The sequence below is a fragment of the Rhinoraja longicauda genome, chromosome 9 (genome assembly GCF_053455715.1).
Source record: "Rhinoraja longicauda isolate Sanriku21f chromosome 9, sRhiLon1.1, whole genome shotgun sequence".
In the NCBI taxonomy this organism is placed as follows: Eukaryota; Metazoa; Chordata; class Chondrichthyes; order Rajiformes; family Arhynchobatidae; genus Rhinoraja; species Rhinoraja longicauda.
Genome location: NC_135961.1, coordinates 42,638,098 through 42,759,993, shown reverse-complemented (window position 1 = coordinate 42,759,993; position 121,896 = coordinate 42,638,098). Strand labels below are relative to the sequence as shown.

Below are 121,896 nucleotides of genomic sequence, written 5' to 3'. Positions count from 1 at the left end.
GTTGGTGCTCCGGGCAGTGGAGGGCGAGTCATCCCGTCCCCTATCACTCACCTGTTCCGTCCCCTATCACTGACCTGTCCCGTCCCCTATCACTCACCTGTCTCACCTGTCCCACCCCCGCCACCAGCTCCATTTCCCTGTGGCCCGATGCCAGGGAGTGGCTGCAAGACGCTTCCAACACTCACCTTGCCCTCGTCCTCTTTGGACATTTTAAAGCGTTGGAATGAATCTGAGGACCATCATCACAGTGGAACCCGTGATGTTTCTGTACATGATGTCGACCTTTCTCGTTGGATTCGCTTTGCAGCAGTTAGTGTTGGTTAAGGTGAGTCAGGAGATGCCGCTCTTTTGGTCCGTGTGCTGGAGTTGGGTCAGTCCTATCCTTTGTTGGAAATATTTGCCAGTTCAACTAACACATTATTCCTCCAGTGACAACCATCTGCAAATTGGGAACCACAACAACCACCAATTTCCCCATGTCCCCCAGGTTATTAGGTGGTTAGGCGTCGCTGCAAACAATTTAGGCTTAAATATTCTTCCCAAAGTACTCTCCTGGCACTTAGGTACTTTAAAAAAAAAAGTGGAATCACATTTGCAAAATAGGAACGAGTTTGCGTGCAACAACAGTTCCGCAAATAGCAGTTTTAACCAGCAAGATCTGTTCTATTGCCTGAATATTTCTGAGGAATAAGCACTGAGCAAAAATCAGACTGCGAGAGGAACTCAGCGGGTCAGGCAGCATCTGCGGAGGCAGAAGGATGGTCGACGTTTCCAATCGAGATCCTGCATCAAGAATAACCATGGCAGGACTCTGGCAATAACTACACACAAGGAACTGCAGATGCTGGAATCTTGAGCAAAACACAAAGTACTGGAGTAACTCAGCAGGACAGGCAGCATCTGTGGAGGGAATGGACAGGGAACAGCTTTTCAGAATCAGTCTGAAGAAAAGTCACCAACTGGAAAGGTTGCCAGTCCATTTATCTCCACAGATGCTGACTGACCCGCTGAGTTACTCCAGCGATTTCTGTTTTGTTCTGGGAATAACTATCTGTTGTATTCTCATTTTTAGAAACTATATGGTTGTGATATTCAAATAAGTATATAATGTAATGTCATCATGAAATCAAGAGCGGGAGCGGAACAGATGCCTTTAGAAGCCATTTTTAGTTGGAAATTATTAAATGAGAACTACCACATAAAATGCTGGTGTACACTGGTGTAAAATGGTGTACACTGGCCCCATCCCCGAACTGTACCTCCGCTACATCGACGACTGCATTGGTGCTACATCAATCCCGACTATGGGTACTGTCTGTACGGGGTCTGTACGGGGTTTGTACGTTCTCCCCATGACCTGCAAAGGTTTTCTCCGAGATCTTTGGTTCCTTTCCACACTCCAAAGACGTAAAGGTTTGTAGGTTAATTGGCTTGGTATAAATGTAAATTGTCCCTAGTGTGTGTAGGATAGTTAATGGTTTGGTATAAATGTAAATGTAAATTGTTCCTCGTGTGTATAGGATGGTGTTGAGGAGCGGGGATCGCTGGTTGGTGTGGATGGTGGGCCGAAGATCCTGTTTCCACACTGTATCTCTAAACTAAACTAAACTAAAGCAAGCAACTCCCCTCCTAATTCCCCAAAACCTGTCCCCCATCGACAAAGCTCAAGTCAGGAGCTTGATGGAATACTCTCCATTTGACCAGATGAGCACATCTTCAACAAAACGCAAGAGCCTTGATACCAAACAGGACACAGTGGTCTCTTAATTGACACCCATTCACATTCATCCACTCACCCCCACCCCTGACACAGAGTGGCAGCAGTTTGCACCATCTACAGGATGCTCTGGAGCAAGTCATTGAAACTCTTGTGAAGGCACCTTCCAAATCCATAAGAAGGACTAGGGCAGTCAAAGCATGGGGACACCACCACCTGGAAGTTGCCCTGCTAGCCAGACACCATCCCCACTTGAAACGTGTCGCTGTTCCTTCACTGTTGATGGGTCAAAGTCCTGGAACTCACTCACTCACGAACAACACAAGGATCGCAGCGATTCAAGAAGGCAGCTCACCTGCACCTTCTCAAGAGCATCTAGAGATGAGTAATTCAATGCTGGCACAGCCTGTGATGCTCACATCCCTTGAATGAATGTTTTAAATAAAGAGTGCATTCACCGATACCAATTTAAGAATGCAAATTCACAGATTAAGAAGTTCTCTGTCCAATTTAGTTTTCATATCAACACAAACAGAATATCCCTGCAGTAAATCCTGGCAAAACCCTGCAGTGCGTGTTCAGAATTCTCTCTCTGAGCTCCCGGAAAGCGGTGGAGAAGCCGGGACCGGAGCTGGCCAGAGCGGGGTCTGGCGGATCGACAGAGCCCGCGGCTGACTTTTTCCAATTAGCTTAGTTAATTAGTGTGCAACTGTTTGCACTGACGAGTTATGAATTCCTTCTCAATGATTTTCTATCTAAATCTGTGCCGAATTTCAAGTAGATACCAGAGATGGGTCACCAAAGTCAAAATCTAGGCACATTTTCGATGTTCGGCCCGCAGTCTAAAACTTGAAGAACGTTGCATAGAAATGTAATTTCAGAGATGCGCAAGAGATGAATGACAGGGGTGCTGGACCAATTCATATGGGGCACAATCCACAAAGACGTCTAGAAGTCTCTCATCGGAAGAGATGAGCAATTGACCCTCCAGCTACCATTGACATATGGCACGAAGGCATGAAGCTACAAATAGGCAAAAATGTCTCTAAAGACTCTTACAGGCAGGAAAGTAGATGCAGTGAAGGCCTATGCACAGCATGGAGCAAAATATTCAAGATCTGAGAAGATGTCTTAAACACCAACCAAAACTAAATAGCAAATGTGCAGGAATTGTGGCAGATCACATGGGTTCAGTGATAAAACCAACTGCCCAGCCTCTGGAATCCTTTGTAGGAAGAGTGGAAAGCAGAACCACGGGCAGTCAGTCTGCAGAGTGGACACTACCCACAGCAAACCAAAAGAAAAGGAATAAAATGTGCACTCACAAGAACAACATAACGAACAGTTCCTCGAGCTCAATGTAGGGGTCATTCAAATTCATTACTTGGATAAGTATCATCATGAAGCGATCTTCACAAATGTCTGCATTCAGAAGAACAACACAAGGATTCAAACATCAAGTAATCCTTGCTTTCCCTCTCTCTCCATCCCTCCCCCTTCCCAGTTATCTGACCAGTCTGACTATCCCCCGATTACATTGTATCTCTGTTTGCTTTGTTGTCACCTTTCCCGACCTAACAATGATCCATTATACATCCTCATTGATCCTCATCGCTTTTGATCCTCTTCCACTTCCTTACCTCTGTAACTCCCTCTCCCCGATGCTCAATCTGAAGAAGGGTCTCGACCAGAAATGTCACCCATTCCTTCTGTCCAGAGATGCTGCCTGTCCCGCTGAGTTACTCCAGCATTTTGTGTCTATCTTCGGCGTAAACCAGCATCTGCCATTCCTTCCAACAAAGATTAACCTGAGATGCTCGCTTGACACCAGTGCACAGAGCAACATCTTGCCTCTCCACATCTTCAGACAGATGAATCCTGGATTGAAGTGGATAAGAGAGGATGCCAACTCCAGATGTTCTACAGCAGAACAAAACAATTCTAACTGCTTCTGAAGGCAGAAACATAAGGCAGCTAGGAATGATTATGATCACTTACACACATGGCAAGTTAACTGTACTTTCTTTGTGACTGATGCTGATTTATTTGGTGAACACCTTGGCTCCAGCTAATCAAGGAGCTTTTTCTTCAAGAGTAGGTGTGGGATAATGATGCCTCTTCAATGCTCTGTTTGATCTGCAATTCTGGGACAGCATGTCTACCAGGACCGCTACACTGTGAGATCAATGACACTTCATCACTGTTCTACTCTTTTCATTAACTACTTCAAATCTACATTACAAAAAATAGCGGACAAGCTATAGGTCAGGCAGCATGTACAGAGAAAGAAACAGAGACATTTCAGGTTGAAGATAGACACAAAAAGCAGGAGTAACTCAGCGGGACAGGCAGTGTCTCCGGAGAGAAGGAATGGGTGAGGTTTTCGGGTCAAGACCCATCTTCAGTCTGTCCCGCTGCCTGTCCCACTGAGGTACTCCAGCTTTTTGTGTCTATCTTCGATTTAAACCAGCATCTGCAGTTCCTTCTTACACACTTTGAACATCTCAGGTTGATGGCACTTTGTCAGCACTGAGAAAATGCTATTTCTGCCTCTTTCCACAGATGCCATCAAAAATCTTCATAAATCTCCTCCGCTCCAATGTTGTAGAGACGTATAGTTATACAACACAGAAAGAAGCCCTTCTTCCAGGCTAGCCAAGGTGCCAACCTATGTTAGTCCCAGTTGCCTGCGTTTGACTTGCATCCCTTTAAACCTTTCCTTTGTCCAGGTCCAACTCCTTGATCTCTTTGGTTCTGTTTTCTTGAGGAATGGATGCCAATGCAGCACGACTGTTGCTGATCCACTGACAGCATGAATCCTCCCATTTGGCAGATGGCAGTCAGGTTTTACCATTTGAACTGCTTCTTGTTCCGAAGGCATGGATTTTAAACAATCATCTATATAGAAGTTGTTCTTTACTGTGTTTGTTACCTCTGCTAGAAAGTGAGCTTTGTTGTCCTTAGCAGTTTCCTTAATGCAAAGTTTGCTCAACTTGGTGACGACACGGCTCGAAAAAGATGTACCTTCATCCGGTAATCAACAAGATCTTGCTGCACATCACCATTGGGCCACCACAGAAATTGCAGATAGTCAATATGGTTTTCTGATACCTTGACCTGATGAAACATTGCTTTGATATCAGCCATCAAAGCAACCGGTTCCTGTCTGAATCTGATGAGGACTCCAATGAGCGAGTTGGTTAGTTTGACTGAGTTGGACCCTGCAGTAGTTGGCAGTTAAGTGATGTTCTTTTGAAGACTGCACCACATTCAAAGACCACCCTTAAAGTTCCTTTCTTTGAGTGATACATCCCGTGGTGAGGGATGTACCAGAGTTCTCCATCACTTCGATTCAGCAGGTCCACTGGTACCCTTTCAGCATAACCATTGTCAATCATTTATGTGAGAAAAGATGTATATTCATCGTGAAACTTCTCATTCTTACCAATCTTGCATTTCAAGCTCTGGATGCGCGTCTCAGCAATGCAACGGTTATTTGGCATGCTGGCGTTTTCTTGTTTAAAAGTCTAGACAATAGTGTCCATCTGTCATCCTTGCTGAGCGATTCACAATATCCAAGAACTTTACCTCTTCTCTGGACATTTCTTCTGTTTCCCTGCTGGTTCTTTCACTGAATCCGTGATTGTACTGTTTGTCCAGTAACTCCTCTATCGATTGATAGCCCACACCCTTCTCCGACGGATCTCCTGCCGGTGCTCGCAGGTATCACACCCGCCAAGCTTCGCAGAGAGTTCTTCACTCATAGGCTGCTGTGCAAGGCCCCATCGGATGCCAAACATCCTTTACATCACCTCGCCCATGATTCACAGCAACAGGGACCTCAACGCCTGTCGTCTCGTCACCCTTTCTCCCGTCATGCAGCGACCCTCTGTGGCTCCGGTTTCAACATACTAGGAGCATGGAGAACCAGCTGGGAACAGACTTCACGACCTCCTCAATTCACTGTCGCACCGAAAACCACAGCTCCACCCGGCTCGGACATGCCCCGCAAAGAGTGGGTCTCCCTGAACCGGCTCCGCACAGGGGTCGGCCAGTTCACCGCCAACATGCATCAGCAGCCTGCGTGTGTGGAGCAGACCAGCAAATGTTGCAGCACGTCATTTTCGATTGCACTGTCCTCCGTCCCCCTGGTGGAGGGGTAGACCTCATGGCCCTCGACAACAGCACACTGCACTGGCTACAGCGCCAGGAGGGCGTTACATAATTTCTGCTGCCTCAAACGCAAGAAGAAGAAGGTTGATAGCTGCAGCAGGGCAGCCATTTACATCCCTGCTGTCGTGGTCTCTTCTCACGGGACCATAGATGACCCACCCCAATAGGGTTCTCACAGCATATGGTCCATCCCCTTGGCTGTTGACCAGCTCCCAAGGTTCCAATACCTTTGTAGCATTTGTCCCAATGAGTAGGTCAATGCCAGAGTCTATTTCAGGAATCTTGATATCCTTCAAGATTCAAGATTCAAGATTCAAGATAGCTTTATTGTCATCCAAATTGGACGAAATTCAGTCACCCACAGTCCAACAACAAAAGCATCGAAATAGGCATTAAAATTACACAACCCCCAAAACACACAAAAGAAGAAACATCCATCAAGAAAACATCCATCACAGTGAGTCTCCTCCAGTCCTCTCCTCACCGTGATGGAAGGCCACAATGTCTTTTCCCTTCCCCTGCCATCCTCTCCCGCGGTCAGGTTGTTGTGGTTGCAGGCCGTGCCGACCCAAGCCCCGCGATCCGGGGCGGGCGAACACGCTGTCGCTGCCGCTGTTGCAGCACGTCGGGCTGGTCGTGGCTCCCGACATTGAAGCCCCCGCGCAGCAGAGAAAAATCCCGCAGCCTATTTTAGGCCGTGCCGGACGGTGAAATGTCCGCGACCCAAGCCCCGCGATCCGGGGCGGGCGAACACGCTGCCGCTGCCGGAGCACCCAATGTCGGCATCCACGCGGCCCGAGCCTAAGGCGAGTCGCAGCCGCTCCCGCAGCCTCCGAAGACGGCCGGCTCCGCTGATGGTAAGTCCGATCCGCGGCCTCTGCGAACCAGAGCCCTGGAGGCCGCCAGCTCCAGGAGTTTGGCCGATGGTAGGCCGCAGCAGGAACGGAGACCCGACCCAGAACACAAAGGTCGGGTCTCCGTTCGGAAGGGACACATATTTACAATTTTACAGTTCCCCCCTCCTCCCCCCCACATACACACATAGTACACAAACACAAAAACACCACATCACATCTACAATTAAGACACAAAAAAACAACAAAACACAAAGACAAATGGACCGCAGGTAAGCCGCAGCTGCTAGGGCAGCGCCGCCATTTTGCAAGTCAGGCCATTGTATCAGGTCTTCTTGTCTGGGAATGTTTAGCTGAGTAACAGGCATGGTCTTATGTGTGAACACATCAGATAATTGAATATCTAGTCTTTGTCCAGACTAGATATTTCCAAACATGAGATATGACGACTGATCACAGGCTTCACTTGATTCATGGTACGCAAGAGAATCTTGGTCTTTTGTCCTGTAATGTTCAGCCTTCTCATCAAGCTTTCTGTGCAAAAGGTAGATGAACTTCCATGATCCAAAAATGCGTATGTTTGCAACACTGTTCTCCCCTTGTGGCTCTCTACTTGTACTGGTACAATGGAGAAGATGCAGGTTTCATCACCGGCCCCAATATGCCCACACGTTTGAGGTGAGAGAACAGCATCACTCGCATTTGGTTTTTCATTCTGGTTTCTTTTCTTTCTCCTTTTGTTCAATGTGAAGTATTTCAGGATGATTTTGGTTGCACACATCAGAAGCCAAACGACTCTTGCAGTCTTTGCTCGTGTGACCTATTTTCAAACATCCAAAACAGCCTCCCTTCTCCTTTAAGTCTATCTTTTCTTTGTGCCCCTTCTTCTTGATCTGTGGACACCGCCCCAATGTGTGACCACATTTATTACAGAACAAACAAGAACCAGGTGGCTTGGTGGTAGATACATTTCTTTTCATTCCATTTGTTGTCAGATTTTCTTGCACCTGTGCTTCTACAGGTATTACAGTTGTTGCAAAACTGTTTCCTCTTAGTTGTTGCCTTTCTTTTGCCTTAGAAAAAGTAGAGATTTTGACCGTTGCAACTGGCTTAGTATCCTGGACGCTTCCAAAAAGTGGATCTGATAGTATCTTCACTTGTTTCTCAATGAAGTCTACCAGGTCAGAAAATCTAGCTCGATATCCTCGCTTTTGAGGAGTTCTTTTTCTCAAATAAGAGTTCATCCCATCAGATGCCTGTACTCTAGAGCTGCTTCTTGACCTCATGGGCTCAAGTACATTGATTCTTGCATTGGCTGCTGCCAGTTCAGCATCTAGTTCCAGCTGTTCTTTCTTTCTTCTCAGCTGGTCTTTTTGTCTCTTTTGTTCTTCCTCTATTTCCAATTGTCTTCTCTTCTGTTCTTCCTCCAATTGTTCTTCTTGTGCCTTAATCTCATGCTTGCCTTTCAGGGCGGGAACCCGTTCTATGAGAGCAGCCTTATATGCCTGAGCTTTCATGCGAGCAGAGAACATTGAAGCTGCACATGATGAAGAAAAACTTTTTTCCTTTACTGAATCCTTTCTGATATCGCCAGCTTGTGACTGAACATCAGATCTAACCACAGACATACTTGTACGTTGCTATCCCTTTAAGACGTTTTGACGTAAAGTTGTAGCAGCACGTATTCAAAACAACGGATATTGTGCGATTCTCAAGGTCACTTCTTTGTCCTCAATTCTCTATAACAGCAACCGGTTTCCAATACAGCTTATCACATATAGTTTCTCCAATAAAGCTTAATGCTGTACATACTCACTTTCCCTGCACGTTGGCTTTCGAAGTTTCCAATCTCCGTTAGTCAGATTAGCGCAGGTGGCAACCTTGTCCAGTGTGTGGGAATCAGTGTCAGGCTTGTGAAATAAAATAATCCTTGGTCCGTCCAGTTGATTCGCAAGCTCCAGTCTCACTCATACAGCCAGTTCTTACTTAAAATGTAGCGGCAACTTCCAGACTTTCCCAGTAAACTCTTTTCTAATTGCCATTACTACTCAAGGAGTCAGAGTGATCATACGTAAACCCCAACAGAACAGATCTTCCAGTCGTTTTTCCAGTTTAATTAGTTGTTTATTGAAGTAGTTGTACAAACAAGGAGATGAACATACCAGGCTGTACTTATTTTGCATACAAGTCGTAGCTGGTTGCTCTGACCCTGGTCTGGTCCCAGGTCTCCAGGTCTTTTCCAGGTTTGTTCTCCTGTCTGCTCACAGGTCTGACAAGAACTGTATACTCTCCATCCTTGTATCTGGCCACTCCCAGTCCCTATGTCCATACATACACCACCCTGTTCATCTAACGACCACCCCCAAGTGTCCAAAATAATACGACAAGATATATCTAGACAAAATAACATAATATGCTAACAGGAGCTAGTCTAAACATAAATGGCTCCTATACAGCATTTAAAAGAGACAAGGACAGATACATGGGTAGGAAAGGTTTAGAGTAGAGGCCAAATGCGGGCAAATTGGACTGGCTTAGATGAGGCAGCTAGGTTGCACAGGCTTGTTGGGCCGAAGAGCCGATTAACTCGCTATGTAACTCTATGACTCTTTGAACAAAAATTCCTTCATTAATTGCTGTTTTGTATTGAATATATTTCTATTTCCAAGGACAACTACTAAAAGATATCCTTTTTTTTTCATGTTCCATAGCTGTTTCTATTTGCTCCATTTATTGTTTTATTGGCAGCCATGAGCTTTCTATAATGCGTTAAGGTTATGCTTTTATCTCTAGAATTGGGTCCAAAGGTGTGGAGACTGCTCGGTTTACAAGCTCATAATCTAGCTTGTGTAATACCTTGCTTGACTAGTGGTGTGCCTCAGAGGTTGGTACTGGGTGCTTTGTTGTTCGTCATCAATATCAACAATTTGGATGATGACGTACAAGGCAGGGTTAGTAAATTTGTAAATGACATTAAAATAGGCAGCTTGCAGCCCAGCGGTAAAATGGAAATTGGAGGAACAGCACCTCATATTTCGCTTGGGCAGCTTGCAGCCCAGCGGTATGATCATTGACTTCAACTTTAGATAGTTCCTCTGTCCCTCTCTTCCCCTCCCCCTTCCCAGTTCTCCCTCTATCTTCCTGTCTCCACCTATATCCTTCCTTTGTCCCGCCCACCTGACATCAGTCTGAAGAAGGGTCTCGACCTGAAACGTCACCCATTCCTTCTCTCCTGAGATGCTGCCTGACCTGCTGAGTTATTCCAGCATTTTGTGAAATAAATACCTTCGATTTGTACCAGCATCTGCAGTTATTTTTCTTACACTACTTAAAATAGGTGGTATTGTACACAGTGATGAAGATTGTCAAGAATTACAGTGGGAATTTGATTACCTGGGTAGGTGAACCAAGGAATGGCAAATGGTGTTTAATTCAGAAAAATACGAGGTACAGCATTTTGGGAAAACAAACCAGGGTAGGACTTTCATGGTGAATGGTAGGGCCCTGGGGAGTGGGTTAGAATAGAGACACCAAGGAGTCCAAGTGCCTGATCACTTGAACGTGCTACCACAGGTGGATAGGGTGGTGAAGGTGATTACTGGCACACTGGCCTTCATCAGTGAAAGGCACTGAGTATATTCATTGCGATATTATGTCACTGTTGTACAAGATGTTGGTGATGCTGCACTTGGAGTTTTGTGTTTAGTTGAGGTCACCCTGCTATCAGAAAGATGAAATTAATCTGTGAAGGGTGCAGAGAAGATTAGGTGATTGTTGGCATGACTTTGAGGAACCGAGTTATAGGGAGAGGACATAGGTGGAGTTTGGCATTTGGGAATTTATTCCTCGGAGCACAGGAGAATGAAGGGCGATCTTGTAACAGTGTTTCAAATCATGAGGGACACAGGTATGGTGAATATAGATAGTCTTTTCACAGGATTGGGGAATCAAGAACTAGAGGACATAAGTTTAGGATGAGGTCCTCTCTCATCTTAAACTTATGCCCTCCAGTTTTAGACTCCCCTACTGTGTAAATACAAACCGTGATTATCTACCCTAAGTATCTCCCTTATAAATCTTATGTCATCCCTCAGCCTCCTTTGCTCCAGTATCTTCTTATAACTCAAGTCTTCCAGTGATCTTTGCGAATCTTTTTCTGCACCCTCTCCAGGCTATTCCCACCCATCCAACTCTTGTACCCAATGCCCTGACCATTGAAGGTAGCATGCCATTACAATATCTTCACCACCCAGTTTATCCGTGCTGTCATTTTAAGGGTACTATGTACTTGTAGCCCTCGGTCTCCCTATTGCACAACACTCCTCCATTCACTGTTTATATCCTGCGTTTGTTCAATTTCCCGAAACGCAGTTATTGTTTTTAATATAGGAAAGAAAGAGGCCAATTTGCACATGGTAGACTTTCAGTAATAGTGATCAGAAACATAGGGTGAAATGTTGACCAGGACACCAGATTTTTTCAACTCAAATCCAGGGGATCTTTTATTCTTTGTTTTAAAGTCTCAACCAAAAGATGGCCCCTTTAACAGCGCAACACTCCCCTCAGTACCCCTTCAACACCACAGTATAGTGACATGACTTGCCTTTGTGCTTAGATCAACCTCAGATGCAAGAGAAACCTGAAGACATGACATTCGGACTTTTAGTTATGAGTGCCACCCTCCGGAACCCAACCACACACTCAACATGAAGGCAAATATAATGAATGGAAACACACAGAAGGTCAGGCATCATCCATGGAAAGTGAGACAGTTACCATTTTAGTCTGGAACCTTTCATTAGAACAGGAAAGAATGAAAACATGTTACTTTTCAGCAGCAGAGAAGGGGATATTTCTGAGCAAATCGGTGGCCACTACGGCAACCCAATTGGACAAGTGTACAAGTATTTAAGGCAATTACTTAGCCACCTTACCCTATGGACTCCAACCCTCTCCTGTGGCATCATCCTTTGATTTATACTTGCTCACATTAGCACAAACCGTCCTCTACGTTGTGCTTTATTGAAGACTATTTTTGAAGACTACGGATTCCGCTCAAACCACTGTACTGAAACTGCGCTCCTCAAAATCACAAACGACATTCTCCTCTCCTCCGACGCTGGCAACCTCAACATCCTCATCCTACTTGACCTCAGCGCCGCCTTTGACACCATAAATCACTCCATTCTCCTCACCCGACTTGAAACCTCCCTTAACATCACCGGCACAGCCCTATCCTGGTTCAAATCTTACCTCTCTGACAGACACCAGTTCATCTCCATTAACAACTGTAAATCCCCCACCGCTCCCCTCCCCCAAGGTGTCCCCCAAGGCTCAGTCCTTGGCCCCCTCCTCTTCATCCTCTACCTGTTCCCCCTTGGTCAATTAATCCACCGTCATGGTCTCAACTTCCACTGCTTCGCCGATGATATCCAGCTCCTCATCTCCACCAAGTCAATCTCCTCCACCACACACTCTACACTGACAAACTGCATTACTGAAATAAAATCTTGGCTTCAATCAAACTTCCTCAAACTCAATTGCAACAAATCTGAAATCATCATCATTGGTCCAAAAATGCTCACCAAATCCACCCAAAACTTCATCCTCAACATTGATGGTCTCCCAGTATCCACCTCACCTCACATCCGGAATCTTGGAATCATCCTTGATCAAACCCTCTCCTTCGACAAACACATCAAACACATCACAAAGACAGCCTTCTTCCACCTCAAAAACATTGCCCGTCTCCGTCCATCCCTCTCCTCCACAGCTGCAGAAACCCTCATCCACGCCTTCATCACCTCCCGTCTGGACTACTGCAACAGCCTCCTCTATGGCGCACCCTCAAAAATCATCAATAAACTTCAATACATTCAAAACTCCGCTGCCCGTCTACTCACACACACCTCGATCCGTGACCATATCACCCCCGTCCTTTATAAACTCCACTGGCTCCCCATCCCCCAGAGAATCCAGTACAAAATCCTCCTCATAACCTACAAAGCCCTCCATAACCTGGCCCCATCCTACCTGACCGACCTCCTCCACAGGCACACTCCCACCTGCACCCTCCGCTCTGCCGCTGCCAATCTCCTATCCCCCCACATCCGGACTAAACTCAGATCCTGGGGGGACAGGGCTTTCTCCATCGCTGCTCCCACCCTATGGAACTCACTACCCCAAACCGTTAGAGACTCCCCCACACTCACCACATTCAAAACATCGCTGAAGTCTCACCTGTTCAGTACTGCCTTCAACCACTGAAGGTCACCTCACCTTCTGTCTCCTTTCTCTGTTCATTTATTTATTTACTTATTTATCTATTTATTCATTTCCCCTATGTTCTCAAAATCTCTGTAAAGCGTCTTTGAGTATATGAAAAGCGCTATATAAATAAAATGTATTATTATTATTATTATTATTATTTGAAAGTTCATATTTCATCCACTGCAGTTCCTTTATAATAACCATTCATAAATTCATAAGTTCATAAATCATAGGAGCAGAAATAGTCCATTTGGCTCATCGAGGCTACTACGCCATTCAATCATGGTTGATCCATGTTTCCCTCTCAACCCCATACACCCTCCTTCTCACCGTAACCTTTGACATCCTTAATAATCAAGAACCTGCCAATCTCTGCTTTAAAAATACCCAATGACGGCCTCCCCAGCCATCTGTGGCAATGAATTTGTGTGAGTGGTTAGGACCTGGAATACACAGCCAGAAGTAGCAGAGAAGACAGATTCAATTATAATATCTGAAAGGGAGCTGGATAAATAGCTAAGAGGATTAAAAATCATCAAGGCTTTGGGGAGAGGATGGAGGGACGGGACCAACTGAATAAGCGAGTTCGGTATCTCGACCGCGCATGCGCAGGTCATAGGTCACTTGTGCTAAACGTTCTCTCCGCTGAGCTGCTGCGTGTATACAGAGCTGTGTTTCATCCTTCAGAATATTGCATGCGCGGTAAAGATACCGAACTCGCTTATTGCTCTTGCAGAGTACCAGTATGACTTTGATTGTCCAAATGGCCTTTTTCCTTGCTCTGATACCAGCTCAAGGTCTAAGTAGGATATTTAGTGGCTCGAGTCATTCAGCCACTTGCTATGTCTCATCCGTGACTTATGCGTGCACAATCAGTATTTCAGCCTTTAAACTGATTTAGGTGGAATCAACATCCAGTCATATTTGGAGATCCACAGGGCAAACTGCTGCGCTCAAATGAAAACTGATCAGATTTAATATGAATTCCCCAAATTACCCAGTCATTTATAGAAGTTTAGTTTGCTTTTAATGGATGTCTCCCTTTCAAATATTTTAAGTAATTAATTAGTATTCACAAAAAAAAGACAAACCTGGGGGTAATATAAGGCTGCTTGATTACTTTGAGACTGATATTCCTTAAAACAGATGCTCTTTGTATTATAAAGTTACTGGCTGATTCCTATTCTCTGCACTTCCATGTGCCTATCGAAAAGAAAAAAATATGTATACATCAGTTAGATTTTTCACTTGTTGAAAATATGAAGGAATTTATTCATTAAGGTTAGTGATGCTTTATTCGCTTTGCATGAGGTCTCCTGGAAGCATGAGATATCTCAGCAATTTAAATCAAATACTAGACAAGTTTAATTTGGGCCATTACTGAAATCTTTCTTTGGTTTCAATGCAAGGATGGAAATCTGCTGGTATGGGGAGCTTGTGTCCACGAGGATGAGCTAAAATATGAACTTAGGTGAGAAAAGAGTGAAAGGTATAAGACAATAGACAATAGACAATAAACAATAGGTGCAGGAGTAGGCCATTCAGCCCTTCGAGCCAGCACCGCCATTCAATGCGATCATGGCTGATCACTCTCAATCAGTACCCCGTTCCTGCCTTCTCCCCATACCCCCTCACTCCGCTATCCTTAAGAGCTCTATCCAGCTCTCTCTTGAAAGCATCCAATGAACTGGCCTCCACTGCCTTCTGAGGCAGAGAATTCCACACCTTCACCACTCTCTGACTGAAAAAGTTCTTCCTCATCTCCGTTCTAAATGGCCTACCCCTTATTCTTAAACTGTGGCCCCTTGTTCTGGACTCCCCCAACATTGGGAACATGTTTCCTGCCTCTAATGTGTCCAATCCCCTAATTATCTTATATGTTTCAATAAGATCCCCCCTCATCCTTCTAAATTCCAGTGTATACAAGCCTAATTGCTCCAGCCTTTCAACATACGACAGTCCCGCCATTCCGGGAATTAACCTAGTGAACCTATGCTGCACGCCCTCAATAGCAAGAATATCCTTCCTCAAATTTGGAGACCAAAACTGCACACAGTACTCCAGGTGCGGTCTCACCAGGGCCCTATACAGCTGTAGAAGGATCTCTTTGCTCCTATACTCAACTCCTCTTGTTATGAAGGCCAACATTCCATTGGCTTTCTTCACTGCCTGCTGTACCTGCATGCTTCCTTTGAGTGACTGATGCACTAGGACACCCAGATCTCGTTGAACATCCCCTCTTCCTAACTTGACACCATTCAGATAATAATCTGCCTTTCTATTCTTACTTCCAAAGTGAATAACCTCACACTTATCTACATTAAACTGCATCTGCCATGTATCCGCCCACTCACACAACCTGTCCAAGTCACCCTGCAGCCTTATTGCATCTTCCTCACAATTCACACTACCCCCCAGCTTAGTATCATCTATAAGTTTCAGGTTAAGTAGAATGTGAAAATTAATTTGCAATTCCTGAAAGTACCCACAGCCCCATTTCCATTGATACTATTTATAATCTGAAAGATCGTTACGGGCCAGGCAAACTGCAGTAATTCCGAACAATCATGAGAAAATGTTTAGAATTGAAATAGTATAGTGGTGTGGGTTGAGTTTTGCTTAATGGATGGGAATGGGGGATGAATCTGTTCAGGTCCTGAAGCTCTGACTAATGTGCCGCTGTGGGGATTGATGCTGGGACCACGACTATTATCAATCCACTTATTATTCATTTGGGATGGAAATTGTGTGATACAAGTCTGGCACAAAGCTAAGCTCTGATGAGGAGGCAAGGAAGTTTCAGGGATTGAGGACTTGAGCGATGGAATGTGACATGGAGATACGTTGGTGACTCAAATAAGGAAATGGAATATTGTTTTTGAATTATGAGAAATGAGAAGGTGTTGGTGTTCAGAGAGAACTGGGTGTCCTTGTGCATTAATCTTTGAAAGTTAGCAGGCATGAACTGCAAGCAATTAGAAAAGAAAATAGTAATCGAGTCATAGAATTGTATATCTTTACAGAACGAAAATAGGCCCTTCAGTCCAACTCATCCATGCTGACTAGGCTGATGAACTGAGCTAGTTCTTGTATGTGCCTGGCCCATATCCATTCAAATCTTCCCTATCCATGTATCTGTCTATTTTTTTTAATGTCATAATTGTAGTTGCCTCAATCACATCCTCTGGCAACTTGTTCCATGTGGGCATCACCTTCTGTTGAGAGCACACAAATATTTGTAAGCTCTGTTACTCTACCTGAGTGCTGTGGAGGCTAACCACATTGATTACTAAAATGCCAGATTTATTGTTTGAAGAGGAAATAAGCACACAGCACGTATGCTTATTTGAGTTCAGGTGATCTCATTGAAATATGCAAAATTCATCTGGGATTTGACGGGGAAGCCATGGAGGTGATGTGTCTATGAGCTGTGATGTCTATGGACAATGGTCACACCATCAATATATTGGGTTGACCATTCTGGAGAAGAGATACCTTCACCCTGAGGCTAGTGAACCTTTGGACCTCCCTATCCAAGAGGACTATGCACGCTCAATTCAGAACCAGGGATATGAACTTGGTCTATATGGACTTCAGTAAGGCATTTGACAAGGTTCCACATGGAAGGTTGATTAAGAAGGTTAAATCGTTGGGTATTAATAGTGAGGTTGCAAGATGGATTCAACAATGGCTGAATGGGAGATACCAGAGGGTAACGGTTGACAATTGTATGTCAGGTTGGAGGCCAGTGTCTAGTGGAGTGCCCCAAGGATCTGTGTTGGGTCCACTGTTGTTTGTCATTTACATTAATGATCTGGATGATGGTGTGGCAAATTGGATTAGTAAATATGCAGATGATACTAAGATAGGTGGAGTAGTTGATAGTGAGGTAGATTTTCAAAGTCTACAGAGAGACTTGGGCCTTTTGGAAGGGTGGGCTGAAAGATGGCAGATGGAGTTTAATGCTGATAAGTGTGAGGTGCTGCATTTTGGTAGGACAAATCAAAATAGGACGTACAGGGTAAATGGTAGGGAATTGAGGAATGCAGTGGAACAGAGGGATCTGGGAATAACTGTGCATTGTTCCCTGAAGGTGGAATCTCATGTGGATAGGGTGGTGAAGAAGGCGTTTGGTATGCTTGCCTTTATAAATCAGAGCATCGAGTATAGAAGTTGGGATGTAATATTGAAATTGTACAGGGCATTGGTGAGGCCGAATCTGGAGTATGGTGTGCAGTTCTGGTCGCCAAATTATAGGAAGGATGTCGACAAAATGGAGAGGGTACAGAGGAGATTTACTAGAATGTTGCCTGGGTTTCAGCACTTAGGCTACAGAGAGAGGTTGAACAGGTTGGGTCTTTATTCTTTGGAGCGTAGAAGGTTGAGGGGGGACTTGATAGAGGTTTTTAAAATTTTGAGAGGGACGGACAGAGTTGACGTGGGTAGGCTTTTCCCTTTGAGAGTGGGGAAGATTCCAACAAGGGGACATAGCTTCAGAATTGAGGGACAAAGGTTTAGGGGTAACATGAGGGGGAACTTCTTTACTCAGAGGGTTGTGGCTGTATGGAATGGGCTTCCGGTGGAAGTGGTGGAGGCTGGCTCGATTTTATTATTTAAGAGTAAATTGGATAGGTATATGGATAAGAGGGGATTAGAGGGTTATGGTCTGAGTGCAGGTAGATGAGACTAGGTCAGGGAGAATGGTCGGCGTGGACTGGTAGGGCCGGACAGGCCTGTTTCCATGCTGTAGTTGCTATATATATCAAGGGAAGGAGGGGATATGAGGCGAGTGCAGGAAAATGGGGCTGAGATAAAAGATTAATCATGTGCTTGTTGAATGGTGGGGCTGAATGCTGTACTCTTGCTCTTATGACATACATCTTATGATGTATGACTTTGGATGAATGCAAAGTAAATCAAAGATCCGTAAAGCACTTCGTACAGAAATACTGTTTTATTCACAGAACCTGTTGTGCAAAGCAAATACAAATGTAAAATTTTGAAACAAAATAATGAGCAATGCTCTATTCTTGCACCTGATGATTTAGTGCTTTTAAAGGTCTCATAATTGCTGTTGCAGCAAAAATTACATTATGCAGATATATAGCCCGTTTATTTTTCTTAATTTTTATTATTTTCCATTCTGGAAATCTCCAAATTAAATTTATTTCTACCCACTTGCTTTTGGAGGGTGTGAAAGTGCTAGAGAGGGTGCAGAAAAGATTCACACAAAGGGTTCTGGTGATGAGAGATTTCACTATAAAGTTAAACTGATGTCAGCATCACAATGCCGATCTGCTCTGCCATTCATTCAATAGGTGTCGTGAGTTATCACCTTTCTGAATATTATATTCCTACATTCGTCCCATTTGCCTCAATTCCTTCTGTTTTAGGAATCTGTATGTCCTTTTCTTATCCAGCGACTTGGCCTCTATAAACCCCTTGTGGTAGCAAATGCTACAGCTTTGCAACACTCTGAGTGAAGAGATTTTTCCTCCTCTCAATCCTTAAATTCTTGGCCTGTGACCTGAAACCATGACTTCTATTCTAGACAACTCAGCTAAGGGAAACATCCTCCTCGCGTTCAGTTTCTCTAGCGCAGTCAGTTTCGTAGAACAGTCAGTTTTGTAAGTTTCTATTGGATCACCTCTTGTTGTGCCCTAGTGAATGTAAGCCTAGTTGGCTCAATCTCTCCCCACACAGCAGTTCCACCATCCCTGGGATGTCTGGTGAACCTTTATCGCACTCCATCAATGATGAGAAAAGAGCTGGAAATAGAACTGATATGATTGCTCCACTAGCTGCCATAAACCAGATTGGCTGAATGGCCTTTATACTACAACAATTCTGTGATTGTATCATTCTGCGGTTTCATAAAACTAAGTGTGTATGAAGGAACTGCAGATGCTGGTTTACACTGAAGATAGACACAAAATGATAGATTAACTCAACAGGTCAGGCAGCAACTCTGGAGAAAAGGAATAGGTGACGTTTTGGGTTGAGACCCTTCTTCAGACAGAGAGGAAGAGTCTGAAGAAGGGTCTCAATCCGAAACATCACGTATTCCTTTTCTCCAGAGATGCTGCCTGACCCACTGAGTTACTCCAGCACTTTCTCCATCTTTCTTAAAGTTAAGTTTTGTTTAACAACCCCATCATGGTGTTGAATAATTGAGGTGTTTTTGTTTTCCAGATTTGTGAAGAACGATATAACAAAGAGGATGTGTGCAGCGACCTCCCACACCATCCACAGGAGTCACTGGTGATCCAAAGCAAAGCTTCCTATGTTCAGCTACTCTACTCGGTTGCCCTTACCTGCTTGTCCATACCCACATCAATCTTGCTTGGCGCTTGGTCTGATCAAGGGGGTCGGAAGCTTGGCATGATATTGCCCTGCATCGGTGCATTAATTGGCGGGGCTATTTTGATAATGATGGTGCAGATTCAAGAAATGTCTGTCTACTGGTGCATTTTTGCTGTGTTTTTTATTGGAATCTTTGGGAACTATGCTGCTGTTTCTCTCAGTGTCTTCAGTTATGTGGCTGATGTTACTACTGCTGAGAATCGAAGCAAGTGTCTTGCCATCGTGCAGGCAATGATTTTTATTGGGGGAACTGTTGGATTTCTATTGAGTGGATGGCTGCTTCAGAATTATACCTTTACCCATGTTTTTGGTGTTTACTGTGGCTGCCAATTACTGTCTATTTGCTACATACTGCTGTGGCTGCAGGAGTCAAAACGTCCTACTGAATGCACCCATTTGTCTGAAGAAACACCTCTGGCAGGCACGGATGGAATCCGAAAAAGAGCCTTGTTATTGTACGCCTCGAGAACATGGGAAACCTTCTCGAAGGCACGAGAGGGGAAAGATCGATCAAAGCTGTATCTCATTTTCCTTTGTGTCTTCTTGATGTATGTTTGCAATGCTGGTAAGTTGCAATTTCTTTTTGTGAGAAGCAATCTCGTGTCCTGGAGTATAGATCCACTCAGACTGGTTTTGTGGTTCATTTCATGTGTGTCTGCTGGCACAATACTATTCATCCTTAAGAGCGTAGCTGATTTTATTATTTGTTTATCTAATGTGTCTTTTCATTAGTTTGTTTCCCTATCTGACTTAATTTTTTGTTAATCCAAACATGAATGTTGACTTCTGTTCTCATTTTATCTTAAAATACTTCCATTGTGCCTGGATTGCATTGGGAAGATTTGTGGTAAAGTTGGTAAGTTAAAGATATCAAGGTAGCTCAGCATGTTTGTGAGGGAATTGTAGATTAAGCATAAATTGGCATTATTTACCTATTAAGAACTCGAGGGAGGCCATTCTGCCCATTTGATCCTATGCAGTTCCATCAGAGCAATACCATCAGTCACGTTTCCATCATTTCTCTCCAGTGTAGGAGTAGTGTACAACAGACTGACTTAGCAGGACAAATGCATAGAGTTACACAGCACAGAAACAGGCACTTCAGCCCAATTTGTCCATGCTGACCAACTTGTCTACCTGACCTGGTTGCATTTGCCTACATTTAGCCCATGTGACTCTAAACCTTTCCTGACCTGTGTCTAATTGTCTTTAAACATTGTATTGTACCCGCCTTTACCATTTGCTCCAGCTGATCATTCCATGTATGCAGCAACTTCTACGTGAAAAAGTGGCCCCTTGGGTGCTTTTTATATCTTTCCCCTGTTGACGTTTGATATTATCCATGGCCCTTATGATTTTATACGGTTTTACAGGTCACCCTTTAGCCTCCTATGCTCTTGGGAAAAAGGTCGCAGCATATTTAGTGCCTCATCATAACTCAAGCCCTCCAATCCCAGTAACATCTTTGTGATTTTTTTTCTAAACTCTTTCCAGCTTAATGACATCCTTCCCACAGCTGAGCAACTCAAATTGCACACACATTTGCAGGTCTCTCTGTTCTACAACACTCTCTATAGCCCTGCCATTTACTATATAAGTCCTGGTCTGGTTTGTGTAACCAAAGTAAAACACCTTACATTTGTCTGAGTTAAATTGCATCTGCTACTCCTTGGAACAACTTTCCTTGTTCCCCAGGGTTGGCTCAGTGGCGCAGTAGTAGAGTTGCTGCCTTACAGTGCCCGAGACCCGGGTTTGATTCTGACCATGGATGCTATCTGTACTGAGTTTGTATGTTCTCCCTGTGAACATGTGGGTTTTCTCCGGGTGGCCGGGTTTCATCCCACATCACAAAGAAGTGCAGGTTTGTAGGTTATTTGGCTTCTATAAATGGTCCCTTGTGTGTAGGATAGAACTAGTGAACAGTGATTGCTGGTCGGCACGGACTTGGTGAATCGAAGGGCCTGTTTCCACACTGTATGTCTAAATTAAACTCCACTTTGGGACTTTTGTACCTTAATTAAAGCAAGGGTTAATTGGTTACTAGCACGTCATCAGGGCATGGGACACTTGCATGGTCAACCATTGTGGTAGTCGGGTGAAGGGATAAGATCTACAAAGACAGCACTGGAGGTCCGGATCGAGCCCCAATTGTTGTATGTGTGAGGCAGTGCCATTAGCTGCTGTGTCACTGTGCTGAAGTAGATGTGGCCAAGCCTGGAATGTCCACTCATGTTTGATGATGTCAAAGAAATTTGAGTCACACCACCAATAAAAGGAAAATTATTGTCATATGATGCAATTTGATGAGGAAGGTAATTGTTGCTGCTTTGTTTCCCACTACGGCATTCCTGTTCTTAAAAGAACCATTCCTGCTAATAGTGGGAGGAATGGCAGTTTAAAAAGAGCGCCAATAGGGCACTGTTAATCAGTCTGTAAAGGTCGGGAAGATAGAAAGAGAACCACCGTTGGCTGAAAGTAAGTGAGTGGCAATTACAGTGTAATAAGTCAGTTAGAAGAGAATACGTGGATTGGTTGATCATTTAAGTGAGAAGTCTGGTAAATTGGACAATCAGGCAATTTAATTGGTGATATAAGCAAGACTTGCAAAAGGGTGCAGCCCAGTGAGGGAAGTGCCCAGTGAGAAAAGTGCGACTCTTCGGCTGCGAGTCTTCGGCGAGGAGGGTACAATTGTTTTAAGCCTGAACTGTTTATAGACACAAAGTAATGGCGGAAAAGTTGGTGCAGTGTGTTTCCTGCTTCTGGGAGCTACACCTGCAAGAACTGTGTCCAGGTGCAGCTCCTGAATGGACGTGTGGTGGAGTTGGAGAGGCAGTTGGATGACCTCAGGGCCATCCGGGAATGTGAGAGTGTCCTCGACAGGACCTATTGTGAGGCTGTCACGCCAAGGGTCCAGGTCGAGCGAAGGTGGGAGACTGTTTCAGGGGGGAGTGGACGTGGACTACAGGAGACCCCAGTGGCTGTGCCTATTGCAAATAGGTATACCCTCTTGGGAACTGTCGGGGCAGAAGACGTTTCCAGTCCGAGTGGCGGACCTGTTGGCAAGGATACTCGACAGGGGAGACCGAAGTCAGGAAGAGCCGTAGTGGTCGGTGACTCCATCGTCCGAGGGACAGACAGAAGATTCTGTGGCAGCAGGAGGGACTTGAGGATGGTCTGTTGCCTCCCTGGTGCCAGGGTTCAGCACATCACGGACCGGCTTCAGAAAATCCTAGTGAGGGAAGGCGATCAACCTGAAGTCGTTGTGCACGTGGGCACGAATGACGTCGGGCGGAAGAGGAAGGAGGTGCTACAACGGGAATTTAGAGAGTTAGGAAAAAGACTGAGAAGTACGACGTCGAAGGTGGTTATCTCTGGACTGCTACCGGTACCTCGTGCTGGTGAGGCCAGGAACAGAGAGATAGAGGGTATGAATTTATGGCTGAGGGGCTGGTGCAGAGAGCAGGGATTTAAAAAATAAAGTGGATGAGCTTGAGGCTCAGTTAGTCATGGGCAAGTATGATGTTGTAGGGATCACTGAGACATGGCTACAAGAGGACCAGGGCTGGGAATTGAATATTCAGGGGTACACAACGTATAGAAAAGACAGACAGGTGGGCAGAGGGGGCAGGGTTGCTCTGCTGGTAAGGAATGATATTCATTTCCTTGCAAGGGGTGACATAGAATCAGGAGATGTTGAATCAGTATGGATAGAAATGAGGAATTGTAAGGGTAAAAAGACCCTAATGGGAGTTATCTATAGGCCCCCAAACAGTAGCCTCGACATAGGGTGCAAGTTGAATCAGGAGATAAAATTGGCGTGTCACAAATGTAATGCTACGGTGGTTATGGGAGATTTCAACATGCAGGTAGACTGGGAAAATCAGGTTGGAAATGGACCCCAGGAAAGAGAGTTTGTAGAGTGCCTTCGAGATGGATTCTTAGAACAGCTTGTACTGGAGCCTACCAGGGAGAAGGCAATTCTGGATTTAGTGTTGTGTAATGATCCTGATCTGATAAGGGGACTAGAGGTAAAAGAGCCATTAGGAGGCAGTGATCACAACATGATAAGTTTTACTCTGCAAATGGAAAGGCAGAAGGGAAAATCGGAAGTGTCAGTATTACAGTATAGCAAAGGGGATTACAGAGGCATGAGGTAGGAGCTGGCCAAAATTGACTGGAAGGAGGCCCTAGCAGGGAAGACGGTAGAACAGCAATGGCAGGTATTCCTGGGAATAATGCAGAGGTTGCAGGATCAATTTATCCCAAAGAGGCGGAAAGACTCTAAGGGGAGTAAGAGACACCTGTGGCTGACAAGGGAAGTCAAGGGCAGCATAAAAATTAAGGAGAGGAAGTATAACATAGCAAAGAAGAGTGGGAAGACAGAGGATTGGGACTCTTTTAAAGAACAACAAAAGTTAACTAAAAAGGCAATACGGGGAGAAAAGGTGAGGTACGAGGGTAAACTAGCCAATAATATAAAGGAGGATAGCAAAAGTTTTTTTAGGTACGTAAAGAGGAAAAAAATAGTCAAGGCAAATTTGGGTCCCTTGAAGACAGAAGCAGGGGAATTTATTATGGGGAACAAAGAAATGGCAGACGAGTTAAACCGTTACTTTGGATCTGTCTTCACTGAGGAAGATACACACAATCTCCCAAATGTTCTAGGGGCCGGAGAACCTAGGGTGATAGAGGAACTAAAGGAAATCCACATTAGGCAGGAAATGGTTTTGGGTAGACTGATGGGACTGAAGGCTGATAAATCCCCAGGGCCTGATGGTCTGCATCCCAGGGTACTTAAGGAGGTGGCTCTAGAAATAGTGGAAGCATTGGAGATCATTTTTCAATGTTCTATAGATTCAGGATCAGTTCCTGTGGATTGGAGGATAGCAAATGTTATCCCACTTTTTAAGAAAGGAGGGAGAGAGAAAACGGGTAATTATAGACCAGTTAGTCTGACATCAGTGGTGGGGAAGATGTTGGAGTCAATTATAAAAGACGAAATTGCTGAGCATTTGGCTAGCAGTAACAGGATCATTCCGAGTCAGCATGGATTTACGAAGGGGAAATCATGCTTGACAAATCTACTGGAATTTTTTGAGGATGTAACTAGGAAAATTGACAGGGGAGAGTCAGTGGATGTGGTGTACCTCGACTTTCAGAAAGCCTTCGACAAGGTCCCACATAGGAGATTAGTGGGCAAAATTAGAGCACATGGTATTGGAGGTAGGGTACTGACATGGATAGAAAATTGGTTGACAGACAGAATGCAAAGAGTGGGGATAAATGGGTCCCTTTCGGAATGGCAGGCAGTGACCAGTGGGGTACCGCAAGGTTCGGTGCTGGGACCCCAGCTATTTACGATATACATTAATGACTTAGATGAAGGGATTAAAAGTACCATTAGCAAATTTGCAGATGATACTAAGCTGGGGGGTAGTGTGAATTGTGAGGAAGATGCAATAAGGATGCAGGGTGACTTGGACAGGTTGTGTGAGTGGGCGGATACATGGCAGATGCAGTTTAATGTAGATAAGTGTGAGGTTATTCACTTTGGAAGTAAGAATAGAAAGGCAGATTATTATCTGAATGGTGTCAAGTTAGGAAGAGGGGATGTTCAACGAGATCTGGGTGTCCTAGTGCATCAGTCACTCAAAGGAAGCATGCAGGTACAGCAGGCAGTGAAGAAAGCCAATGGATAATTAGGGGATTGGACACATTAGAGGCAGGAAACATGTTCCCAATGTTGGGGGAGTCCAGAACAAGGGGCCACAGTTTAAGAATAAGGGGTAGGCCATTTAGAACGGAGATGAGGAAGAACTTTTTCAGTCAGAGAGTGTTGAAGGTGTGGAATTCTCTGCCTCAGAAGGCAGTGGAGGCCAGTTCGTTGGATGCTTTCAAGAGAGAGCTGGATAGAGCTCTTAAGAATAGCAGTGAGGGGGTATGGGGAGAAGGCAGGAACGGGGTACTGATTGAGAGTGATCAGCCATGATCGCATTGAATGGCGGTGCTGGCTCAAAGGGCTGAATGGCCTACTCCTGCACCTATTGTCTATTGTCTATTGTCTCTATTGTTACCAAGAACTTCCTTCATTATGAATCTGTTTGTTCTCTTTGTTTCTTATTCCTCTCAAAATATTGCCCTGCCCACACATGGACAATTGGTTCTAAAGAAAGATGAAATATCCTGCTATTTCTGTGTGCTAATTTGTTTTGTTACTTTTATTTTACAGGTGAGCAGTCTATTCTAATTTTATTTCTGAGCTATCCACCACGAGATTTTTCACCTGAACTGTTTGGCACGTATAATGGAATTAAGATGTTTCTTAGTGTAAGTATTGGGCAAGTCTGCCAAGGACACATACCTATCTTGCATGTTTTGTTTGACACTCTTATTGCCAGTTTAGATTTATGAGTGGTTTTCACATGAGGGGAAAACACCAAAATGATCTCATTGAGTGAATAGTCTATTTTTTGTGCTGTAAATCCTACATGTTTCTGTCTGTCAAATCTTGCCTGAACTTCTTCTTCTTATGTTTGAGGCAGCAGAAATTATGTAACGCCCTCCAGGCGCAGTAGCCAGTGCAATGTGCTGTTGTCAAGGTCATCTTGCCTGAAGAATGTAACTCAAGCATTGGGTGCATGTGTCCTTGCATTCCGAAGCCTTGATGTTTGGATTTTTGGATTTAGCTTTGTTGTTTCTTGTTGATTTTTTAAAGATGAACTTGTTCGCCATACCCCCATACCGCTGCCATCCCCGTTTCTTGTTATGTTCTTTCTTGTCTTCAAGGTGCTTCGTGCTTGAAACATGAGAGTGAATCGCAGCAGAGTCCAATTCTGGCTTCACTGGATGATTTCACACACAAGCATTCCTATTGAGTATCTGACAGCAATCACATGCAGGAGTCTGGCTTCTTTTGTCTTTCCTTCTGGTTTAAATACATTTGGAAGTATTACCTAATTATGCACGGAACACGGATATAATTGAGAAGCTTTTCATTCTCTCATGATGCCATATCAAAATATGTGGCTTACTTGCCTAAGTTTCATTTCAAAAAGTGACCATGGTTAACAATACAATTTAGGCTACAATCTTGCAATTTGGCTTGGAACAGATTATTAAATGGGTGACGCTTCGGATCGAGACCCTTCTTCAGACTAGAGTCAGGGGAAAGGACAATGAGAGATATAGACGATGAAGTAGAAAGATATAGAACAAATGAATGAAAGATATGGAAAAAAGTAATGATGATAAAGAAATTGTTAGCTGTTGGGGGTTACAAAGTACTTGCATTCACTCTCTCTCCATCCCATCCCGACTCCATTCGGGTCGAGACACAAACTGAAGAAGGGTCTCGATCTGAAACGTCACCCATTCCTTCTCTCCAGAGATGCTGCATGTCCTGCTGAGTTACTCCAGCACTTTGTGTCTATCTTCAGTTTAAACCAGCATCTGCAGTTCCTTCCTACATTTTACAAGAGGCAAGGTGGGTGGACATATAGTCCAGGTTACTCTGACTCTGGGCTTCTAGTAAATGTCAGTCGATAGTCTGTCTCCTGTGATCGAGGCAGAGAGATCAAGAAAGAGGAGGGAGGTATCAAATTTGGTCTCAGTGAATGTGAAGACAGGATGGAAGTTAGTGAAATAGATGAAATCATTGAGTTCTGCATGGACGCAGGGGGCAGTCAACGATGTAGCAGACAAAGTGTTGGAGAATGGTGCCAGGAGTGTTCAATGTAACCAATAGAAGACACATTGAAGGCATAAAAAGATACATTGAATGATTGGATTATCTTATGGGAGAAGTTTGGACAGACTAGGCTTGTTCTGATGGAGCTTGGAAGATGGTGGAGTGACTTGATTGAAACAGAAATATCTTGTGGGGTTGATATAAAGAGAATGCTTTCCCTTGCGGGAGACCGTGGAACAAGAAGTCCCTGTTTAATATAAGGGGTGAAGAAATGAAGCAAAACTTTTCCACTGAGGGTTGAGAGTCTTTGGAACTTTCTTTCTCAAAAGACAATGGAAATGAAACATTGAATATTTCTATGGCAAACACAGATCGATGGTTGATAAACAAGTGAGTGAGAGGTTATCATGGGCTGATGGGAATGTTTTGATATTGCAATTAGATGATTGGTCTTGGTGTGTGTGGCCACCCTTGAGCAGTGGACAGGTCAATAACCTATTCCTAGAATACTATCTGGGCCATCAGTCTTTGATTCACGTTGGGTTATCTCTTTCATCTCTGGAATGCTTTCTCCTCTTTGACCCAGTAACTAAGGAGTTAATCAAACCTTTGGTATTTTACCTAGTCCAGATCTTATTTATTTGAGTTCAAATTACCAGCTTCAATGGGTACCTGAAAAATATTTTCCATTTCCCCACATTAATGGATCACTTTAATAAGATAGTTGACAACACAAATTAACAAAATGCTGTTTCAGACTGCTGGAGAATGGAATCCAATTTGGAAAGCAAGACATTGTGGATATCTGTGACCATGAGGCTTCCCAACTACTGTTACTGCAGCATTTGGTGTCATTGTTTAATGGATCATTTTGTTATTTGTTTGTATTCAGTTATCCTGACACAGTTCAATTCTTATTCAGAAGGTAGACACAAAGTGCTGGAGTAATTCAGTGGGTCAGGCAGCATCTCGGGAGAGAAGGAATGGGTGACGTTTCGGGTCGAGACCAGTCTGAAGAAGGGTCTCGACCCGAAACGTCACCCATTCCTTCTCTCCCGAGCTGCTGCCTGACCCACTGAATTACTCCAGCATTTTGTGTCTGCCTTTGATTTAAACCAGCATCTGCAGTTTTTTTTCCCTATCAATTCTTATTCAAATGTGTACAGTCTGAAAAGCAAAAAAAAAAGACTGCAGATGCTGAAAATCCCCAGCACCTGTTTTCTTTTCATCGTGCATATCTTGGTCTAATTAAGAAATGTTTTCCAGCGATTGGAGTTTACAGTATGTGGCAATAATTTCCCTTCAGGTGCAAATATTCAATTTTAACAATGACAGAGGTGATGAATTTTCCACTCTTCATCAAGATTGTACTCATTCTTCAATGATTATAAGCAATGGTTTTGTGTTTCTTGTCACATTGCTCACTGGCACCCTCATCTTATGTACTGGTCAGCCATATCACTTGAAAGTGCCAGTGTGAGAAGGGACCTCATGAAAGACAAATCAATTCAGTCAGACAATTATACATGTGGAAACAGGCCTTTGGGCTAATTTTCCACACCAACCAAGATGTTTATCCAAGCTGTGTAGGAAGGAACTGCAGATGCTAGTTTACACTGAAGATAGACACAAAATGCTTGAGTAACTTAGCGGGACAGATGCTGCCTGTCTATCCAAGCTAGTCCTATTTGCCTGCATTTGGCCCATAACTTGGATTGATATGTTACGGGAAGATAAATAGTTGAGTAAAAGAAGGAAACAGCCACCAATGCAATCTGTTCTTCAAAATATGTCTTCCTTTGCATTGTTAAATCACATAATGGAAAAATCTAACATGAAGTTAATTTTTCATCACCTCAATATTTGACATCTTGCTTATTTTTTTACTTTGGGCCAATATTGTTTTCCAGTCAAACGGTGATCCCTGGTGGGGTGGGTTATTCACTTCTTGATTGCAACAATGTGTTTGAATATTGGCACAGCACTTTTGAATAATGAATCCCATCTGGGATCATCTGTCAAGGGAACATGCCTGAAAGGTAAAAGTGTAATCGCTCCCGGGATGATGAACAAAATAGCGATCTGGTATTCTGTACCACATATCCGTGCACTATGTCTATAACATTCAACAGAAGGTTCTGGTTAAGTCGGTTAAGAATAGCTATTTTAACAGTTGGAGAGCCCTCTTTAAACTAACACTATTGTAGAGATTTCCCCATTAATGTTGTAGTTGGCCAGGAAAACCCACTTGCATTGCCCTAACTATTTTGGATAACTTGGATGTTGAGTTCTCTGGAGGCTAATGGACTAAATTTGAGATCCAATATCACCTCAATCTTTCAGTTTTACACTGAACAATTTATGAAAGGAATAGAGAATCACCAATTTTTATGGATTGCTTCAGCAAATATTGTCCTTAGATAAGTTAATCCCCATTTGGATAAAGTACACACTAAGTCAAATATGTATCACCTTGCTGTCCCGACAGACATGAATTTCTTATTTATTTAATTCGAACAATGTCTGGTTTTGAAAAAGATTTGTTAAACAGAAGTGAACCAACCTGTATCTTCACGTATTTCTATTTGTGATGTTACTGCATTGATATTTCTGCTCTTTTCAGGAGGCTTAGAAGAATAATTTGTTTTAGATAAAAGAACAGTGTATTTTTCTGATGGAAGAATTCTCCATTGAATTTATGATATTTGGACTATAATCTGGCTACTTGCATTCTGATTTGGATGATCAAGCTCAGACTGATTGTGGTTTGTGTTTAGATGGTACTGGGCACTCTGATGCAGCATCTGGTGCCGTTGTGCATGAGCAAGCAAGTGAATCATCTAGGTCCTTTGTTGTTCTTTTATTGCTGATGTTCTGGAGTGAGGTGGAGACCAGCAACTGCATTTAGTTCATGCATAATTACTCAAATGAAAATGCCTTCCCCCTATTTTATTCATCCAAGTGTACAAACTGTTAAAGTGGTGTACATGTTATCTCAAGTTGCTTTGCGATAAATCCCAAGGTAATGTGCATGCATAAACTGCATAAGGATATTCAAGCAGATCTTATTTTGGCTGCTATAAATATTCAGCAGTAAGGCTGATTTTGTGTATTTTCATGGAGAAAAGAGGGGTTGCAGCGAACTGCTGTCATGTTAACACTTTGTCAGGTCCCTTGCTACAAAGTACTAATGGTAATTTGTGCATGTAAAAGGATTTACTCTGAACACAAGGGAGGGGATGGAGCAAGTCGCTATGATCTGAATATAGGGAGAGAGGAGAGCATGTTCTGAAGGATACCTATTAGATATGTCACACTGTCTTTCACACATGATGTGCATAGTGGAAAAGCAGCTAACGCGTTCTTGTAAATGCAGTTGTATTGTGATTAAATGTCCAAAGACTTGCACCATTGACTCGGTGACGTGAATTCAAATCCCATTATGGCAGCTGTGGAATTTAATCAATTAAATAAATCTGGACTGAAAAAAGCTAGCTTTAAAGGAATCTGAGGGGCAAGATTTTTTTGCACAAAGAGTGGTTAACATCTGGAATTCGTTGTCAGAAGAGGTGGTTATCACAATGTTTTACAGACACTTACAGAAGACAGGCACTTAAATAGGCAAGACATAGAAAGAAACAAACCTAATGTATGATTAGAATAGGTGTTCTGCAAGACCTGCAGTTGAATCTTGTGTTTCTTTTTTAATCTCCCTAATCCTCTGTCAGAAAACTCTGAATGTAATTAAGCTGTAGTGGTGAGACGGTCCAATTTGCAATTGTGGTCGGTGTTATTTCCTACCATGGCTTCAGTTGACATATAATAATAATAATAATAATAATAATAATGCATTACATTTATATAGCGCTTTTCTAGAAACCCAAAGACGCTTTACATATTAGATCTAACATAAAGATAAATAAATAAACGAACAGAAAAGGATGAATAAGGTGGAGCGGTGGTCAATGATTGAAGGCAGTGTTGAACAAGTGAGACTTCAGTGATGTTTTAAATGTGGTGAGTGAGGAGGAGTCTCTGATGGTTTGGGGTAGTGAGTTCCAAAGGGTGGGAGCAGCGATGGAGAAAGCCCTGTCCCCCCAGGATCTGAGTTTGGTCCGGATGGGGGGGGGGGGGGGGGGGCAGGAGGTTAGCAGCAGTAGAGCGGAGGGTGCGGGTGGGAGTGTGTCTGTGGACCAGTATGGACCAGTATGGACCAGTTTCACCAAAGGTGGGAAAAACAGGTAGTCAAAGGGTTATACGGCACTGAATTAGGCCCTTCAACCCATTGTGCCCTTGTTGCCTGGTGTGCCTACCTACATTAATCCCGTTTACATGCATTGATCTGTGACCTTCTATGCCTCGATGATTCCAATGATATGTTGATCTCTAAATGCTATCTGTTAACATTTTGTGAGATGGGTGGTTGGGTCCATGTATTCTTCCAGGTTGCGTCTAATATTAGGCAATATTTACTTCCTCTTCTAATGGGTTTGAGAGACATCTGCAGAAAGCTGGATCAGAGCATGCAGACCTGGACAGATTGGACTGGCAAACGATCTCAGTTTGGAGAAAATCCAGAGCTTCCACGATTCATTACCTTTCCCAACAATTGTTGCTTTCCTTTCATGGTCAGGAGACCCATCAGTGCTCATTGTCCAGTCTTCCAGGATGAATGGGTGGTGGCTAGGATAGCAATGGGCTACTGCACCCGTGGAATTGTCGCAGCAGTAATTAAAATGACTGTGATCGGGAGAAAAAGGCAAGGAAATTGGCAAAAGTGTGGTACAGAAACCCACTTATTATCACAAGCTTAACATTCATGCATTGCAGCAACTTGCACAACCTATGGGTATCCCAACATGCTTTACTGTCAATTAAATTCCCTTTCAAGTGTGGTATTTCCAGCAGTTTGCATAAACCCAGGAGTCAGTTTACACAAAGCAAAGTCAACAATTAGACACGAGACGAATGCCCAGAAGACCTGTTGGCTGGCAAATAAATATCTGCCAGGACTCCAGGAGGATTTACGTGTCCGTCCCTAGAAAATAATATGACATTACATAGGTCAACCGGAGAGAGCAAGCCGTTTAATATCTTGTCTGTACGATGGCACCTCTGACCGCTCAGCGCTCCTGAGCATTGCACTATATTATTGACCTCTTCTGAAATCCCTGGAGTGTTTCCAGAGCCTTTCATCTTTTGATTTAGATAAAAGTGCCTCATACCTGCACCACTAGTACCAAGGAAGCTATCTGCAGAGTGAGCCTGAAATTAAGGGGGAATGGCACATACTATTTGGTTATAATATATCTACATATGCTGGCTTATGAAATTACCCATGGTATAAATTGGATAGCTTCACAGCTCAGCTGGAAAGTGTTTGAATTATGGTAGTGTTTAATGTCCTTTCTCTGGAGTAAAGAAGATAACATGAAGGGAACTGCAGCAGATGTAATGGATGCAGGAGAGGGGAAAGCACAGGGATCTCAGTAATCACATTCTTGCAGTGAAGAATGTTGTGAAATAGTCCACTGTACATGGTTTAAACTTTTTCCAAACTAATCTAATTTAGATTTCTATGAAATATTTCTTGATACCCCTGGTTAACTTTCATCAGGTGAGCTCCTGTTCTAAAATTACCCCACTGAGTGGAGTGTTGTCAGTAAAGGGCCTGTCCCACTTTAGGCGATTTTAAGGCGACTGCCGGCAACTGTCAAAGTCGTAGCAGATCGCCGAACTTTTCTTTTACCCGACGACAATGACCACGTCAATGCCGAGTCAGGTCGAGATGACACCGTCTTCGGAAACATCGCGAAATTCCCACGCTGTCAATGCTCCTCCGGCGTCCTAAATTTCGCTGAAATCACTGACAAGTCGGTAAGTACTTGAGAGTTTTGAACTATAACATCTTGTATGGGTTACTTAAAAACCAAGCATCACTGTAACAAGGCATAAACTGGATTTACTTCCAGTTTACTAATAGCTGTATTAAATTTTTTTATTTTTTTTAAGTGGTTAAGTGGATTTTTGTGAAGAGTGTGGGCATTCTTTGAAAATGTACGGGAGATGCATATCTGGTTTCTGGGTTGCATATCTGGGTTAGGAGCCCACTTTAAATGTAATGGCTGATGGCCATAAACATCGCAAAATTCCCACGCTTACCTGACCGTCAAACTGTCGCCTCCAATCTACCTGTCAAATGGCCTGATGGTAAATAAATTGGTTAAACACAAGCATTTTATGGTATTTTGAAATGACTTTACTTCTTTTAATATTATGTGCTTCTAAATGCATCTAAGAGAACCTATCAAACCCGGGGACAGCATGTGACAGCGACCGCAATAAGCAACGATACCTGGCGACAAGCCAGCTGTCGCCGAGAAATTTCAAACTGGATGATTTTTAGGAGATCCACTACGATTCTTGGAAGACTCCTCACGATCATGCCCGCGACACCCGGCGAACTGTCGGCGACAACCTAGTCGCCGGCAGTCGCCTTAAAATCGCCTAATGTGGGACAGGCCCTTAAGAATTCTTACTTTCTCCCTCAGATTGTGTGTCTGGAGGAAATGAAATGTAAAGTGTAATAATGCATTTAACTCTTGCTGGTTCTGCCTCAGTTCCTTGTTAAGTTGGTTGATGATATTATTAGGAACCTTTCATCAGCCTAACCCTGTATGGGGCAAGGTAGGACATCTGTGGATCACAAGATCAAAGGTGGGGGTTCTATGTCTGCCTAAAGAGACTGCAGATGATGGAATCCAGAACAAAAAGAAAAAAAACGTTGGAGGAACTTTTCAGGTCAAGCAGCATCTGCGGAGGCAGAAGGTGCAAGTGAACATGGATGAGGATTGAAAGTGAATAGGACAGATAGTCAGTATATAACAGTACAAAGGAGGTGGGGTAGAGGATGGTAAGTGATGAGTGGTAGGATGGGAAAATGGGCAGATGGAACCAGGATGGGGAGCGGTGGGTTGGAACAGAGGTGCATATGGTGGTGCATGCTTCCAAGCTTTTGTATCTCCTGCCGAGAAGAGGGAATGACCAGGTCGTGAGTACTCTCTGATTGTGTGGGCTGATTCGCCACAGCAGCGTGGTGTCAATAAGTCATTTGGAGGGCAGGGGGTTGGGGTGGGCATGGTTTGCATGATTTACAGGGCTGCATATATCATTCTGCAATTTCCTGTGCTCTTGGGCTGACCAGTTGCCATATCAAGCTGTGATGCACCCGGATGTTGCTTTCTGTGGTGCATCTGTATAACTTGATAACTTGTGCAGTGGCGCAGTGATTGAGTTGCTGCCTTACAGCGCCAGAGACCTGGGTTCGATCGCTACTACAGGTGCTGCCTGTCAGGAGTTTGTGCTGTCCCCTGTGACTACGTGGGTTTTGCCCAGGTGTTCAGATTTCCTTCCTCACTCTGAAAGATGTCCAGAATTGTAGGTCATTTGGCTTCTGTAATTTGCAAATTGTCCCCCATGTGTAGGATAGTGCTAGTGTACGGGCTGATCGCTGGTTGGTGCAGACTTGGTGGGCCGAAGGGCCTGTTTCAACGCTTTATCTCTAAAGTCTAAAGGCATTGCAGACACGCCAAATTTTCTTAGACCTCCAAGTGAGGAGAGGTGCTGCTGTGCTTTCTTGGCTGCAGTATCTATGTGGTTGGACCAGGATAAATTGTTGATATTTACATCTAGGAAATGGAGGTTTTTACCATCTCCGTTTCAGTAGCATTGATGTGGATTGAGGAGTGCACATCACCCCACTTCCTGAAATGAATGATCATGTTTCATTTTGCTGACATTGAAAGAGAGGTTGTTTTCTTATAATAATAATAATACATTTTATTTATATAGCGCTTTTCATATACTCAAAGACGCTTTACAGAGATTTTGAGAACATAGGGAAATTAATAAATAGATAAATAAGTAAATAAATAAATGAACAGAGAAAGGAGACAGAAGGTGAGGTGACCTTCAGTGGTTGAAGGCAGTACTGAACAGGTGAGACTTCAGCGATGTTTTGAATGTGGTGAGTGTGGGGGAGTCTCTAACGGTTTGGGGTGGTGAGTTCCATAGGGTGGGAGCAGCGATGGAGAAAGCCCTGTCCCCCCAGGATCTGAGTTTAGTCCGGATGTGGGGGGATAGGAGATTGGCAGCGGCAGAGCGGAGGGTGCAGGTGGGAGTGTGCCTGTGGAGGAGGTCGGTCAGGTAGGATGGGGCCAGGTTATGGAGGGCTTTGTAGGTTATGAGGAGGATTTTGTACTGGATTCTCTGGGGGATGGGGAGCCAGCGGAGTTTATAAAGGACGGGGGTGATATGGTCACGGATCGAGGTGTGTGTGAGTAGACGGGCAGCGGAGTTTTGAATGTATTGAAGTTTATTGATGATTTTTGAGGGTGCGCCATAGAGGATATATTCTTGATACCATACCACTAAGCTCTCCATATCCTTACTTAATTTCATCATCATTCAAGATCCAGCCGACTATAGTGATGTCATCTGCAGGCATATGAATTGAATTGGATCAAAATTTGGCTGCAATCTTGACTGTATAGGGTGCCTAGTACAAGGCTGAGAACTCGGACTTCCAGGGCACCAATGCTGAGAACTATTGTAGAAGATGTTTTGATGTTTGTCCTCAATGATTATGGCCTATGGGTCAGGAAGTCAAAGATCTAGTGGCAGATGGGTCACTGAGTTGGGTCTAGGAGTTTAGAGATGGGTTTGGTTGGAATAATGGTGTTGAACGTGGTCCTATAATCAATTAATAGGAGTCTGGTATAGGTATTTTTATTATCCGGATGCTCCAAGGGTAAGTGTAGGATGAGGGAGATGGCGTCCACCCTCTGTGACAGTCGGTGATTTGCAATGGATCAAGTTTGTCTGGGAGACAGAAGTTGATGTGCGTCATGACCAGCCTCTCGAAGCACTTCATGATAGTGGTTGTCAGAGCCTCTGGACGGTAGTCATTGAGTATGTTACCTTTCTTTTCTTTGGACCTGGGTAATAGTGGTCTTCTTAAACCAGGTGGCAACCTCGGATTGGATTGGGGAGAGTTTAAAGATGCCTGTGAGTGCCCCTGTCTGCTGGTTCTTGCCGTTTCTGAGTACATGGCGGGACTGTCGTATGTTGAAAGGCTGGAGCAATTGGGCTTGTATACACTGGAATTTAGAAGGATGAGGGAGGATCTTATTGAAACATATAAGATAATTAGGGGATTGGACACATTAGAGGCAGGAAACATGTTCCCAATGTTGGGGGAGTCCAGAACAAGGGGCCACAGTTTAAGAATAAGGGGTAGGCCATTTAGAACAGAGATGAGGAAGAACTTTTTCAGTCAGAGAGTGGTGAAGGTGTGGAATTCTCTGCCTCAGAAGGCAGTGGAGGCCAGTTCGTTGGATGCTTTCAAGAGAGAGCTGGATAGAGCTCTTAAGGATAGCGGAGTGAGGGGGTATGGGGAGAAGGCAGGTACGGGGTACTGATTGAGAGTGATCAGCCATGATCGCATTGAATGGCGGTGCTGGCTCGAAGGGCTGAATGGCCTACTCCTGCACCTATTGTCTATTGTCTATTGACTCCACCCAGGCCAGCCACTTTCCACTCATTCACTGTCAGGAAGGCTGATCAGCCATCTGCAACAGTGAGCATGGATACAAACATACCCAAGGTTGTCGGAGTGGATAATGTAATTCCACCATCCTTCTGTTCAAAATGGGCATGGAATGCATTGATCTGATCAGGGAGGGACATGTTGTTGCCAGAGATTCTGCCCAACTTCACTTTGTAGTTCATTCTAGCATGCGAATCATGCCAAAATCGATGGGTGTCTTTCTGCTTAGTCTGGGACTCTTACTGGATTTGGAATTGTCTCTTGGTGTACCTGATGGCTTTGCAAAGGTCATACCTAGTTTTTTTCTGTACAGGCAGGGGGGACCCTATTTGAACTCCACAGTTTTGGGTTTCAATAAGGAGAAGATCTCATGGTTCCTACATTTCACAGTTAGATATTCCAGTTTCAGGAAGCAGGATCACGCGAGGATGGTGTGACCGATGTTGACCAACCAGGCTATATTTCAGGAATGGCAATAGCACCAGTTTCAGGAAACTAAGTGAAAACATTTCCCTTCTACTTCCCCCACAGCCTTACTCACCTTTGCTTCCTTTAGAGCCGCATTAAGTTTCTTGAAGTACCAAGATTTGCAGGCTGCATTTCCAGTTTATTCATTTATTATTCTGTCTATATCACTGGAACAACCCCAAGAGCTGGGTGGGATTTCTCTTTCGTGTGGAGGAAGCCACCCTTTTTGGGGCCTCCATGATCTGCAAATATCAGTGGAATTAAATGTAGGGGGGAAAGAAGGAAAGGAAATGTCCACAAATTGGTTTGGAATATCAAGCTCTCGTTAGTCAAGTTTAATCCAAAAATAATAAAATCCCACTCGCAGTCCACATTTCCAATTAGATTCCTGAGGCGTGTTTGCTGCAGCACGAATTCTTCCAGGCGTTCAGGTGTATGTTCAGCTGACCGTCCGGAATGCCAGGGAACTGAAACAGCCTGTTAAACATTGCAGGTTGCAAAACAATTTAAAACAAACTACGGTAAGTTTATTGAAAACAGAGAAATAAGGGTTATTTTGTGAAATGCTCCATTTTGCTTAGAGTTGTGCATGAGCTTAAGGGTCCGGCTGCACTTTTTTCTGTGACTGGATAAATATTTTCCAAAGAAAAACATGGGATGTTTGAAGTTTTTATTAATGGAGGATTGTCAGCCCTGGAAGTAGATTGCTTATAAGGAAATTTTCCTGCACTGCACAATCCATTTTCCATGAAGAATAAAATGTGAATGAAAATCGTGAACTTGTGGTGCAGATGGCCAGAGTCATAGAGAGAGGGAGAGAGAGAGAAAGAGAAAGAGAGAGCGTAGAAAGAGGTGCTCCTTATGTTTTGTCCGTTCTTTTTAATTTATTCATTTACGTTGCACATTCCATTAAGTTTTCTTTTTATTTTATTCCTTTGCATATCTCTTTCTCAATGTATTGAAAAAATTTCTTCCAAAAGATTGTTGCAGTGTAGGGATACATGAACTGGCATTCCCAATGTGAAATGGAGATGGAAGCTTTACAGGGATATATAAATTTGCAATGCTGCAGGAAGCATGTGGATCTATCAAACTTATTGAACAGCACTATTAAAGGAATCACTGCGGCACAGTTGCGCATTGGTAAAGTTGCTGCCTTACAGCACTTACTGCGCTAGAGACACGGGTTCGATCCTGGCTATGGGTGCTTGTCTGTACGGAGTTTATACGTTCTCCCCACGACCTGCGTGGGTTTTTCTCCGAGAACTTCTGTTTCCTCTCGCACTCCAAAGACTCACATAGAGGTTTGTGGATTAATTGGCTTGGTGTAAATGTAAAAAGAAAATGTCCCTAGTGTCAGATAGTGTTAATGTGGTCGCTGGTCAGTGGGGACTCAGTGGGCTGAAGGGCCTGTTTCTGTGCTGTGCCTCTAAATTAAACTAAACTAAACTAGGGTGGTACAGGCAGAATGGGTTGTGGCCTTGTTCTTTGTGATTACCAAAAATCACCAGAATTTATGAGATCTGCTCATAAGAATATTTTGCATAGAATCCAAAAAAAGAAGGGTGTTTGTTATTATGTGGCCATTGTCACTACACCTGTCTTTTGCCCAGTTGCGTGGAACTGGCTTTGCCCGATTCCACTGGAAGGGTTCTGGTAAATAAGAAGTTCTTGATGGGTGCAGGTTTGGTATATGCTTAGCATTTATTTGTCCATGGGATGCAGGCAATGCCAGGATTTATTTCTAATTAGCCCCTGACTTGAGAAGTCAGCACATTGGCGGGCTTGGATTTGTGTGTTAGAGTGGATAAGGATGGCAGATTCCCTTTGCTCACAGATATTAGTGAATTGGAATCTGTGACAGGATACAAAAGTGAATGGTTTTGCAGATAGTGAAGATGTTGTGAAAGATTGCAGCAGGTTCTGGGCCGATTGGCCAGGTGGATGGAGGAATGGTTGATGGAATTTAATGGCATTTTGGGACGTCGAACAAGGGCAGGACCCACACATAGTAAATGGTAGGCCTCTGGGTAGTGCAGAGCAGAGGGATCAAGGAGTACAGGTGCATGGTTCCTTGAACGTCAAGTCACAGGTAGATCAGGTGGTCAAAAAGGCTTTTGGCACTTTGTCCTTCATCAGTCAGTGTATTGAGTATAGAAGTTGTGAGGTCATGTTGCAGTTGTATAAGACGTTGGTGAGACCGCATTTAGAATATTGTGTTCAGTTCTGGGCACCATGTTATAGGAAAGATATTGTCAAGCTTGAAAGGGTTCAGAGAAGATTTACGAGGATGTTGCCAGGACTAGAGGGTGTGAACTCTAGGGAGAGGTTGAGTCGGCTGGGTCTCTATCCCATGGAGCGCAGGAGGATGAGGGGGGATCTTATAGAGGTATACAAAATCATGCGAGGAATAGATCGGGTAGATGCACAGAGTCTCTTTCCCCGAGTAGGGGAATCGAGGACCAGAGGACATAGGTTCATGGTGAAGTGGAAAAGATTTAATAGGAATCCGAGGGATAACTTTTTCACACATAGGGTGGTGGGTGTATGAAACAAGCTGCCAGATGAGGTAGTTGAGGCTGGGACTATCCCATTTATTAAGAAACAGTTAGACAGGTACATGGATAGGACAGGTTTGGAGGGATGTGGACCAAGCGCAGGCAAGTGGGACTAGTGTAGCTGGGACATTGTTGGCCAGTGTGAGCAAGTTGGGCCGAAGAGCCTGTTTCCACACTATGACTCTATGACTCTCTATGATAGGAAGCAGCAGAACTTTACACAGCAAATTGTTGCCATCAGTAAGGTAATGCTTGAAAGGAAAGCTGTAAATACTTGAAAGAAAACAAAAATGTGGCTTTGGGGAAAGAGATGATTGACTGGATAGCTTTGCCATAGAACTGGTACATGCAGCAATGTGTCCCTCTGAACTTGTCATGTTGTGCACTAATCTAGTGGTTTTTCTTTTTGAGCAGAAGAGTTGTGTTAACCTGATCTTTGCATTTAAAATATGTTGAACCAGCAGTTTAAAAAAAAAAGTAAAGATTATGATACTACGAATGAATAGTCATCGATAGATTAACAATTGCTGTGTCCTGCGTTCTGATGAGAAAGCAGCAGAGAAGTGAATTCATTGAGTCCAGCCAGCTCAATGATTGATTGAAAATCCAATGTTCCAGTCATTAATCTGCCTAATTTTTAAAGGATATATGTCAAAGTTTAATAGCATATTGATAAAGAACAAATTGGAAGGGCTACGTTGCATGGAGACATTATGACTTTGATAGAGGTTTAAAGGGTTGAGTGCGGTGGGGGGAAGAAAAATATTTCTAAAAATTCTACTTTTCCTCTCAAGTTTCAAAACCGTTCGTCCTAGTTTTATAGAAATGTTTTAATTGTGTATAAAATCATGAGAGGAATAGATCGGGTAGATGCACAGAGTCTCTTGCCCAGAGTAGATGAATAGAGGACCAGAGGGCATAGGTTTAAGGTGAAGGGAAAAAGATTTAATAAGAATCTGAGGGGTAACTTTTTCACACAAAGGGTGGTGGATGTATGGAACAAGCTGCCGAAGGAGGTAGTTGAGGCTGGGACTATCCCAACATTTAAGAAACAGACAGGTACGTGGATAGGGCAGGTTTGGAGGGATATGGATCAAACGCAAGCATGTGGGACTAGTGTAGCCGGGACATGTTGGCCGGTGTGGGTAAGTTGGGCCGAAGAGCCTATTTCCACACTATCACTCTATGACTCCATGACTCCATGATTCTTTGATGTGATGAAAACCCAAGAAAGTCTAGACATAATACGCTGTTACAAAAATATTGAAAGAGGTAGTCCTGATGAAGAGTCATTGACCTAAATCATTGATTCTGTTTCTCTCTCCACAGATGCTGCCTGAACTTCTGAGTGCATTTTCTGTTTCTGTTTCAGATTTGGAGCATTTGTAGCGGGTTCGATCTTAACTGCAGGTGCTGTCTTTATGGAGCTTTTAAGTTCTCCTTGTAACCACATGTGTTTTCTCTGGGTGCTCCGGTTTCCTCCACTCTACACTCCAAAGACATGCAGGGTTTTTTTTAGATTAATATGCTTCTGTAAATAGTCGCTGGTGTATAGGTTAGAACTAGTGTATAGGTGATTGCTGGTCGGTGCGGGCTTGGTGGGCCGAAGGGCCTGCTTCCACTAAATTAAGTTTCTCTAAACTAAATTGAACTAATCTCATGTGGAACTAGCTCTGGGCAGCTGGACAATGGAGGAGTGTCACTGGAGGATGAGGGAGGTTAACCCACTCAACAAGTAGGCTGAGCCTTGTTTTATTCTCCAGATAATGGTTTCCCTGGAGGTTATAATAGATTCTTCTGTGATTTTTGCAGCACAGAAGGTGACTATTAAATCTATTATACATATATCACCTCTTTGAAAGTACTATCCAATTAATCACACATCCCTTTTCTTTACACTTAGCACTTTAGACAGTTCTCTTTAAAGTGTGTGATAGTTCTTGTTATATACTGTAGTTACAATTCTGCCTACTTTCATTGTCCTTTGAGGGGGTGAATTCCTGATCATAACTTGCTCTGCACTTTTCAAAACACAATACCCCTCTGATTCTTTTGCCATTTAGCTTTCATGACTTTGGTTATTGTTCAACCTGCTGGTGCAACTAGTTTTTTCCTATCTACCCTCAAAGCCCTTAAATGATATTAAATCTCAACTCTCTTTGATCCTTAATTCTTCGACAGCACCGAAGCACAGTTGGTAGTGCTACTGTCTCACAGCTTCAGAGATCTGGGTTCAATCCTGACCTCCAGTGCTGCTGTCTGAGTGGAGTTTGCATGTTCTTCTCGTAATCATGTGGGTTTCCTACTAAGCCCCAATGATATGCAGTTGGCTAAGTTAATTGTCCATGGTATATTGCTCTGAGTGCATAGATTAAGGGCAGTTGATTGGAGTGTGGGGAGAACAGAATAAGATATGTATGGATGTGGCTTGATGGTCAATGTGGACTCGGTGGGCCATAGGACTACCTCTGTGCTATATGGCTCTTTGACTACTTATATCTCTTTGTGACTGAAATGCTTCTCTCATATTTAAATAAAGCCCTTCTGTATCCTCTTCCTAAAGTATGATGCCAAGAACTGGTCACATTACTCCATCTGAGGCCCTGCCCATAAGTTATAAAAGTTTAATGAAGCTTTCAATCGAGTTAAGTTTGCACTAATTAATTGAAGTACAGGATGGCTGGGATCAGTTTCATGACTGACAATAGACAATAAACAATAGACAATAGGTGCAGGAGTAGGCCATTCAGCCCTTCGAGCCAGCACTGCCATTCAATGCGATCATGGCTGATCACTCTCAATCAGTACCCCGTTCCTGCCTTCTCCCCATACCCCCTCACTCCGCTATCCTTAAGAGCTCTATCCAGCTCTCTCTTGAAAGCATCCAACGTACTGGCCTCCACTGCCTTCTGAGGCAGAGAATTCCACACCTTCACCACCCTCTGACTGAAAAAGTTCTTCCTCATCTCCGTTCTAAATGGCCTACCCCTTATTCTTAAACTGTGGCCCCTTGTTCTGGACTCCCCCAACATTGGGAACATGTTATCTGCCTCTAATGTGTCCAATCCCCTAATTATCTTATATGTCTCAATAAGATCCCCCCTCATCCTTCTAAATTCCAGTGTATACAAGCCCAATCGCTCCAGCCTTTCAACATACGACAGTCCCGCCATTCCGGAAATTAACCTAGTGAACCTACGCTGCACGCCCTCCATAGCAAGAATATCCTTCCTCAAATTTGGAGACCAAAACTGCACACAGTACTCCAGGTGCGGTCTCACCAGGGCCCGGTACAACTGTAGAAGGACCTCTTTGCTCCTATACTCAACTCCTCTTGTTACGAAGGCCAACATTCCATTGGCTTTCTTCACTGCCTGCTGTACCTGCATGCTTCCTTTCATTGACTGATGCACTAGGACACCCAGATCTCGTTGAACTCCCCCTCCTCCTAACTTGACACCATTCAGATAATAATCTGCCTTTCTATTCTTACTTCCAAAGTGAATAACCTAACACTTATCTACATTAAACTGCATCTGCCATGTATCCGCCCACTCACACAACCTGTCCAAGTCACCCTGCAGCCTTATTGCATCTTCCTCACAATTCACACTACCCCCCAACTTAGTATCATCTGCAAATTTGCTAATGGTACTTTTAATCCCTTCGTCTAAGTCATTAATGTATATCGTAAATAGCTGACGCCAAGAGTTACTGGTGGATACAGTGGCAGGAGCTTTGGCAGGTTACAGTGATGTGTCTGAGGATATGTACAAACTTGATGTTCATGCTTGCATCAAAGTATTGTGCATCTGAGTTAGGATTGGATTGATCTCACAGTGTAAAATGGAATTGCATTGGAAATCTTCTCATTCTTGATTAAATATTAAGCGGTGTTATTAAATTAGTTGATCCCTGGCTTACCGATCCAAGTTTGAGCATTTAGAATATAGTCCAGACAATTGCATGAACAAATTGTTTTTTTTATTATTAGGACTTTTTCTTGAGTGGTTCAACTTCAGTCAGTACAGTAGGACAGTAGTTAAGTTACTGCAGTTGTAGCTAAAGATCTGAGACATTGATCTGGAAAATGAGTATGAACCCCACATGGTGCCTTGCAAATAATAATTAAATTAAATTGGAACAGAAAGCTAACAATAGCTTTTCATTAATATCCTTCAGGGAAAGAAACTTCCCCTTGTTCACCCTGGCCTAGATGAAGGGCATTATTTTTTTGACATTGTTCAGAAGTGTCTTTTATGATTTTAATTGAAGTAGGCAAATTGGTCAGTTATCCCCCCTGTGTGCATATGAAATCCACATGCAGCATTCATAAAGGAAAATGAAATTCTGCCAGATTGACATTTTAATGCTGACACAGTTTTATCAGTGAACAGGAAAATACACTAACGTTTGATAAATATATATATATATGTATATATATATATATATATATATATATATATATATGTGTGTGTGTATATATATATATATATATATATATATAAATATATATATAAAAATATATATTTCATGCCAGAACAGTATTAATCATTATGGTATTGTGAACAGTTTGAGCATCACAATGCTAGAAGGGTAGTAGCACTAGGTAAGGTGCATTGATTTATGGGGATGTGATCAGAGCTGGCAAATTGTAGACAGACACAACAAGTTGGAGTAACAAGCTGTCTGGGGTAGAGTTATTTTTTTCAGGACAAAGGAAACTGGGAACAGATTTGACTGAAAAGTATAAAATGATGAGTCAAGTTTTTTGAGGTGTTCTGAGGTGGCAACTCTACCACTGCGCCACTGTGCTGCCCCTCAGACATTAACTGAAGTGATAAAGATCATTTCCCCCAGAAACGAGATCAAACTTAATAGCATTAGATGGGAGTTGATGGAAACTGGAACTCACTGAATGAAAGGATGGTAGTGGCAGTAACCCTCATTACATTAAGAGAGTATCTGGAAAAGCTTTAGGGTTATACTCTAAGTACTGGGGTGGACAGTGGGTAATCTTTCATTTCACTGCACATTTATGTGTATGTGACAAATAAAATTGACTATTGTCTATTGACTATTGAATTAAGCAAATCCATTTCTGGCTGGCGTGTGCATTGACCAAATGGTCTGGTGCCATAACTTCTTATGCTTCCATAAATATCTTGGTTCTCATGTAGAAGAATACACCACAGGAACAAGCCCTATGGCCCACAATGTGCCAAACATGATGTAAGTTAAACTAATATCTTCTGCGTGCACGTGCTCTTAAACACAATTTTCGTATTTGCCTCCTCCACCACGCCTGGCAGTGCATTCATTCTAGGCACCCACCATTCTGTGCAAAACAAAAGACTTGCCTGGCACATCTTTAAACTTTGCCCCTCTTAAATTAAAGCTATGTCATCTAGTCTTCGACATTTCCACCCTGCGTAAAACATTCTCACAATCTGCCCTATCTATACCTTTCATAATTTTCTATAGTTCCATCAGGCCTCTCCCCTCAATGTGCAGCGTTCCTGAGAAATCAATCTGTTTGCTAATCTTATAGTTAATGCCGTATAATTCAGACAACATTCTGGTAAACCTCTTCTGCATGCTATCCAAGGCCTGCTCATTCTATCCTGTAATGGGGCGCCCAGAACTGCACACAATACTCCAAAAAGGACCTATCCAAGTCCTATAAAGTTGCAACATGACTTCCTAACTCATATGCTCAGTGTCCCTATGCATGTTTTGTCTTTATGCATATGTAACAGCGAAGTGTTACCCTAAAACTCTTGCTTTTCTTAACAGAAAATGAAATTTTCTTTATTAATTCCTATGAAGTAAGTAAATTCAGTTCACCTGCAAATTCTCACTATAAACAAAAGAAAGTCAAGATTTTTGAAACCTCTGTCTATCTGTATCTTTCATTTTAAAACATACACCAAAGACAGTATCCTTGTTGGGACTTTAACTTACTGCAAAGTCATTTGGTGAAAGAAGACTGGGCTAATGCCTGAGTGAAGATGATACTGTGTACTCATCTTTCTCCTGATGTTCAACGACACCACCACCAGCTAGCTTTTCAAAATTCATTGCAAAACATGATTTTATTTTCCTCCTTCCATTTGAATAACATTTTTTTTAATGTCTTTTTTCCTTTGGAAATGTGCTTTATTCCTTTTGATGCAATGTGCATAATGGATAAAATTAAATTGCAATAAGAAGGGGTCCATTATTTGGATAGTGATATTTTCAATTTGGTTTAAATGCCATGGAAAACTTATTTTATTTTTAAAAAGGGTATTAAGCTTTGAAAAATCAGCACTAATGTCAATTACATTATTTCTCTATAGGGAGCAGTCTTGATTGGACTCTTTCCAATGATGTTACGTTGCATTGAAGAAATGACTCTGGCCAAACTGGGGGTATTGATGAGAGTGATGTCTTTCGGACTACTGGCCTTTTCCACCAACACCTGGATGGCATTCCTGAGTAAGTCAACTATTCAGAAGGAGAGTCTGGAAATTATATTATTGCAATGTGTTTGACCATTTGTATCTATTTATAGAGTGTCACAGAAAAATACAGCACAGGTGCAGGGCCTTCAGTTTATGCTGACCATCAAGCCCTCATTTACATAGGAGATCTGTCTGTTATTTAGTTAAGTTTTGTTTTTAAAGTAATGGGCAAAGGAGTTTGATTAATTGCAGTCCATTTTCATGCAATTCCAAATCCCTTATTGCTATATTCAGATTTTGAGCTGTATTCTCATAAATTATGCTTGCTCTTACCCAGTAAGGATTATCATAAATTTATGTGTTTATATATTATCATTTCAATCTGCAATTTGAAATATCCATTATCAGAACCTGAGACACAACTATCTAAATTTGTCTAAATGTATATATGCATCTAACATACAAGTGGATATTTCTGCCAACACGCATTCAAGGCTGGTTGTCTATTTATTGAGAAGATCCCCTTGATGATCCATTGAGTATTATTGGTCATCCAACACTTCACTTGAGAAGCACACAAAAATAAAAAATGGAAATGTTTCCATTATTCATTGAGAGTGTCTGAACCTTAACCATATTAGCAAACAACAATTTGATTTATTCAGCAGTGAAGGGTTTAGCACTGTGAAAGAAGCAATTGGACAATGGGGAATAGCTTATTCTATGTATGTGATTAAAAAAAACTTAAAACCCCAGTTTGACATTGCAAATTGAAGACCAAATAGGTGTTAGTTATTGATGTGGCAGCATGCATTAAGAGGAAAAGCTTTTGAATGCTGCAGTTTTCCTTTGTTCTGTCCCCGGGTAAGATGCAACAATTGTGGAGAATGGGAAACATTAGTGTCTGACCCACCCCGTTTAATTGACAGGTGGCTTTGCCTGTCTGTCCCAGTAACTGGAATCTGGGGTGGGAGAACTTGCTTCAAATAATAAATTGCAGATTAGCTTCCTGTGTAACATTCTCCAGCTAATGAGGAGTTCTGACAGGGGAAAGGAAGAAAGGAATAATTGTCTCATGGTTGCTTCAAATTTAATTCATTTATCAGTGCAGATTAACCCTTAATCGACCCGCAGGAGAGGATTATTACTCTTGGATGCAGTGCTCTGGAATAATATTTGGTCAAACAGTCCGTCAATATGCATCTGCAAAATGTAATAGCTAAATGAATACCAGTTTAAAAGAAGAAAAGGGATTCTCAATTTCATACAGGCATTAGTATGAAAAGAGGCCCTCAGGCCCAGTGAGTTCACATTGACCATTAAGCATGCATTTACATTAATCCTACATTAATCCCGTTCTTTATTCTCCCCACATTCCCTTCAGATTCCATCACACATCTATGCATTAGGGGAAATTTTCAGTGGCCAATTAACCTACCAACCCACGTCTTTGGGATGTGGGCGGAAACCAGAGCACTCAGAGGAAGCCCATGTGGTCACAGGAAGAATGTGCTAACTCACTGCTGGTCAGGATTGAACCCATGTTGTGAGAGCTCATTGAATGCCTGTGCTGACCTGAAGTATCTGGTAAATTACCTCTTCCGAGCAACTGAGAAATGAAGGCTCTAATAATTAAAAACAAACCAACAGTTAAATGGCTGTAGGAATGCTTAAGGACAAGGTTTTCTCAGTATAGTTCCTCGACAATGATCTTGGTGAACTGCATGAGATACTAACAATTTAATTCTGTTACACAGTTCAAAATTGATTCCCATAAGAAATAGCTTGGGATGCTTTTAAGCATGCATTGGAGTGTGAAATTAACTGGTGAAGTAAAAATACTACACGGGAGATGTCAAAATTACACTGTTGCACTTCCTGAGAATAGAAGGGCAGTCGTGAAGAAAATGTCATGACTACAGACAAACAGAGACAGTTCTCGCCAGGCTTCACTCAGGAATGTGGCCTTCGAGGCACAGTCCATTACATTATGAAGAACGACGGCTGTTAACTGGGCATTCAAGGCACATCGAGGACCAAACTTGGCTATTTCAAACAGGAAGGGTGCTGTGCATGTGGATGTGAGCAGCAATAATCTAGGGAATGAGGAATGAAGGAAGGGGAGAGAGATCAATCACTCCACCAAATTACAGAAAGGGTAAATAGTTGTGATTGCCACTGGACTATCTATGTTGCCAGTAGAGGAGGAGATAACCTAATAATTATCGTTGGCATGGGGTGCTTGCTATTTGAATTGTACAAATCAGGCCAGAAGTAAAGTAATTACGCTTAAATAAGGGAGACTATAGGGCCTGTCCCACTTTGGCGATTTTTTTAGGCGACTGCCAGCGACTGTCAAAGTCATAGCAGATCACCGAAAAAAATAACTGTACGACAATGACCACGACAATGCCCGCGACAAGCTAAGACAACCTACCACATAGGCGACGGCAAGCTGACGAAAACCGGCGTTTCAAGGGCCTGTCCCCACAGTTCGCCGGGGTGTCGCTGGCATGATCGTGGGGAGTCTTCAAAGAATCGTAGTGGATCTCGACGCGTCGCGAAGATTTCAACCGGTTTGAAATTTCTTGGCGACAGCTGGCTTGTCGCCCGTTACCGTAGCTTATTGTGGGCATTGTCGCATGCTGTCCCCAGGTATGCAAGGTTGTCGCCTGTACTTTTTCATGACATGTCATTCACAGATTCTATTAGCATTCATTTTGACCATTAAAATCAAACGCTGACACACGCGCTGCGCTATGAGAACTCTTTATTTGTTTAGATCAATGAGGCAGGCACATACACAGGCATTTCATTTTATTCACAAAATGCTGGAGTAACTCAGCAGGTCAGGCAGCATCTCGGGAGAGAAGGAATGGGTGACGTTTCGGGTCGAGACCCTTCTTCAGACTGATGTCGGGGGTGGGACAAAGGAAGGATATAGGTGGAGACGGGAAGATAGAGGGAGATCTGGGAAGGAGGAGGGGAAGGGAGGGACAGAGGAGCTATCTGAAGTTGGAGAAGTCGACGTTCATACCACCGGGCCGCAAACTGCCCAGGCGAAATATGAGGTGCTGCTCCTCCAATTTCCGGCGGGCCTCACTATGGCACTGGGGGAGGCCCATGACAGAGAGGTCAGACTGGGAATGGGAGGGGGAGTTAAAGTGCTGGGCCACCGCCATTTCATGACGTTTATTAAAGGCCAAAGCTCAGGCATAGACAGACACTACTAAAAAGATATACTGAGTTGTACTGCTGTGTTGTTTGTAGGGGAAATGCACACCTGACCATGAGGGCAGCAAGGCCCGGCCAGCCCTTTTCACACGTCAATGCCACCTCCGAGCATGACATCAGTGGTCTAAACCCATCCACTGAAAAGCAGCTGCAACAGCCAGGTGTGGATTGTGGGCGGAGTCCACGATGCATGCAGTTTTACATCTTTCATAGGAAAAAATTGTGGTTGAATAAAGTTGATCTTGGTGATTTAAAAAAAAAAACAGGAGTCGGAATTCATTGAAATTCTAAGTACTTTATCATGACATGTCATTCACACAATCTAGTAGCATTCATTTTGACCATTAAAATCAAACGCTGACACATGCGCTGTGCTATGAGAACACTTTTCATTCATTCATTTAGAATCTAAATGAATGAATGAAAAGAGTTCTCATAGCGCAGCGCGTGTGTCAGTGTTTGATTATAATGGTCAAAATGAATGCGAGGAGAATCTGTGAATGACATGTCATGAAAAAGTACTTAGAAATTCAATAAATTCCGACAGATATTTTTAAAGAAATCAACAAAATCAACTTTATTCAAAAACAACATATTCCTATGAAAGATGGGTAATTGCATGCAAAAATCTTTTTTTTTTTAAACGGGCACTTCAATCAAATGCAAAATATACCTAGAAATTTCACTGGACGGACCTTGCTGTCGGTTTGTTCACGTGTGAGTTGTGCTTGTGAGACCTCCACATATGTGCAGGTTTTCGTTGGTTGTCTTGCTTGCCGTGGTCCCTGTCGTAGTGGACGTCCTAGGTAGGGAAGACTGAGTCGCCGGTTGTCGTCACTTGCCGTCGCCTATGTGGTAGGTTGTCCTAGCTTGTCGCGGGGATTGTCGTGGTCATTGTCGTGGACATTGTCGTACGGTTATTTTTTTCGCCGATCTTCTACGACTTTGACAGTCGCCTAAAAAATCGCCAAAGTGGGACAGGCCCTTAAAGATAGGAAAATTGACTCAATAATATCACTCGTTTGTTCCATTCAGAATTCTATGGGTAGTTTGGGCCTCTGAATACAGCTATTTTCTCCTATGGTTGTTTTATTTTTCATTTTATCCATTCCTCTGAGGATGACACCTGACTCTTGGGTTCACTCCTAAAACATGGAGCAACTTTATGTAGGTCTTCCAGAGGAGGCACAAGTCATTATTGCCTATGGGTTATTGGTCTATGGGACCAAAATAGCTGGGACCCAATGCTCACAATTTTAGCAGGCTAGAGTGGTTTATGGCATATTTTATTTACACATTTCCCCAGTTGGAGTATATAAAGGGAAATGATGGTTCCCGGTTGGCATTCTGGTTGAAGCCAGCTAAGGCAGCAGACACATGGTGCAAAGCAAGCACGGTTCCGTTATGCATCATTGCACTGTATTTGCCAATGACTCTTGTCGAGCAACTACAAGGTTTGAATGTTTGCCGGAGTGGGAATACTGCGATTTGACACGGAAAAGATTTGTCTTATCCTTATATGTGTAAAGGATGAAAAGTTTGGTTTGCAGTTTCGGTTGCAAAGAAGAGTGGAAATAGTACTGATATTGACACAAGCCAGACACAAAATGCTGGAGTAACTCAGCGGGACAGGCAGCATCTCTGGAGAGAAGGTATGGGTGACGTTTTGAGTCGGGAACCTTCCTACACACAGATATTGACATGTGAGGGTAAATCAATAAATGCGATGTACTCTGCACCAAGATACCATACCTGTGCACTGGAATCTCAAGAGGAGTATTATGAGTCCAGAGGTTCATACAATTGTTTTGAGACATACAGGAAATAAGGTAGAAATTGTCCTCCTCCATTCCCCACTCCTGTGTTGCTTTCCTTCCCCTTATCTGCTTGTCTTGTTATTGCATTAACATGCAATCAGTCAGTGAATGAGTGGATCTGTATTTTTATGAGTTAAGGGCCTGTCCCACTTAGGCAATTTTTTAGGCGACTGCCGGCGACTGTCATAGTCGTAGCAGGTCACCGAAAAACCAGCGACTGGACCCCCCTATGACAAGCTACAACAACCTACCACCTAGTCGACGTCAAGCTACGGCAAGCTACCGACAACCTGCGATCAATCGTTGCGACTAGGACGTCCACCGGCGCCACCTACAACAACCTATGACCACTCGGGCGACAACCTACGACAACTGAAGTCAACCTACGTCCACCCGCGACAACCTACGACAAGCTGCGACCCTGAAGACTGAAGACAACTGAAGACAATTCTCGTCATTCTGGCCTCCAAAACAATGGAATCACCCAGTTTCCCTATAAAAGGGGGTGTATGGTAGGGTTTCCAATCATTCTGCATCATGACTATTTGAAAGTGATGCCATGAGAAACTACTCTAAAATAAAATAACATACATCAATTTTCCGTCAAAATGTTACGGATTTCCTCTACGCCCTAGTCCCATGACCACGGGCATTCGCCACGGATGCGCCACCGATGTAGCCTGGCGTAGCTAGTTGCGTCAACTGTCGCCGATGGTAGCCAGGTGTCGTAGGTTGTCGTAGGTATGGTCGTAGATTGTCGCCGATATAGGCGTACATGGACTTCATTCATCAGAATCGCGACTGGCTGTTGTAGCTTGACTTCTCTGGACTTCTGTGGACGGGTTTTCCCAATGCCTGTCGTAACTTGACTTCTCTTGATGCCGGTACCTTACGCCGGTTGACGTAGGTTGACATAGGTAGTCACCAATGGAATTCACCGAAGTCAGCACCGGCGACAACCTACGTCACCTGGCGACAACCTACGACAGCATCTATATCAGGATACGCAAGCTACGCTCATTGGCGTCAAACCCACTGTTGCTGAAATTTTTTCAACATTCTGAAAATCCAGCGGCAACCGGAAAGACGCTATGACTCTTTGGAGGCTACTCACCACCATACAGGCGACACCCCGACGACCATGTGGCGACAGCCTAGTTGCCTGTAGTCACCTAAAAAATCGCCTAAGTGGACAGGCCCTTTAGTCTCCAGAGCAGCTGCCGTTTAACTTATTTTGGGTTAGGCATATTGCACGTTTGGATGGAGGGGAGGGGAGGGGAGGTGGGAGACTTGTTTGCTCAGGTTCTCACTTAGCCCTCACTGTAGGCAGTAGTTGTAGGTAGCTGCTGTAGACAGAGCGACCTGTGCTCTGGGCTATCTGGGTTTGAATCAGACATTTTTTTAATACATACAAACATTTTAGCAATTTGCAACTTTTCCTCAATTTACAAAAATATTTAGAATTATTTAATATTGGAGGAAATTTCAGAAACAAATGAATCGTTTGTACGAACTGGAAAACCTTTAGGTATATATTCACAAATAGCCACAGCTACTGCTTCCTGATTAGTTTACTCTTTCAAAAATAATTTCAAGCAAACCTTGTTTCCTTCCAGCTTTGAACTCTAAATATTAGTTTCTATTTCAGATTTGTTCTGGACCTTACTATTGCACTTTATTGATGCAGGTTAACTGTGAGTAATCGTTTTCCATCCTAGTTGTGGTTCTCCTTCTATTAATAAACTATCGAGTGGTAACTGTTCCGGTTGCACTTGCTATCAGGCATTCAACTTCTGTCTGCAATTTTCCATCGCAGTTAGCTTAGGGGATGTTAAAGACCCTGTGCATACCTAACCTGACATTTCTATTCTCATTCTATTGGGTCCATTTCATTGCATTATTTGCCCCCTTTCTTCACGATTGATTGCACCTCTCTCCGGCATTCAAAACTTCCTAAAGTTTGGATGAAATAGCATTGGATAAGAACATAAACAGAGCAGGAGAAGGTTACTTGGTCTCTCACATCTGTTTCATCATTCAATAGGATATTGGATGAAATTTGACTATGACTTTGTTCCTTGGGATGTAAGTGGCTGAGGGGAGATCTTAGAGGTGTATAAAATCACGAGGGGGATAGACAGGCACTGTTTTCCTGGGGACGGGAATCAAGAACTAGAGTGCATAAAATTAAAATGAGAAGGGAAAGATTTAATCAAAACCTGAGATCTACACAGATTGTTGGGTATATGGAACGAGATTCCAGAGGGAATAGTTGAGACAGGTTCAATAACACAATTTAAAAGACATTTGGCCAGGTACATGGTTAGGAAAGGTCTAGAGGGAAATGGGGAAATCACAGGTAAATGGGACTAGCTTAGATAGGGCATCTTGTTGGCTTGACTAATTGAGCTGAAGGGCCTCTATTCACAAAATGCTGGAGCAACTCAGCAGGTCAGGCAGCATCTCAGGAGAGAAGGAATGGGTGACATTTAGGGTCGAGATCCTTCTTCAGTCTGAAGAAGGGTCTCGACCCGAAATGTCACCTATTCCTTCTCTCCTGAGATGCTGCCTGACCTGCTGAGTTACTCCAGCATTTTGTGAATAAATACCTTCAATTTGTACCAGCATCTGCAGTTATTTTCCTACATGAGCTGAAGGGCTTGTTCCCATGACCCTATAAACTATATAACCCAGTCATGAATCACTGACCTCTTATTTTGAGACTCCGACTTCTGGTGCTGGACACAATATTCTGGGTGTAAGTACCCACATCTACGCTGTCAAACTACATGAAAGATTTGTATGTTTCACCTCTCAGGAAGGCACAGACTCAGTCTGCTGATGTCTACTCTATGGCTAACCATCTGCATCTCAGGAATTAATTTGATAAACCTTTATTGCGCTCTTGTTACTGCAAGTATACCTTTCCCTTTGTTAGCGACATCAGACATATCCAGAATATTCCAGGAGCTGCATAATTGCTCCTCAACTCAAATCATCTTTCAACAATGGCCGACACACCTTTTGTATAGTGTACCTTTCAAGTACAAGGACAGCAACTCCTCTTGAACATCAATATCATTCAATCTTTCATTATTTACAAAGCCTTGATTTTCAATTTCTTTCTAACAGGAAGGACTTTGTATTTTTCCATGTTATATTTCACCTGATCCCTGGGACCTGATCCCTCAGCCTGACCACATCACTCGAAGCCTCCTTGCATTCTTTGCACAACTCATAAGCCACGCCCCTTCGTTTTACCAGCACTATGGATATATTACACATTTCTCCCAATCCAGAAATTTGATAAAGATTGTGAACAGATTCAGGGCCCCCTTTTTGGTCATAGCCCCTCAAGTAAAAAAGGACTGGTTTATTCCTCTTCTCCATTTTCTGTCTGCTAACCATCATTAATTAAGCAAACACCGAGGAAGGATCCCAGCCTGAAGCATTGTCTATCCATGTCCTCCAGAGATGTTGCCTGACCTGCTGAGTTTACTCCAGCACTGTCTTTTTTTATTAACCCATACGAGTCAATTACCCAAATGCATGTACTATTTTGTTTACTAACATTTTGTTGTCATTTTACTGAAGACTTTCTGAAAGTCCAATTTCACCACATCCACTGCTTCTGTCTTATTTATTCTGGTTGTTACATCCTCATAAAAGTGATTTGTTGCAATTATTACATCCTCAAAAAGGCTGTTTCTTTGATGTAATGCTATTTCAAACTTCTCCTGTTAACCATCATTGGATGAATTTTTAGCAAATAAAGCATGACAGTAAAGGGATATAGAACACAGATCAGGGACAGGCTCTTTAGTCCACAATTTCAGTGTCAAACATGGTGCCAAATTAAGTTAATCCATTCTGCCTGCACATAATCCATCTCTATCCATTCGCATCTAAAAGCCTCTTAAACACCACCATGATATCTACTTCCACATATTCCAACACCTACCACTTTGAAAAAAACTTGTTCCACAAATCTTTCTTACTTTAATACTTGCCCTCTAGTATTTTACATTCCCACGCTGGGTAAAAGATTTGACTGTCTACCATATTTATGCCTCTTATAATTTTTTATACTTCTATCAGATTTCCCCTCAGACTCTGATGTTGCAGAGAAAACAATTCAAGTTTATCCACCCTCTACCGTGGCTAATACATTCTAGTTGAGCCACCGTCCAGGTAAACCTCTACCACACGGACATCGTCCCTGTAATGGGGCAAACAGACCGCATCCAATAGGAAGCTCCAATGTAACTTCGTGATTCTTATACTCAATGTCCCAACCAACGAAGGCAAGCATATCATATGCTTCCTTTATCACATTATCCACTTGTGCAGCCATTTATCGGCATCTATAGACTTGGACCCCCAAGATCCTTCTGTGCATCAATGCTGTTCAAGGTCCTGTCATTAACTGTATATTTTCCTCTTACTTTTGACCTCCCAGAGTTTAACACTTCACACTTGCTCAGATTAAATTCCACCGTATCCCCGCCCATATCTGTAACTGACCCACATCCTGCTCTACCCTTTGACAGCCTTCTTCACCTTATGCAATTCCACCATGTGATAAATGATGCATTTTTACAAAATGTTAGTTTTGCCTTTAATGTAGCTTCCCAATTCACGATACACAATCAATGCCTTGCACTTTCAGTTCACTTCATTTAGATTTATGTCTCTAGTTTCAGATTTAACTAAGTCACTTGCAATCTTTATGTAAATCTCTATCACAAGATGATGATGGTCCTATCAGATCATCAATTCACCCCATCATAAATCTAAAGTAGGCAGTTCCCTTCTGAATTCCTCAACATTAGGATTAAATGGGAAGAGGAACAATTGTCAGCGTATAATAAGACAAAGTAGGAATGGGTTGATTTATTTCAATATAAAAGAATGTGACTGCCTTCTGGAATAGTCTCTAGTAAACATTCCCTATCTTAAAATAATACCCTATCTCAATACATTCCCTATCTATCCATCATTACAGTAGCCGAATCTCAGACTTCAGCTCATCAACTCGGAGGTGAAATCCATGAAGTAGCAGAAAGCTAATGCAAGATAGACACAAAAGGCTGGAGCAACTCAGCGGGTCAGGCAGCATCTCTGGAGAAAAGGAATAGGTGCCGTTTCGGGTCAAGACCCTTCTTCAGACTGAGAGTGTTGGAGGTGGCAAAAATGTTGGAGGATTATGTGGTGTATGCGATGGCTGATGGGATGAATGTTAAGGACTCATGGGACTCTATCCCTGTTACGACTGGGGGAAGGGGGAGCAAGAGCAGAGCTGTAGAGTACCGAGGAGCCATGTGTGAGGGTCTCATCCATGATAGAAGAGGGGATGGAATGCATTTAATGCAGATGAGATTACCATGGATCACAATGGTCATCATCAGCTCCCACATACAACAGCTGCAACACATTCCCTGCCATACCTCCCTTTAATAAACTAAATTATTTAAATATATAGCTTCACCACAACCCCTTAAGCAGAGTTCACATCCTGTAGACAATGCTCTCAATGGGCATTGAACTAAAACATACTGTGATTTAGCAAAACCACAGATTTAAATTCCCTGGCCTTACACTATCTCGGCTGACTTCACTTCACCAGTTCTAGCTCATTACCTAATCAATCTCACAATCTAAATACTAGTTGTGTACCACTTTATACCACTTGTTTACACCAGAAATGAAAACAAATGGTCCAATGGAACTCAACAGTTAAATTGAATAATTAAATACTCTAATTGAAATCTCCCACATTCATGAAATTCCACACTCCACAGCTACTGCACTCAGTGCTAAAATAGCCAGTTACAGATTAGTCTCCAGATCAGCACTACTGATACTGAATCTCCCACAATATGCTTGAATTTAATGGATTAAAAATAACAAAGATATCCTGGAATTAAGTGGTTAGTGTCAGTAATCGTGATCATGAAATGAATAAATTGTTGCTAATGAATTAGTAATGGTATTGGTTTATTTTTGCCATGTGTACCAAGTTGCAGTGAAAAATGTTGTTTGCATGCTATCCAGCCAAATCATATGGTGCATGTGTACAATCTAGCCACGCACAAGTACAACAGATAGTGCAAAGAGAAAAATACTAGAGTGCGGAATATAACATTACAACGTTATAGCATTGCAGCTACAGAGAAAGTACAGGTAAAAACAGTGAGGTGGGTTTAGAGATTGGGAATAAGAGAGTTACTATGTTTTTCGAGAGGACCATTGTGTAGCCTAATAACAGTAGGAAAGAAGCCGTTACTGAATCTGGAGGCATATGGTTTTAAGCTTTTAATCTGGCGATGGGAGAGAGGAGGAGGGAATGAATAGGGAGTCGATAGTTTGTGATTATGTTAGCTACTTTCCTGGGGCAATGTGAGGTGTAGAAGGAGTTGATGAAGGGGAGGCTGGTTTTGGTGATGGACTAGGCTGCATCCACAATTTCTTACAGTCTTTGGCAGAGCTGTTGCCAAATCAAGTTTAGAAATCCTGCGTAAATCCTGTAAAGGGTCCTCCTGGTTTACGAATGGAGATTTCCAGGATTTAAATTTGCTTTCTCTACTTGGTCTAGGTGTACAAATTATATCAGAATCACCCTTACGAATCAAGAATCTGTCAATCTCCACCTTAAAAATATCCTTTGCCTTGGACCTCCACAGCTGCCTGTGGCAATGAATTTCATAGATGCACCACCCTCTGAATATAGAAATGTCTCCTCTTCTCCTTTCTAAAGGTACGTCCTTTTATTCTGAGACTCTGGCTTCTGGCCCAAGACTCTCCCACAAATGGAAACATCCTCGCCACATTCACTCTATCCAAACCTTTCACTATTCGGTAAGCTTCAATGGGGTCCCCCCTTATCCTTCTAAACTCCTGCGAGTAAAGGCCCAGAAAAGAAGGCCATATGGGTCGAAGAGCCTGCTCCAATATTGAATATGATATGGGTGATTTGATCTTGGCTTCTGCTCCACCTACCCACTTATTTCTCATGACTCTCAATTCTGTGTAGGCCAAAAATCTGTCCATCTCAGGCTTGAATGCTTTCAATGATTTAGTCTTCACAAAGAGGTGGAAAATTCTAAAAAATTATGAGCATCTAACAAATTTCTCCTTACCTTCTCCATTTGAAATGGGTTACCTGTAATTCAGTACTATGTCATCCTGTTCCAGATTCCCCACAACGGGATACACCACGGTTGTTAAATATCCTCTGAAATGGTTCAGCAAGCCACCTACTCCATTAGGAATGGGCAATAAATGTTGACATTGCCAGTGAAGTCCTCATCTTGTCAAATAATCAAACAAATGTCAGCTTTGGGATGGAAGTTGACTTGACTGTGATTTCCTTTGCTCTCTCCCCAAACTTCTTCAAACCAACCTCGCATGGTGGACAAAATGTGTAGGAAAGAAATGTTTGATAGAAGGGCCTTGACCCGAAACGTCACCCATTCCTTCTCTCCAGAGATGCTGCCTGTCCCGCTGAGTTACTCCAGCATTTTGTGTCTACTTCACATAGTGAATATCTGAAGAAGGGCCCCAAATGAAAACGTCACCTTTCCATGTCCTCCAGAGATACTGCCTGACCCGCTGAGCTACTCCAACACTTTGTTTCTATTCTATTCCCCACTCGTTTTCTTTGTAATCAATGGTTCCCACATTGCCATCACACCCTCCCCCTCCAATTTGCAATTACTAATTAATCTACCAGCGTGCATGTTCTTGGTATATAGAAGGAAACTGCAGCACCTGGAGGAAACTCGCATAGTTACAGGAAGGACATGCAAACTCCACACAGGATACACTCAAGGTCAGGTCAGAATACTCTCTAGTGTTGTGAGCAGCAGTTGCACTTGCTGTGCCACTGTGCTATGCACGCTTTTATAAACAAACTAGACCAAGTGGACCCGTTGGGCCCAAACCTCTCCTGCATTGGTGCAACACCCTCTCCCTCTCCCCCCAGGGTCCAGGTTCAGTTTATCTATTTTGGTGGATATGAAAGAACCCTTTCCACTTTTGGAAGAAGGTCAGAGTATTTTGGTGTCATGGTCAATATTCAATCCTCAAACAGTACCAGGCACTCGGTCTTTAAATGAACACTGATGAGAATAAGCATAATGATAGTTCACATATACCCATTGTAAACTTTGGGGTTCACTGATTTATAATTCCCAGCTTTGTGTCTTTTTGTTTAATTTTAGTCTTCAAGAACTACTTCTGTGGTTATGTTCTCAACTGTTTCCTCAACAATTCTATGAGGGATCCTATTTGGGGCAGATATTCTGTAAACAAGCAACATGCACCACTATAGCATCTTTAACATAGTGAAACATTCATATATACTTTACAGGAATATTATCAAACAAAATTTGATACCAAAGCATGCAAGGAAATTTAGCTCAGTTTAGAGATACAGCATGGAAACAGGGCCTTCGGCCCACCGTGTCCGCGTCGACCAGCGATCCCTGTACACTAGCACTATACGACACACTAGGGACAAGTTACAATCTTTACCGAAGCAAATAAATGTACAAACCTGTACATCTTTGGAGTGTGGGAGAAAACCCATAGCCCTCGGGGAAAACGTGCAAACTTCGGGAAGAAGTACAAACTTCGAACAGATAGCATCCGTAGTCAGGATCGAATCCTGGCGATGTGAGGCCAATATTGGAGCCACTCACTGAAAGCATTGTCAAAGAAGGGCAAGAGAGTTCTACATTTAGGAAAGGGAAAGAGATTTAGTGAGGGAATTGAGCAACTGACAACACACAGCCAGAGATTCGTAAGTAAAACCACCAATGTGTAAAAAGCCAGAACGGGATGCATGCCGGGATTTCAAAAGTTAGCTTTGCATGGAATAGATTCTGTGCCAAGAGGACTTGATGTTGAAACTTAAGACTGATACTGCATTTATCTCAGTTAAATCAAATTTACGTCTGTAATGCTGATTGTTCACTAATGTTCTGGATGGTGAGCTGTAGGATATGTCAGAACCTAATAAAGAACCTCTTTCGATTTAAGCCTCGTATTGTAATACATGCATTAGGAGCCTGATCTCATGGGTTTAATTAACTTGAAGTAGTTAAAAGTCAGGGAAGGCAAATCGACAGATACCTGATCAAGTGATAGTTGTAATGTTACACCATTAAGGTATGCTGATAGAAGCCAAGAATGAAGTTAGAAAGCATCGAGATGACAAAATATCTATGAATAACTTCCTTGGGTAACCAATAAAATATTTGTGGTTTTCAGAGATGTGATATGGTGCTTATATTTGACTCCCCTTCAGAACATGGAAGAAATGATATGGAAATGGTGATTGTATTTCCTGAAATGAACTGAAGGATTAATCTTATCGATGTGCAATTTTTGTAGCATCACCATTCCTGTCTGGGGAACCTTAAAATAAAAGATTGCCCTGCAGTGTGCAGCCAGAGTCGAGTGGACTTTTTGCTTCACCAATTTATTGCAGACACTTGAATTGTTATGCAGGGACATGTGCTTAATGAGCTAAAGATTCTTGATGTAAATCTGACATTACCAGAGCAGATGACCAGTCTCTCCTCTATCGACCGTTAAAAGCAATTACTTTCAAGTATTTTACATCTAGATCAGCAGGATGTGCACTTAAGATTGCTGCGAAACACTGAATGTTATAAATTTTGTCCTCGTAGATGTTCTCTCATGCTTACAATTGTGCATCACTCTTATTAGTCATGCGTCCTCCAGTTAATAGGGCAATCTTCTTGCCCGGTGTCTGGGAATGTATGGAATCTGAAATAAAAGTTGTAGCAACTTATGTAATGTTGTTCATGGAAAAGTATGGAATGTTTGCTAAATCCATTCTGTTTACTAATAACCTTTGGAGAAGGGAACCTGGCTCCTTTTACCCAGTCTGATGTTTGTGGCTTCAAGCAAAGAACACGTTGCTTGACATTTAACTGCCCTTCAAGTCACTCAAACTAAGTTCAATGCAAGTGAATAATGAATGCTGGCCTTGGCAGCAATATCCAGCTCACATCACTGAATAATAACAATCAAATTAATAAATTGACCTGGATTGACAGTGTGGGGACACTCAACTTTAGGCTGAGGCGCAGTTGTGCAGTTAAAACATAATTTTTTTGTGTAAAGTATCAGATAATATATTGTTGCACAGCCTGTGACCTATTTAACTAACTAACGTAATTTAATCAACATTGTGAAAGAGGACTGCCTATGAAAAGTCATCAGCCAGAAACATTACCTCTGTTTCTCCCTCCACACCTGCTGCCTGACTTTGTCGAGTATTTCCATTATTTAGGGTTTCACTTGGACAATCCCCTGGTGAAATCCCTGGACTCTGGTAAAAATGGAGAAATAGCTCTTTCATTTTAGCTCTCTTGGAGCTCAAGGGGGTCACCAGGGAAAGAGTGGGTCCTTTAGGAGCCTAAGGAGTAATCCATGCGTGGAGCTAGGTGATGTGCAGGTACATAGTTCCTTGTAAATGGCATCTCCTGTAGATAGGCTTGTCAAAAAGTTGGCCTCATCAGTCAGAGCATTGAATACAGAAGTTGGGTGGTCATGTTACAGTTGTATAATTCATTGGTTTAGTTTAATTTAGTTTAGTTTATTGTCACGTGTACCGAGGTACAGTGAAAAGCTTTTTTGTTGCGTGCTATCCAGTCAGTGGAACGACTATAAATGATTACAATCAAGCCGTCCACAGTATACAGATAGAGGATGAAGGGAATAGTGTCGAGTGCGAGATAAAGTCCAGTGAAGTCCGATTAAAGATAGTCTGAGGGTCTCCAATGCGGTAGAGCTCACTTTAGGGGGAAAGAGTGCAGAGAAGATTTACAAGGATGTTGCCTGGGCACGAAGGCTTAAGTGATAGGGACAGGTTGAGCAGCTAGGACTCTATTCCTTGGAGCGCAGGAGGATGAGGGCTGATCTTATAAAGGTGTACCAAATCATGAGAGGAATAGATCGGGTAAATGCAGTCTTTACATTGCATTTAAGGCGAGTCGAGAACCAGAGGACATTGGTTTAAAGCGAGGGGGAAAAGATTTAATAGGAACCCGAGTGGTAACGTCTTTTACACAAAGGGTGGTGTTTCTATGGAACCAGCTGGCGGAGGAAGTAGTTGAGGCAGGTACTGTCATAACATTAAAGAGACATTTGGACAGGTACACGGGTAGGATAGGTTTGGAGGGTTATGGGGCAAGTGTGGGAAGGTGGGATTAGAGTAGATGGGGCATGTTGGTCGGCGTGGGCAAGTTGGGCCGAGGGGTCTGTTTCCACATTATATGACTTTAAGTAAACAAATTGATGTCTGCAATGATGGCTTGCTTGCCATCTTGACTGTAAACAGATCAAATTGTTGTTCGAACATTGTGCAGTTCTTGGAATCTTATAAAATATCAAAACCATGACATAGATCACAGTTAATCCCTTTCAACAGGTAAGAACCCCAAAGTGAGAGTTGGATTAGGTAGTTTACAGGAGCCTTACCTTGGTAATCCTCTTGAATCAGAAACAGCTCAGTTCAAATCCCCATCTGGGGACATTGTGCAATTTAGGATGATGTTTCAGTGCCATATTGAGTGCTTTTGTGCAGGAAATCTGTCTTTTGATTGAAATATTCAACTGTGAGCCTTTTGCATAAAAGATCCCCAGGCCAAAACGGAGGGAGAACAGGAAACTGTCCTGAATAATATTTGTCTTTCAGTATCAACAAAACACATCATTTGGTTAATCTATTAATGCATCTAGCTGCGTACAATTTGGCTGCTGCATTTCATTATTGTACAGTAGAGCATACAGGTTACATATAGTCCTCAATGGCATATGTTAAATGTGCAGTATTGTGGCAGATTCATGTTTTACACTGTTTCGGAAATTTTGACATGTTCGACATGTCAGGAAACATGTTCCCAATGATGGGGGAGTCCAGAACCAGGGGCCACAGTTTAAGAATAAGGGGTAGGTCATTTAGAACGGAGATGAGGAAAAGCTTTTTCACTCAGAGAGTTGTAAATATGTGGAATTCCCTGCCTCAGAAGGCAGTGGAGGCCAATTCTCTGGATGCTTTCAAGAGAGAGCTGGATAGAGCTCTTAATGACAGTCAGGGGGTATGGGGAGAAGGCAGGAACGGGGTACTGATTGTGAATGATCAGCCATGATCACATTGAATGGCGGTGCTGGCTCGAAGGGCCGAATGGCCTCCTCCTGCACCTATTGTCTATTGACGGCAAAGTATGTGCGTAATACTGCAGCAATGCAGAAATTAAGTCAAAAAGTGCGACATAAATGCAGTGTTTTAACTTATTTCTAACTGCTCAACCCTATTCTAGTCATCTGCTTAGGAAGAAGCAAAATTAATCTGTATTTCTTAATGACCAAAATACAATGATTGTGTTTTTGAAATATTAATCTTTCAGGTGCCATAATGAATAGCCTCTCTGGATTCGCTTTGCCGGTACTTCATTCTGTGGCATCACGTATTGTGGAACAAAATGAGCAAGGTTAATATTGCAATTTTGCTTGCAAAATAATTACGTTTAATGATTTTGTTATAATTCAATTTGATTTGCTTTCATTACAAATGCTTTGAAATGTGAACTTAATGTGACTCCTTTAATATCATACCACTAAAACCTGCACGAGTGGTCAATATTTTCTTATAAATCTTTAAAGCAACTCTAACAAAGACATGGATGATTACTTTCTGTTATGCTAGAAATAAATGATGCTGCAGCCATGTTTGCCCACTCTTGTTATGAGCACACAAAGAAAGTAAAACCATCTCAAAAATTGCAGATGCTGTAAGTCTGAAATGAAACCAGGAAATGCTGGAAGTACTCAGTATGTCAGTCAGATGTATGGAGAGTTAGTGATGCTTCACTTTGATTTCCTTTCATCAGTTCTGTTTTTTTTAAATAATAACTTGTACTTAACTGGAAAGCATAAAATTGGAGGTTTTCCAGTGTTTGCTAATTCATGAAGAAAAGATCCTAAGATGTTTTGTTACTCTATCCAAAGATTTAAGGGGCTATTTTTCACCATACTAGAAACAGATACTAAAATAAAAGCGAAAGTGCCGGAAGCACTCAGCAGGTCAGCTGCAGCTGTGGAGAGAGAAACAGGCCTTTGGTTTTGAACTAGACATTTCTTATGCTGCAACGCTATTTCTCTCTCTTTTGATTTTTTCCAGCAGCAATTTTACTTTAAATTCAGATTTCCTGCATCTGATCCATTTTGAAAAAATAGAAAACAGCAGCAGATGCTGGAAATCTGAAACAAAACAGTTTATCCCAGGTGCTCTGGTTTTATGGACCAGAACAGCACAGGAACAGGCCCTTTGGTCCACCATGTGTGTGCCAAACTTGATGCCAAGACCAAATCTTATCTGTCTGCACATAATCTGTATCGCTCTATTTCTAACTCTAACTCCTGTTTGCTGTTGGAGGGCCAATAGTACAATCCCATTAGAATATTTAGAGAAACATCTTTAAAGTAGGCCCACTGTATCCACACACAGAGTGCTTGCACCTTCCTTATTTTCAATCACGATCCATATAACCTCAGTGGATGGACCTTCCAGTATGTCCTCTCTGAGAGCTGCCACGGTGATAAACACTTTAACTACCCCTCCCATTCCCATACAAACCTTTCTGTCCTGGCCTCCTGCACTGTCAGAGTGAGGCCCAATGCAAATTGGAGGAACAGCACCTTGTATTACAATCCAGCAGTATGAATATCGGCTTCTCTAACTTCAAGTAACCCTTGTTTTTTCTCTCTATCCCTCCTCCCTCTTCTAACCTAGTTCTCCAACCAGACTGAGTGACCTCCTGATCAGATTTTATTTTTGTATGTTTCGTTGTCACCTTCCCCTAGCTAACAATGATCTATTCTACATTTTCCTTGATCTTCCTCCTCTTTGACGCCTCATTTTTACACCTTACCCCTCCAGACCTTCAGTCTGAAGAAGGGTCTCGACCCTAAATGTCACCTATTCTTTCAATCCGGAGATGCTCTCCCGCTGAGTTACCCAGCATTTTGTATCTGTCTTCGGTGTAAACCAGTATCTGCAGTTCCTTCCTACACATGGCAGTGTCCCTGATTAGTAGCGTAACTCCTTCACCTTTTACCCTCCCTCTCTATCAAGTCTGAAACATCGACACCTCACGACATTGAGCTGCCAGCTGTGTCCCTCTCGCAACCATGTTTCCACAATGGCCACGACACCATAGTCCCAAACAACAATGCAGGCTCGAAATCATTTGCTTTCCCCAAGATATTCCTTGCATTGAAATGAACACACTTCAGCCCATTGGCTTCACCATATTCCTCCACCTCTCCGCACCCGTTCTTCCTTTGAGACTTACTGGTCCTAACCGCTAACTTCCCATTACTCCTGCCAACTACCGGACGTTTCTGACCAACTACTCTGGTTCCCATACCAATACAGGCGATTAGCCAAAGTCAGGGCAGATTGACAATAACACATCTTTACCCGTTAAGCATAATGCTTTTCATGCCCATTTTAACAGGAAAACAATGCTCCAGGCTAGGTACAACCCCATCCTCTGCTGGCTCTGCCACCATATATCGTGTGGCAGAAACAAGATCAGCTTTCATGAGGTGGAACTCTCGGAAAGAAGCTAACACTTAAGGAGTCCTTAGATGTGTTCTGTTATCATGCGTCGACCAACTGGTCACAGTCTTCACCAACATCTTCAACCTCTCACTTCAACAATCTACTGTTCAAGGCAACCTCCATCATTCCAGTCCACAAGAAAAATATAGTGACTACCACTCCATAGGTCTAACATTTAACCACAATTAAATGTTTGAAAGGTTGGTAATAACCCACATCTGTGCCAGTCTTCCAACTAATCTAGACACTCTGCAAAACTCATACAACAAAAATAGATCTACTGAAATGCACTACATTTGGCCCTGGATCATCTTGACATTAAGAACACTTAAATCAGGCTGCCATTGACTACAGCTCAACTTTCAACATCATAATGCTGAATTAGTTCTTCCCTGAACCTTTGGACCTTGGCTTTGGAGCCTCAATCTGCAATTGGCTTCTGGAGTTATTCACCACAAGATCTTGGTTGGTTAGAATCAGCCATAATATTTTCTCCACCCTCATCCTCACCTTGTCCCTTGGCCTAACCCTTGTACACCCATGACTGTGAAACCACGTACATACTAACTCGATATTTAAGTTCGTTGAAGATACCATTATTGTTAGTCAGATCTGCAACAAGGATGAGATGAAGTGTAGGAAGGAGATCGAGAACTTTGTGTCAGGATAATAATATAATGTCAGCAAAATAAAATAATTGGTTGTTGACCTAAAGAAGCGATGTGGTGAACACAGTCTTCTCCTCATCAACAGAGCTGCTGTACAGATGGTTGACAGCTTTAAGTTCCAAGGTATCTATATTAGCAGCAACCTAACCTGGTCCCTGCACGCTGATGTGGTGATCAAGAAAGCATGTCTGAATAGTTTTGGCATGTCCACAAAGATCCTTTCGGATTTGTGCAAATAGAACTTTTACAAATACAAATTTCTATGATATAGTAAGTATTCTGATGGGATGCATCTCATCCTTAGGGCAACTGCTCTGCTCTTGACTATCAGACCCCCCCCCCCCAGAGGGTGGTGAACACAGCAAAATCCACCATCGGCTCATCACCTCTTTTTATCCAGTCCATCTTCGTGGTGTGCTGCATCAGGAAGGCTGGAAATAATGTCAAGGATGTTTCTTACCCTGGCCATTCACTTTTCTCTCTTTTACCTTCTGTAAGAAGATACCGCAGCTCGAGAAATCAGATATTCGGACTGAAGAAGAGCTACCTCCCCATTGCTGTCTTACTCCTGAACCAATCACCTCTTTCACACCCCATTCTCCGTGGTGCTACCAAGCACTTATTCTTACAGCTGCCTCATTTGGTTACTCTGTTATTGTACTCTAGCAGCAGGACCTACCAGCAGCACTTCAATCTCACAACAGCCCCTCTCAAAATGGCTGCTTCAAAATCACCACTCCTCTGGAGCCTTGCTCCCTTTTAGGCTGAGGCTGTTTGGCTTGAAAAAGAGGAGTCCATGAGCATTTAGACACCAAAAGTTAAGTTCAAGAAAACATCTCTATTTTTGTCATTATTTTGTATTCTAATTCTTCTGCTCCACCTATGAATTCTAAATATATTTGTGCATTTGGTCTGCAGCAGTGGCAGTGGTGTAGTGGAGCTACTGTTTCTCAGCTTCAATAACCCCAGATTCAGTGTATTTACCCAGGTTCGGTCCCAACGTCAGGTACTGACTGTGCGGGGTTTGCATGTTTTCCCTGTGAATGTAGGACTTCCTCTGGGTTTCTCCCATATCCCAAACACTTGCTGCTAGATTAACTGGCCACGGTAAACTGCCTCCAGTCTAGGTGGGTGGCAAGACACATGGCAGGGCAAGTTGACAGGCGAGTGAGAGGAACTAGGCTACAAGGAAATAAACGAGGGGATGGAACTTATTGGGCTAACTGGTCAAATAGTAATGTAAAACAGGTTAAAGATTTGCGATATTTCAGCTGCTACTGGGTTTATTTGGTAGTCCTAATTGTGATCTAATATTGGTCACTAAAGTTATTTTCTTTTATGAATAGGTGCGATGTTTTCTTGTTTGGCTTCTGTGGAAACAATCTGTATTATAATTGGCGCAACTGCATTTGATACACTTTATCCCCAAACACTCTCGACTTTGCCTGGATTTAGCTTCATTGTGATGGCAGGCTTCCAAGTGATCCTATTGATCCTTGTACAGTAAGTAGCTCGTTATTTTTGGCCTTGTGTATGTGTCCATGTTTGTGTGTGAAATAATGGACAACAAAGTGGAAAGTAAAGGTCCATTCAATATTTCCCCTTAATACCCTCTACCTTCATTTTATTAACAGCATCAGTTCTAAATCCGTAGCATCCATCAGTTTTCTTTCTCAATCCCATTTTCCTTGATGAAAGAATGCTATTATTCTTGGCATGTCTTTTGCAAATCCATGTCAGCTATCCTTAATAACTGATGATCTACCAAGAGTAATATTGACCTTAAAGTGACCTGTACATTTGTCCACATCTAATGTTATTCTGAAGGCCTGTAAACCACATTTACCTACTCCTCTGATTTGTGCAGTTCCATTCTATCCTCTTGTACCTGTTATGTTCCACTACCTCTGTGAACACAGAGACAAACTACCAATTTAACAGCTACACTTTTCTTTCATCCTTCATGAAAGATTTCTCCTCTCTCTAATTTCTCCTAACCCAGCTCAAAATCTATGTCATTCCATGTTTGTGTTTGAAAATCCTGTCACTTGCCTTTTGAATACCCTACATTTTTCTTTTCTTCTTTCCCTCTTAGCATTCACTATCTTTGTTTTACTTCTCCATTATGCTTTATGTTTGAGCAAACAACAAACTTCTGCAGGAACTCAACGGGTCTGGCATTATCTGTGCAGGAAATGGACAGATGACGTTTTCAGTCGGGACCCAACCCAAAACATTGTCTGTCCATTTCCTTTTCAGATGCTGCCTGACACGCTGAGTTCCTCCAGAAGTTTGTTTTTTTGCTCGAGATTCCAGTATCTGCAGTCTCTTGTTTCTGCATGTTGCTTGCTTGGTTGATTATCTGTAATTGATTCTAGATGGGTCCTGTTACTTTAGTTTCCTGTCTATACATTTTCAACCTTTGCTGCATAGATAGCAGCTATCTCTGAAGCTTGAGCCAAAATGAATCTTAAGCCTCTCCTGTTCGAAAGTATCCTATAATTACAGCGATGTCAACATTTGAAACATAGATGATGGACACGAAAAAAGAAGAGGATTTCATGGTGTGTGCTTTCCCTTTTCAACTTTTCTTCTCTAATAAATAAAAAATGTATTCTAGTTCCATCATCTTTTCAGTTATTACATTGAATCATTGTTTTTACTCATGCATTGTACAGTATCTACTTGCCTCATTTTTCTCCCTCGAACTTTAAACAGCAGTTCTCAATGAACTAAAGGCAGACTTTATCCCACAAATGAATATTAAAAACATAATGATTTCCATGCATTTGAGGCTATTGAGATCTCATCTGCATGAACAATTGGTTGAAAAATAGCTGGTAATGCATGATCCTGGACATTTTCATTAGATGATGAAGGAGCAATATTTCACAGTTTAATTTTCTTAAACTTTTGCCTATGGTTTGTCATTTCTCTCAAGATTAATTAACTTTTTGCAAATAGTAGCACTCATTTTTTATTTGTATATTGAAACTAATTGGCCCTGTGATCTGTGCGACTAGCTAAGTAATGAGATATATATAGTTGTCAGATTAATTTGTAGAGCCGAACGTTTGGATTGTTTTTGGTTGGGGGGGTTTGGATGATGCGTACTGCTGGTGTAAGTGTGTGGGAGTGTACCGAAGATAAGAATGGGATGTAAAAAAGAACACTTCACTCATCAAACCCATTCTTTCCATTTACCATGGGCAATTATTCTAAAAATAAAATTGCTTAGTATCTGAAAAGAAAGGGTTGGAATTTAATTATAGCTGGCTTTGTGGTCATTAATGCACAGCTCTTCTGCCAATAAATCCACTGAAGCCACCCGACCCCTACTTCTCCTACTCCACTTTCTCCTAGCACACACACATACAGCCACAGATACAAACGCGCACACGCACACATACTACCCACACAAGGACAAATACACACATGCATGAACACACACTACCCACGCAAGGACAAATATATACACGTAAGAACGCACACACCCACACAAAAACAAGCTTCAACATCTCCCAACTAGCCGAGCCAAAACAATTATCTCTGCCCCTATTTCTGTTTTTAGAAAAGTTGCTGGTGACCGTGATATCCCTTCACCTCGGTGGTTTAACAATCTTTAATCGTTTATAGTGATGATATATTTGATATTATGAAAGATTAAAAAACTACTAAAAATTAAATGTCTCCAGCCTTAATCCAAGTGGGAATAATCATTCAACATGTTTTATTTGCATTTCCTTAAATAAAGTTAAGTGCGTAAAAAAAAACCTGCCCTGCACATCTCCTTTAAACTTTGCCCCTCTCACCTATGCCCTCTAGTATTTGATTTTTTCCATCCTGCGAAAAATATTCTATCTACTTTATTTATGCCTCTCATAATTTTATATAGTTCTACCAGGTCTTCCTGCAATCCCATTCCAGGGAAAACAATCCACCTCTGTCAAACCTCTCCCTGTAGCTAATACCCCCTAATCCAGGCATCATTCTGGTAAACCTCCTCTGCACCCTCTCCAAAGCCTCCACATCTTTCCTGGAATGGGGCGACCAGAACTACACTCAATACTCCAAATGCAGCTTAATCAAAGTCCTGTAGAGCTGTTCAACTGAACGCTGTTCCGTCCAATAACGGCAGTGGCCATTTAAAATTGGATGGGCCATCCTGGGGTTGGCTGTGGGGAAACGGTTATTGAATTATGAGATATATCTTTATCTACACTGGCTGCTGTTTGAAAAGACATAAAAATGACGAACATCACCAGCAGTGTCTTTCCTTTGTTATAGTGGTAGTTCACTCATCTGTTATTAACCAAAATTTGACAGTTGTAATTATTCTGGACTGAACTATACATATATATATATATATATATATATATAATATATATACAATACTCAAACTCTCATCCTGTTTGTTTGTTACTTTGTTAGTTTGATTGTACATACCCGAAATACAGCCAAAATGGCACATCATCGCGCAACAATTCTAGGCCCACCTTACTCACCATTGGCCCGCAGTTCAAATGGTTGTTATATTTTAAAAGTTATTCACTTTTTAAACTTTAAAAATCACTCTTTAAACTTTAATAAATCCCTTTTCCACTTGTCCTGCCCATCAGCCATGTTTGACGTCACAATGGGAACCCGCCGGGTCCGCACCTGTGCAGTTGGTGCCCGTTGATCTAATACTTACGTAAGATGGCCGCCGGATCCACGTGTGCACTCAAAATGCACTGGTTGTCCGCCAGGGCTTCTTCCCATTCAAAGCAATGGCCGTCGCTCTTGAGCTGCCGCTGCAGGAGAGGTTTGCACCCAATTGGTCCACGGGTCGCTCAGGATGCCGTGATGGCCGCCCGGGGCCGGGGTGAGTGGCTCCCTCTCCCCTTTCCTCTGCCCCCTGGCCCTGGGGGAGACTCCCTGGCCGGCAATGGGTCCATGGGTCGTCAGTTGGGGGAGGGTTGCTGGGCCCGCAGGAGAGGATTGGACCCAACAGGGGTTGCCGGGCCTGCAGGAGAGGTTTGGACCCAATGGGAGTTGCCGGGCCCGCAGGAGAGGTTTGGACCCAACGGGTCCATGCCCGGCTGGTTGGTATTAAAATCCTCACGCATTTGTGATCTTCATGTAATATTTTGATTCTATTTGTAACACCACCATGACCTTCCATCCATTTGAAGGTTAAATAGAAATGGCTACCCCAGTTCCAATATCTGTATTCCTTACTTATATGTTTAGGGCAATGATACAAACTCAAGGAAGAGTACTGTCTGCGAAATGAACAGTGACAACAGAAATGCTACTGTAGCATAAATGTGCGTGAAATTTGAAATTGGTATCTCTCCATCAGCAATATCTAATTACTGATTTTCCAGGCTAAGCAACAAAGATTTTAAAATTATGTTATTGTGATTCTTTTGACAATGCTGTTTTATAGGGGGACTGCACGGCAGGTGAGGTCACGACCCCTGACCTATACTGTTGCCATGCAACGCCTTCTGGGGGGCATGCCGTGTACTGCAGGCAATCACCTACTATGTCTTTCAGTGCATAGTCTTTTTCTTCTGTTTTATGTTTGGAACGACTTCTATTGTAGAACAATTCATCTGTCCTAATTTGAGATGGTGTTGCAGTTGAATGTTGCGGCTGCACTTTGCTGCAGCTCAGCTTCACCTGTCTTCATCCATCAGCGCGTCTCCGGTTCCCTCCCGGCGCTCCGAATATCCCGACACCTGTTCCTGCGCTCCTCCAGGCTCGGTGCCCCAGCTCCGCGCCTCGCTTCCTGCGGCTCTTTGGCCCCTCACCGCTTCTGCTAGCTCTCCAACCCTTCTCCTCGCTCGCCATCTCTGTCAGCCGGGCTCCTTTTCCACTTGGCCGGCGCTCAACACCTCGAGGCTGGGTCCGCCGAGCAGAGCTGTGGCCTGGTCCTCCGCCTCGGCCTCCAGTGCCCAGCGCCCAGCCCAGCTCTTGCTGCTGCTCCGCCTCCGCTGCCGATCGGCCTCTCCCCGGTCCTCTTCTCCTCCTCTTCCACTGCCTCCTCCAAGGCTGTCGAGCACGGCTCCCTAGGCCCTTTGCCCTCAGGCGGGTCACCGACCTCCAGTGCTCGCTGCAGACCTCCAGGCCCCTCGGCTCGGGTTCTTTCCGCTGCTCCCAGCTCGCTCAACCCCGTCCTTTTCTCCTCCTCCTCCTCCTCCTCTTCTCCCCAATCCCGGTCGGCGGCCCTCTGCTTCTCGGCTTTGCTCTCCTGTCTCCCTTCCCGGCCACGTTTCCCCTTCCCCCGCTGGCTGGCCAGACGTCTTCCCAGCTGCTTATTGCGTCCGTGGGCTTGGCAGCCCTTCTCCAGGTTCCTTTTCCTCCGTCGGATCCTCCAGTTTCTTCCTAATTTTTTACAGCACCAAAATTACCAATTTTGGCGTTTTTTTCCAAGGTAAGAATGTACGTGTTGCGTGTATTGCTAGTATATGTCGGAAGCTGCCATGTCTTCTAGATGGCTTGAGTGACTCCGTGCGTCACGCCCTTTGACCTTACGACCTTAAGTGCAATCCCCCTATAACTTGCTGCTTTTACCATTTTGACTATATTGCATCCTGTTCACCCAATTACACTTAACACATTCTTCTCTGGGTGCCCTGGGTTTAAATAGTTCATTCTATTTCAGGCTTAAGCAGTTTGTAACTTCAACACAACGAGATCTCAGCTGAGTGCTTTTCCTAGATTAAGGTAATTGACTTTTGCCAGGGATGAGAGGGGAGCAGTAATTGACCTCCAAGTTGGGTGAGACTCGGATCAGGATCAGACATAATATCATCTGTACTTGAACTGGCTCTCGCTGGTGAACCACACACATCATGGGGGTACTGTCAATATCCTATTAAAATGTGCTCCAGAAAGGAGTTGCCACCTTCAGGGCACAAGGCTGGCGTGAAGAAAGAGGAAAACAAACCTTGTAAAGCTGCTGCTGAGACATGAAGCTCAGTAGCTCAGACTGGAACACTCATATCACTGATAATATATCCCAACATTTCATGCTTGCTGAGGGAAGACAAAGCATTGAGTAAAGTATGCTAGAGAAATTGAACACAGCAGGTGCCAGCTGCAGTTCAGCAGTTCACACTCTTATTTCTAATCCTCCAAAAAATCCACATGCAAACCCTCCAACAAAGACTTGAGATCAAAATTCCAGGCTCCAGTGGAATTCTGAATGTGTGCCATATGGTCAGAGGCACTGTCCCTTAGCGGAGATATCTGCTCAATTACCTGTCTGTAGTCCTACCAACATTTGGAAGTTGCTACATCACTAAGAATGAGATAATTCAGCCATTCAGCTCATCAAGTCTATTCTGCTGCTTGTCACTCCCATTCCCCTGATCTTTTCCCATAACCCTGCAAATAATTCTGTCACGTGCCAATCAGGTTCCCTTTCAAAGGCACATTGATTTTATCACCATCACTCCTATGAACGCAGACTTTCAGTCATGACCACACGCTGTGTCGGACCAATTTTCCCCACTTTTCCCTGGTATCTGTTACCCGAAATGTTAAATCTCAGGTCCTTGGCCAATTGTCGCTGCAATCTCAGGTTCCCCAGTTTAACCATTTTGCTGAAACTCCTCATTCATGGAACAATTCCCATAAATCTTTTCTGTACCCTCTCTAAAACTTTCACATACCTTCCTGGAGTATGGTGACCAGAGCTGGAGGCAAAATTCTAGGTTGGAGCCTAACCATAACTCCTGGCTGTTCTACTCCACGTCTCTGTTTATGAATCTCAGCATCTCATGTGCTTTACAAGCCACCCTATCGACAAGGCCTGCCATTGGCAAAAAGTGCACTCAAATACAACCAGATCCATTTGCTCCTGCACCTTTTATAATTGCACCATATATTCTATGTTGCCATTTTTATTCTTTCTTTATTACTTCATAATTCTCTGTTCAACATTTTACCTGCCATCTGGCTGCCCATTCAGCTAGCAGTTTATTATGGGCCTCACATTATTCATTCAAGTAGGGAAGTGTTGTCCAAGCCAAAAGTTGTTACTCAATCTCATTACCGAACTGATTCTTTTATTTCCCTTTTCTGGATTGCTTTATTGAAAATAAGGTTTTTTTCAATTAGAAAAAGCTTATCTGGGTGAATTGGTTTTCATCCCTATTAAAAAATCTACAATTTTTGGTTTATTCAACCTTTAGCTTGTCAGATCAGTCTGAGTCATTTCAGAGAGTGAAATGCACTATAATAAAACATGCAAAGTTGCATCTTCAACAATGCAACACACAAACTGAAGTAGTGAGGCATTATTTTGTAAATTCGCTTTCAGATTAGACAATTAAGTCATGTCTCTGAGGGAAGACAAGATGTCTTTTTAATTTTTCATCTAAAAGCTGGCACCTCCGGCCATGCAATATCTCCTCAGTATGGCACTGAAGACCAGATCAGATTAAATGAACAAATCTGTCCGTGTATTTTGACCAAGAGACGTTTGGTTCAGAAATGAGTACACTACTCCTGGACCACCTCCCTAATAATGGGCTGTTTGTCCCACACACCAAACAAGTTATCTTGAGCTCAACGTTAGAAGAACAAAACCATCCCACGTACATGACTATGTTCCATGAATGAAATGTTTTGCAGAAGACAGAGATAGTCTGTGTTTGCCTGGAAACCTGTTCGCTCTTATTGCAAGTGCCATGTTTAACAACACCACCTGAATGAAAAGCACTAGAAAATTGAATAGCAGGGAAAGTAATCTTTAAAAAAGAATGTGGACAGATTTCAGCATCATTGCTGCGTAATTGCAGCATCTGCCCGATTCCCAATGGGAAACACCAGCAGAGATTACTGGTTTCAGCCTGAGCATAGCACGTTAGACTACTTTTACTCTGCGGCATTGACGATTGCATTGGGGCTGCCTCCTGCATCCGTACCAGACTTGATGATCTCATTGTTTACCGTTAACTTTTACCCTATCCTCAAATTCACTTGGATATCCTGCCCGTCCTCGCCTCCAGCCTTCACTTCCCCGCACCACACTCAGTCTGAAGAAGAGTCCTGACCTGAAATGTCACCTACCAATGTTCTCCAAGATGCTGCCCGACCCGCTGAGTTTGTCCAGCAGTTTGTGTCTTTTTTTGTAAACCAACATCTGCAGTTCCTTGTGTCTGCGTCAGACTACTGCCAGAGCTACTGGGGATTTACAGCATTGTTGTTTGGTTTCAGGTGTCAGCACCAGCTCTGATCTGCAGTTCACAGCTTTTACAAGGTGCTTTGTTTTCTTTCTCTCCTCCTCTCATTAGCCTGTTAACCAGATGGTACCGTAATCACTTTGATTAATTAGGCCTCACCCAATTAGTAATATTCTCTTTGTTGTATCCGTAATTTCAATTCCCTTTCTGAAGAAGGGTCTCAACAAAAAACATTGCCAGTCCATTCCCTCCATTGATCTTGCCTGACTGAATTCCTCCAGCACTTGGTATTTTCTTTTCTCCGACTCAATATAAATTGTATTTGCACTTTCACAATTTTGACGAAGGGGTTTTGACTTTGAATGTTATTCTTTGTGGAATACATTTCTCATTACAAATATACTGTCAAATCTGCTGTATGCTTCCAACATTTTAGACAATAGACAATAGACAATAGGTGCAGGAGTAGGCCATTCAGCCCTTCGAGCCAGCACCGCCATTCAATGCGATCATGGCTGATCACTCTCAATCAGTACCCCTTTCCTGCCTTCTCCCCATACCCCCTCACTCCGCTATCCTTAAGAGCTCTATCCAGCTCTCTCTTGGAAGCATCCAACGAACTGGCCTCCACTGCCTTCTGAGTCAGAGAATTCCACACCTTCACCACTCTCTGACTGAAAAAGTTCTTCCTCATCTCCGTTCTAAATGGCCTACCCCTTATTCTTAAACTGTGGCCCCTTGTTCTGGACTCCCCCAACATTGGGAACATGTTTCCTGCCTCTAATGTGTCCAATCCCCTAATTATCTTATATGTTTCAATAAGAACCCCCTTATCCTTCTAAATTCCAGTGTATACAAGCCTAATTGCTCCAGCCTTTCAACATACGACAGTCCCGCTATTCCAGGAATCAACCTAGTGAACCTACGCTGCACGCCCTCAATAGCAAGAATATCCTTCCTCAAATTTGGAGACCAAAACTGCACACAGTACTCCAGGTGCGGTCTTACCAGGGCCCGGTACAACTGTAGAAGGACCTCTTTGCTCCTATACTCAACTCCTCTTGTTACGAAGGCCAACATTCCATTGGCTTTCTTCACTGCCTGCTGTACCTGCATGCTTCCTTTCAGTGACTGATGCACTAGGACACCCAGATCTCGTTGAACATCCCCTCTTCCTAACTTTCTTTTTAAAAATGTCATAATATAAGATTAACTCAGTTTATGGCATTCTCATTTTTCTTGTTACAACATTGTAGGTAATAGGGAGGTGTTGTGAAAGCCTTGAGGGCATTGCAGAAGCAGAGGATTTAGATTAGCCCCAATGAGGGGCCTTGTGAGATCATAGGCACAGGAGGATGTGCTTAGAAGCTGGGGCAGATGGATAAATTTCCTTAAGCTTCCTTTAACACTTTAATGAGTCTGTTACTGGACCTAATTCTGAAAGAAATACATACATAGTTTGATCTTATGGAGGTGTATAAAATCACGAGAGGAATAAATTGGGTAGATGCCCCGAATCTCTTGCCCAGAGTGGGGAAAATTAAGGATCAGAGGACATAGGTTCAAGGTTAAGGGGAAAAGATTTAATAGGAATCTGAGGGGTAACTTTTTCACACAAAGAATGGTGTGTGTGTGTGGAACAAGCTTCCAGAGAAGGTAGTTGAGGCTGGGACTATCCCAATGTTTAAGTAACAGACAGGTACTTAACAAACTTAGGACAAGTTTGGAGGGATATGGACCAAACAGGCAGGTGGGACTAGTGTAGCTGGGACATGTTGGCCGGTGTGGGCAAGTTGGGCCAAAAAGCTTGTTTCCACACTGTATCACTCTACGACTCTATATCAATTTACGAGCAGAAACAAATGGCAAATACATCTCAATGATACCAGTGTCAAGGCATAGAATTATTTTCAGAAAAGGAGGAAATAGGTCTTGTCCCCAGCATGGGGATACATCCCAGGAGAATATTGTGGACAAAATATGACAAGAATCCAACTGACACATACAAACATGGTCACAAAGAACTATCACTAGGCAAGGCAGGGGAAGACCACAGGAATTTCATCCCGATGTGAAAAATCAAAATTTGTTTGGAAATGAGTAGCTTATAGTTTTTGTTGGCTCGGAATGCTGGAGAATGACAGAGAGTGACATCAACCAGCTGTCAGTCTTCCATACTAAGAACCTGAGAAGAATCCTTAGAATATTTTGGCCAAACACCATATCCAACCAAGATCTCCTTGCTCAATGCCAGCAAGAGAGTATGGATACCATCATCATGAGAAAGCGCTGGAACTAGATTGGCCATATACTGAGAAGAGAACCAGACAGCAACCCAAGAATAGCCCTGCACTGGACACCAGAAGGGAAAAGGAAAAGAGGGAGACCCAAAACCACATGGCGTCGAACTGTAGAGGAGCAAATGAAAACTATGGAATTGACCTGGGGTAGTGTCCAGAAACTAGCCCAAAACAGACAGGAGTGGAGAACCTTTGTTGTTGCCCTACATGCCAGGAGGCATAATGGGCAGTAAGTAAGTAAGTAAGTATAGTTTTTGTGGTAAATGATTAAGGAGAGTTATAACAGTTCATTCCAAAAAGCTTGTATTTCAGTATACAGGACAATATGGTACACTACCTGAATATTAAAGAAATTATGTGAAGTGCAGAAGACTTGGCATTGTCAAGCAATATGAAATTTATTATTCACTGGTGTGCAGTATTGTTGGCTTTCATGTTCAAAATTAAAAGGCAATTAAAAAAGCTAACACTTTATACCTTTGGCCTTAGTGGCACCACCCTTTTAAACTGGCAATAACTCTTAGGTTGTTTTCTAAGCCGACATAAGAAATGACTTTAATTCCACGGAGCAGTAATAAAAAAGGTCAAAGTGACACTGTTGTGCAAGTTCTTCTTTGTCCCCTCCTCAGCAGTGAGGAAGACCTGCTTCCATTTCAGTTCTGTGTGTTCTAAGATGGTGAGGCCAATGTGGGCCCTGCAGACACAGCCATGGTTGGGGCAGAAAATGCTTGATGGGACATCAAATGCTTGATGGGACAATATCTGTCTGTCCTTTCGGTAACCCCTTAATGTGGCATAGTTTGAACGAGAGTTCCTGTTAAGCAAATTCAGTATTGGGCATCGGAGTGAGGTGGCCTGAGGAAGCTGGCTTGCCTTGACGGTGGCCTGGGAAAAGACAAAACATGCCAATGTTGGCTTGCCCATGATGCCAGTCAACATGGAGCAGTACACGGAGGAAGTGCTGATGGTATCTCTCCAGTGCTTTGAGGTACCGACTGAAGGTATTCCTCATCTCAGAAGCAGAGAAGATCACTCCTGCCCAAAAGATCATAAGCTTTGTGCTAGATTTCAGATCATGATCTTCAAATCAAACCACTCTTCAGATGTCCAAAGGCTGTGTTGGCACCATGATCACAACAGTGAATTTCATCCTCAATGTCTGCCTTTGCAGAGAGCTGGCATCCAAGATGTAGGAGGTGGTGCACATATTCTAGATCTTATTATCGGCCTTCATTGACTGGCGATAGGACTGTGCGGAGGTGCAGGTTGATCCAGGATATTCTTTGCAAACATTTAGAACAAAGAATATTCTCCCAGATGCTTCAATGCTGACTTGGAGTGAGTCCTCTCAGTACCCACATACACAAGCATTGTCTGTGTACTGCAAGACTTTGAGGTTGGAGTGATCTTCTTGGGGTGAATGCAATGAAATCCAACAGTTCCCTTTGTCCTTTAATTTAGATACTCTGTGCTTGGAAACTTGAAAGTGACGTGCTGTATTTTGGTGGGAAAGCTGGAGAGAAGCAGTGGTGATGTGATGTTGCTGCCTTGCTTGACGCTGGCCTTCACTGAGATTGGGTCTGTTCAGAACCCTTTAGTTAAAATCATGGATTAAACGCCATCATGCAGCAGACAGGATGGAGACAAATTTCTGAGAGCAGGCAAATTTGAAAATCACAAAATGTGTAATTAACCACAACAATGACAGCATGAAATTATTCCCTCTTTGAGAAGTGGCACTTGGCTGTAATGTGTTGTGAAGCTTCACTAATTATACATTAACATTTGAGTGGATGGAGAGAGATTATTGGAAAAGACATTGCCAATGTGGGATGGGCTGGAACATTCAATTTGAAAGTCTACACATTTCATTCTTTAATCTGCTTGCTCCCTTTTCTGTTTTCCTTACATTGTTTCTATCTTTCTTACATAATTTCTATGACTCCTTGATCTTTTCAGATCAGAATAGAATCGAAGGACAACATAGTACACACTTTCCCTTTGTATGTTCATCTCTTTGTTCTCTTTCTCCATGTAAGAAACTGGATGTTTTCAAGGGAGGGTTAGATTTAGCTCTTAGGGCTAAAGGAATTAAGGGATATGGGGAAAAAGCAGGAACGGGGTACTGATTTTAGATGATCAGCCATAATCATATTGAATGGCAGTGCTGGCTCAAAGGGCCCCATTGGCCCACTCCTGTACCTATATTTCTATGTTTCTCAGAACAAAAATATGAAAATATATTGTGAAAATATATTTGAGCCTCCCCCCCTTTAAAATGGTGGCTCAGTTATAAAGGATGGGGAAGGGATGAACTACTGGATAACACCTGGTTCTTGACATATAAACATAAAGTTTAGAAATATAAGTCCCGCGCCACTCAGTCCCGCAAACCTCTTCCACTACTTAATATGGTTGTGGCTAATCTAATTGTGACCTCAGTCACACAGATCAGACTTCCCGTCATTGACCATCAAACAGATCAGACTTGACATCCACACTTCACACTGCCTCACACATCCCCATGGGTACAGCACTTTGAACACAATGCTCACCTCTATCTCCACTCTCTTTCGATCTCCATGGCTGTGACTCACAGCTACAATGCATATAACAAATCCCTAGCTGATCCTTTGGTCAGTGGGACTTTGATCAATAAGCGGGGTGGGGGGCGGGGGGGGGGGGGGATGGGTTGGGTTATATTCTGTTGGGAATATTACTGCCTCCCTGTGGTCTTATAATAACTGGGGTGAAACTCAGTGTAGGGAATATGAAGAGAACATTGGAATCACAAATCCCCATGTACCTACAGTATACAAAGATACACATCCATTCTTCTTGGGGGACAAGAGAACATCGGAACCATAAATTTCCATGTACCCATTACAATGACATGCATCCATTCTCCTTGGATAGCAAGAGTCACAAAAAGATTGACATTCACTGGGAAATGGATTGCTTACATTGAATTTCACTGGGGAACAATAGACAATAGACAATAGGTGCAGGAGTAGGCCATTCAGCCCTTCGAGCCAGCACCGCCATTCAATGCGATCATGGCTGATCACTCTCAATCAGTACCCCGTTCCTGCCTTCTCCCCATACCCCCTCACTCCGCTATCCTTAAGAGCTCTATCCAGCTCTCTCTTGAAAGCATCCAACGAACTGGCCTCCACTGCCTTCTGAGGCAGAGAATTCCACACCTTCACCACCCTCTGACTGAAAAAGTTCTTCCTCATCTCCGTTCTAAATGGCCTACCCCTTATTCTCAAACTGTGGCCCCTTGTTCTGGACTCCCCCAACATTGGGAACATGTTATCTGCCTCTAATGTGTCCAATCCCCTAATTATCTTATATGTTTCAATAAGATCCCCCCTCATCCTTCTAAATTCCAGTGTATACAAGCCCAATCGCTCCAGCCTTTCAACATACGACAGTCCCGCCATTCCGGGAATTAACCTAGTGAACCTACGCTGCACGCCCTCCATAGCAAGAATATCCTTCCTCAAATTTGGAGACCAAAACTGCACACAGTACTCCAGGTGCGGTCTCACCAGGGCCCGGTACAACTGTAGAAGGACCTCTTTGCTCCTATACTCAACTCCTCTTGTTACGAAGGCCAACATTCCATTGGCTTTCTTCACTGCCTGCTGAACCTGCATGCTTCCTTTCATTGACTGATGCACTAGGACACCCAGATCTCGTTGAACTCCCCCTCCTCCTAACTTGACACCATTCAGATAATAATCTGCCTTTCTATTCTTACTTCCAAAGTGAATAACCTCACACTTATCTACATTAAACTGCATCTGCCATGTATCCGCCCACTCACACAACCTGTCCAAGTCACCCTGCAGCCTTATTGCATCTTCCTCACAATTCACACTACCCCCCAACTTAGTATCATCTGCAAATTTGCTAATGGTACTTTTAATCCCTTCGTCTAAGTCATTAATGTATATCGTAAATAGCTGGGGTCCCAGCACCGAACCTTGCGGTACCCCACTGGTCACTGCCTGCCATTCCGAAAGGGACCCATTTATCCCCACTCTTTGCTTTCTGTCTGTCAACCAATTTTCTATCCATGTCAGTACCCTACCCCCAATACCATGTGCCCTAATTTTGCCCACTAATCTCCTATGTGGGACCTTGTCGAAGGCTTTCTGAAAGTCGAGGTACACCACATCCACTGACTCTCCCTTGTCAATTTTCCTAGTTACATCCTCAAAAAATTCCAGTAGATTTGTCAAGCATGATTTCCCCTTCGTAAATCCATGCTGACTCGGAATGATCCCGTTACTGCTATCCAAATGCTCAGCAATTTCGTCTTTTATAATTAACTCCAGCATCTTCCCCACCACTGATGTCAGACTAACTGGTCTATAATTACCCGTTTTCTCTCTCCCTCCTTTCTTAAAAAGTGGGATAACATTTGCTATTCTCCAATCCACAGGAACTGATCCTGAATCTATAGAACATTGAAAAATGATCTCCAATGCTTCCACTATTTCTAGAGCCACCTCCTTAAGTACTCTGGGATGCAGACCATCAGGCCCTGGGGATTTATCAGCCTTCAGTCCCATCAGTCTACCCAAAACCATTTCCTGCCTAATGTGGATTTCCTTCAGTTCCTCCATCACCCTAGGTTCTCCGGCCCCTAGAACATTTGGGAGATTGTGTGTATCTTCCTCAGTGAAGACAGATCCAAAGTAACGGTTTAACTCGTCTGCCATTTCTTTGTTCCCCATAATAAATTCCCCTGCTTCTGTCTTCAAGGGACCCACATTTGCCTTGACTATTTTTTTCCTCTTCACGTACCTAAAAAAACTTTTGCTATCCTCCTTTATATTATTGGCTAGTTTACCCTTGACTATTAGTGTGGTATGGACTAATGACTCTCACCATGATAGTCAGAAGCAAACACTGACTCCCACCAGAGACAGATCTACAGAAATTGATTCACTGGGATTTGGATCCCACAAACATTGATTCTCACGACTCCACATTTGCCTGGATTAGAGAACCTTTTTTGCCACAACCCTGCCCAATCATGTAGTTTATTAAATTTTCTTTATAAATCGAATACAATCTAACAAAACCACAAACCCCAACAACAAAACCTACTCATACACAGTGCACAACTCACTGCCTCTTGGATCCTCCGGGGTCCTCAATCTATCACTTATCTTTCTCTTTTTTTTTGGTTCGTTTTTTGTTTTTTGTTGACATTGGACTCTTCCAATATGTTGTACTGACTGTTCTACTCAGAAACAATTTTTCAGATTCAGGTACAACAACATGCAATAGTGAAAGGGTCATGCCTTTCTATTTGGTTGACAACTTGATTCATGTCTTGGTAGGATGGGGAGCTTACAGTGCATTCAGAAAGTATTCAGACCCCTTCACCTTTTCCACATTGTGCTAAGTTACAGCCATATTTTAAAATGGATTAAATTCTTTTTTTAAAAAATCATTAATCTACACACAATACCCCATAACTAAAAAGCGAAAACATGTGTTTAGAAATTTTTGTCAAGTAATTAAAAGAAATAACTGAAATATCACATTTACATAAGTATTCAGACCCTTTACTCAGAAGTTTGCTGAGGCACCTTTGGCAGCGATTACAGCCTCAAGTCTTCTTGGGTATGTCGCTACAAGCTTGGCACACCCGTATTTGGGTAATTTCTCCCATTCTTCACTGCAGATCCTCTCAAGCTCTGTCAGGTTGGATGGGGAGCATCAATGCACAGCTATTTTCAGATCCCTCCAGAGATGATCAATCAGATACAAGTCTGGGCTCTGGCTGGGCCACTCAAGGACATTCACAGACTTGTGATGAAGCCACTCCTGCATTGTCTTGGCTGTATGCTTAGGGTTGTTGTCCTGTTGGAAGGTGAACCTCTGCCCCAGTCTGAGGTCCAGAATGCTTTGGAGCAGGTTTTCATCAAGGATCCCTCTGTACTTTGCTCCGTTCATCTTTCCCTCAATCCTGAATAATGTCCCAGTTCCTGCCACTAAAAAACATCCCCACAGCATGATGCTGCCACCACCATGCTTCACCATAGGTATGGTATTGGCAGGTAATGAGCAGTGCCGCTTGGCATTCAGGCAAAGGAGTTCAATCTTGGTTTCATCAGACCAGAGAATCTTGTTTCTCATGGTCTGACAGTCCTTTAGGTGCCTTTTGGCAAACTCCAAGCCATTTACTGAGAAGTGGCTTCCGTCTGGCCACTATACCATAAAGGCCTAATTTGTGGAATGCTGCAGACTTAGTTGTCCTTCTGGAAGGTTCTTCCATCTTCACAGAGGAACTCTGGAGCTCTGTCAGAATGACCATTGGGTTGTTGGTCACCTCCCTGACCAAGGCCCTTCTCCCCCGATTGCTCAGTTTGGCCAGGCAGCCAGCTCTATGAAGAGTCATGGTGGTTCCAAAGTTCTTCCATTTAAGAATGACGGAGGCCACTGTGCTGTTCGGGGCCTGCAATGCTGCAGAAATTGTTTTATACCCTTCCCCAGATTTGTGTCTCAGCACAATCCTGTCTCGGAGGTCTATGGACAATTCCTTTGTCTTCATGGCTTGGTTTTTTGCTCTGACCTGCACTGTCAACTGTGGGACCTTGTATAGACAGGTGTGTGCCTTTCCAAATCATGTCCAATCAATTTAATTTACCACTGGTGGATTCCAATCAAGTTGTAGAAACATCTCATGGATAATCAATGGAAACAGGATGAACCTAAGCTTATTTTTGAGTGTCATAGCAAAGGGTCTGAATAGTTACGTAAATGTGATATTTCAGTTATTTCTTTTTAGTTTCTTTGCAAAAATTTCCAAACACCTGTTTTCACTTCTTCAGTCTGGGGTATTGTGCGTAAATTGACGATAAAAAAATGAATTTAATTCATTTAAAAATAAGGCTGTAACCTACCAAAATGTGGGAAAAGTGAAGGGGTCTGGATACTTTCTGAATGCACTGTACATCTTCTCTGCACTTAATTGTTGTTTATGGAAGGAGCATGGCTTGTCGTCAAATTTCTTGACATCTGCAGCATTTTGTTCCCTTCAATGGTTCTGGTTGTTAGTGGGAGAACAGACACTGGTCCTCGGACTCAGGGAAATTAGGGTGGCCCAGTGGTGTAGCTGTTAGAGCTGCTGCTTCACAGCTATCGACTAGAGTTTGATCCTGACCTCCACTGTTCTCTGTGGGGTGTTTGCATGTTCTCCCTGTGACTGTCGCTCACATCCAGTGTTCTGGATTCTCCCCATCTTCTGAAGATGTGCGAGTTTGTAGTTAAATATCTACTGTGAGTTGCCCTGCTGTGCAGGTGAGTGGTAGAATCTGGGAGGGTGAAGGGTTAGGCAAAGAGAGTGTGGGCAGAATTAAAACATGAGATTAGCATCAGATTGGGATAAATTGCTGGGTTAATGGATGGCGTAGATTTGGTTTGCTGAAGCTGTATCTCACTATGATTCTGTGACTGCCTGTGAATTATGCCCCACTTAATCTTCCATATACCTCGATGGTTTGACAAAACTTGTATTTGAGTAATAAAACAATTGGATGACGTTTGTATTCATATGAAAGTTATTCATGTCGTGAATGGAACTCTTATACCAATTCTAAGGCAAAATTCTCATGCCAGGAATTAAATGGCTGGTTATGTGCCAACAGAAAAAAAAATAGCCTACCCTGTCACAGTCAATCCGTAACCTAACTCAATCAAACTGTCTATTCCCTTCATTTTGCCGTAATTGTATTGAATAAAAATCTAGTGAACTTGTATTCAAAATTAATAATTATCATTTGCAGAAATGTGTTCAAGATTTTCAGCACAGTCTTTCTTTACTTCCTAATCATACTTTTTGAATGGAATTCTTCCATTTTCCATTTTACCTGTTTCTCTTGTTGCCTTGTGTGAAGTATTGGGTTAGTAAGGAAATGTAGACTTACATTTATTTATTACCCTCAAAACCTCAGGTTTTTCCTTGCCATTAAAATGTCTTTGAGGTGTTTTCGATGTTGTAATGTTGCCAGTTTGTGTTCAGCAGAGACAGCATTATGGTATGAAAAAGGCAGTCTCCAATTATAGATTATCAAAATATCAGTGGAAGCAGTACAGTTCTGATTCCTCAATGAGTTCCCTGAGATTTGTGAGGGGACCATTGTAACTATGGGTTTCAGTCTTTGTCTAGATTTGAACTCCTTGAGCAATGAGGGTCACGAAGGTCCATATGAAGTTCACTGTGCTTCCAAAATAGCCCGGTTCACCCTGTCAGAACTGTACATTTGTAGCAGATTACATATAACAAATATCTCAACATTTAAGACCCTTACTAAAAAAGAAAAGCAGAATTATATTCAATGTAATCTGCTGTTACGATACGAAACTATACGATAGAACTATATTTATTCCAGGAGGGAAATTGATCTGCCAACAGTCATAAAAACACAAAAACATAAAATACATGAAACATGAAATTAAAGTGACGTGGAAAGGATTGGGAATGTGCAAAGATTGGGGGAGGGTGGAGGGGGGGAGGGGGGGGGGAGGGGGGGAGGGGGGGGAGGGGGGGGGGAGGGGGGGGAGGGGGGGGGAGGGGGGGGGGAGGGGGGGAGGGGGGGGAGGGGGGGGGAGGGGGGGGGAGGGGGGGGGAGGGGGAGGGGGAGGGGGAGGGGGAGGGGAGGGGAGGGGGGGGAGGGAGGGGGGGGGAGGGGGAGGGGGAGGGGGAGGGGAGGGGGAGGGGGAGGGGGAGGGGGAGGGGGAGGGGGGGGAGGGAGGGGGGGGGAGGGGGAGGGGGAGGGGGAGGGGAGGGGGAGGGGGAGGGGGAGGGGAGGGGGAGGGGGAGGGGGAGGGGGAGGGGGAGGGGGAGGGGGAGGGGGAGGGGGAGGGGAGGAGGGGGAGGGGGAGGGGGAGAGGGGGAGAGGGGGGGAGGGGAGGGGGGGAGGGGGGGAGGGGAGGGGGAGAGGGGGAGAGGGGGAGAGGGGGGGAGGGGAGGGGGGAGAGGAGGGGGGAGAGGAGGGGAGGGGGGAGGAGGGGAGGAGGGGAGGAGGGGAGGAGTCAGTCTCAGTCTACCCAATGACAGAAGGGGAGAAGTTGTACAGGTTGACAGCCACAGGGAAGAAGGATCTCCTGCGGCATTCAGTCCTGCATCCTGGTGGAACTGGTTTGGATATTGAATTGGTTTGCACACATTTTCATCATAGAATCATGGAAAACTTATTGCACAGAAAGAGGGCGTTGGGCCTTTTGCCTCTGTTCCGGTCATAAACCATCCCACCTTTCAACACCAGGTTCTTACTCCTGGAGACTATGGCCTTACAAGTACACATTCATGGGTTAGTTAAAAGTGGTGAGAGTTTCTTCCTTCATCACTACTTCAGGAAGTGAGTTGCAGATGCCTGACATTGTGTTCAGCTTTGGTCAACCCATTACATGAAAGATGTTGTTTTGCTGGAAAGGGTGCAGAGATGGGCGGCACGGTGGCGCAGCGGTAGAGTTGCTGCCTTACAGCGAATGCAGCGCCGGAGACTCAAGTTCGATCCTGACTACGGGCGCCGTCTGTATGGAGTTTGTGCGTTCTCCCCGTGACCTGCGTGGGTTTTTTTCCGAGATCTTCCGTTTCCTCCCACACTCCAAAGACGTGCAGGTTTGTAGGTTAATTGACTGGGTAAATGTAAAAATTGTCCCTGGTGTGTGTAGGATAGTGTTAAATGTGCGGGGATCGCTGGGCGGCGCAGACTTGGCGGGCCGAAAGGGCCTGTTTCCGCGCTGTAGAATCTAAATCTAAAATCTAAAAAATCGAAAATGATTTAAGAGGATGATGCCAGGATTCGAGGGCCTCAGCTATAGGGATAGGTCGAGCAGGCTAGAACTTTACTCCTTGGAGGATGAGGGATGATCTTATGGAGGTGTACAAGATCATGAGAGGAATAGGTAGGGTAAATGCAGAGAGTCATTTACCCCAATTAGGAGAACCAAGAACCAAGATGACATTGGTTTAAGGTGTGGGAGAAAGATTTCACAGGAACCTGAGGGACAGCTTTTTTACACATAGGTTGGTAAGAATATGGAACGAGCTGCCAGAGGAGGTAATTGAGGCAGAAACTATCATAACATTTAAAAAGGATTTGGACAGTTACATGGATAGGATAGGTTTAGAAGGATATGGGCCAAACACAGGCAGGTGGAACTAATGTTGGTTGGGCATGTTGGTCAGCGTGGGAAGTTGAGATGAAGGGGCTGTTTCCACTCTATAACTCTATGACTCTATGCTCTGGGTGAAAATATTTTACTCACTTTCCCTTTAATCTTTCTACTTATTACTTTAAATTTAAGCCTCCCGAATTTGGGATTCTCTACTAAGGAAAATAGATCTTTCTTAATTAATCTATCAAGGGCCATAATAATTTTTTACACCTCAAGTAAGGCACTCCTCAACCTCCTCTGTTCCAAAGAAAACAACTGCACCCTATTAAATCTTTCATCTGGGCTGAACATTTTCAGCCCTGACAACATTCTTATAAATCCCATTTATACACTCTCTGGTTTGATCAAGTCTCTCCTGTGACATAGTAACCATAAATATCCATAATACTCATAGTCACAGAGTCATTCAGCACCAAAACAGGCCCTTCAGCCCATGTTGACCATAATGCTCATCGACGCTAGTCCAATTGGCCCGCATTTGATCTTCTCCCTCTATCCCTCAAATCCTTTCCTATCCCTGTAACTACAAACGTCCTTTAAATGTTACGATTGTCCCTGCCTCAACCACTTCCTCCAGCAAGTCAATCCATGTATATATCATCCTCTGTGTGAGAACATTTGCCATCCTTTCCCATCTCACCTTAAAAGCTATTCCCTCTAGTTCTTGATTTCCTAGCCATGGGGAAAAGACTGTGTGTGTTCACCATGTTTCGGGTCTCTGGCACTGCAAGGCATCCACTCTACCACTGTGCCACTGTTTCTCCTTGTCTCCTTGGCAGGTTTTCTGTCGCTGGTCTGTGGTTACCGTGGGGAAAGGTTGTTTAAGGTATGATGATTTTCCCATTAGTCAGGGTGATAATGATACGACAGGTGCAACCTTTTAAGACGGGTGTCATCAGCAACAGTACAGGTCAATTCTTAACACGTGGTCAGGGGCGAGAACTACCCCAGTGGGTTTTAACTGTAAGTTTTCTCCAGTAATTTCATGATTTTTCTCTGTAGGTCACCCCAAACTGACACTAGTGTCAGGCACACTATCCATTAAGCCCATCAGAAAGGGATGAACTCCAGTGTCTAAGCTTGCATGCCTCGATTCCTTCTCATGTTTGCAATATAATGCAAAGGGATAGATGGTACGATGAAGGCATAGTCATTAACTCTTGTGCTTCCTCAGCACATTTTAACTTCATTCTTGCACACTGGCAGGCTCATTAACATTTTCAAGTCGCTATGAGTGATGTTCCTTGACACTCCATTTTTAAATGTAAACATTCAGCAAAATTGAAAAGAGCAGAATGTGGTTCTTAGTTATTCAGAGTTTAAGAAAAAATCTCAGATGTGTTGATAAACTAACAACTCTAATTTTCGAACAATGCTTATTCCAAGCGACACTGTGCCTATCCCCGAACTCTGTCTCTGCTACATTCATGACTGCACCGGAGCTACCTCCTGCACCCATGAACTCATGGACTTCATTAACCTTACTACCAGTTTGCATCCTGCACTCAAATTCACTTGAACCATCTCCGACACCTCCCTGCTCTTTCTTGATCTCACCGTCTCTGTCACAGGAGATAGACTATCAACTGATGTCTATTATAAATCTACTCACTCCCACAGCTGTCTCAACTACACTTCTTCACACCATGCCTCCTGAAAGGTACCCTATCCCCTGCTCCCACTTCCTCTGTCTACGCCGTATCTGCGCCCATCCAAGATGCTGTGTTTCATACCAGGACATCCGAGATATGCTCATTCTTTAGGGAACAGGGGGTTTCAGAGAAAACAATCCACGTCTATCCATTACTGTAACTTTTAATTTCCCCCACAACAGAATAATCCCACCTGTGATTGTTTTCCCTGAAATGTCAGAGGTTGAGAGGAGACTTAGTAAAGTATATAAAATTATGAGAGGCATAGATAGGGTAGACAGTCAGAACCTTTTTCCCAGGGTGGAAATGTCCAACACTAGAGAGCATAACTATAAGGTGAGAGGGGGTAAGTTTACAGGACATATGCAGGACAGGTTTTTTACACAGAGATTGATGGGGGACAGCAATGCGCAGCCAGGGGCAGTGGTAGAGGCAGACACGATAGTGGTGTTTAAGAGGCTTTAAAATAGGCACACGGAAGTGCAGGGATTATCGATCATGTACAGGCATATGAGATCAATTTAACTTGGCAACATGTTTGGCACAAGCATTGTGGGCCGAAGGGCCCATTCCTGTGCTGTACTGTTCTATGTTCTATTTGAATCCATGCATCATTTATAGTAAAGAAGGTGAAAGTGAATTAATAGCAAAAATTGAAATGGGTACACAATCTAATCTCCAGCACAAAGTCCAAGGTTGCAAAATGACTGTAGTTAGGAATTCCAGATTTTTTAACTTTTAGAAGAGGTAGAAAAAATGGAATGGCAACTCCAATGCACAGGAGTTTGCAGAGAGTGGTGGACACATCCTGGTCCTTCATGGGCACAGTCATCCCCACCATCGGAAGCGTCTACATGAGATTTGCCTCATGCAGGCTGTGTCTATTATGCAGGCTGTGTCATTATGAACCGCATCATCCAGGCCATGGCCTCTTCCCACTGCTACTAAAAGGCAGGAGGTACAGAAACAACAACTTTTCTTCGATCATCAGGTTCCTGAATGAACTTCCCATTCGTAATCTCAGCAACAGAGCACTGCAGGTCACATTTTGCATTACCATGGATTGTTTTTTCATTTTGTTTTGCAAGAATGCCTTGTTTAGTTTAGTTGAGTTTTGTTTCGGGATACAGTGAGGAAACAGGCCCTTGGACCACCGAGTCCACGCCAACCGGTGATCCCTGTACACTAGCACTATCCTACACACTAGGGACAATTTACAATTTTTACCTAAGTTAATTAACCTGCAAACTTGAACGTCATTGGTATGTGGGAGGAAACCGGAGCACCCTGAGAAAATCCACGCGGTCACGGGGAGAACGCACAAACTCCATGCAGACAGCACCCGTAGTCAGGATCGAACCCGGGTCTCAGGCGCTGTACAGCAGCAACTCTACTGCTGCGCCACTGTGCCACCCTGACTGTGCCACTGTGGCACCCTTGTCTTTGCACGTTCTTTTTCTTTTAACTGTCTTGTAGCATTTGTTTATAATTTATGTTTTATATGTCATCTGTCTATGTACATGTTATGCTGCTGCAAACAATATTTTCCCTTATACCTGTACTTTGCTGTGTGCGTGTGTGTGTGTGTGTGTGTGTGTGTGCGCATGTGTGTGTGCATATGATAATGAACTCAACTTGATTTGACTTTGCCTGGAGTGGGAAGGGAATGGGATAAAAGCAGTGGCTCTAATATTAGGGAATGGGATAAAAGCAGTAAAGTGGGCTGCATGGCCTACTCCTGCTTCTCTTACTTATGTCCTTATGTTATTATATAAAGGTAGTTTGCTGTAGAAGTTTTAACCTGATTGGGCTGCTTCAGCTATAAAGGCTGGGACAGTGAATGCACAATTCCCTAGTTCTGCAATACATCTCTCACGCATCAGCTGTAGCTGGTCACTGACCTGTGACTTAACAGTACCATTAATTTGCCCTTTTCATAAGCTCACTGACTCTCATACACTGATGCTATTGTGCGGGTTGGAGGTCGTGAACCTCTGCTGGAGAGAAAGATGGGTTGCACTTGGAACCAGAAAACTGTTGGACCCTGCCTACTATCTGAAACCCCACTGGCCATCCGTGACTTGGGTGGATCGTCTCCATGTGGGAATATCAGGATAATCTGCAAAATGGTGTAGCAATTTAATGCTTCAAGATGGGACTTCTCTGAGAAATTGCAATTGGCAAGAATTAGGTGTTGAATTAAGGTGACTGTAACAGTGCTTGTTATTATTCACATGCAAGTGGTACAGCAGGTCCAGATGGAGAGCAGATGTGGGATGAAACACCCAAAAGTTGCAGTCCAAGTTGCATTGCTCTGCTACTTTCTTCACAAAAATTACATCTCTGCCTTGTCACTTGTTTGTATTGATTGTTGTGAAGTTGTTAAATTTGCACAATAGATGCAAACTGAAGCTGCTGGAAATATTTACTCTAGAGTCATTACTGTAAGTACCCTCTATACAAAGTAAAATTGATTAATCTTTGCCACCAGTCCCACTGGCTACAAACATTAACCACTGACTCCCATTCTTTCACAGCTCTATTTTAATGAGGATTTTTAGAAGTTATATTTTACTTTTCTGTGTCTTTTTCCTCTCATGGAGTTATAGGTATTGTGGTCTCTTTCTTATTCCAATCTTCTCTTTTCTCTGTGCCTCTTTTGACACAGAATTCACCAGTTTTAATTCTCCCCCCCTCCTAATTATCAATCCTTCAATCTTTTTGGTCAAGGAAATAAATTGTTAACTTGGATCGCAGATTCATTGTTCACATTCTAAACAACTTTTGGGGAGAGAGTATTTTTCAACTGACGGTTACAGGCACAGATCTAGTTTACAGCAAATTCGTACTACAAAATTCTGATTAATTGTAACTCAGACACTTCTATTTGCACACACCATCAAGACATTCTATGAAAAAAGGGCAATAAGAGTAACGTCCAATGTCAAACAGTAGGACTGAGATTTTACGAGGGTCAGAACAATACTGAAATATTCTGCAGGTCAGACACCATTAGTGGAAAAAAAGCAAATTAATGCCTCAGATTCATGATTAAGACCTCTCCTAACTATTTCCTGGTTGGAGGATCACATGCTCCCACTACATTTCTGTGGGTTTCATGGCCTATGTGGGATGCAACAACTCTGCCAAAGTGGGACAGGTGGTTGTTGAACAGAGTCATGCACAGTGTTCATGTTTTGCCTCTGCCTGCACCTGCTAGTGGGATGTGAATGCTCTGGATGTCCCTGTATCTGTTTGGACAACCACTGGCCGGGCATTTCCAGGATTGCATTGATGAGGGTATTAAAATATTTTTCAAGGTTTTTTATCTTTGAAGAGTTTCTTCTGACCTCACTTTGTGTTGACCAGGTTCAGTACAGAACATTTAGAGTCTTAGTTTAGTTTAGAGATACAGCACAGAAACAAGCCCTTCAGCCCACTGAGTCTGTGCCGACCAGCTATCTCTCCACACTAGCACTATCCTACACACTAAGGACAATTTGCAATGTTACCAAGCCAATTAGCTACAAACACTGTGTGACTTTAGAGTGAGGAGAAAACTGAAGCTCCCGGAGAAAACCCACGCAGAAAACTCATGGGGAGAACGTAAAACTGCGTACAGACAGTACCCGTGGCCAGGATCGAACCCAAGTCTCAGGTGCTGTAATGCAACAACTCTACTGCTGCACCACCAAGCTGCCCAGAGTCATAGTGCTATACATCACAGAAACAGGCCCTTTGGCCCTACTTTTCCATTCCGACCAAGCTGCATAACCAAGCTAGTCCCGCTTGCCTGTGCTTGCCCAAAATCCTTAGTAGATTTTGGTTTCTGTTTCCCTGTAGACAGCTACAGGACAATCCCCTTGGAAATTTGGCATACTTTCCAGCTGCGGGTGTGTATCGACAATAGAAAATAGCTGGGAACACAATAGACTTGGAGAACACGTGCCACATCACTTTTTTTTTCAAGAGCCACGAGGATTTAACTGTCAAATGCACTGGGACTAGAACAAAAAAATATTGGCAGCTGCAGCTTCACAGGTACATTAGTGTAACAACACAATAAATATACAATAAAAAAACAAGTTATTCTAGGTAAGCAGATGATGATAATGGAAGCCAAAGTACACAGTGTAATCTTAATAGTACAATTTCCATAGAAGTTCAGTGCTGAGGTAGGGTTGAGGTTAGGGCCATGCAGGGTGGTTTAAGAGCCTGATGGTTGACTGGAAGAAGCTGTTGATGAACCTGGAGGTCACGGTCTTCAGACTCCTGTCTCTTCTTTCCCAAAGTAGCAGCAAGCTGAGAGTGTGGCCTAGGTGGTGTGAGTCATAAGGTCATAAGTGATAGTAGTAGAATGCCATTTGGCCCATCAAGTCTACTCCGCCATTCAATCATGGCTGATTTATCTCTCCTAACCCCATTCTCCTGCCTTCTCCCTCTGACACCTGTACTAATCAAAAATCTATCTATCTCTGCCTTACAGCCTCTACAGCTTTCTGTGGCAAGGAATTCCATAGATTCACCACCCTCTGACAAAATAAATTTCTCCTCATCTCCTTCATAAAAGAACGTCCTTTAATTCTAAGGCGATGACCTCTAGTCCCAGACTCCCTCACTAGTGGAAGCATCCTCTCCACATCCACTCTATCCAAGCCTTTCACTATTCTGTATGTTTCAATGAGGTCGCCCCTCATGCTTCTAAACTCCAGTGAGTACATGCCCAGTGCCCATTGTTGATATTAGCTGTCGTCTTGAGAAGCACTTCCTGTAGATCCCTTTGATGGTGGGGAAGTCAATGCCCATGATGGACTGGGCTATGTTCACCACTTTCTTCAGCCTCATTTGGTCCTGGGTATATAAGTTACCAAACCAGGTCATGACGCAGCCAGTCATTATACTTTCAATTGTACACCTGTAGAGGTTTGATAGTGTTCAGTAACCTGCTTCTCTGTCTCTCACCCACCACCACCAACTAAGACAAGACCCCATAGGTTTTATAATGATTGATTGCTCCTCTGTTTTTACATGACAACCGGGCAACTTCGGGGAGTCAATGACTTGAGGGCGGTCAGTATTACAGTTGAGAAGGTGCTGAAGGTCCTAATGTGTATGAAGGTAGACAAATCTCCTGAGCCTGATCGGATATATCTGTGGACACTGTGGAAAGCTAGAGAGAAAATTGTAGGTGCCCTGGCTGAGATTTGTGAGTCATCATTAAATATGGGTGAGGTGCCAGAAGACTGGAGGATGGCAAATGTTGTGGGTCGATTTAAGAAGAGCTGCAGGGGAAAACCCGAGAACTACAGGCCAATGAGTCTAATATCTGTGGTCAGAAAGTTACAAGAGAGTGTCCTGAGGGATAAAAGTACATGTATTTAGATGGACATGGGCTGATTCGGGATGGTCAGCATGGTTTTGTATGTGGGAGGTCGGAGCTCACAAATCTAATTGAGTTTTTTGAAGATGTGACCTAAAAGATTGATGATGGCAGAGCTGTAGACGATGTATATGGATTTCAGCAAAACATTTGATAAGGTTCTGCATGGCAGGCTGCTCTCGAAGGTTTGATCGCAAGGGTCCAAGGAAAGATAGCCGACTGGATGGAGAATTGGCTTCATGGAAGGCAGCAGAGGGTGATGGTGGAAGGTTGTTTTTCAGACTGGAGGCCTGTGACTAGTGGTGTGCCTTAGGTTTTGGTGCTGGGCTCATTGTTGTTTATCATTTATGTAAATGTTTTGGATGAGAATCGACAAGGCATGATTAGTAAGTTTGCAGATGACACTAAAGTGGGTGGTATTGTAGATGGCAAAAAATGGTTGTCAAACATTGTCTTGTCTTGTGTTCAATGCTTGTTTCTGTAGCAAAGTGGAAGAGAGCTTCATCTCTCAATAACAGAGTCATAGAGTCATACAGCATGGAAACAGGCCTATCGGCCCAACTTGCCCACACCGACCAACATGTCCCATGTACACTAGTCCCGCCTGCCTGAGTTTGGCCCATATCCTTCTAAACATATCCTATCCAAGTACCTGTCTAAATGTTTCCTAAACGTTCCTAAACTTGTCTCAAGTGGCCGTCCTTTCATGCAAAATGTGGCCATGAGCGTTGACAAGATCTTTTTTAAAACTGCAGGTGCCTTCAGTTTTGTGCCCTATTCCTTCTTTACTCAATGCCCAGTTAGAATGGACTACTTCCAGCTGTGATTGGGAATAGCAAGACACGGTGATTTTCAGAGATACAGGGCTGGAACTCTGCAGGATCAGATTTGCATCTGCCATTGTGCTGTTTGACCAGCTGACTTGGCATTAGCCTGGCCTGAGATATTCTGTCTTAATACGTCACTGCTACACCCACGCAAGGTATTTATCATGTGAAATAATGGTATGTTCTCCATAAAACATGTGTTTAAATCGTCATAAGACCACAAAGGGGAGTATATTCCCACTTTACGTAGATGGTGATCATTTTCTGACAAACTTTCTTTGCTTTTGCTTCCCAGGTGGATTAGTGAAATACCAATGTCGAATCATCATTTGACAGCAACTGAGAATGGTCATGTTATAACAAAATGAAGAATGCCTGTAGAATTCCTCTTTGGAGGTTGCGATGCATACAGTGGTCCAGTGGTCACTGAAGAATGCAATCCTACACCACAGGAGGGGACCTCTAGCCCTTTGTGTCTGTGCCAGTAGCTTTGATCTAAATGCCATGTGCTGGCTACCACACAACCCTTCTGGAAATTGTTGCAACTTATTTTTGCTGCTTAATTACAATTTAGGAATACCTTTATCTGCATCCAGGCCATTGTGTACTCCTGTCAAATTCTAATTTAGGACCTGAAGTAATTGTATCGAAGTCATGATTGTTTAAGTTGTATAAGGAGGTAATTGTGGCAATATGATGGCGTAGTTAAATCGCAAATTGTTTTCAAATATTTACTAATTAATTGATGCTAATCTTTGATGTAGAAGTGACATGTTGATGAGAGAGGGATAGGCTGATGTATAATTCGAAAAGAGAAATTATCTTGAATCCCTGCACCCATTTATAAAAGCTGCCATACCAAAGTAAGTCAATTGCATGAGCCAGTAAGCCAATTGTAATAAATTATAGTATGCACCAGCAATTTAGTGTTGCAATATGAAGTCAAGAGGACAAAAAACTGGTCACTGCTGACATCTGAGATAGATTACTTGGTGCCCTGGAATGATAAAGCAGTATACTGCAAATATAATGCTCAAAATATAAATGATAAAGCTATTGCTGTTTATTAATTGCATTCATGATTTAAAATAAACAATTCCTTGCATGTGTTGAATAATCAAACTGCCTTTATGTCGAGCTCCCTGTTTTTACCTGGGTCGTTTGATAGCAGAAGGAAATCATTTTATCATCTGAATTCTTCACAAAAAAATCCTTTTAATGATATCCTGAAATAGAAAATCTGTCGTACCCTCATTCCAACCTTATTGTCCTTCTCCTCGAGCCTGCGATGATTTGTGTTCCGCTGAGGCCCCAGCCTACTCATCACTAAATATTAGAGATTTGCATGAACTGAACTGTTTTCCTTTTCTTGGACCTATCTCTCTTCCCAACAGTCTTCAACTATAGCCATACAAAGCAAACCTTTTCTCGAGTCATTAGGATTTTATTTCTGCCTGGAATTCTCTTGCTATCATCTCAGCTTCTTTTCATTAGAAACTCCTGTATTGCATGACCGTCTCCATTTTTATTGATCCTTTAATTGCTCCCCCTCTATTCTTGCAGTATTCATTTCTCTTAATCCATTTGTAGTGATAAGTAAATATGTTAATAAAGGTTGGTGCTGTCTTCTGCCACCTCCTTCTAAGAGCCCACACCTGAACTAAGAAACTACACTGAACATTTCCAATACTGTCACTAACTCCATTGTTTCTTGGTGTCTTCTCTCTGTAGTCACCAAACTCATCATCCCTCACCACAGCACACTAAATCTTCCCAAGATCCACAAACAGGATAAAGCCATCATTTTGGTTTGCTCTTGCCCCAAGCGACTGATTTCCTCCGATCTCAACACTTTTCCATCACCCTTTTCTCCAGTCTTCTTTGACCCAAGTCCATGACTCTTCTGAAGCCTTCCACTGCTTTGAAGGGAAGATAGACACAAAAAGCTGGAGTAACTCAGCGGGACAGGCAGCAGCTCTGAAGAAGGGTCTCGACCCGGAACACCACCCATTCCTTCTCTCTGGAGCTGCTGCCTGTCCCGCTGAGTTACTCCAGCTTTTTGTGTCCATGTTTGGTTTAAACCAGCATCTGCAGTTCCTTCTGACACACTGCTTTAAAGGCTCCAGTTTCTTTGCCCTACCTATCTTTGCCATGGCCACCTGAACACAGGATGCTGCACTTCTTCATCAAACAGAGCCCAAAAGTATCCCCACCTACAGCATCACTCTCCTATCCCTGCCCAGGAGCCTCATTTGATTCTAGTAAGTTCCTCCAAATAAAAGGGAACTTTACATGTATTTTGCTATGTATGGAATGTGTGTGTCCATCTACATGTGGATATGTGAAATATTTTAGTCCCATCCTCCTCTCTTTTTCTAACATGTTGATAATGTTTCAATTATAATCTAAATCAGAAATAGCACATTGAAGTTGATCTGTGAAAATGATGTTCTTTATGTGATATACTTTGCCAGTAAACTAATTTATATGAAAATACTACAATATGTAACCTGAGTTTGTGAGATTGCAAGCTACGATCTCAAACGGAAGTATGAAAACACAACTTGTTTTCGATGCCACTACAAAGATTTCAAGTGTATTCTGTGAGGTCAGTGAGATTTGTACACACCATAAAGCCTATTGCATGGAACCAACACAATACCTCAAAGGACAGAATATTTTATATTAGTTTTTTATTTGAGTTCAAATGGCTTACATTAGTGTAAAAAGCATGTGCCAGGAACAGATAATTAAGGAGAAGCTGTCCTTTCTTAACTCGTTAAAATTTCAAATGCATTGGAAGTTCATTTCTAATTTTATTGTAATATGTGATTATTTCCTCCAGGCATTTCAGTAAATATTGGATTTTATAGATAGGAAAAGTAATGTTCTTTCACTCAACACTGTTAATTCAGCACGCTTGAATCAGATTGTAAACTGGGGTATTATGTAGTTCCAGAGCATATTTTCCATCACCAGATTGGAGACTGATCTTAATAATCTGACTATCTGTATAGGATGCTATAGTTTCAGCTAGACTCAGTTTGGAGATGTATACTCCGATCAGTGGATTGTGAATTCCAATTTTAGCCTTATTGAAACTTAACTAGCACTCTGGAACAGTATGAGACAATGCCGTGAAGCTGATGTTCTTTTGGTGAGCAATTTAAACCAAGTTCTGTCAGATCTAATGAGTGCTAAAGCCTTTTTGTCAGTTATAAAGAACTAGTTCAGAATGTGATGGAACACACTCCACTTGCCAGGATGACTAGAGCTCCAATAATGCTGAAGAAGCTCAACATTGTTCAGGGCAACGTTGCTGCATGACTGTGGCTGAGGTATCTATCTACAGCGATAAAATGTAGCCACTCACCAAAACTTTGCATAACCAAGGAAATCCTGAATTATTTTCTCCCAAATGATTTGGGAATGTGCTGATTGAAAATGTAAACAAAAACATCCGAAGAAGAGTCCTGACTCGAACCAACACCTACCGTGTCCTCCAGAGATGCTGCCTGACCTGCTGAGTTACTCCAGCATTTTGTGTTTTATTCAGGATCCCAGCATCTGCATTCTTTATGTCTCTTCCCTAAAAACATAAGACTAGTTTAGTTTAGTTTATTGTTGTCACGTGTACCAAAGTACAGTAAAAAGCTTTTGTTCGCGTGCTATTCAGTCAAAGAAAAGACTACACAGCAATACAATCAAGCCATTCACAGTGGACAGATAAAGGATAAAGGGTACACCATTTAATGCAAGATGTAACATTGAAATAAAGGGATTTGTGCAGCAACCATATTAGGAATAATGAAAATATTCTGTGTAAATGGACTTCAGATACACATCTGTGGTGATTTTACTGAATAACCCAATGCCTGCCTAGTGTGGTCACTAAGGTGGGAAGAATGGTGGCCAATTAGCACACAATAAGGTCCGTGAAACCATAACCAAATACATTGCCTAATCTTCTGTTTACCTTGGGGAATAAAAAATGACCAGATTACAGACGAAACGTTCCCTCTCATTGTTTAATTACTTTGGGAGCTTTTCCACTTGATGGGTATTGGGTCTGACAGCTGCTTCATTGCTCTTCCATGACTGCACTGTAATCTTAGCCTATGTACGACTAAACTAAATGTTCTGTGGATTCGGAATGGGAAAGGAGTCAGGCCAACTGTTTCTCATCATTCCTCCTGGACAGTGTGCACGTGTGATGTGCAGATGGAGTTGGCTCCAAAGCCCTGCTTCCTGTGACTGAAGAGACTGTTGACATTTTACTATTCCATCTTGTGTGGGTGTGTCGAGTGTCCACCGAGGTGAGATTCTGCAGTGCTGCTGGCTTCCACTGAGGACTGCCCAGTATGAGTCATGGCTTTCGGAAGAGAGGAAACAAGGGAGATCACGGGATAAAATTCATCCTCAAAATTCTTCCATATGGATCAATGGGAATACTTTAACACTTGAGGGGGGGATTGGGATCTGTAAATTCTATTTAACATCATGAGGTAAATATGTGAGAATGTGAAACACTAATTGTAGTGGGTGATTAGGGTAAATAGCACAAATGCCCTTTGGGAAAGCCAAATAAACACACAAGGGAGACAGGAATATACTGATAGAAGGCTCATGAGGAGCCTGTTTGTGTGGTGCAACACTCTGCAAGCTGGTGTTTTGCGTCAATGCAAATTATAACACAAGCTGAGAACTAACTAGTACGTTGCAGTGGAAAATTAATCCCATTGACAAAATGAGAAGCCCTGCGAGGAACATAACCATTACATATGTGATTGTTCAAAGCAATTAGTTATTAAAAAGTGGGTTTGTGATTTCTGGTATCCCAGACAACCATTTCTGATGAATGTCTGTCTGAAACTGCTCATTCTGCATTTTGTGATACTTTGTTGGTAGATTTATTGGGTGTCATTTCATCTTAATGTGCGTTAAATGAACTGATGGACTGAGGACTGTGACGTGTTGCCCCAGGCAATTCCTTAATAAATTAATAAAAAAAGTCCTTAATAAAATGTTTTCTGTTGATGACATTTTAAATGGAGCATGAGTTTTCAAAATGTTGTCTGGGTGAAAAATATATCAATGGAAATATAGTTTACTAAATAAACCAGTGAATCAAATAGGCTGCTGCATGTTCCAGGCTCTGCCTTTATTTTCTGTTTTTATCGAGAGGTTTTGTACTTTCCTTGGTGCTCCTGCCCAGAAGTCATGGGTTCAAACCTAATTCCAGGGAGCAGAGTATTAAGGGAGTGTTGCATTGTTAAAGCTCCCTGTCTCCCCAACCCTATCGGCATGGCACGGGGGTGCAGCGGTAGAGTTGCTGCCTTACAGCACCAGAGATCTGGGTTCGATCCTGACTATGGGAGCTGTCTGAATGGAGTTTGTATATTCCCCCCATGACCTGCATGGGTTTTCTCCAGGTACTCTGGTTTCCTCCCACACTCCAAAGGTACAGATTTGTAGGCTAATTGGTTTGGTGAAATTGGAAATTGTCCCTGGTGTGTGTAGGATAGTCTTAGTGTGTGGGGATCGCTGGTCGGTGCGGACTCGGTGGGCCGAAGGGCCTGTTTCCGCGCTGTATCTCTAAACTAAACTAAGCTACCATGTGGATGTAAAAGGCCTATGACAAATGTTTGCACGTGAATTCCCTATGTTTCCTGACTAGGGCTTTTTCTTGTGATGGTACGGTGTACTGACCTCAAAAAAGTTAAAAACTAGATTTATGTACAACAACCACTGTCATGTGAACTGTTATATGCATACTCGCACCTGTTTTTCTACAAAAAAACGCTGATTCTGACCATTATCACTCATCAAACAGATGGGCCTAGAAATTTGATCGCATAATGCTTTTTTATGTTCTGTGATTAAAATTGATTACACCCAGAGGGAAACACAGGTTTCAAGTTGTCCTGCACGTCTCTTGAAAATCAATGGCACTTTCCCAGGGGCGGTTCACTGCAGGGTGGCTGACAGGATTTCCATGGGATGTTGTCGTGCCCAACACACTAGAGGGAATGTGTCTTCTACAGTTATTCTTTTCACAGGATGTGGACATTGCCAACAATAATATTATCCATCCTTAATTGCCTATGCACTACCCTCAAAGCCAGACCAGGTAAGGGTGACAGATTTCCTTCCCTGACAGACATTAGGGAATCTGCCAGGTATTTTATGATGTTGTAATCTAACCTCCACCACCTGTGAGCGATCATTATTGACAACTGGATCTTCACAGTAGATTACTGCTCTGGGGCCACTGAAATGCAATCATCCTTCAAGCACCCTCTCCCTCAGATGTTAAGCAGTTTCCCCCTCTGACCCTGATCTTTACTTTACTTTAACTTATGTCTGAATATCTGAGATCAGCGTATGATGGGCGACATTGAATGATTCAATAACTCAATGATACTTTATTATCACCTGTAGCCAAGTTCAGTGAAATGCTTTGTTTTGCCTGCAACCCAATAAAATCATGCAGCATTACTCACCCAGGCCGTACATAAGTGTCGCCACCTTTTGGCGCCGACAAAGATATTGTCTCTGCATTCCCTCTCGTGCCATCAATCAGATCGTCCAGCCTTCTATTGACCATCACTTACCATGTTCAATCACTTGCCTACTCCGTCACTGACCCTAATCCTTGGCCAGTTGCTAACCACTTCAAACCCACCCCCCGTCCTGTGCTGGCATATCTTAAACCATGTAAAGGTTTAAGATATGCTTGAAACAGAAATAAAAACTAGCATGCTGCCGGTATATTTAATTAGCGCACTGGCTTGGAATTTCTGGGTCAACATAGATTCATTGAGTTGTACAGCACTGAAACAGGCCCTTCGGCACTCTGCATGGCGACTATCATGCCTATCTATACTAATACCACCTGCCTATATTCATTTCATATCCCTCTGTGCCTTGCTCATTCAAGTAATGTCAAGAGGCCTCTTAAATGTTATTACTGTTCCTGCCTCCACCACGTCCTCTGACAGTCCATTCAGATACTTTACTTTAGACTTTAGAGATACAGCATGCAAACAAGCCCTTTGGCCAACCAAGTCCGCACCGACCAGTGATCACCTCGTACATTAGTACAATCCTACCCACTAAGGACAATGTACAATTCACAGAAGCCAATTAACCAACACGCCTGTACGCTTTTGGAGTATGGGTGGAAACTGGAGCACCCGGAGAAAACCCATGTTATCACAGGGAGAATGTACAAACCCCATACAGACAGCGCCCGTAGTAGTCTGGATCGAACCCAGGTCTTTGGTGTTGTAAGACAGCAACTCTACCGCTGTGACATTGTGTTGCCCATCTGTGTGAAAAATCTTCTTTTAACCTCCTCCCTCTCATCTTAAACCTATTCTCTCTAGTTTTAGACACCTATATCATGGGAAACAGACTCTGGCTATTTACCATATCAATGCTGTTCATAATTTTATATACCTCTAGCATCTTTTGCTCCAGGGAAAATAAACTGTTTATTCAATAATCAAAATCGTCCAATCCAGGCAAAATCCTTCTGAATCCTTTCTGTGTACTCTCTGGCCTAATCATATATTTGATGGTCTAATACTTCATCTCAGTCCTTTGTAGAGACTTCTTCTCACAGAAAAATACCTGCTTTATCTACTCTGTGGCTGCACATTGAAACTAGTTCATTGGCTAGAGAGCACTTTGGGATGCGCTGAGGTTTTGAAAGTATCACATAATTGCAATGTTACTGATCAATCCACACTTGCACTCTCTTGCTAAACAAGGAGGAATGTGATTTCTCTCTGAGGAGGTGTTGGTTATCTGTAAATTTACTGATGGACGATTGGAGAGAGGATGAAAAGAAAGACCTGGTATCAATGTGTGTATTCTTTACAGGTGTCACAAAAAGCTGTAGTAACTCAGCGGGTCAGGCAGCATCTCAGGAGAGAAGGAATGGGTGATGTTTCGGGTCGAGACCCTTCTTCAGACTGATGTCAGGGGACAAAGAAAGGATGTAGTTGGAGACAGAAAGACAGTGGGAGAACAGGGAAGGGGGAGGGGAAGAGAGGGACAGAGGAGCTATCTAAAGTTAGAGAAGTCAATGTTCATACTGCTGGGGTGTAAGCTGCCCAAGCAAAATATGAGGGTTGTTCCTCCAATTTGCGGTGCGCCTCACTATGACAATGGAGGAGGGCCATGACAGAAAAGTCAGAGTAGGAGGGGGAGTTGAGGTGCTGAGCCACCGGGAGATCAGTTTGGTTAAGGTGGACTGAGCAAAGGTGTCGAGCGAAACGATCGCCGAGCCTGCGTTTGGTCTCGCTGATTTAATAGGAATCGGAGGTGTAACTTTTTCACACAAAGGGTGCAGGGTGTATGGAATGAGCTGCCAGAGGAGGTAGTTCAGGCAGGGACTATCCCTACATTTAAGAAACAATTAGACAAATCCTACAGTCATAAAGTGATACTGTGTGGCAACAGGCCCTTTGGCTCAACTTGCCCACACATTAACCAGCATGTCCCAGCTACACTGGTCCCACATGCCCATGTTTGGTCCATATCCCTCCAAACTGGTCCTGTCCATGTGCCTGTCTAACTGTTTCCTAGGTACATGACTAGGACAGGTTTGGAGGGATATGGGTCAAACGCAGACAGATGGGACTAGTGTAACTGGGACATGTTGGCCATCGTGGGCAAGTTAGGCCGAAGGGTCTGTTTCCAAAATGCAGGGTAAACCGTGGTCAGGTCAGCGCTGGCGCCGTACATGGCAGCCGCGCCAATAGCCTGAATCGTCCTTTTCATCTTTTCCTGTTTTGGCCTGTGTTTACTTGTATGTTTTTAGTGCATCTATAGTTTATGTATTAAGTGAGAGTGGGGGGGGGGGGGGGGGTTTGGAAAAAAACCTTTTTTATCTCTTTCTCGGCAGAGATGCAACTTTTTCAACGTATCTCCGTCCACATTGTGGCTTTAACATTGTGGAGCTTGCTGTCCCTTTGTTGGGGATCGACTGCGGGAGCTCCAACCGCAGGAGCTTCGACCACCCCAATCGCAGGAGCTTCGATCGCCGACTGCGGGAGCTTCGATCGTGCCGACTGCGGAGGTTTTCGATTGCCCCGACCGCTGAGAAAAGAAGGTCTAAGTTATTTGCCTTCCATCACAGAGGGGAATGTCAGGTCGCAGAAAAAACAAGATGGACGTGCTGCCTGCAATGGTGAGGACTCGGTGGGAGTGCCGTGAGTGCAGTGGTCTCGGTATTTTGCGGGGACATCTCTCCATGAGGACATCCCGTAGTGCGAGTGTGGTCGGCTTTCTGATCGGGCAGACAGGGACTGCAGAGAGAGTGACAGCGGTCGGTACAACCTGGTCACATCACGGTGAAGGAGTGTGTGTGTGGCCCGGACATTGAACTGATGGCTGTGGGTCTCCGCTTATGCTGTGTACCCTGGGGATTCTCACACGCCGCTGTGGTGGCTGTTTAAGTCTATGTGTAATCTTTATGTGGTTATGTATCTTGTTGCTTTTTTGAATGACTGTTGGCAAATCAAATTCCTTGTGTGTTTACATACTTGGCTAATAAATTAATTACAATTCAATTACAAAATACTCCTCAGCATTAATAGCGAGAAAGCTCAGAACGATCACTTCCTTCAATCAGCAGACACAGGGTGGCACGATGGCTCAGTGGATAGTGTTGCTGCCACACGGTTGCAGTGAGCCTCATTTGCTCCCGAGCTTAAATGCTGTCTGTGTGGAGTTTGCACAATCTCCCTGTGACTGCATGGGTTTCTCCCAGGTACTCCGGTTTCCCCTCACATTGCAAAGATATGCTGGTCAGTGGGTGAATTGACCACTGTAAGTTTTCCTTGTTCTCGATGGGGGGGGGGGGGGTGGGCAGGGAGTTGATGGGCATGTGAGAGGGAATAGGTTACAGGGAAGTAAATAGAGAACGGGAGTGATCTTAGACCAGCATAGTTTAACTGACCAAATGGCATTTCAGGTTGTAAGGAAAAATGTTTGAATATTTCCTGTCACCTTAAAGGAAGTAATAATTTACACCTTACTCATTTCACAACCACAGGATGCTATTTGATGACAATGATTACCTTTATTACTGGGCTTATTTGTAAGGTGACACAGCTGTCAGTTGTGTGTTACTGATCAGATTAGCCCTTCAAATTGAGGGGGATTATTTTTAACCAGAACATGGAAGAAAATTGTGTAGGAAGGAACTGCAGATGCTGGTTTAAACCGCAGATTGACACAAAATGCTGGAGTAACTCAGTGGGACAGGCAGCATACGATACAATACGATACAATAGAAGTTTATTCATCCCCGGAGGTAAATTGATCTGCCAACAGTCACAACACAAAACAAAGTACACAAAAACTTGAAATTATAATTAAATTAAAATTAAAAAAAAAAGAAAAAGACAAGCGACCATTGGCTGGCTGCCATGTGCACAGCACCTTAACCGGATTGAACGAACAACCAAAAACAAACAAACACATGCTTATCCCCTGGGCCGAGGATTCTAAAACTAGAGTGCACCCCCCCCCCCTCCTCCACACTGGGTCCCCCTTTGTTCTCCCACCATCCCTCACGGTGGTCCCCCCACGCCGGGTCCTCCATTGTTCTTCATGGTGGTCCCCCCATGCTGGGTCCTCCATTGTCTTCCCCTCCCTCTCTCACGGTCATCGACCGCCGATGGTGGGGCTCCCGCTGCTGCTGGGGCTCCCGTTCCCGCCAAGGCCCCACCACCGCCGAGGCTCATGCTGCCGCCAAGGTGCCACTGCTGCCGCCTCTGGGGCTCCTTCGGCCCAGAGAGGCCTCGCTGCCAGGCTTCTCCATGGGCCTCTGGGAGGCCTGTGGGGTGACGTGGTTCCGGTCGGCAGCTCAGTTGTTCGGCCTCTGGAGAGAAGGATTGGGTGACGTTTCGGGTCGAGACCCTTCTTCAGACTGATGTCAGGGGAGAGGGAGGTACATAGATAAAGAAGTTTAAGTTGTGAAAATAGGGCAAAGGGAATGGAGATCAAGGAAAATATAGAATAGATCATTGTTAGCTGGGAGAAGGTGATAACAAAGCAAACAGAGATAAAATGTAGTCGGAGACAGTCACACTGGTTGGAGCACTAGGAAGGGAGAGGGATGGAGAGAGAGGGAAATCAAGTTCTTGAAGTTAGAAAAGTCAATGTTCATACCGCTGGGGGGTAAGCTGGGTGATTATGTAGCTGGTTTATACCGAAGATAGTCACAAAATGCTCAACTCAGTTATGCTCAGTCTGAAGAAGGGTCTCGACTTGAAACGTCACCCATTCCTTATCTCCAGAGATGCTGCCTGTCTCCTTGAGTTGCTCCAGGATTTTGTGTCTATCTTCAGATCCCTAGATTGTTGGCTCAGTAAAGTAAATGCTATTACCGTATCTCTCCGACATAGTCCCTGATGAAGACTGTTGTTTAGTTCTTTAGTAATTTTTCTGGAAAGAAAATAATAACAGAGTCTGAGTGGATAGAGCATCAAGGTAACCTTCTGAATCTTCTCATGGGTCCAGATTTGTTTCCAGCTCAGAAACGGATGGGCAGAAGGGTCTCTCAGCAGATCAAAGCTACTTTTCAGCTTCTGTTTCCTGGAAGGCAATGGCCCTGCACAAACTGGCTGCAATCCTGCATGAATTGCTCGACGTTATCAGACCAAGGGATGTAAAATAAAATTCAAAATAACTATAGAGGAGGACCCTCTCCTGAAATCGGTCACATGAACTGTTGGTGACACATGGAGCTTAATCTGGGAAATAATTCATTCCTTGGAACTAATATTCTTCACTTCGATTAACCACAAAAATAAACCTGTCAAAAGGACTCACATTGAAAAAATCTACACAAGCAATGAAATTGTCAAAAGGGCCCATAAAATTCTATTCAAAAAATTCATGCTGTTGGATTAGTTCCTCTGAACCTTTTTCATGGCACATTTCCCATACAAATTGAGCTCCTGCATCAGTAAGAATCTGCACTTAGAGCCATACATTTCCAATTTAGTTTGAGATCTTTAATCCCCCTGCTGAGATATTATTATGTTTGAAGCAGGCATCCGAAATTGTTGCACCGGTAAAAAGATGCATTTTGCTTTATACTGTGCCGTATAGTCTCGCTGTAAATGAAGATTATGTGCTAAATAAGTCTGTTAATGACAGTCCGGTGCAACAGGGATTCATGGATTTGTATTTATATTGTACAATTGGTCCTTTCAAACAAAAGAGTACAAAATCAAACAATTATTCCTTGAGTTGCCATTGCTTATCTAATTCGGATATTGGCATTAGTTTGAGCATTGATAACATCAGACATTTAAAATCACTATATTGGATAGTTCATACTCCCAGGGCTGGATTAACAAAGTAGCAAAAGTAGCATTTGCTACCGGCCCCGCGCTTTCGATGGCTCCGCGCTAAATACTTGAAATCGTCATCCCTAAATACTTGAAACCGGCAGGGCCGCTGTGTTGCGTGCACGGTGAACCGTCGCGATTAGAATGCATTGGCGGCGGGGCTGCGTGGACCAAAGGGCAGCCGGCGTGTCAATGCCTAACCGCCCGGTCTCCGGCCCTCTCACTCCACACACCACCGGCCTCACCCAAACACCTCACTCCTCCGGACCTCTCTGCTCAAATATTGGCCTTGTCTCCCCACACATCCCGGCCCTCTCACTCCTCGTCCCTGGGCCACTATTCTCTCGTCCTTGGGCCACTTTCACCACCTCATCACCACCCCCTCCCCATCTCTCCCACTCCTCCGGCCCTCCTTCTCCCTAATCCTCCAGCGCTCTCTCCCCACTCCTCTCGCACTTACTCCCCCCGAATCCTCCGCTGCTCACTCTTCCGCATACCTCCTGCCTGTTCTTTCCCTACCCCTCCGCCCTCCCTCTCCTTGTTAGGGCCCTCTCTCTCTTCAATAGACAATAGACAATAGGTACAGGAGGAGGCCATTCGGCCCTTCGAGCCAGCACCGCCATTCAATGTGATCATGGCTGATCATTCTCAATCAGTACCCCGTTCCTGCCTTCTCCCCATACCCTCTGACACTGCTATCCTTAAGAGCTCTATCTAGCTCTCTTTTGAATGCATTCAGAGAATTGGCCTCCACTGCCTTTTGAGGCAGAGAATTCCACAGATTCACAACTCTCTGACTGAAAAAGATTGTCCTCATCTCAGTTGTAAATGGCCTACCCCTTATTCTTAAACTGTGGCCCCTTGTTCTGAACTCCCCCAACATTGGGAACATGTTTCCTGCCTCTAACGTGTCCAACCCCTTAATAATCTTATACGTTTCGATAAGATCTCCTCTCATCCTTCTAAATTCCAGTGTTTACAAGCCTAGTCGCTCCAGTCTTTTAACATATGACAGTCCCGCCATTCCGGGAATTAACCTAGTAAACCTACGCTGCACACCCTGAATAGCAAGAATATCCTTCCTCAAATTTGGAGACCAAAACTGCACACAGTACTCCAGGTGCGGTCTCACTAGGTCCCTGTACAACTGCAGGAGGACCCTTTTGCTCCTATGCTCAACTCCTCTTGTTATGAAGGCCAACATTCCATTGGCTTTCTTCACTGCCTGCTGTACCTGCATGCTTCCTTTCAGTGACTGATGCTCTAGGACACCCAGATCTCGTTGTACGTCCCCTGTTCCTAACTTGACATCATTCAGATAATACTCTGCTTTCCTATTCTTACCACTAGGAATAAAGGGGGAGGTAGATTGACAGAAAAGAGGACTGGAACAGTAGCTATTCTTACCACCAAAGTGGATAACCTCACACTTATCCACATTAAACTGCATCTGCCATGCATCCGCCCACTCACACAACCTGTCCAAGTCATCCTGCAACCTCATAGCATCTTCCTCACAGTTCACACTACCACCCAACTTTGTATCATCTGCAAATTTGCTAATGGTACTTTTAATCCCTTCATCCAAGTCATTAATGTATATTGTAAATAGCGGTCCCAGCACCGAGCCTTGTGGTACCCCACTAGTCACTGCCTGCCATTCTGAAAGGGACCCATTGATCCCCACTCTTTGCTTTCTGTCTGTCAACCAATTTTCTATCCATGTCAGTACCCTATCTCCAATACCATGTGCTCTAATTTTGCCCACTAATCTCCAATGTGGAACCTTGTCAAAGGCTTTCTGAAAGTTAAGGTACACCACAGCCACCGGCTCTCCCCGAGCTTTTGGGATGGGTGAGAGGGAGTCGCAGGATTTTAAGAGTATGGGACAGAAGGGTAGAGAGAGAGGTACTGACGGGGAGGGGCTGAGAAAAGGCCGAAAGTGTGAGGGAAAGTGCATGGCAGATGCAGTTTAATGTGGATAAGTGTGAGGTTATCCACTTTGGTGGTAAAAATAGCTACTGTTCCAGTCCTCTTTTCTGTCAATCTACCTCCCCCCTTTATTCCTAGTCTTCTGTCCCACTCTCCTTCCTCTTCTCCATCCCACTCTCCCCCCTGCGCATCTCCATTACACTCTCCCCGTTTCCTCCGAACCTCTTTCCCCCACACCTCCCTCCATGCCTCGACACCCCTCCTCCGGCCTTTACTTTCCATTTCTATAGGCACTTTCCCTCACACTTTCGGCCTTTTCAGCCCCTCCCCAGCTTAATCTGGCCCTGCATACTCCTGAGGCACTGTCAACCTTTTCAAGTTTATACGTTCCACAGGCCAGAGGTATTTGTTGTGCTAATTAGATAGAAACTGATTTCCAATGAAATCTGATAGTTATGACATTCTGATATTACAACATGATCACCTCTACATTTGATGGGAACTACCCTGGAGTTCAATGTTACTTTGGCACTCATAGTAATCAACAGCACAATGAAACAAAAATGACTTTAATCTGAATAAAACAACTCAAGAATTCACATTATTACAAAAATAAGACGAAAGAACGCCTAGTAGCAACCAGATCTTGAGATTCAGGCTTTTTTTATAAGCTGGACACAAGGAACTGCAGATGCTGGGTTGCAAAAGAAGAGTAACTCAGCGGGTCAGGCAGCTTCTCTGGAGAATATAGATGGGTGACGCTTCACGTCGGAAACCTTCAAACTGATTATAGGGGTGGGTGGAAAAGAAAGCTGGAATAGAGGACGGCAGGACAAGGTCTGACAGGTAATAGATGGATGCAGGTGAGGGAATATTTTGATAAGCAGATGGATGGACAAAGGCCAGAGATGAAAAGACATAAGATGTGAGACAAAAGAATGAAGTGTTGCGAATTGTGAAGCTAGAGGAAGAAATGTTGGTGGAAGGGGAGGGTGCTAGGGAAGGGAGAAATAGATGCAAGTCCAGGGGAGATAGGGGGGGGGGGGGGGGGGGGGGGAGGGGAAGAAAGTATGTTGGGGGAAGAAAGTGGATGGTGTGGTTGGTAGTTATCTAAAATTGGAGAATTCAATATTCATTCCATTGGGTTGTAAGCTACCCAAGCGGAATATGAGTTGCTCTTCCTCCAGTTTGCACGTGGCCTCACGCAGGTAATGGAGGAGGACCAGGGTAGAAAGGCCAGTATGGGAATGGGAAGAGAAGTTATAATGGTTAACAACCAGGAGATCCCGTAGGCCTTGGTGGACTGAGCGTGTGTTCGTCATACTGGTCAGCAAGTATTATGCCTGGTCTCTCCGCCGACACTCACTGACAGCACTATGCACAATGGCTGCAGTGTGTACCACCAACAAAATGTCCTGCAGACAGATTCAACAGCACCTCCCAAACTTATGGTCCCTACCACTAGAATAGTCAAGGGCAGCAGGTGTGGGAACACCATCACATCAAGATTCTCCTGAAAGTTACACACGGACCTGATTTGGAAACATATCACCATTGTTTCAGTATTTAGACCCACAATTGGTGGGTCTTAATCCTGAAGCAACCTATGCAGCAGGACTATGGAAGAACCGTCGCCAGAAGGTTCAATGAGGTTAAGTTTAGTTTAGTTTAGTTGAGAGATACAGCGCAGAAACAGCCCCTTTGGCCCACCAAGTCCGCATCGACCAGCGAGCTCTGCACATTAACACAATTGTACATACACTAGGGACAATTTATACCAAGCCTTATACCAAGCCAATTAACCTACAAACCTGTATGTCTCTGGAGTGTGGGAGGAAACTCGCTGGAATTTAGAAGATTGAGGGGGGATCTTGTAGAAACTTACAAAATTCTTAAGGGGTTTGTCAAGCTAGATGCAGGAAGATTGTTCCCGATGTTGGGGAAGTCCAGAACAAGGGGTCACAGTTTAAGGATAAGGGGGAAGTCTTTTAGGACCGAGATGAGAACGTTTTTTTTCACACAGAGAGTAGTGAATCTGTGGAATTCCCTGCCACAGAAGGTAGTTGAGGCCAGTTCATTGGCTATATTTAAGAGGGAGTTAGATGTGGCCCTTGTGGCTAAAGGGATCAGGGGGTATGGAGAGAAGGCAGGTACGGGATACTGAGTTGGATGATCAGCCATGATCATATTGAATGGCTCGAAGGGTCGAATGGCCTACTCCTGCACCTATTTTCTATGTTTCTAAACCGAAGATCTTGGAGAAAACCCACGCGGTCACGGGGTACAAACTCCGTGCAGACAGCACCCGTAGTCGGGATCGAACCCGGGTCTCTGGTGCTGCAAGCTCTGTAAGGCAGCAACTCTACCACTGCCCCACCGTGCCGTGGTGTCTTACCATGACTGTCTCTGGAGAGCTTGCCTTCACATTAGGCCTCAGATCACAGATGGTGAAGAAATATGTAAAAATCTGAGGGAGGAAACCAGAATTCAGGCATCCTAAATTTCTGTGGAATACTTTGGATCCAAGGGAAAGAATTTAGGCACTGTAAGTAGTGGACCACCAACTCCGTCTGGATGAATCTTAGTGGCAACCAGCACAGAATTGCAGTTTGGCTGCCGAACGCACCTAGTCTGTCAGCTTGTGCACAGCACGATCTAACATGTAACAGGAACATAATCTGTTGCAGTTAATGGGATCTGGTTTTAGTAATGTTGGCCGATGAATAGATACCAGCACACCAGACAGAATTTCCCGCTCATCTTTGAAATAATTTTATTGGATCGTTACACCCACCTAGGTAGGAGATGAGACCTCCGTTTAAAGTGTTATTTTGAAATGAATACCCCACAACCTTTGCACTGACTGGAGTCTCATTTTTCTATTACATAACTTGAATTCACAACCTTTGACAGATGTGCAATTTACAATCAGCAATTTTCTCGATGCCTTTGCTGACATTTTTCTCACATCTGGCATCATTAATGCAAATTAGTTGCCATGTTTACCCACAACTTCACTTTGAAAGCGATTTTCCTCTCTCTCTCTCTCTCTCTCTCTCTCTCTCTCTCTCTCTCTCTCTCTCTCTCTCTCTCTCTCTCTCTCTCTCTCTCTTTCTCTCTCTCTTTTTTTCCTTTTTAAGGACTTTATTCAACAAATACATAATACAGTGTGCCAAAATGTAAATAAACACTCAATGGTCACAATACAACAATCAATCAATACAGTACAATGGTGCAATCTCTATTTACAATAACCTCGACCCCCCGCGGCGACCAGCGTTCACGGAAGGCCTCCAGATTCCCCGTGGACACCGCGTGTTCCCTCTCCAGGGTCACGCGAGCACGGATGTAGGCCCGGAAGAGGGGCAGGCAGCCAAATCTGTTGTGACCATCGACCGTCCGCTGCCTGGACCCGCGAATGGCCATCTTGGCCAGGCCTAGGAGCAAACCGACAGGGAAATCCCACCCCCCTGACCGGCCCTCCCCACTCCCAGCCCTGAGCCCAAACACCAGGATCGTAGGACTGAAATGCAGCCAAAACTTGAGGAGCAACCCCTTCATATATCTCTCTCTATCTCTCTCTCTCTCTCTCTCTCTCTCTCTCTCTCTCTCTCTCTCTCTCTCTCTCTCTCTCTCTCTCTCTCTCTCTCTCTCTCTCTCTCTCTCTCTCTCTCTTTTCTTTCATGATGCATTCAAACTTTCTTTACTTCCTCTTTTTTCAATGCATTTCCCTCAGACTTTCTATTTGACAGCATGACATTAATCATGTTAGCATTCACATTTTAACAATAGTGTTACAGTCATAGAGCTATACTGCATGGAAACAGATCCGTTGCCATCTCCTCCATGCCAACCAAGATGGCATCCTGAGTTAGTCCCATTTGCCTGTATTCGGCCCCTAGATTTAGAAACCCGATTCATCTCTCTCTCCAAATGTCTTTTAAAAGTCATAATTGTAAAGTCAGATCTAGCATGCTATAATCATTCATATGGGTTCATTTAGTTGAATGAAAAATCAAACCAGTTAAACTTAAAACAGAAAGGAAAATGGTACAATTTAATAGAGCAAAAGATTGCTCTTTTGTTAATGCTAAAAAAATGAGCTTTACATAGAACTGCAAATACTGGAGATTTATAAGTCTGGGAAATGAACTTGGAATGTAAGTGAAATTATTGGATTCCCAGGACCAAGGTAACTTGTTCATCTCTTGAGGGGCATCAGTCTGAACCTAGGCTTTATGGGTGGTTGAGGGTGGCGGTGTCAGTGAGAGGAGGTGAAAGTGGTTTTAAAGGTTCGGCTGGCAACCAAATAAGCATATTTGGGCCAGCTCGTGGGAAAAGCTAATTTGTCTGTAATGGGAGCACACAGTTGTCCAGTTTGATCATAAATTGGCACTCGCTTGAAGGCAATATACTGAAACCTTATTTCATAACAACACAGATGAAGAAGGGCGCCTCACAGCGCCAGAGACCTGGGTTCCATCCTGACTGGGTGCAGTCGGTGGGGAGTTTGCACTTGCCCCTGTGACGGCGTGGGTTTTCTCTGGGTGCTCTGGTTTCCTTCCACATTCTAAAGACATGCAGGCTTATAGGTTAAAATCCCCCTGTTGAGTCGGGAGTGGATGCAACCTGGAATTATAGACAATAGGCAATAGACAATAGGTGCAGGAGGAGACCATTCGGCCCTTCGAGCCAGCACCGCCATTCAATGTGATCATGGCTGATCATTCTCAATCAGTACCCCGTTCCTGCCTTCTCCCCGTACCCCCTGACTCCGCTATCCTTAAAGAGCTCTATCTAGCTCTCTCTTGAATGCATTCAGAGAATTGGCCTCCACTGCCTTCTGAGGCATATAGAACTAGTGTGATTGATGGTCAGCGTGGACGGTGGGCCCAAGGTTCTATTTCAATGCTGTATCTTTCAAGCAATCAATAAAATAAATAATAATTGGGTCCATTGGTCCATGCTGTCCACTGAGAGCAGTCTCATTACTCCCGTTCTAACTTCTTATTTCCCTATATCTCTGCAATTTATTCGGTCTCACAAGTGCACTTTAATTCTCCTTTAATTTTTTTTTGGCACATATCTTCACTAAAAAGTGATTGGCAATAACCTGTTAACCTAACAACATGGTTTTGGGATGTAGGACAAAACTTGAATATCTGGAGGAGCAATATTCTGCAGCAAAGCATCGATGTAAGGGATCAGATAAATGCATGAAGGCGGAAGAGATGGGAGAAAGCTCATGTGAAATATAAACACTGGTGATGACAGTCGGACCAACCGGGTTGTCTTGATGCTGCAATGCTCTAAATAATTGCGAAGATCATTTTTACAACACTCCAAGTAACAGCAACTGGGAAGTATGATTATGTACCCTTTGTTAAGCCATTGCATTGGGCACTGAATCATTATGCTTGCTCAAATAAAGTAATGGAGGTGATATGTTTTGTTGAACCATGTTCTTTGGTGCAATCATCAAATGACAGGCAGCATTATGGACTTTCACACGACCTGATTGAAAGCATAAGGCTAAAGGATTTTTATTATGCCAGGTGTCTGCCAGCTTTGTTGTACGGGAACACAAAACTCTGAAGTCCAAGGTTAGCGTGTATAAGAGGCTACATTAAGAAACTATATTCTTTTCTTGATTGCTAACAAAATAAGCACTTCTCTGGGTACCCATCCTCTCTTCAACAATCTGTAATTCCTTGCATACTTCCTCAGCTGAAGCTGCCCTCTGTTACATTGCTGATGAATCTATTGGAATGTGTAAAATGTCATCTGTTATTGTCAAATCTTGAGAGTTCAAAGCCTCTGGAAGGGGAGGCAGGTCAGTCAATGGACGCATACAACCAATTAATTTAACAAGCTGCTGTTTGTACTCTCCCAGTGAGAACCATTCTGTGTGAATGTGAGACCACATCTCAGTCCCTGCAGGTTGAAGGAATGTAGATTAGTTTCCAAAGGCTGGATATGTGATAAGTGGAAAGCATGCTAGAGCATCTGCAGACGGCTTGAAAGAAAAGTGCTTAAGAGTGGTGAGGTCTTGAGGGCAGAGGGGTGGAGGCAGGGGTACAGCAACAGAGTGGTTATGTTACTTCACCTTCGATCCAGAAGCCAGGACTATAAAATGGAGGAGTAAAAACAAACTGCTGGGGGAACTCAATGGGTCAGGGAGTACCTATGGAGGCAAATTAACAGATGAAGTTTCAGGCCACAACCCTTCTTCAGATTGACCTATTCCAAGATCTGCAAGTCTCTCGTGTCTACAATATGAAGGATCTGAGTTCAAATGTAGCATGAGAGCTGAGGAATTTAAATTCAGTTAAACAAAATCAGAACATGAAAGGTAACGTCCGTAATAGCGACTGTGAAACGACTGGAATCTCACATAAGCCCATTTGTTTCTTAGTGTTATTTATGGAGAGCATTACCATCTGGCTCAGCTTCTGACCCGAAGTAACGTGGTTGACTTTTCACTACCCTGTGAGATGTCCCAACAAGCTGCTCGGGGCATGGGAGTACATGCCTCTGTCAATGGAAAAGAATACTTAAAAAAAAGCAAATATCTTTCGTAAATTCAAAACAAATGTATATTTATGTGCCTCAAGCTTTTATGGATTTTTGCCCACGCTGAGTTTTTATTTTTGGCATTGCATTGTACGTGTTGCAAGAACCAGGATGCGAAGGATTAATACTCAAGGTCACACAAAAAGGTTTGCCTGCAGAAATTATCAGCTCACACACTGGGAGACTTGAGGTTGGTGAAATTTATAGCTACCGATCACAAGGTTGTCCATATTTAAAAGCTGATCTAACTTATCCAGGAAGAGTTATAGGAGCAGGTGGTCTTCTGTTACTAGACGTGTGTTTATAGAGCAAGGAAGCTCAATATTTTTTCTGTTTCCACAGAACAGAAAATGTAAAAGGATATATATTTCCCCAGCACAAAACTATGTGCTATTTAATCATCCATCACAATATAAGTGATGTAACTAAAACTATTTGTTAGTTCAAAGATAAACAGAGAGGCAAATTCAGAGAGGATTTCAGTAGACTGTATATAGAGCGAGGATCTCTTGGATTGTTTCCCGATTCATGGTATCATGTATGGGGAGTAAAAGGGGTAATTCAGATCTCAAGGGCATGAATGTATTTAGAGAAGTGCTTGATCCTGCATATACATAAACATATGCGGGATCAATGTGAATGAATTGTGACAACGTTCTTAAGTAGTTTCATGTTCATAAGTTCTAGGAGCAGAGTAAGGCCATTTGGCCCATCAAGTCTACTCCGCCATTCAATCATGGCTGATCTATTTTTCCCTCTCAACCCCATTCTCCTGCCTTCCCCCCATAACCCCTGACAGTTTAGCACTAATTACTATACCAAGCTGTACCAGCTTGTATAAGGCGGAAGTGAGGGGGTGGAATTGCCAGGAGGGGAGAGGGTCTATTCTGTTAGCAAGAGCAGTGATGAGTTGTTCGAATCAACCGGTCGGTCCTGGGGATTTTTTATTCAATTTGCAGGATGTGGGGGCTTCACAAACAAGATCAACATTTATTACCCATCACTAATTGCCCTTGAGAAGATGGTGATGAGCTGACATCTTGAGCCACTGCAGTTTTACAGGGTAAGATACTCCCACAGGGCTATTGGATCACAGAGTCATAGAGTCGTAGAGTGATACAGTGTGGAAACAGGCCCATTGGCCCAACTTGCCCACACAGGTCAACATGTCCCAGCTACACTAGTCACAACTGCCTGCACTTGCTCCATATCCCTCCAGACTTGTCCTATCCATGTATGCAGGTTTAGATACAACAATGATGGAAATAGTAGCGAACTATTTCCAAATCAGCATGACCTGTCATTTGGAAACTTGGGTGTTGACTTTGCCAATAACCTGGTGCTGCTGTCCTTCGTGGTGGCAGCGTTTGCAAATTTGGGAGGCCGCTCAAAGAAACCTGGGAGACTTGCTGCACCATATCTTGTATGCAGCAAACATGATCTGGTTGTATATGTTTGGTGGATGGGACACGGGTCAAGTGGGTTGTGTTGCCCCGCTGTAGTGTGGGGCTTTTTGAATGCTATTGGAACAACACTCATCCAGACAAGTGCAGAATCACGCTCTTGAGTTGTGTCTTGTAGATGGTAGAGACGTCTTGGGGATTCAGAAGGCGAGTTACTTTCTGCAGGATAACCAAATCTCTCACCTGCTCTTGTACCCACAGTATTAATGTAGCTGATGCAACTGAGTTTCTGGTCATAGAGTCACAGAATAATACAGCAGGCCTATCGGCCCAACTTGCCCACGCCGACCAAGATGCCCCATCTACCTTGTCCCACCTGCACATGTTTCGCCCATATCCTTCTAAATCTTTTCTATCCATGTAGCCATCCTAATGTATTTTAGATGTTGTTAATCACTGTGTGAAAAAGATTCCCCTCAGGTTCCTGCTAAATCTTCCCCCTCTCATCTTATACCTATGTTCTCTGATTTTTGATTTCTCTGGTCTGGGTAAAAGACTCTGTGCTTCTCCTTATCGATATCCTCATGATTTTATACACCTCAACAAGATCACCCCTCATCCTTCTGCACTCCAAGGAATAAAATCCTAGCCTGCCCAACCTCCTCCCAAAGCTCAGGTCGTCAATTGCTGGCAACATCCCTATGAAGCATCTCTGCACCCTCTCCAGCTTAACAACCCATAACAAGGTGACCAAAACTGACACAATACTCTAAATGTGGCCTCATAAATGTCTTGTACAACCATTACATAACATCTCAACTTTTATACTCAATACCCTGACTAATGAAGGGCCAATATACAGAGATCGTTGACCACCCTATCCACCTGTGACACCACTTTCAAGGAACTATATACCTAGATTCTTCTGCTTTACAACATCCCCCAGAGCCCTGCCATTCATTGTGAACACCCTGCCCTGGTTTGACTTCCCAAACTGCAACAGCTCACAGTTATCTGCATTAAACGTCATCAACCATTCCTCAGCCCCCTTGCCCATCTGATCAAGATCCTGCTGGAAGTTTTGATAATCATCTTCGCTATCTACAATACCACCCACTTTAATGTCATTGCAAACTTACTAATCATCCTCTGTACATTCTCATTCAAACCTTCTCATTGGCCTTCATAACAAGAGGAGTTGAGTATAGGAGCAAAGAGGTCCTTCTGCAGTTGTACAGGGCCCTAGCGAGACCGCACCTGGAGTACTGTGTGCAGTTTTGGTCTCCAAATTTGAGGAAGGATATTCTTGCTATTGAGGGCGTGCAGCGTAGGTTCATGAGGTTAATTCCCGGAATGGCGGGACTGTCATATGTTGAAAGACTGGAGCGACTAGGCTTGTATACACTGGAATTTAGAAGGATGAGAGGGGATCTTATCGAAACGTATAAGATTATTAAGGGGTTGGACACGTTAGAGGCAGGAAACATGTTCCCAATGTTGGGGGAGTCCAGAACAAGGGGCCACAGTTTAAGAATAAGGGGTAGGCCATTTACAACTGAGATGAGGAAAAACTTTTTCAGTCAGAGAGTTGTGAATCTGTGGAATTCTCTGCCTCAGAAGGCAGTGGAGGCCAATTCTCTGAATGCATTCAAGAGAGAGCTAGATAGAGCTCTTAAGGATAGTGGAGTCAGGGGGTATGGGGAGAAGGCAGGAATGGGGTACTGATTGAGAATGATCAGCCATGATCACATTGAATGGTGGTGCTGGCTCGAAGGGCCGAATGGCCTCCTCCTGCACCTATTGTCTATTGTCTATTGTCAAACCATTGATATAAACCACAAACGGCAATGGGTCCAGCATTCATCCATGAGACACATCACTAGTTGCAAGGCTCCAGTCTGAAAAACGTCCTTCCATGAAGTCAATTCTTTATCCAGTTGGCTACCTCTCCCTGGATCCCATGCGATCTATGTGCAAAACCATGCTATCTCAAAAAACTGCTGTCTTATCATTCTGAATTCTTTCCAGTAACTTACCTACCTGAGATGTTAGGCTCAGTTGTCTATAGTCCCAGGCTTTTCCTTGCAGCCCTTCGTAAACAGAAGCACAGCATTGGTTAACATCCAATGTTCTGGCACCTTATCCGTGTCAAATATTGGGTACCAGGGCTTGTGCAATTTCTTCTCTAGCTTCCCACAGTGTCCTCGGATATTTCTGATCAGGCCTGGGAAAGTTATCTACCTTTATACGCCTTAAGACGTTCAGTATCTCCTCGACTGTCCTCAAAACAATTCCATTAACTGTCCCAAGTTCCCCAGGCTTCATGTCTTTTTCCACAGTACAAACAGAGGAGAAAAATGCATTGAAGACCTTGTCCATCTCCTGCAGCTCCACACAGAGATGACCGCTTTGGTTTCTGAAGGGCCCTGTTCTCTCTCTGGTTACCCTCTTTCCCTTAATAGTCAATGGTGATCACAAAGATGGTGGGAGGTGATGGTGGGAGGTGATTAATTATCAAGGGGAGATGGTTAAACTCTCCTTTCATGTAGCTTGACAATCCTTAGAATTTCTGAGCATGAATTGTATCAGCTATACTACAGTGTGGGCGACCCTGGCCTGAGGGGAAGCGGAGTTTTGTACTTTTAGAAAATGGTCCGCATTGCAATTTTCTATAAGGCAAATTTACATCATCTGCGCAAGCAGCAAGACCATGAGTTTGAAAAGGATCACATTTGTGTTGATTCATTTACCATTTTTTCACATAAGTGTGTTTGAGAGTGAATATTCTCGGATATCTCAAATTGTTGGGTGGTAATTTGCAAAAGGACAATTTTTTGTAAGCTTAACATAGAAACATAGAAAACAGGTGCATGAGTGGGTTTCCTTGGCCCTTCGAGCTAGCACCACCATTCAATATGATCATGGCTGATCATCCAAAATCAGCTCTTGATTTACTATCAATTTTTTTGGCAGCATAGTGGCGTGACGGCAGAGTTGCTGCCTTACAGAGCGAGGGACCCGGGTTTGATCCTGATTACGGTTGCTGCCCGTATGGAGTTTGTACATTCTCCATGTGACCACGTGGATATTCTCTGGATGCTTTGCTTTCCTTCCATACTCCAAAGATGTACAGGTTTGTAGGTTAATTTGCCCCGGTAAAATTGTAAATTGTTCCTCGTGTTAGTGTTCGTGTACAGGGTGATCACTGGTCACCGCGGACTCGGTGGGCCAAAGGGCCTATTTCCGCGCTCCATCTCTGAAGTCTAAAGTCTAAAGATTTTAACAAAGGACACCATGATCTATTGGAGGAAGTAATGTTGCACAGTCAAAGGGCCAATTACTGTGTTAATCAATGGCTTAAAGGAGAATTTTTATTTTGTTTGTATGTGTCCCCTAAGTCCTGTAAAACCAACAAAGTGCAGTCACTGTTGTAATGAGGAAACACAATACACACGTAGCAATGTGATGATAACCTGATAGTCTGTTTTTAACGATGTTGACAAAAAGATAAACATTGAACAGTTCCTATGGAAGACATTCCCT

The 121,896-nt window shown here is 43.3% G+C and overlaps 1 protein-coding gene across 1 annotated transcript; it reads left to right on the top strand.

Moving 5' to 3' along the window:
* The first annotated feature begins 204 nt into the window (after positions 1 to 204).
* On the top strand, positions 205 to 96,452 carry LOC144596976 (lysosomal proton-coupled steroid conjugate and bile acid symporter SLC46A3). Its single transcript, XM_078405874.1, has 7 exons — positions 205 to 325; positions 19,207 to 19,942; positions 25,607 to 25,704; positions 46,039 to 46,177; positions 63,638 to 63,721; positions 67,871 to 68,027; positions 96,367 to 96,452. The coding sequence occupies exons 1-7, from the start codon at positions 224 to 226 to the stop codon at positions 96,437 to 96,439; spliced, it is 1,389 nt and encodes a 462-aa protein (XP_078262000.1). The 5' UTR covers positions 205 to 223; the 3' UTR covers positions 96,440 to 96,452.
* The last annotated feature ends 25,444 nt before the right edge of the window (positions 96,453 to 121,896 follow it).

Bases quoted from the DNA above. Each gene is read 5' to 3' on its own strand.
- LOC144596976 (XM_078405874.1), top strand. From the start codon at position 224: ATGAATCTGAGGACCATCATCACAGTGGAACCCGTGATGTTTCTGTAC. The intron at 19,943-25,606 runs GTAAGTTGCAAT...TTTATTTTACAG, and splicing joins GATGTATGTTTGCAATGCTG to GTGAGCAGTCTATTCTAATT. The intron at 63,722-67,870 runs GTTAATATTGCA...TTTTATGAATAG, and splicing joins TGTGGAACAAAATGAGCAAG to GTGCGATGTTTTCTTGTTTG.